General features: G+C 44.6%; 19 protein-coding genes across 19 annotated transcripts; 10 read left to right on the top strand and 9 right to left on the bottom strand.

The window, feature by feature from the left end:
* The first annotated feature begins 1,925 nt into the window (after positions 1-1,925).
* On the top strand, positions 1,926-3,206 carry E1B28_005951 (uncharacterized protein). The gene is made up of 3 exons (XM_043150554.1): positions 1,926-2,019; positions 2,074-2,520; positions 2,576-3,206. Exons 1-3 carry the CDS (start codon positions 1,972-1,974, stop codon positions 3,050-3,052), a joined length of 972 nt encoding a protein of 323 aa, XP_043011642.1. The 5' UTR covers positions 1,926-1,971; the 3' UTR covers positions 3,053-3,206.
* Positions 3,207-12,927: 9,721 nt separating this feature from the next.
* E1B28_005950 (uncharacterized protein) lies at positions 12,928-13,352 on the top strand (the record flags this gene model as incomplete). Its single annotated transcript, XM_043150553.1, has 2 exons — positions 12,928-13,026; positions 13,080-13,352. The coding sequence occupies 2 exons, from the start codon at positions 12,928-12,930 to the stop codon at positions 13,350-13,352; spliced, it is 372 nt and encodes a 123-aa protein (XP_043011641.1).
* Positions 13,353-14,685: 1,333 nt separating this feature from the next.
* E1B28_005949 (uncharacterized protein) lies at positions 14,686-15,226 on the bottom strand (the record flags this gene model as incomplete). The annotated part of the gene is made up of 3 exons (XM_043150552.1): positions 14,686-14,849; positions 14,904-15,092; positions 15,139-15,226. 3 exons carry the CDS (start codon positions 15,224-15,226, stop codon positions 14,686-14,688), a joined length of 441 nt encoding a protein of 146 aa, XP_043011640.1.
* Positions 15,227-18,020: 2,794 nt separating this feature from the next.
* E1B28_005948 (uncharacterized protein) lies at positions 18,021-18,423 on the bottom strand (the record flags this gene model as incomplete). The annotated part of the gene is made up of 2 exons (XM_043150551.1): positions 18,021-18,307; positions 18,357-18,423. The coding sequence occupies 2 exons, from the start codon at positions 18,421-18,423 to the stop codon at positions 18,021-18,023; spliced, it is 354 nt and encodes a 117-aa protein (XP_043011639.1).
* Positions 18,424-20,208: 1,785 nt separating this feature from the next.
* On the top strand, positions 20,209-21,405 carry E1B28_005947 (uncharacterized protein; the record flags this gene model as incomplete). Its single annotated transcript, XM_043150550.1, has 1 exon — positions 20,209-21,405. The coding sequence occupies one exon, from the start codon at positions 20,209-20,211 to the stop codon at positions 21,403-21,405; it is 1,197 nt and encodes a 398-aa protein (XP_043011638.1).
* Positions 21,406-21,426: 21 nt separating this feature from the next.
* Positions 21,427-23,118, top strand: E1B28_005946 (uncharacterized protein; the record flags this gene model as incomplete). The annotated part of the gene is made up of 2 exons (XM_043150549.1): positions 21,427-21,795; positions 22,534-23,118. The coding sequence occupies 2 exons, from the start codon at positions 21,427-21,429 to the stop codon at positions 23,116-23,118; spliced, it is 954 nt and encodes a 317-aa protein (XP_043011637.1).
* Positions 23,119-23,139: 21 nt separating this feature from the next.
* On the top strand, positions 23,140-23,520 carry E1B28_005945 (uncharacterized protein; the record flags this gene model as incomplete). Its single annotated transcript, XM_043150548.1, has 1 exon — positions 23,140-23,520. The coding sequence occupies one exon, from the start codon at positions 23,140-23,142 to the stop codon at positions 23,518-23,520; it is 381 nt and encodes a 126-aa protein (XP_043011636.1).
* Positions 23,521-29,872: 6,352 nt separating this feature from the next.
* On the bottom strand, positions 29,873-30,852 carry E1B28_005944 (uncharacterized protein; the record flags this gene model as incomplete). The annotated part of the gene is made up of 4 exons (XM_043150547.1): positions 29,873-30,250; positions 30,324-30,485; positions 30,545-30,759; positions 30,816-30,852. The coding sequence occupies 4 exons, from the start codon at positions 30,850-30,852 to the stop codon at positions 29,873-29,875; spliced, it is 792 nt and encodes a 263-aa protein (XP_043011635.1).
* Positions 30,853-31,108: 256 nt separating this feature from the next.
* Positions 31,109-34,213, bottom strand: E1B28_005943 (uncharacterized protein; the record flags this gene model as incomplete). Its single annotated transcript, XM_043150546.1, has 10 exons — positions 31,109-31,216; positions 31,283-31,638; positions 31,707-31,983; positions 32,039-32,529; positions 32,585-32,693; positions 32,757-33,029; positions 33,091-33,324; positions 33,387-33,472; positions 33,600-34,139; positions 34,195-34,213. 10 exons carry the CDS (start codon positions 34,211-34,213, stop codon positions 31,109-31,111), a joined length of 2,493 nt encoding a protein of 830 aa, XP_043011634.1.
* Positions 34,214-34,422: 209 nt separating this feature from the next.
* E1B28_005942 (uncharacterized protein) lies at positions 34,423-35,794 on the top strand (the record flags this gene model as incomplete). Its single annotated transcript, XM_043150545.1, has 6 exons — positions 34,423-34,674; positions 34,732-34,845; positions 34,915-35,124; positions 35,180-35,338; positions 35,392-35,498; positions 35,545-35,794. 6 exons carry the CDS (start codon positions 34,423-34,425, stop codon positions 35,792-35,794), a joined length of 1,092 nt encoding a protein of 363 aa, XP_043011633.1.
* A 7,174-nt stretch (positions 35,795-42,968) lies between these two features.
* Positions 42,969-43,533, bottom strand: E1B28_005941 (uncharacterized protein; the record flags this gene model as incomplete). Its single annotated transcript, XM_043150544.1, has 3 exons — positions 42,969-43,040; positions 43,092-43,433; positions 43,507-43,533. 3 exons carry the CDS (start codon positions 43,531-43,533, stop codon positions 42,969-42,971), a joined length of 441 nt encoding a protein of 146 aa, XP_043011632.1.
* Positions 43,534-44,990: 1,457 nt separating this feature from the next.
* E1B28_005940 (uncharacterized protein) lies at positions 44,991-46,151 on the bottom strand (the record flags this gene model as incomplete). Its single annotated transcript, XM_043150543.1, has 7 exons — positions 44,991-45,098; positions 45,148-45,227; positions 45,284-45,515; positions 45,566-45,676; positions 45,729-45,881; positions 45,932-46,000; positions 46,050-46,151. The coding sequence occupies 7 exons, from the start codon at positions 46,149-46,151 to the stop codon at positions 44,991-44,993; spliced, it is 855 nt and encodes a 284-aa protein (XP_043011631.1).
* A 17,446-nt stretch (positions 46,152-63,597) lies between these two features.
* On the bottom strand, positions 63,598-63,825 carry E1B28_005939 (uncharacterized protein; the record flags this gene model as incomplete). Its single annotated transcript, XM_043150542.1, has 1 exon — positions 63,598-63,825. The coding sequence occupies one exon, from the start codon at positions 63,823-63,825 to the stop codon at positions 63,598-63,600; it is 228 nt and encodes a 75-aa protein (XP_043011630.1).
* Positions 63,826-71,991: 8,166 nt separating this feature from the next.
* E1B28_005938 (uncharacterized protein) lies at positions 71,992-74,539 on the top strand (the record flags this gene model as incomplete). The annotated part of the gene is made up of 17 exons (XM_043150541.1): positions 71,992-72,007; positions 72,058-72,176; positions 72,227-72,466; positions 72,521-72,682; positions 72,734-72,761; positions 72,818-72,966; positions 73,018-73,039; positions 73,091-73,152; positions 73,213-73,250; positions 73,303-73,327; positions 73,377-73,544; positions 73,595-73,675; positions 73,732-73,816; positions 73,871-74,165; positions 74,217-74,268; positions 74,334-74,455; positions 74,521-74,539. 17 exons carry the CDS (start codon positions 71,992-71,994, stop codon positions 74,537-74,539), a joined length of 1,683 nt encoding a protein of 560 aa, XP_043011629.1.
* A 170-nt stretch (positions 74,540-74,709) lies between these two features.
* E1B28_005937 (uncharacterized protein) lies at positions 74,710-76,716 on the top strand. The gene is made up of 7 exons (XM_043150540.1): positions 74,710-74,756; positions 74,809-74,976; positions 75,024-75,334; positions 75,390-75,743; positions 75,799-76,025; positions 76,081-76,260; positions 76,329-76,716. The coding sequence occupies exons 2-7, from the start codon at positions 74,935-74,937 to the stop codon at positions 76,490-76,492; spliced, it is 1,278 nt and encodes a 425-aa protein (XP_043011628.1). The 5' UTR covers positions 74,710-74,756; positions 74,809-74,934; the 3' UTR covers positions 76,493-76,716.
* E1B28_005936 (uncharacterized protein) lies at positions 76,702-78,717 on the bottom strand (the record flags this gene model as incomplete). The annotated part of the gene is made up of 8 exons (XM_043150539.1): positions 76,702-76,751; positions 76,806-76,974; positions 77,029-77,324; positions 77,390-77,531; positions 77,584-78,154; positions 78,211-78,239; positions 78,291-78,539; positions 78,595-78,717. 8 exons carry the CDS (start codon positions 78,715-78,717, stop codon positions 76,702-76,704), a joined length of 1,629 nt encoding a protein of 542 aa, XP_043011627.1.
* Positions 78,718-79,694: 977 nt separating this feature from the next.
* Positions 79,695-80,431, bottom strand: E1B28_005935 (uncharacterized protein). Its single transcript, XM_043150538.1, has 3 exons — positions 80,164-80,431; positions 79,912-80,107; positions 79,695-79,858 (listed from the first exon to the last, which is right to left on the bottom strand). Exons 1-2 carry the CDS (start codon positions 80,327-80,329, stop codon positions 79,923-79,925), a joined length of 351 nt encoding a protein of 116 aa, XP_043011626.1. The 5' UTR covers positions 80,330-80,431; the 3' UTR covers positions 79,695-79,858; positions 79,912-79,922.
* Positions 80,432-84,689: 4,258 nt separating this feature from the next.
* On the top strand, positions 84,690-85,594 carry SPG1 (septum-promoting GTP-binding protein 1; the record flags this gene model as incomplete). The annotated part of the gene is made up of 5 exons (XM_043150537.1): positions 84,690-84,790; positions 84,844-84,950; positions 85,013-85,221; positions 85,278-85,361; positions 85,421-85,594. 5 exons carry the CDS (start codon positions 84,690-84,692, stop codon positions 85,592-85,594), a joined length of 675 nt encoding a protein of 224 aa, XP_043011625.1.
* Positions 85,595-86,960: 1,366 nt separating this feature from the next.
* Positions 86,961-89,299, top strand: E1B28_005933 (uncharacterized protein; the record flags this gene model as incomplete). Its single annotated transcript, XM_043150536.1, has 15 exons — positions 86,961-87,183; positions 87,239-87,271; positions 87,348-87,424; positions 87,485-87,549; positions 87,601-87,674; positions 87,726-87,816; positions 87,877-88,090; positions 88,139-88,280; positions 88,343-88,404; positions 88,455-88,506; positions 88,575-88,821; positions 88,891-89,005; positions 89,063-89,096; positions 89,149-89,202; positions 89,268-89,299. The coding sequence occupies 15 exons, from the start codon at positions 86,961-86,963 to the stop codon at positions 89,297-89,299; spliced, it is 1,515 nt and encodes a 504-aa protein (XP_043011624.1).
* Between the last annotated feature and the right edge of the window lie 32,597 nt (positions 89,300-121,896).

Genomic DNA, 121,896 nt, shown 5'->3' with positions numbered 1-121,896 from the left:
GTGTTCAAGGGAATTTGCCAAACAATTTTGATGGATGATGTGATTCATGAAATTTATGAACCTTAGTTTTTTGTTAAGCCCCAAAGACTGCTGGCACAACTTGTGGGCTTTGTTTGGGTCTTATTTGGCTATACGGCTTGTGCATGTGCTCCACTCATGCTGTATTCAAGCAGCCTGCCTCCGAATCTAAACCTTAGAAAAAGTAGACAATTAGATGACTGTATTGGTATATGTAAGAGCTTTTCCAAGCCATAATTCAAGCCTCACAAATAATTAAATTCCCCTTCATCCCAATCTGGTGGGGGCAATGGTAACAAGATCTCTCTCTCCCTTCAGGATCTCTCTGATTACATGTAGCTGCCAGAGACAAGGGCATACCCAAATCTATTCACAATAATCTCTTGGGCATCTGCGTCATGTTCAGGAATGGAATGAGTAGGAGGTAGTGTTATCGTCGGCGCATTTGGTTCGGTTCGGCGTGGTTTGTACCAGTTTGGGCTTTGATGGGTCGGCAGGAACCATTTAGGGACACAGTTCAGGCCGAAAACCTGACCCAAACCGGTTAAACTGCGGTTCCTGAGTAAATTGTCCCCAGAAAAATATATTAAACTTTTTGACGACTTTTTGTGATAGTGATAGCAAATGGCATCACTTTGATGTGACAGTGATGATGCTCTGATGTGACATTTATTGTGACTAATAGGTACAAGTGACCCACTGGGTCGCGTGGTTCGAAAACAGGGTTTCTCGGGCCAAAACCGTTCTATATTTGGTTTTTTTGGCAAACTGTTTATGGAACCATTTTGGCAATTCAGTTTGCAGTTTGGTTTCAAACCGGTGCTAGCCCAGACTGATGAGAACACTAGTCTGAGGGTGAGTACCTACTTTCACTCTATCTACATACACTTATACTCACAATACCTTGTAGCTTTGTCTGTACTTACAATGTACTCTACAGGTATATTATACAGTCGTTCATTCACGTCTGAGGCTTCGTCTATACTTACGACGTACTCTACAGGTATCTTACGACGTACTCTACAGAGCTCAGTGGGTCAAGGGAAGTTGAAGGGAGGCATGTTGAAATAGAGCCACCTGGAAGGTCCAGGGGTCCAGATTCAATAAGGAGAGAACAAAGTGAAATGTTCATTTATACAATGTGTGGTATATCACACATGCACCTCGGAAAATTGGAATATAGACTGACAGCTGTTTCCATAATCATAGGCTGCTTCAGAATATTTTTTTTCGACAAAGAGTGACCAAGCAGGTCCCACCCCATATTGATATCATAAATAACACACTTGCGCCCACTGTGACTCACCACAAAGCAAGTCAAGTCAGCCACGCCACTACCACGTTTCTGGGACCAGGCCGTGTAATCTATCTATCTATCTATCTGCCATGCACTCGTGCATTGGGGTGGTGGGAGCTGCTTGGTCATCGTCAAATTATTTTTTTTCGGACTCAGCGGCCTACAATTATAGAAACAGCTGGAATTATCTACTGAGATATAACAAGTTCAACTGTCTCTCCAGGGGTCATCCACCCCGGGAAACCATATTTCTCTTCTTGAATGCACAGAAACTACCAATACCCATATAGTTTACATCCCAGTTGATTCACAACTAGTCAATCAAATTATTTCTTGTCTTGAATTTCCACAGCCAACAACATATTAACAAGTGAAGAAACAACTACTATTGTGAGAGAGTAAATAATCGTCGGAAAATCCCGCCCACCCAGCAGCGTGATCTTCCTGCGTTCCTGGCCAAGCTAATGCTTGCCCTCAGCCCAACCTACAGCTCCCTCATATATAGCTCGGACCACGAAAGACGACGTTGAACTAGTATGGGGTCTCTGTGTCCATCCCGGATCGGGCCGCGTATATGCCCCCTCTGTCTAGCCACGTGATCACATTTCCCGTTCACTGTACTTCCACACAGTGCACGCTCAGGAGGGCGAGCCAAGATGAGAGATGTTAACGTTTATAACGTCGCTCGCGCCTTTCCTCGAATGGTAGCCTTCTCATTGTCTGCTACCGCTGCCGCTCATGAGCTTTTTCCATCCTAGAGTTGGTCACCCAAAAACCTGTACAATCTCTGGCAGCGTTCCCTGGGTCCAAAAAAACATCAACTCGTTTTCAAAGACACTCAACAAACTCTTTTCCAGCAAAGATGGAAGTCAAAAGCAGCCATACGTGCTTACCACGGCGATTATATCGCAGAAAAGTTGTTCAAGCGTTGGTACCTTCCCGACAACATCCCCGACGTACGACCTCGGAAAGCAATAATGGGAGACGACAAATCCATGCTTGACGAATACGCCGGCAGGAAAAAGAAGGAGAAGGACTACGAGGAAGATGAGACGCGCCGTGGAATGGCCCCAGTCGGAAGTTTGGTTCTAGCAGAAGTGGAAAGACGAATAGATGTTGTCGTTTTCAGATCTTGCTTCGCCCATAGTATTTACGAAGCTCGCCGACTTGTCGTTCATGGTAACGTCTCACTCAACGGTAAACGAGTGAGTGAATACCATTCTTCGCTCCAGGTGTCGTTGACAGCGCTCGTTTTCGAAGCACACCAATGCCAACACACGTCTGGCCCCTGGAGATATGATCTCAGTTGATCCCAGTGCTATACGGTTCTTCCGGTCTTCAACCACAGGATCTGTTGACGACGTCAACGCCAATGAAATGGATAAAACTGACCTTACACCTTTCCACCTTCCACTATATGCTTCCCCGTGGCTTTTCGTGCCGGCATATATTGAAACCAGTTTTGCGACATGTTCAGCAATCTACGTTCGCCATCCTACCGCACGTCCAGGCTATTCCGAAATTCCAACACCCTATGACGCTGATGGAGAAGTTGTTCGATTTGCTTGGGAGTGGTATGTCAAGCGGCAGCCAAGGATTCGATCGCAGAAACGTCTGTCAATGAGGCCAGAGGACCGGGCTTTCGATGCTAGTGAGATTGATATTGAGAAGGAGCGGAAGTATTTGAGGAAAGCCGCTCGAAAACGCGCCGCTACGACATCAGGAATGATTTTTTAGACGTAGCATGTACAGTGTTCCCCCACTCCTTTGCACAGCCCCAGTCCTTTACACACTGCCTCATATCTCCCAATACCTGTACATCTACCCTTAGTGCTTGTAGTTGAGTATAAATGCAGTTGATATTATTGTCGTGCCTCATTCCTGAGCAGCCTGGACAGCTGGAGATTAATTTATAACAAAAAATACATCAGAAATAGCCAGTTGATGAACAGATCTCACTTTTGTTTGATTTTTAGTACTTTAATGCAGGCATGTATTGGTTCAGTTCTTTCTCAAGTGAATAAACAGCTACCATATGAGTATTCTGAGACACATTATTAAGGTCCTTTGTCAAAATTGACAGAGGGCAAGCTAAATCATTGCAGACCAGGCAACGGCATGACAAAATCCACGAAAGGACAACACAGCACAAGACCGCACATTGTCGGTCACGGATAATGTGCAGAAAATCTTCAGTTTTCCTTGCATTATCTCAATATTACCGCCATGTTATTGGCCACATATATTTTATTGTAATTATTCGCTATTCCACAAATTAACTGAAGACTATCCTTAAATTACTTGTACATTTTCTGACCTCAGAAACACATGTCACCACCAACCTGCTGCCGGCTTCTTTCACATTTGCCAATAACCCATTGATAACACATTTTATAGCAGTAAACAGAGTGAATAGAAGTGGTATTGATCCATGTAGCTACTGACAGTGAAGCCCACCAAACACTGTGGAGAAATAGAAGCACAAATAGACGCGGCGCCTGAATCAATATAGCCCAGAATCCCTTGCCTTCTTCTGTGAGAAGAATAAAGAGATATTCTTGAGAGTGACTACAGCAGGTGCTGCGGATTGCTGCGCACGACTGTGGTCAACTGCGGAATGATAGTAGTAAGAGGTGTGCATATGGGATGGTGGTAACAATCATAAAAGTAGAGATAGAAGAGAAGATGTAATAAATATTCCAACACTTCCCCTCAAACCTTTGATAGTCCTAAACAGGTAGCAAAGTGTTTGACCTTTAATGATGGCAGAGCTTTCGTGAATATGTCTGCTGTCATGTTTTCTGTGGGGCAATAGATAAGGTGAATCTTCTTTTCATCGATAACATAGCGAATGAAATGGTATCTGATGTCGATGTGCTTGGTACGTGCATGGAATCGATCATCCTTGGAGAGTGCTATCGCGCTCTGGTTGTCCGAAAGTAGCGTTAGTGGGGGAAGGTGAGTAAGGAATGTATCGAGGTGATTGAGGTGAGTCAATGGTGATTGGCTCTTCCTGTGTGTCTCCTTTGCCTGATTTCCTGATGTTTGTCCATTCGTCACTGGATGTTCCCCATCCATTGTTGTTGTCCTGAGTTTCCTTCCAATGTTGTGCATTTGTGAACCAACTATTTCCTTCGTCATTGTTCCAATTTGGAGAGGTTGCTCCTGCATTCCTTTCCCAATTTCTGATCCTTTCATTCTTCCTTTCCATTCTTCTTCTGGCATGCCTTTGGTTTCGTTTCCTGTTCCTATTAGATTGATTCTGAATAACTCCCCTATGAGGTTCCGAATCCATATGGCCTCTTTGGCTGCATGTGTCAAAGCGATGTACTCTGCTTCTGTTGTGCTGAGAGATACAATTTCTTGTCTCTTGCTGCTCCATGATACAGCTCCCCCGTTCAATATGAATACATAACCGGAGATCACATGGCGGTCGCTGTTGGACATTCCATCCGCATTGGCATACCTGATGGGCAGAGTTGTAGTGTCGTTGTTGGTAGGACCGAAAGTGAGCCATAGGTGTCTGGTTCTGATGAGATATTGATAAACTCGTTGAAGGGCTTTCCAATGTGTAACTCCTGGGTTTTTGGAGTAGCGAGCAAGTTGTGAGACAGAGAAAGTGATGTCTGGGCGAGTAGCAATAGAGAGGTATTGAAGAGCTCCTAATGCTTCAGTGTATGGTTTGTTCTTCATATATAGGATATCTTCTCTGCTGGTGGGAATTGTTGCTATAGCAAGATTGACTGATGGATCAAAAGGAATTGATAATGGTTTGAGGTTTTCAAAACCATATCGTATGATGATTGCATTGATGTATGATCTTTGAGAAAGACTGATGTTTCTGAATGATTGTTGGAGTTCCATTCCTAATAACCAATTTAGTGGTCCTCCATCTTTTACTTCCATTAATGCTGAGATCTTCTTCTTTAATTCTTCCATGATCCTTATGGTTTCAGTGATGAGTGCCATGTCATCAACATGAACAAAAATGATAATAAGTGGTGAAGTCCGATAGAAAACCGCATGATCGAAGTTTGATCGTGTGAGTCCGATGTCTTTCATCCATTTGACAAAGGTAAGGTACCATCGTCTTCCTGCTTGCTTTAATCCATATAATGCTCTGAATAATCTCAGAACTTGTCCTGGTTTAGCTCCGATGTCAATGCCAGGTGGAGGTTTCATATAGATGATTTCATTGTCCTCCAATGTTCCATATAGGTATGCTGATTTGACGTCCATTTGATGAATGATCATGTTGTGTTGTGCAGCTATGCTCAAGATGATCTGAATGGATGTGAGCTTTGCAACTGATGCAAATGTATCATCTGGGAAATAATCAACATATGGGATCTGATAGTTTCCACAGATAACAAGTCTGGATCGCCAATCAACAACATTTCCATGTTTGTCTCTCTTGGTACGATATACCCATTTGCACATAAGAGCATGAGCATCTTTGGGTAGGTTGGTGATAGTGTATGTTTTTCTTTGGTTGAGACGATTGATTTCATCTTGCATGGATTCTTTCCATTGTGGCCAATCAGGTCTGGACATTGCTTCTTTCAAGGTGACAGGGTCATATGCTTCTATTTCTGCTGTGACCTTGGCTAGACTGGCAGTTAAGCGCATTTTTTCTTTGTTTCCTTCTCCAATGCCGCCAATGATATCCATAATCTTCCTTGTGGGCTTTTTGGCACGTTTGCCTGTGACAATGTTTGGATCAATGGGTTCTGTGATTTCCTCGGATGTAGGTTGAATGATTGGTTGATCCGGTATTGGGCGAAGTATACCACTCAAGAGTCAACCTAATATCAGAGCTACAGGAGTAGCACCAACACCAAATCAACCCAAAAACTAGTAAACCTCCGTGTAAAGTCTATCAATAACTCTACACACCAGGAAAGATTGCAAGGGTGGACTGCTTGGCAAAGGTTACGCACAAGATCACAGTCTTAGTATCGTATGAAGTTCTTATGAAATCAATGTGTAACTGCAAGTGTAAAACACCACAGCTACGGGGATTCTAGGGTTTGTAGGGGCTCTGTTTATTGTCCAGTGGACTAAGTGGGACCGTGAATTTCGTCTATGGTAAGACTAATTCGAATGATTGGAGACTATTGCCCTCGACGGACACGAAAACTAAGTCCTCAGCGGACACGAACGCTAAGACCCTCGACGGATCACGAAACAGTAATCAAGACCTCGGCGGCCTACGGACAGATAGTTCTCTAGTTTTGACCTCGACGGTCTTGTATGGTTCAAATCAAATCTTATCGTTTCACTGCACAAAGACAGGGCAAATCTCTCTATTGGCGTCAAGAGCAGTTACTCACGGGCAACCCACTCAGGACTTTCCTACACACAGGTAGTACTTGCTTTTACCTACGGATACATGAGCTGCTTTTATACTACTTCTACGCTAGCTTTGTAATCCTATCTCTACTTGTTTCATCTCTAAGAATAATGCACCGTAGCTACGAATCCATGCGGAGTCTTATCGCTAGGGACTGCTACATGTGCAGAATCTTGTCTACGGAGCTTTTCCGTATTTGAATCATATGTTTTGGACCAATCTGGACCGTTCTTCATTCTTGTTTCAGCATGTAGAATGGACCTACATAGGCGTACCATATGGTATTTCTTGCCTACAGACCTTATCCTGCATTTCGACGTTATCAAATCATATGGACTTTGTGTGTCCAAGTAGTTCCAGCATATGGATCCAGAGTTCCGAATTGCCATAGCACATGAACAGTGCGGACTTCGAGATCCGTTGTTCATTCCTGCCTGGTTCCTAGGTACTCTATCTGTGATCTGGGATCTGTATCATGTCTTTTTGTCTTTTCCTCAGATCGGGACTCGATCTACGGTCATATCAAATTTCTCCTAGTCTGCGTGGTCCTATGTCCAATTTCTTGTCAACTAAATCCCCCGTAGAAGTAGGTACTCCTAGTATGAAGGTCTTTTGACTTTGTTAAGTTCTGCTACGAACGGTTCTGAGAAGACTACAAGCTTTCTAATAGTACAATCCCTTGATATGCCAGTGCATAGTAGAATGTAGAGAGTAGAACTCGGTGAATTACTGCTTACGTTCTCTGCTCATAGTGTTCTACAGGTTTCGAACGGTCATACAGTTTTCTGACACGATCTACGGCTCTCTCTAACTGGTCTAGCTGCACCTACGGCACATTCTACTAGCGGCACTAGCTTTAACTAGCAATTCAGGCTCACTCTAGTTCTTAATACGATAAATATCGCTCCGTAGCACTGTTTAAAGTGCAAAAAGAACCTTGTAGCATAGTCAACTAAGTCGCATTACCGGCTCGTTGTGTTGTTGATCATCTTCAATTTGATTTTCCAAATCAATAGAGATGTCCTGCTCCCCTGCAACAGGTTGGATCTGCCGATCTGAAAAGCGTATGTTCCTTTCAACAGTGATGGCATTTCTTTGTGGCCAGTAAATTCTGTAGCCATTTGAATCTGGATCTAATCCAATCCATCTGCCTTCTATGGATTGTGATCCTAGTTTGTCTGGTTTCTGATCTCTTTTGACATATACTATTGCTCCAAATTTGTGGATGTCATTTGCATTTGGGTGTACCCCATATCGGCAGAAGTAAGGAGTTTCCATATTTATGGCTTTGTGTGGAGTTCTGTTCCACAAATATACTGCATATTCCATTGCAAGTCCCCATAGCCATTTGGGTAAACCTGCTTCCAAAAGCATGGTTTGTACTGCATTGAGAAGTGGGCGATGTGCTCTTTCTGCATTGCCATTGTGTTCTGGTGTGTGATGAACTGTCAATTTTCTGATAGTTCCTTGTCCTTCCAGATAATTTGTAAAGTCCTTGCTTAAAAATTCTCCTCCTCGATGAGAATGGAGCGTTTTGATGGTGATATTGTGTTGAGTTTTAAGACGAGTTTGGTAGGTGATATATTTGGCAAAAGCTTCATCTTTTGATTTGCATAGAGGTTCTTCCAACCAATATGTTGCATCATCCAATAGGGTGAGTGTGTACAACGTGTTTTGGATTGATTGTACAGATGCTGGTCCCCACATATCCATGTGAATTAAATCTCCGAATTTTTTCGGATTTGCCTGTCCGTTTCTAGGACGATTTGATGTGGAATTTTCGGATTCTTCATGGATGTGAATTCGAGTTTTGGCTATAGGTGCACGAGTTGCTTTCCCTTGAAGGCAAATGTCACATGTTGGCCTGTTCATTTGGTGTGGGTCTAAGTTATATCCCTGTAGTTTTCCTTTTTCTACAAGGTGAACTACATAGTCATAGTTCATATGACCTAGAATGCAGTGTAACTCATAGAGTGACACTGTCCTCTCCTTTGTTGCATATGCATAGTCTGATGTAGGAGTTTGATAAAGACCATTTATCTTTGGGATTCTTCCCCTGATGATCCCAGATGTTCCATCATAGATGGATAAAATTCCATTTGAGATTTTGAATTTGTAGCCATTGTCATCAAGTTTTCCAATGGATACCAATGTATTGGGCATGTTGGGACAATATAAGGTGTCTCTTAATGTAAGAGTTCCTCTGTGTCCTTGTTCATTGATTGGAATATGAATAGTGAGGGTGCCCTTGGTATCTGTGTGGAAGATTTCTCCATTTGCAGCTTCAATGGTTCTGGTAGGAATTTGTTCTATGTCTTTGATGTTTGCACCATCTGGAGACATGTGGGATGAACAACCTGAATCAAATAAAATGGAAGATGGGAATTTTGATTCAGAAGAGTAGTTTGCTTCTTGTTTGATGATGGAAGCTTTGTTGTTTATCTTATCAACCAGTTCCACTGTCTGGGATATTTCTTTTGCTACCCATGAGGATTCAGCAAAATCTCCTTCTTCTGCTGTGGCTGCTTTTTCCTTTGATTTGGAATTTTGGCCATTATTGGGGGATCTTGGTTGCCTAGGTTTGGACTTTTCCTGAGCAGAATGTGCTTGTGTAGATTTAGTTGCACATTTATTTGCTCTGTGGCCCATTCCTCCACATCTGAAACATTTCAAGTTTGTTTCTGTGGTTTGCTGATTCGATGAATTTGATGGATTTCCTCCTCTGTTATTATTGAATCCACCTCTGCCATTGCCTCTTCCCCTGAATTGTCCACGGCCTCTGCCACGGTTATGACTTCTTCCTCTGAAGTTGTTTCTGTTATCATTTGCAAAAATTTGCTGTTTCCCTATTCTTGTATTTCATGGATATACCCAGAGCTTTAGCCCTGACAGCTGCTATCAGGTTTTCTGGTGTAAGTGTTGTTCATTAATCTTGGCTGGGTTGTGGCAGATAAGACTGTGTAAACGTCTTTCGAGTTGTGCTTCTGTATGGGCATTTTTAGTTTCATAGTCTTTTACTAGACCTAACCAAAGACCGATTGTGGTTTCCATGGCATGATATCGTCGAAAAATGGCGTCAGGAAGTCTTCCTATCATGGCCTTTAAGAGAGTTGCATCTTTGTCTTTATCATCATCATCTGGTGCATGAAGTAGGAGGTGATCCACTTTGACAGATTTAGCAGCGCGTTCCACATGCTTGCTCCATGATGTCCAATTACTGCCATCAGATTTCAATTCTGTGACTTTGTCAAATGCTTTGTTGACAGACATTTTGTCTTCGTCTTCTGTATCAGAATTTTCTTTGTATATCTCCTGTTCTGATTCTTCAGAATCGTGTTCTGGTTCTTCTGGAGGTGTTTGTGTAGGAGGTGTTTATACGGGAGGTGAAGATTGCTGTACTGGGGATGAAGATTGATGTCTTCTTCGTGGGTTTCGAGAGGTAGAGGCTTGTACACCGTGTGTTTCCTCTATTATAGCATGTTGCACTGTATTTGGAAAGACTCCCCAAGAGGGTATTGCTACTGTTCGAGCAACTGGATGGTAACAGTTTGGACAATAATTTTGTCTGCAGTCTTCCCAGATATTATCTGAAAAATAACAGTCTCGTTTTTCTGTATCGTCGTATATGTGCTCTTTGTTTGCACAAGGTTTGTTCCGGGCAGGTGGTTGTACTGTGGATACTGGTGGTGTAACTGTTTGAACTTTTGGTGCCATACAATGGTGAAGAGGATGTTTAAAGGATAAGGTTAAAGGGCGGGGCCCATAACCTGTGAGAAGAATAAAGAGATATTCTTGAGAGTGACTACAGCAGGTAGTCTTAGCAGCTAAGAGGTTTCCACTACAGGTGGAAAGATGACCAGAGGCTTCACTACAGGTGAAGGGAGTAGAACTGATAGTTATTGAGGTAGACTAGCTACATCTTATATACTTAGTCCAATAGGTAAATATAGATAAGACCGTATGGTCTGTACTGCTGCAGATTGCTGCGCACGACTGTGGTCAACTGCGGAATGATAGTAGTAAGAGGTGTGCATATGGGATGGTGGTAACAATCATAAAAGTAGAGAAGATGTAATAAATATTCCAACATCTTCCTAAATTCATTCACCCACCAAAAAAGTCGCCCGTTATGTCTGCACAAACACCAGTATCCCCCTCAGACACTTGTCTGGAGCCCGTTAACGGCACTAAAAACTACTACTAGGTGCAGCAAAACACACTCCAAGCACGAAGTGCGCAAAACCAAACCCAACACTAGCAATTAGCGTAGTTGATTTGTGGAGGTCGGTATCAATGGACGCTCTCAGCAAGGTTCACTGAGAACTCTAAGATAAGACTTCAAGGGTGGGGCTTTATATGGTTCAAAACAAATTCAAATTCTGTGTTCACAAGTCAAAATGACAAAGGCTTTCTACGAAGTTCACTACTTCGAGGAGGTGTTCAATTCCTTCTAAGTTCAAATAGAACTATCAAATTCAATTCAAATTCGAGTCAAAGCGACTCTACAAGTTCAAAGTTTCCAAGTACCAAAGTGGCAACAAATTCAAATCAAATTCAAAGTTCAAATCCAATCTTTTCCAAATACAAACACCAACTTCGAAGAAGTGGGGCAAAGTATGAGCCAGAGTCCCCTAGTGAAAGCACTTAGGCTTCTGTCGTAGGTTACTGGGGAAAATACTGCTGCTACCATCCTCCCTTATATACGCCTTTTCGAATAAATAATAATCAAACGTCGAAGATATGGTAAAAAGTCGAAAATATAGAGAAATCCCTTTCAGAGATACCAAAGTACCCTTAATCAGGTATAGTACATGTCAATTAGATATAAAACTGTCCAGAATATAGTATTCCTTATTTCTTTTCCTCATATTTTCTTTATTCCTGTTCTGAGTCGGATATCTTTGACATTTGCATGTGGATACATCCTGACCCCTTTTTGTTGCCAAGGCGAGTCCCCATGTGCTCCCTTGTTCTCTCTTGTTCTATCTGATCTGGAATAGTCCAAAACTGTTCGATCTACATTCCAGGAACCGTTCCTATGGTTCTTTCCTGGTAGAATATCCTTTCTGACCAGACATCGTCGACATCCGCCCCTTTTCTTGTTTCCAGCTGTAAGTTACAGCCACCGGCATTGTTTCCGTTCCTTAAGTCCAAAGTGGACTTTAGATAGTTACATCCATCCGATTGTTACTTCCAGATGTACTTCTAAGAGTAGTTTCTGTCTTTTCAACCAATATCGAAGAAATCAATAAATTAATAGTAAAATCAAGTGTCCCCATGTTTGCTACAGGTAATTGCGAGTAAGACGAGGCCTATCCAAATGAACGAAGGTTTTTAAAGGCTGCTTCATCAGTTCCTACAGGTTTCGGAACGTCGAAGACTCTCATCTATAGGGTGTTTCGTACTTTCTGTACTTCGGATAACCCGCAAATAGACCCGTGCTTTGACTAGCAGCTTGGGCTTGCTCTAATCCTCATATTATGTTCCCATTTTGATTATATTATATATAAAAATGTTAAAAATGCGTTTATTTAGGTACTAGTAGAGTTTATCCGCGATACTGTCATTGATCCTGTGCTATTACATGCAAGCGCATGACCCACAATAACTGCCGAAAACAAAGGGAGAAAAGCCCAGTTCGTTGCTGACCTCAATAGTGCAATTGAAAGGATTGCCGATCTAGAGGAGAAGAATGCGCAGCTGGAGGACGAGATTGCCTTGCTGAAGAGTGCACAAGCATGCAACACATGAAAGACAGAAGAGTGGGTTTCAGCTAGTGTTATCATCGGCACGTTTGGTTTGGTTTGGTTTGGCGCAGTTTGTACCAATTTGGGCTTTGATGGGTTGGCCAGAACTATTCAGTGACACAGTTTGGGCCGAAAACCTGACCCAAACTGGTTAAACTGTGGTTCCTGAGTAGAATTTTCCCAGAAAATATATTAAGCTTTTTTGACTACCTTTCACGACTTTTTGTGACAATGATGGCAAATGGCATCACTGTGATGTGACAGTGAGGTTCTCTGATGTGATGTTTCTTGTGACTAATAGGTACAAGTGACCCACTGGGTTGCATGGTTCGAAAAACAGGGTTTCTCAGGCCAAAACTGTTCTATATTTAGTTTTTTCAGCAAACCATTTATGGAACTGTTTCAGCAACTCGGTTCACAGTTCGGTTTCAAACCGGTGCTAGCCCCAGCCAGTGAGAACACTAGTTTCAGCAGTTCTAGTACGCATCAAAGCCTTGGAGAAAGCGAACGTGATGTCAGAGACAGAGGAGATGGCTGTAGACAAGGAGCTCCAGGAAGAAGCTGCTGCCAATATGAAGAACGAGGAAGCTGCAAAGACGAATGTATTCAAGGTGAGTAATCGGAACATAATCAGTGTTGGGGGCAAGCCTAATTTTCCGGATAGGAAGTGGTCTGGAAATGCATCAACGCATTGATGGGCTTGCCGCCTCACACCAAAGAGATGCCTGTATATCCTAGTGATGAAGATGAATGGCCAATTGATAATGCAACAAAGGAACACCTCATACGCTTTCAATGGAATTTAAGCTGGAAGAAGCAGCCAAACTACACAGCTATCAAAGAGATCACCACATACATCATGGAGAAGGGTGCAGTTCAAGTACCAGTTGCAAAAGAAGTCCTAGACCTGGTTAATGAGAGCCATTGCATGGATTGAGTCAAGCTTTGGTTTCGGGAGATGGTAACACTGGTTGAAAAGGCTCAGAAAAAAGTTGATTGGTGGTGTCAGCAGAGAACGTACCAGAAGGAGAGAGAGGCGAGGACGATAAGAAGAAAAAGCAACCCCGAAGTTTGATTAAAATAAGATGGTCAATTCGAACAGGTATCCGCCTGCCTGTGAGGGAGGTGAGTGCAAAACTATCAGCTTGAGTATGGACTGTATGATGAGATCCATATCGCAGGCCATTCTTGCAGATGTAGGGTAAAATAGGCAGAGTTCTTAGAGACAAAAGGGTGCCCAGGCTGCCTCGCAAGCTCTGGTACAAGCAACAGATCTGGCCACAGGTTTTGTACAGTTCACCAGTGAGATCTTGAGCGTTGATGTCTTGAGGCTTTTTCGAAAAGCATTTCAGGAGTTTCACAGAGTCTAAAATCAATCAGCATAGCAATGCCTATCACAGAAATTGAATAACAAACCTGTTTCTGCTTTGCTACAAAACATTGCGAGCTGAGTTATCATCCCGCCTCGTTCTCGGCCTTTACTCTTGATGATCTGTTCAATGAGTTGTCGCTCTAGAGGATGTGTATCAGGTGGAAGCAAAACAAGGAGCTCATAAATCAGGTGTGTTTGAACCCAGTTCTGCATCAATAACCTCCATTTTTCCACCTGACTTCCCATTGTTATTCACCTTCTCAAGCATTCCATTGAAGCGTTCAAAAGTGAAAAGCCACCAGCCATAAAGAGGACCGAGGTACTTGATCATTTCGGCGAAGTGTTGCAACAGGTGATGGTTGATAACAAGCGGGATGTTGAGGCGTATGCAAGCTTGGCAGTACTGCGACATAAACTCTTGTGCTGTATGGGCTTGTCACATCGAAATAGTACGAGTTGCAAAAAGGCAGACACTGGCACAGAGTAGAAGGCATGCAGAGTACAGAGAAAGTCACTTTCAGGAGCATTTTGTCTTGATTTTCTCATTTGGGGCAACTGGTGGTTCAGTATCTGGTATCAGGTCTCCAGTTTTATGCCATGTAACCCAAAGGAGGACCAGAGCGATACCAATAAGACGGTGCCACTCGTCTGCCTTCGCAAGTGACTGGTTCTCACCCAACTATAAAACATGTCATTAGTCAGTACACAGTAATGTTATTCTGGACTTACATTTCGTGGCAAATGAGTAATATGGGACGGCCATTTAATAGAGTTGACGCAATCCTAAAGGCGCCGCTTCCCCAAATCTGCACCGCTGGCCCCAGAAAACATGTGTGCAGCAAATAACACCTGATTGAAAAAGTGAGCGATAATGCCAAGAAAGATTGCGTGCATGAAATCAAGGGCAGTTTTCCTTCAAGGAAGCCAGTTGGGTATCAGATTTAATTCTGACCACCAGATACCTTGGTGCTTGAGGATATGGTTTCTGGTGAGCAGTTGGTGCATTGTGATACTGGAAAGCATAGTAAAGCAAGTCTTCATCATCTTTGAGTGTACGGTCTCCTACACCATATGATGTATCAGTTATTTGAGACCAAAACTGTTTTTGTCACTTACCGTCACCATATGATGACACCTTGTTGATATCCAGCATCACAGTTGAACAATATGGACAAGGATGAAGGTCTGCAGAGTGCCCTGCTTGACCAGAGAGACACTGTGCAGCAGGTGTATCACAGTTTGTGCACATGATATCACCAAACACATTCTCGGGCTCTTCCTCGCCATGTATGTCCATGCTAACGCCTGACAGACGAGAGTTAGAAGGTTTGGAGTGATTAAACGTGCTCACCATTCTTGAGAAGCCAGAGCTCCTTCACCAGTGGTTCAAGTATATGGTTTAGTTGGACAGGTGTTGGTTCCGAGGGACCAGGCATCATGCACAGACAGATATGTCAGGAATTGATAACTCTACTGATGCACTCAACAGGTGAGGTTTCAAGGCTTACTCAGAGAATCATCAAGTTGACACAAGTCAGGGGGATTAGGGATGCACAATGAATACTACTAGAGGTTCACTACAGATTTACAGACTAGAGTGTGATTTAAGAATGGAAATACTTATCCAAGGGTTTGTTGAATGGTTTCAGAAGGCTTAGAGATGCTATTTGAGCAGTAGAATTCAGACAGAGATTGGTTTGAGAGAGAAAACAGAATATATTTGAGTAGATACTAAAGAAATAAGAGAAAGAGAAAGACAGAGAGGGAAACAAAGGAACAAAAGGGACAAAAGGGTACAAGGGTTACGAATATCAAGGCTGGGGTTTGCTTGTAAACCTCAGGCCTTATATACTATTCTGTTATCTATCTATCTAATGAGTCAGTAATGAGTCAATTAATACATGAGTACAGCTGTGCTATGACTAGAGATAAGAGATGAGTCAAAATGACTGTGCAGACCTGTGCAAACCTGTGCAGAGATGACTTTCCAGTTGGATTTACTGAGAATTGAATGGGGATAGTTGATAGTAAGGATCTATTGATAAGATTAAGACTTAGAAAAATTAATGGGGGACCAGTACTATGTTAGTTGGCAGAGTTCAGCTGGCACAAGTGTTCGGTTCATGACAAGATCACATTAATCTGCTGGAAATGTTCACTAATGCTGAGGTCATTGATGGAAATATATATGGGGCCGGTTGAATGAGGCCAATTTTTGAAAAGGCCGAACCTGAAAATAAGGCTTAGATATGATAGAATGAAGACGAAGTAACAGAAACTATACCAGTCAGTATTAACAGTGAGGTGGAGACCATAACGGTGGGCTGTAATCTTCACTGATTCACTGTTGACTGTTTCGCCTCTATCATGAACAGTACCTTTGTCCCCAACCTCACATATGCTGTTTGTGTAAAGTTTATCCCAGCCTTCTGCATCTGACATGTCCCACATTATAAAGTCGGGGTCATCGTTCCGACTGGGTTGATGATTTTGGCTATCCCAAATCTTGGCAGTGAACCTGGGACGCATAAAAAACCGTGGAAGTGTTTCAATGATGGAGGTGTGGGGAATTACGAGGCGAGGTTCACGTTTTCTCTGCCCTTTCCTGTTTCGGCTTTCATCAAAAATAACACCTTTGCACTGAGGGACAGTACAGGAGGAGAACTCGAGTGCCTTGACTTCGGTTGGAGAGTAGTGTTTCCATCATACAGGGCACACATAGTACTGAGTGATAACCACATCTGGATCAACACTGAGTCGATGTTTGGCACTTTCTAGGGTTTGCACTGGCCAAGGGTGATCTGGGAGGGCTCCAGCAATTGACAGAGAGTTGAGGGTAGCGTTGAGGCCATTCTCGGTATCGCGATATAAATCAGAAAAGACCTTAAAGATGCATATTTATACAATTTTAACACTTATGAGTTATAAATTATGGGATTAATAGGACTAGAGTGAGCCCGCACTTCTAGTTAAAGCATGAGCCTCTACAAGAGACTTTATCTGTATGAAATGTACAAAATTAGGAAAGATGAGAGACTTCGCTGAAGTTCAGAAAACTGTACGAACTTCAGGAAGCAGCCGTTTAAAAACCTTCGTTCTTGTATTGGAAGGCCTCCTCTTACTCCTGGAATGCTCATAGCAAACATAGGGATTTTATTTTACACTTTATTGAAACTTCAACGAAGTCTGGTTGGACTGCTCGGATATTGGAATTCTTGGATATAGAAATCCAAACAAGGATAAAGGAAGGAACATCCGATTCTCACGAACGGAAAAGGGAAAGAATAGGAATTTCTCGGAAAACCAAGGAAACACGGACTTCAGCGAAGTGCACGTGTTATTTGATTGCAAGAGGGAAACCTTGGGGACAGGGCCTAGGATCGAGGCTAGATCTTCTCCAAAAAGGAATAGAACAGGAACAGGAAGAATGGATACGCCTGAAACAGGGACTCGTTCCCTAGGAAAAACAGGAGAATGCGGATATGTCGGGTACTTCGGCGAAGTCAAGTCCCTACATCGCAACCAGGAAACAAGGAACAGATATTCAGTTTAATATTCGATTGGGCACTTCAGCACATAAAACTCTTGTATTATACCCGATTAAGCGAGTTTCTGTTTGACTGAAAGGGATTTCATTATTATTTACTAGTTTCACACACATTTTGGACTTTTACTATTATTTATTAGAAAAACCGTATATAAGGAGGGCAGGAAAGAGGGATTTTCCCCAGCAACCTACGAGAGGAGACGCAGTTCATCTACTAGGATTCGCTCGAGATTTGACCTTTGCCCCAGTCTTCACTGAAGTTGGTGTTCTGTGTTTTGAAGGATAGATTAGATTATTGCAATTGAATTTGGTATTGGCATATTGTCTTGGAATTGAACTCTGGATATTGAAGTCAATTTGGACTTATATTGAATTTGGATTGCTATTGTCTAGTTTGGATATTGAACTTGAAACCGAACTTCGGCGAAGACTTGTAAAAGCTTTGTTGAAAAGTCAGATATCGAATTTTGGGATTTGTGAATCATATTGTCACCCTTGTAGTGAAAGAACCTTGATTGAAACAACTATAAAACCGAAGACCCCACATATTCTATCTTTCTTGGTGCCTCTTAGTGAAAACTAAAGCCTTAAGAATACCGACCTCCACCCCTTACACTTGTGTTTACTCTTCTTGGTGTGGTTTTGGTTTGCGCACTTCGTGTTTGAGGTGTGTTTACTAGCCATATTTAGTGGTGTTGCACAGCGTTATTATCGGATTGCTTGATGGTAAGGCCTTCATACACATTTCCAATTGTGGCATGCAGATAGGCCAACCAAACTTCGGGACTTTCGTCAAATGCTGGTCTTCTGAAGATCTCATCCCCTTCAAATGCAGTCAGCAAAGCGACATCTGGGTCAGAAACCGGCGTGAAGAAGTTATCTTGATGTCCTAATCGGTTGCATGCGTGCGGAGACTTTGGATCTTCCTCTTCTCGCTTGTCTGATGGTACTAGATCCTGCTGATCTGGTTGATCTATACAGCTGTCAGTAAGTATCGGAAATAGAGGGTGTTTTACACGTACCAATTTCATTCTGAGCTTGCTGTGAGCCGTCACTATCCCAGTTCCAATCATCCTCGCGTAGATCCATTGTTGGCTGGTAATGGTCAACTGTACCTCCAGGTTGAGGAGGATTTATATCAACGTCTCTCAGCACATCTATCGGGTAGTCATAGTCTTTTTCTGGCTGGCCTGCTTCCACCACTGAAGGTCCAGATTGACGAGTTAAGTTTGGAGGCCTGTTTTCTTGCTCAGTTCTGCTGGTACCGTGTCTCTTGATATGCAAGTTGATGACTTGACGTGTTCAATAGGTGAGCTCTCTTGGACGACATGCACATTTGATGCAAGGGCATGGATAACGAGATGACATTGGACAAATTGAAGAGTATATGTAGATATGGTGACAGATGCGGATTGTCGTTGTTGATGAGCTGGCATGTACACGTACGTGTGCATGTGTTGTATGTGTATATGTTTAAATTCTGCTAAGTCAGGATTCCCAGGACAGAAAGTTTTGACCAAAAAATTATCGTAAATGGATAATTTATAATGGGGATATTTTACAGAAAACATTCAATAATTCTAGATTGTGAAAAATTATTCCCAACCAATAATTTATGATCTTGTGCTGTGCAAGTGACATCATGTGTACATGCAGGGCGAAAATAAAGAGGTGTGAACCATTTGTCACACATGGGTCACACTGTGTAAGATACTATTTCCACCACCACCACCAACCTATATTCTATTTCTTCTAATCTACCTTAACAAAACTTTAACCGACCTTACTCATTGCATTTAAAACCCTTCATACTCTCGTTTGAGACGCTGCTCCATAAACCACACTTGTCACATAGGTGTCTCAGATTTCATGCCTACAGTTTGCTCAGAAACCTTTGAAGCCCCTGACGTCTGAGCCCCTCAAGTCTCCTCTTCTCGCGAGGGTTCCCCTGAGCTTCACGAACAGTCTCCAACCACCGCCTCTCCAGTCGTGGGATTCGAGCTCATAATATCCGGTCTCAACAACTCTATGGTGAAATCGGCAGAAGAAGAATTGACTACCAAAGTTATGCCCCTGGCTAACGAAGGGATCCTACCATCTCTTGCCATTCGCTGTGCAGATATACACTCACCTATGGACTACTGCTATGTCACTTTACTCACCCCCCTCAACAATCCTCCCTGAATCAATATTCTTAGCAACGTGAAAACAGTTATCAATGAAACTTTCCCGGAGCTATCTGCACAATGGAGAACTAGCCCTGGCCTAGATAAAACCTGACAGATCTTCTTTCCAGTTAAGGACTCTGGTTTATCAGTTGATGAAGCTTCTGACGGTCTCAATCACATCTTCCACTCCAAGGGATATCGTCTTAATTCATCTTGGAAATCGGAAAAAACAATGAGGTGCACCTTCAATTTCACCCATCCTGATGACATCAAAGTCATACTTCACGATCCCCCTGTCATTCGTGGCGTTACCCTCATTCCTCACCGCCCCTGCTTTATCGAGCCCATAATGGCGTCAGAAGTTGCAATTCCAAATTGCGCTAACTGCCTCAGTGCTCACCTCACTTTCAACTCTTACATTTGCACCCAATATGGTGATGATTCCATTGTTCATAGCTGTATGGAGATGGATGGTGACATCTATTGTGTGGTTATGAAGACATGGGAACTTGCTGACCACTTGGTTCATGACCCATTCACCGCCTTTGATGGTCCCTTCGCTGCTTCGCAGACCTCTCCATCTTGTGCCATTCCCTTGTTCCTCCTCAACGAATGGGGCATACCAGGAAATCTCAAACAAATACTCAATTGTTCCTCTTCAGGTTCATTCCCCGAAAGCTGAGTCCTCCTCGCCAGGGTTGAACAAATGGAGAAGCAGATGGAAGCCACCTCTGCCCACTTCATCACCATCCTGGAACGCGTAGAGCAGAACTTTGAGCATGTCAACAATTGTGTCGACGACATTCAACAGTTCCAGACTGCCTTGAATATCTACAATGCTGCATTCAACAATTATACCCTAGCCTCTGCTGATCTCAAAACACTGGAGAGCAGATGTAATAGCTATGTGGCGCTTATAGCGTGCCTGCCTTCCAATAATTCCTCCATCCTCCACCAACAGCTGCAGCAGATCACTGCTAACATAGCCTCTGTGGAACAGGAAGTGTCCAATGCTCACCATCACTTACAACAAGTGCTTCCTTCCAACATCTCCTCACAGCCCGTGCTCCCAATCTCCACCTCATCCCACAGCCTCAGTTCGACGATGAATACGGATACCACAGCTCTCACCCCAGGTGTTCCCAGCCTTTCACACCAGCCCACATTGCCTACTGACATTCCATCAACACCTATGCACCACCACGCCCTTCTGCAACAGCCTGACTTAGTGGACTTCGACTCACAGATGGCCAACGCTGAAAATGAAAGCGAGCCATCTGGCAATGCTGCACCTTCCCCTCGTCTGCACAAGTCGGCTCGCCATAGTAAACATTTGGATGCCACTCGCAGCAAGGTACTTCATATCCCAGTACCCTCCTCCCCTCTGCTAAAGCCCTCCCCAATAGTGAATTTTCAAATGCAAACACCCAAAAATCATGCCAGGGCTAAAGGAAGGAAAGTGACAGGTACTCGATATGATTCATCTTGTATGCGTGGAATCAACCTTTGTATATTAACAATTTTTGTTATATTACACCTCATTTCTGCTGTACAGTGCTCCCCCCATCTCTTATCCTCGCTCTCCCTCAACACAAATGGGCTTGGGGATTTTGCTCAACACTGTCACATTCAAGATGCCATTCAAACATTGCACCCATGCTTGATTTCTATATCAGAGACCAAATCACAGCATCCGGTAGGACATCGGCTTCGACTCTCAAACTATAACATCTACGAAAACCCTGGCATTCCTACCAGGAACAAGAAGACCTCCAAATGGGGTGTAGTCCTAGCTACCAGGAAAGACCTTCATGCTGAGCCTCTTGATCTGATCTCTCGCCTGCATGGCCACACATGTACTGTTGACCTACACTTACCAGGATCTAACAGCAGCTCCGTTTGACACCAAATCCTATCAATTTACATGCCTTGGGATCCAGGACAAGATGACATCCACCTCTTCTGGCAAGACATCAGTGACCTTTGCTTTACTGCACTGGGAGGCAACTGGTCCATGTATGGTGATTACAACGCAACCCTCGCCTCTTGCGAGCGCGCTTCAACAAATGCTCATCAAACGGTACCTACACAAGCCTACTCTGCCTTCCTCCTCCGTTGCGGAGGAATGGACCTCTGGGCACAAATCCTGGATGGTGAAGCTTCTACCCATTATACATACAAAGGGCCGTTTGGACAGATAATTATTGATTGCATGGCATGTTCAGTTCAAAGCATGTTAGAATCACAAATATCCGTGTACAGGAAGTTCATGGGATCTACCAATCACCGTGCAGTCATTGCCCAACTGTTTTTGTCATCACCGACTGACCTATCAAACATTTTCTCGCACTCTCCTCATTTCTCCCCACGTTTTATATATCCTCAGAAACTTGAAAATCATTGATTTCGAGCCTTCTCATCCAATGTATCTGCACTAGTGAGGGAAAAACCGATGATTTTGGCTACAATACATAGTGAGGTGGACTTTGATGACGTTTACCAACTGTACTCAGAGGCACTCTTATCTTCAGCACAATTTGCCTTCCGGAAACCATCGTCTCCCATACCCTCTCTCCATTCAAATTGTGCCGTATCTTCATTCCCTATCAAGCAACTGCTGTGAGAAACGAAACGAGTTAACCGTCTCATCTATGCTCTCAAACGACCTGATGCTTCTACCCTGCTACCACTCTTTATGCAAAACAACCCTTGGTCCTATCCTTACATCTTCTCCTTTGACCCTTCTCTATGCTACGCTTTGTGACACAATCACTACATCTCTGACATTTTACACCGAACCAACTGCTTGCTTGACTATCTTAAGTCAGTTCGTTCATCATTAGGAAAACTCCGCTACCGTGAAGAGAAAATGGTTCTTCGCTGAAATGCTGTGTCATCTTCTCAAAATCTCATCAACTCAGTCCTCCTTGGTGGATCCGCAAAGCGCTTGTTCCCTTCTATCTACGCCCGGCCTCCTCTTGTCCTTTCTCCATCTGACCACCCCAATACCTTTCTTACTGATCCTGAACAGGTTAAGGGCGAAATGGTTGCATATTTCAAACATTTATTTCATCATGAAGAACAATCGCCAAATACAAAACCGTGGTTATCCTCACCATCCTTGGTTGCTGTTCGCAACCGTACAGCACTCCACCCATTCAAATGGCCAAAACCCTTGTCAACATCAGACCTTTGCCTGATTCTTCATCATGGGAAAGCATGTCCCTCTCCTGGCCCTGACCAATGGGAGAAATGGTGGTTCAAAAGCTTGGATGATTCAGGTCTCCAACCGCTACTTAACATAGTCAACTACATTATCACACACTCACACTTCCCTGCATCCATCAAACTGACCTACCTGTCCATCATTCACAAACGTGGCTCTACTACCTCTATGAAGAATTACCGCGGCATATGCTGTCACAACCTTATCGTGCAAACTGCCTGTGCATGGCTTAACTTCTACCTTACCAAGGACCTGGCTAAGCACAAGGTCATTCCCCACACACAGGTTGCCACCCAACCCAGTGTCCAGGGAAGAGAGTTGCTCTCCTTCCTCGCTCAACTGCATGCATGGTCCTCCCAAAATCAACAACCTCTCTATATCCTCCAATGAGACCAAACAAAGGGGTTCGACATGCTGGAACCTGACGGATTCTATGACGCTGTTCATGCGTATGGTCTTCCTCAGTCGATCATTGACTTTGATGCCTCCTCGCAAGCAGATGTTCCTTATCAGGTGAAGTCTGCATACAGATATACAGATCCTTTTACTATTTCTGGTATTACAAAACAAGGAGGCCCCCTTTCACCTCTCAAATTCACTCTGACTTCCAGCATGGGTCACTACTGGCTATCCGATCACTGTCACTCCTCTCCTGGGTCACTTATAGTGTCCACCCAAACGGCATTACGGCATGATTTTCACGTCCCAGCGGACAACATCCGACTCCACATACCAATGGTTGAGGCAATGGATGACTCTTACATCACTGCCACCACACTCGATGCTTGTTGAGACTCTTGCCTACATATGGAGCAGTTCCAGTCCTGTTATGGATTCAAAACAAACTGGAAGAAATCACACATCTATATTCTCAACAGTTTGGTACCGCCACCACAACATGTCTTGATGCTGACAGTGAATTTGTCCCATCCCTTTGACACCCTCATCCAATACATTGCACAGGTTGACGTTGTATCCGACTACCTTACTTTCCTCCGTACACCTATTGATAAACCCAAACGACAATTCCTTGCACTCCATGATTTGGTCAATGACTTTCAATTCCCCTCACTTACATGCCGTTTACCATTCACTGCCCTCTGCCATATTCTTTCACAGACATTGATGTCCAAAATTTGCCCTAGACTATCTTTCCAACCAATAGCGCAACTTGACACGGAAAAACTGGACAGGGCAATATCCACAAAAATTCACTCATACCTCAGATTCCCCTTTCCACCTTCCTCATCCCTCCTAAATCTACCTCTGGCACAATTTGGCTTTAACTTCCCATCTGTGGCACTCCTCAACATTGAAGCAACAATTTCAGGTCTTCTAAGGGACATAAACCACCACATTCTCCCCTTCCGTGAAATGGCGTGCATCACTCTAACTGACCTGTCATGCTCGTTCAATTTTTGCGCACCTCCATTTTATGGATCCTCCCTTTCTGCTTCCTTTTCCCATCTGGCTAAGGCAGATTCACACCGGATTCCTTTCTCCTGGATCCTGGCCCACCGCTTCATGCATAAATATCACCTTAGCCTTCCTTGCACAGATCAATCCCACATTCTCGATGCAAATATCTCTATCTCTCACATTGTCTCCTCACTATCTCTATATCCCTCACTCCTTCCACCTGCCACACGTTCTCTCATACCCTCCCCAAACCAAATCCACCTGCTAGCGAACGCTGGGATACAAAGGTTATCAGATTGTATCTGATGGTCTGAAAATCCACAACAACCTCCATTAGTACCTTATCATTCCATTTCATTCCCTGCCTGTCAGGAGTCGATCCTTGGGTGAGGCAAGCTGACAATTGAAGGGGAAAAAGGAATGACTCTGTGATGTGCAGTGTTGAATAGCGTGTAAGAACGGGAAAACGTCGGAGTCTGTCGGAGCTCCAGAGTGCGAGAGAGTGGCTAAAAGGAATGTATAACCTCAGTGGTGGTTTGACACTATGATAATAGGGAATACCTAAAAGGAATGTATACTATAGAAGGTAATATGAGTACTTCTGAATAAGGGAAAATAACAGAAGACTTACACCTCAGTGGTGGTTTGACACTGAGGTGTGAGTGTACGTATTTAGTAACTATATACTCTAACGGAGATTAAAGGCACGTGTTTATTTTGATATACAACACTCCCCCTCAAGATGAACACTAATCAAAAGTAAGTCCGAGCATGGATGCGAAGCATATGAATTTAGCCCGAGACAGGGACTTCGTAAATGTATCTGCAATCATTAAGTCGGTCGGAACATAAGATAAAGAAATTTGTCCTTGTGACACCATTTGTCGGATCCAGTGGAAATGGACGTCTATGTGCTTCATGTGTGCATGAAATGTAGAGTCCCTTGATAAACAAATAGCACCTTGATTATCGCAGTATAAGTCCATTGCGTTGGATCCGCTGTCAGTGTTCGGTAAAATCGGTCTTAGCTCAGATAACAACTTGTTGAGCCAAATTGCTTCTTTGCTGGCATGAGTTAATGCGACATATTCGGATTCTGTGCTGGAAAGCATAACGATAGGTTGCTTTTTTGTACTCCAGGAGACCGCTCCGGATCCGATAAAAAATGCGAATCCTGAGATAGAATGGTGGTGTGTGTGTGACGCCCAATCAGCATCCGAGTATCCGGACAGGTATAATTTGTCTCCTCCGAGTTCGAGCTTAACGTCCCACGTTCCTTTCAAATAACGGAATACACGTTTAACAGCGTTTAGGTGAGTTGTTCGGGGAGATTCAAGAAATTGAGAAAGGGTATTAACAGTGAATGTGATATCCGGGCGAGTCATGATACTTGCATACATCAGTGAGCCAATTGCTTCATGATAAAAGGATTTTTCATCGCAGTTTAACAGATGCGGTGATACGGCAGGGGATTTGAGACTAAGATCAATTCCGGGTTCCATCGGAGGATCTGTGGTCCGAGCGTCCTGTAGATCCATACGCGTTACAATTTGGTCAATGTACGCATGTTGGTCCAGGTAGATTTTTCGGGTTCCTCGGTTCCGGGATGAGCTCATTCCTAGAAACCAATTAAACGCACCAAGATCAACGAGTTCAAAGTGCTCACCGACTTGTTTCTTTGCAAGTGCATTAGTTTCTTTGGAGTCCGCTATGAAAACGAAGTCATCTGTAGCGCTGGCTATAATGCTCCAAACTGTACCATCAAATTTGTAGTAAACGGCTTCATCCGCATTACATTTGGTGTACTGCATGGTTCTGCAAATTTTCTCCTCCTTCGCTCGGGTCCACTCGTGTGCTCCCTGCTTTGTACCATATAAGGATTTCTTAAGTCGGCATACTATTCGCTTTCCGTGAAGATGGGTTGGAATGGATTTAAATTCGGAGTAGTATGGAGGAAGTTCCATGTAGATTTTCTGGTCCGGTGGCAGTGTACCATAGAGATAGGCATTTTTGACATCTCCATGGTCAATTTCGGCTCCGAGACTTGCGGCAACTGCGAGGAGTGTATGGATCGTCGCTGGACGCACCGTCGGAGCGAACATATCCGTGTAGTCTATGCCAAATTTCTGCATAAAACCCTTTGCTACTGCTCTTACCTTGTACTTGGCAACTTTTTCTTCGGAATCCCGTTTTCTCTGGAGGACGCATCTAGATCCGATGAGATTGACACCTTTGGGTAACTCTACTAGATCCCAGGTTTCCATCTTTTCAATCTGATCATATTCGGCTTGGAAGGCCGGTCTCCAGAGTTCTGCTTCGGGTCCAGTCAATGCTTCCTCTACACTTGGTTCGTCTTCTACGGCAACCATCACTACTGCGATTAATTCCTCTAGATTGAACAGGACTCCCCCTGGTTCTAATCTTTCCTCCTCATCTACAAATCCGGTGAACGCGGTGTCCTTTTGGGGTTTGATATGATGAGCCTTCACGTTCATGTTGTTCATCATTCTCCAACCACCGGGTCCGGGTTTCGCAGCTGTTGTTCTTACAGGACGGCGATTTATTTCGGGTTCCGGAGCTTCCAGAGGCTGTTCCAGTTCGGGTTCCGGAGTTCTCGGCGGTGTTGGTGGTGGCGGATCGTCTGGGATTTGTGGCAATGGTGGTGGAATAGCTGTGGGGACTTGCAGTGTACCGGAAATGCTTGGATTGGACTCGGAAATTTTCCTAGAGGTTGGAAAATCAGGTAAGTCTGTCTCCCCCTCAATGTGAGCAGTTCCAGGTTCGAATTGTTCGTCTTTGTTGAAGACTACATCCCGTTCGACCGAAACTTTCCGCTTTTTGGGCCAGTAAATTCTGTACCCTTTGGTTGCTTGGTCGTAACCAACAAACCTGCCTTCCTTTGCCCTTGCATCTAGCTTTCCTGCTTCTAAGTCCTTCACCCACACTTTCCGTCCCCATTCCGGTACCTTTGTGATGTCCGGTTTTAATCCGGTTCTGGCTTCCAGTGGAGTTTGATCATTCTTCAGTCCTCTATGACGAAGTCGATCTTTAACCCAAAAAGCATGGTTAATTGCTTTGGCCCACAAGTTCCGGGATAACTTGGCACGTATCAACATTGTGCGAGCCATGTCCAGTGTTGTCCGGTTAATCCGTTCGGATCCACTGTTGGATTGCGGCGAATCGTGGGCTGTCAAATGATGAATGGTTCCTTTAGACACAAGATAGTTGTCAAATTCTGTAGACAAAAATTCTCCGCCTTGGTCCGCTCCGAAAATTTGGATAGGTTGGTTCCTTTGAGTCATCATCCATGCCTCATACTCCTTGTACTTCTGCAGAGCTTCTGATTTATGCTTCATGAAGTGTACCCGCGATTGCCGAGTGTGTTTGTTGTGGAAAGCAATGAAGCAATTGTGACCACCTAAGGATTTAACAGGTGTGGATCCCCAAACGTCGGCCGTAACTTTTCCACCGACAACTGGTTGGAACGATTCTTCTTCACTTTCCTTCGGAAATGGCCTCCGAGTAATTTTCGCTTTGACACAGTCTTCGCAAAATTCTCGAGGTGACTTCGGATCAATTCGGATTCCAGTGATCATTTCATGTTTGATCATGTAGTCAATGTCGTCATAGTTGACATGGGCAAGAATCCAATGTGCTTCCATACGACTTAGAGTAATGTCTGGAGTAGATGATTCGGCAGCGTGAACATGATGATCTGTGATACGATAGAGATTTCGGATCCGGGGAATTTGGCCGACGATTTTTCCATCGAACGTTTGAATAATGCATGTACCGTCATGGATTGTAAGTTTGCATCCAACTCGGTCCATGCTGCTGACAGAAATAAGAGTGTAGACCATTTGTGGACAATAATAGATGTTCTTCAGTGTAACTTTCGTCGGACTTTTCCCAGGTCCCATTGGAAAGTAAACCTACATATTCCCTTTGCCAATGGTATTAAAAGATTGTCCGTCGGCGGCCGTAATAGGCTCCAGAGGAATTTCGACGTAATCACTTATACTATCGCGATCTGGGGTAAAATGACTGATTGCTCCACAATCTATAATTTTATCGGAGTCCGTGCGGGTAGCCGCGTTGGCTGTATGTTCGCTTCGTTCGCTTCGGAAATCCGACATAATCCGGTGTTCGGACACTGCATAGTCCACAGAACTAGTAGCTAAGAGCGCAACTCCGTCGGACTTTTCCTCCTTTTCAGCTACGTTAGCACCCTTCGCAACTTTCTGCTTCTCTTTCGGCAATGCCTTAAACCAGGCAGGTGCACTATCCGCCTTACCTCCTCCTTCGGCATAACAATCAGTCTTGATGTGACCCTTCTTGTTACAATTGTGGCAAGTGGTATCATTGTGGGGATTTCCACTACCTCCACCTTTTTCGCTTTTTCCACTACGGTTCCCTTTTCAGTTTCTGTCAGATCCACAAGCTTTATTAAAGGAAGCTACAAAGGCCTCCTGCAACTTCTTCTCCGCCTGCATTAGCGATTGGTCATACTCACTTTCAAGACTTGACAAAAGTACTTCAATATCGACTGGTTGACTGCTGTTTCGGGCTATGATGGAGATCGAGGTGAGTACAGGTTTGTACATGGCAGACGATGATAGGGAACGAGTGATGTTAGATGTAAACATAAGGTCGTCAACAGGGTGTCCCATTTCGGCCAACTTTTCTCGGAGTTCCTTCATCTCCGCAATGTGATTCCAGAGGTTTCCGCCTTCTGATAATCGCATGTTTTGAAGTTTCGTCAATAAATTGGCCGCTATAAGTGATCTGCGATTTTCGTTGACATCTATAAGCTTCTTCCAAATGTCGCATGCCATCGGTAAATCTCGGACCTGTATGAAGAGTGATTTCGGAATGGTTTGATATATGAATTCCCGGGTCTGAGCTTCCTTCTGGTCGTACTCATCCCATGCATCCTCATTCTTCTCTACGGCTGCTTCTTCTACCTGTAGTAGCAACGATCCTTCTTTGTACACTGCCAATCGTCTCTCATTGTCCGGCCATATGACGTGTTCCGCCAGGAATCACCGAGTGAACAATATGGACTCCAGATAGCCTCTATTGCCGTACCAGTGGGCTCTGGGGTCATAATGGCTCCAGGTCCTGGCCGCCACATTTTTGTACACATACTACCTAGCCAGATACTCCATCCCAACTACCTGGCCGAATGTATATAGACCGCATGTCGAGATGCATGGAGCTTGGCTGCTCACCATCAGGTTTACACCTGCTGGTCCTTATAATGATGATATGATGAACCTGGTTGACTGAAGCTGACGATCTATATGTTAAGTTTGTGGAACAGTACAATATTAAAATAATGGGAACGGCATAGCTAGTTAGATAAGCTGCATAGCCGTGGCAGCCTGAGCGTCACCTCCTGCTTTTCTTCCTCGACGTCCTGCAGGGGCAGCTGTCACTTCTAATGTCTGCAAATTGGTAAGTGTATCCGTCTGTATATCTACCTCATAGTCTCAAAATCTCTATGATTCAATATTTCATTGGGCCTTTCAAGTCGAGATTTATTCAAGATGTCCCAGATTTGCTAGGAACAGCTATGGGACAATTACAGCGACTAAGGCCTGTACTTAGTGGCCCGGGACTGTTGGTGGACGGTATGCACCAAAACCACAGTTCATTATTAATTTACGTGAGTTCATACACAATTTGCTCGTTATTGCATTCCAGGCTAAGTCACTATTTAGTACTAGTTTGCTCGGGACCGTTTAGCTCCTCCGATGCCATCGTTGGCCTGCTGTTTTCGCTTTTCTGTGCATCTTCGTTGAATCTCATCTTTCCTCCTGGTTAGCTTGACTCGAAGTCCCTCAGCAACCTTGTCGTGTTGATTGATGCGATCCGGGAAGAAAAGTGACGGTGCTGTCAACCCTCGAGGAAGAATTCGCCGGACAAGATGGGCATTGTGGAATGCATAGAGGTTGATGAGGAAATGATCGTCAGACTTGTGCTCAATGAACTGTATGATCCGATTGCTCTCCTGTCGCTCCTGTTGCCGTGCCCGCACTCCCGTACCTTCACATTTACTTTTCCGGCAGTCGTGCTGGACATTCTGTCTAAACAAAATATTCTAGACAGTGAATCAAATTGAACGTGAATTTTTGGGGCTCATCATCCGCAATTCAGAAGACTGCGATACATACCTGACTCAGAACAATGATGCAGCTCTCTTCACCCTGCCTTCGGTAGACATATGGCAGCTCAAAGAAGGCATCTCTATTTGGAGCGATTTGGAACTCTTCGATAACAATGATGTGCATGGTCTCATCTGTAAGAATTTCAGCTACCCGACCGATTGTGATGCTCTGAGTAGATCATATTAGTCAATGCAAATCCGGATTTCAGAGTATCGCTCAGAGCTCACCTCGTCCAACGGTGATTGATAGAAAACCCAACTTCTCTTGCAACATTCATCTCCCGACTGAGCAACAGAACTTTTACATTTCTTCCAAAGGATGGATCCATTGAAGGAATTAAAATTGATGGCGTTTTTTGCAGCTGTATGTTCGAGACTGAATCCAAGTCTAGAGGGCTCTTGCGTATTCGTGTTTTTTGGCTTAGATTCCCTCACAACAGAACCTAATGAGGAAGGGTTGAATAACCGATAACAAGTCACAGACATGGAGGAACGTTACCGGGTTTACGAGTGGTGTCCTCACTCCATCCAAGCATTGTGTAAAGGAATGGTCTACTCGCTAGAAGAGTGCACACACCCTGCCCACCCGAGGACCATTCTTCAGTTTTAGGGTTAAATGTCAGGCCGCCAGTAAGCAAATGCTTCACTCGTTCTTGTGAGCCTGTTTGTCGAGTTATATCGCGGCTCGGTGCAAGATGATTTGAAAATACAGAGCAGGAGCGAAAAACCGCGTTGAATGACTCAAATACCTCGGTAGCTTGGCCCACCAACGGACCGAATGCACGAATATCCTCAGTAAGATGTACAAGCAGATGCAACTTGATCTTCCCGTAGAATCTTGGTAGGATCCAGTACTGCGAACATATCAAGGACATTTGCAGTCGCAGTTTCAACATCATGCTACACATTGCAAGTTCAGTCAATTTTGAATCATAGGAAGAGTCAACTCGTCAGAACACTACATACACAATATTGATCCATGTTGTCAATTTCAACATGCCAAAGCAGCGCCGACAGTGTGGCCACTGCCTTCCAGGTACGGAAGTGATCTGTGTCGACAAGATCATAGATGTGGAAGACTGCTGTTTGCACGATTGCTTTGAATTGTCGTCCAATGAGGGAATTTGCAAAATGAACAATATACTCCGCCCTAATAGACTGAATGGAAAGACCATCAGTGTCTGTCGCTTGTAGACATTGACCGTATATAATTTTCTGTTTCTCAGTCCACTTTGTTTGTGTGTAGTGCCAAATATATTTGACGAGACCGAGTAGAACTGTGTGTAGAATTTCGATAGGAGTATCTTGCGCAGGATCGAACCCTGTAGTATGCCGGTGGAATCAAATCAATTCAAAATTCAAAGTCCATTCTATTGCAACCACAACGGACCTTCAGTTGTAAGAAATCCATTGTATATTGTTTTATCGTTCTCTGCCACCCAAGACAACAGTTTGTTTTGGATCTCGTTCGTCGTTGAATTTGGATTTGTCAATTTTTCATCTCGAAAACGATTGATCAATTGATCAATCCAATACTGAGTGTAAGCGTCCTTGGTGCCTGTTGCTGTTTGTCGTTCTTGAATAGGCTTGGAAATTCCACAACATGCTAATTTGACTTGAGCATTCAACTCATTTTTGATTCTTTCACTTGTCCGAGGAGTACCAGGCTGTAAGAAATCAGTATAAGCAAGCTCTGCGAAACTTAGACAAACTCTAGAATACCTTGAATATTGAATGGAACCCCTCATTGGTTGATCTATGGTCTTCCGTTCCGCCCATTTCACATTTCTGACAGGGATAGTTGCCCTTTGCTCCAATATGACTTGCAACGTCACTTTGTGCTGGATTGTCTGATGGATCGGAGTATAAGCGAATCATAAATCGTGATGGATTACCAGTTGCTGGATCCTGTATACAAATAGGATTGGTGTGTGTAGAGTCAATCAGATGCTTCACATTCTGATACTGCTCCACAATGGTTGCAACTTGAGATGTCGAAATCAAGTGAACATGAAATTCCTGCTGAAGGAGCTTTCGGGGAAGATTCTGATGAGTGATGTATGAGTTGTTGTGTTTGTTCCATGACTTGGAACGATTCCCAGATACGTCGTCGCCAAAGTAAGATATAAAGCTTGTATAAATGGGGTCACCATCTGCTAGTTTCTGATACTTGTTAGGCATTCTCTCTATATGCCCAGCTACAACAGAGAGTGCTATATATCCATTAGTTGAATATACAATCTGAGAATGGTACCACCAACTACTCACCTGTCCATGCAGATGGAAGACTTTTTTCGTACTCAAGGTCAAGATAATTTGCCTCAAGTTCATCCGCTAAGATTAACTTAGTCTCAGTGTCGTTAATATGTGCTTCACACTGTAGATTATTAATCATCAGTTATGAAATATGAATATGATGAAGATGCTAAGAGATGCCTACATGTTCATTAATAGAAACAGAAAAAGCATCAGCAACCACTTTGCCTTTGTAAGTGAGCCAATGAATAGGGATAACCAGTTCTCCATTCCTAAGCCTAGACAGCTCAAAAACGTAGAAATGCTTTGAGTTTCCTCCATCAAACATTGGACTCAGGATATCCAGATTCATGGTTCGCCTCCATTTCTCAGCATGCCATACTTCCGTGACAGTTCCAGTCTCAGGGATCTCAGGATAAATATGGATATGCCGGCGAGTTTGAGGGTTGGTCCAATCCTGATGAATAATAATATTTCACAGGCTCGTTCACTAAAGTCAAGGAGCGCCAGAGACGTACATGTGCAATAATGGCCCGAATATCATTGATATAGAAAATATTCCCTTGAACGGACTTGCATTCAATGTTCGGTACTCCTTGAGAATTGCATAGTTCGGCTTGTTTTTTCCGTAGAGCATAGAAAGAAGGGGTGTCTTGAACTCCACATTCTTTTAGAGCCCAGATAATGAGCTTCATTAGAGAGTCTGATATACGGTGTCGTTGAAGGTTGTCAAGTACGTCCAAAATACACATCTAAACGCAGCCCAGTATTAGTTGAGGAAGGCAGAGTTTACGTCAAGTTTACGTCCACTTACCGTCTTGGAGTCGTACGGATCCCAATGTGAACTTGTTGGATGTGTGGCCCCATACAGAACTTGATGGAATTGATGGTCACACATAGCTTCAAAGGAAATGTCAATAAACAACGAAAGAACTTCAGATCGGAAGGAAAAATTGTGTGGAGAACTGCAGCCCGACTGCTGGCTGACACATCGCCGAGGGGGAAAAAAATGCGTAACCCAACTCACCTGCACCTGCCATCACATCGGCAAGAAGCTCTTCCTCTTCTTGCTGTCGCAACAAAGCTTCTTGATCATCTTCCTTGCAATCTCCTAGAACATCTGCAAATCCAATTGAATTCCAAACACCAAGTGCTTTATCAAGATCCACTTCAAGTTCGCGATGATGATTTTCCTGTGTTTGACCAACACTTGGCCCTAGATCATGGTTGACTGAGTCCCAGAACTCGTCATTGGAACCCAACATATTGCTTGCAAGGTCCTCTGGAAATGATTTAGAGAAATCAGACTTTGGTATGAGGTGGATTGGTCTGAGCATGATAGGGGGAGCATTGGTGAGCCTTTCCCTTTCCTTTAATTCTGCTGTTTGCTTCTCTCTGATGACTGCTTCTTCAGCCTTAGCTGCATTAAAAAGCTGCTCTGCCTTAACATGCACACTAGACTTGATATGGTCTTTTGCAGATTTCAGTGAAATGTACTTCCGGCCAGTACCTCTCGCACAAATTGTACAATATGCTTTAGTTTTGTCTTGTTCACTAACTTGAAAGCCTATAGATTTCATGCAACTCAGTACAATCATTTGAGGGAAAAAAACAACACTCACAATCAGGAATATTCGGCATCGCAGACACAGCAGATCAAGTTCAGGGATATTCGCGTTGGTTCGAGGTTGTGAGTTGAAGATAGGCATGGTGGTGTATGGAGTGCGTCCACCTATTGTTTTACACTTTGGGATAACAGTTCTTGCCATGGATGTGTCCATTGTTCATTTACGGCTGCTAATAAAAGTGGGTGTTCTTAACATCTCAGCTTACATCCCTTCCTCTGTCAAATGCCTACCCCAACCAGCAACGATCCATTTGGAATTGCTCACCTTCAAGTTCGGCCATCTGGACTTCGGACCACCGGTTCACATAAACGACCTCGCCCAGCCACCGATGACGAAGAAACAGAGCGACAATATTCTCCGCCAAGTTTGTCATCTACTTCAGCAAATCGAAATGTTATTCAGGCTGCAAAACAATTTGCTGCAAATAAGAAGCTCCGCCGAGAACAGATAGTTGAAGTCGAGGCGTTCCTCAATGTGAGTTTGTATTTCTCTTTGGTGCAGTACACGTTGATTCACAGTCTGTGCTAATAGGATACTGCCCTCGGACGTGAAGCTCGCTCTTATATCATCCAGCTGGACCTCAAGAATCAGATTGAAAAGATTGTCACACAGCAGGCTGCTTGGGTCCCTTCAGAGTCGCTTCAGGTGCGCCTTACGATTATGCCAACCATATAATATACTGATACACGCCGGTCTCGTTATTCACTAACTCAGAAAAATATCAACCATGACGTCGGGACAGCCTGTCTATCGCCAAACCTTTCCGCGTACATGGGATCCGCAACATCATTAATAATCGAGCGGCTCATATCTATCGGCCTCGACATTCCCAACACTATACATCAGAATGCAGCAGCTTACTCCGCCCTAAAAGATGTCATCAGCAACGCATTCACTCAGCGACGTTCAACCATGAAAAAAGCGGTACGTTATCTGGGTTCAACACTTCACTGTCCATCGTAAATTCACGGTTCAGCAGATTCGCTCTAGTATAATGAGGTGCAACGGTGATGACAGTAAGGTCTGGGCTGAGATGGTGCCATCTGAATGCCAGACAGTTATCGAATTGGCACATGCCCTCATCAAGGGGACTTCCTGCATGGTTATGCCAGAGCTTTGTGGCCGTGTAGCGATTTTGGTACGTCTCCGAGTGGACTTTGCAACTCAGCATGACTCATCAGTTGAATTTAGCGACACTGCTATGCAATAAAGAAAGGCAAGAGCTATTGGGAGAACGTCGACGGCACTCTCGAAAAACTCCGAAACATCGCAAAACATGACAAGGAAGCCATCAACGAGTACGTTACCATCCCTTGTTTATTCACATTTCTGACCCTACCGCAGCTTAGTGAAACAGATGCTTCAACAGGATCGCGAGAAATATGGGATCAACAATTACGAGATCGACAACATGGTTCAACCTTCGGATATGCAACATGAGATTGACGAGCTGATTGGAGCTCGAAACATCTCTGCAGCTACTGAAAACGACGACGAAACCAGAGAGGGAGAGGATCACGGACTCGGAGATGACGATGAAGAAGTGCAGTCAGGCCCTTCAAGTCATTCAACTCCATTAGGTTTGGCGGGCTAGGTGGGATGATTTGAGTTGGTATTGTCGTACTGAGTCGTATATCAATTATATTTCATATATGTTATCTGGCCATAACTTGTGGACTATCAGACAAAATATCATGATACATATGCATGGTGTGTACACTAGATATCAGGCCAGATTTACCTGCTCGACAATTTGGTGCATTTGTGGATATTCTTCTGTGGACAACATGCCAGCCCATCTGGAAACGACGAATATAACTTGTTATCTCTCATGTGCACCGATGCATGGCATGTACGTGGGAGGGCAAACATCGGATATCTGGCAGCGCGGGTGAGATATCGCATGGAAGAGCACGATGGACATGTAGGGGTGATTGTATGGTGACCACAGAGGTACGTAGCTGACGCCAAGCTGTCCCTCCAGATGGACACCAGCTCTGCTGTGTCCATTGTGGGGCCAGTTGCCGATTTACATGGCTCGCGAGAGGTTGGCATGCCGTGAGTCCATGGTCTCCCGCAGTCGCCAGCAGACTGAGTCCAGCTGGCCTCAACCTGGACGTCAATTGGCAGTGTACCACTTCCCATCTTGTTGTAACACTAATTTTTCCAGCTTCCGTGTGGTCCCGAACAGGTGCCGTTTGAGTCCTTTGGACACAGCGTGGTTAATGACTCTGGAAGTCTGACCAGTTCGCACTTCCCTCCTGTAGGGTAGGTAATTTCTGTACCAGTTTCAAAGCTGTCAAGGACGACACGGTTTTGTTGCCAGGGCCCATAACCTGTGATGTGCAGTGTTGAATAGCTTGTAAGAACGGGAAAACGTCGGAGCTCCAGAGTGCGAGAGAGTGGCTAAAAGGAATGTATAACCTCAGTGGTGGTTTGACACTATGATAATAGGGAATACCTAAAAGGAATGTATACTATAGAAGGTAATATGAGTACTTCTGAATAAGGGAAAATAACAGAAGACTTACACCTCAGTGGTGGTTTGACACTGAGGTGTGAGTGTACGTATTTAGTAACTATATACTCTAACGGAGATTAAAGGCACGTGTTTATTTTGATATACAACAGACTCCTAGGTAGGATTGACCAGACAAGAGTGAAGTTCTACTGTACACTTGGAGTACTTATATACTACACTACTTAAGGGGTAAGGAGTCGAGGGGGCAGGGGCCTCCCTATCTACGATGGTCTACAGCGATTGTGAGTTGGACAGAGTGCTCAACAGTGAGGAGCCAAAGGGATCGAAGGGAGGACAATCGCAAAGATCGAAATGATCAAGTGTGAGGATGGGTCGTGATAGCACATGAAGTACTATGGAGGAGTACTTGGAGTATGGCGAGTTCGTGACATTACCCCCCCTTAAGGGCCTTCACCCTCAAAGGTTTCGTGGTTATACCATATACCCAAGGCTGACTTTTCCAAGTACTTTTGGTGTAATTTTCTCGCGGTCAAAATGGCAAGATTGCGTTAATTCGTCGTAGAGCACCAGGGTTGGAACAATGGAACTTTTCGATCATTTTCTTACAACCATCGCCAAAGTTGTCAACCGGTTCCCATGTGGATTCCGATAATGGATAAGTGAGCCATTTAACAAGGTAGTAAGATGGAGGTTTTTGTCCGGCGATTGTACACCATCTTGGAGTCCAATATCTTTTCCACGTCCCATACAGCTTTTCCGTCCTCAACACTCGCTGGTTCTCGGGACACATCTTCTTGTTGGTGCTCAGCGATAGAAGGTCAATGACCGGTGAGGAGTACCATATGGAAAACACTGTGCACTCGCTTCCATGTCGCGGGGAGGTCCAACTTGTAGGACAAACTGCCGACCTTCTCAATAATCTTGAAGGGACCGTAGTGTTTATCCCCAAGCTTCACGGATGGCTGTTCTGTTCTAATGTTCTTCCCTTCGAGGTAAACTAAGTCTCCAGGCTTGTAGTCCTCTGCTGGTCTTCGCTTGGCGTTGTAGTACTCCTTCATAAGTTCTGCACTGCGACAGAGGCATGCTTGTGTGTCGTCGCAGGCTCAGTTAAGCCAGGTAAAGAACTCTTCCGCTGTTTCATTGTTCGTCTTCATGAACAGTTTGGTTGCCTTTCGAGGGTGGAAGCCGCACGTTAGATAGAACGGGGAGTACCTGGTCGAGCTATGGGCGTGATTGTTGTAGCAGAATTCCGCCATAGGAATCCATTCGTCCCAATCGTCTTGTCTCCAATTACAAAAGACTTGCAGGTACTGCTCGATTTCCATGTTGACACACTCTGTTTGGCCATCTGTTTGCGGGTGGTAGGCTGTCGATATGTTCATCTTGATACCCAGGATATTGTACAGCGCCTTCAAGAACTTGGAGATAAATACCATACCCCAATCACTGATCACCCATTCTGGGAGACCGAAATCTCTCCAAACCCGATCGAGGAAGAGCTTCACAATTCCTTTGCTATCAACTTCGTCGTAAGTGGGTACAGTGCATACTCTCTTACTAAGTCGATCAACCACTACCAGTATAGTGGTGTACCCATGAGCCTCCGGGAGCTTGGTGATCAAGTCGCAGGATATATACTGCCACAGTTGACTAGGTACAACATTAGGACTTAAAAGTCCTCGTGGTTTACCAGGGAAAGTTTTCGTTCTCTGGCAGGTAGGGCATCCCCTAGCGTATGCTTTGACATCCTGATAGATTGTGGGCCACCAATAATATCGTAGTATAAGTTTGGTGGTTTTTGCCTGTCCTGGGTGTCCTGCAAAGTAGGTGTTGTGATGAAACCAAACAATCTCGTGCCACAAGCTCTTTTCAGGGGGTACATAAAGCAGGTTGTCCTTGGTCAAGTAGTCTCTGTGGTTCTCGACGTTGCCCTTGTTTTTTCCCATTTCCAAGACCTTGACTTCCCATTTTGCCTTGTGTCTTTTGATTTCTTCCAGAAAGTGGTCCCCAGGAGTACCTTCAGTACTCGTGGCATGAATGGTGCAAAGGAATTCAGGTTTTAAGAGGACAATGTCTCTGTTATCATTCTCCCCCCTCTCATAGCCCTTTCATCTCGAAAGTAAGTCTGGTTTAGTCTGCGATTTTCCTGGTTTATGAACCAGTACAAAGTCGTAATCTGCTAGAGTGTAACGTACCATACACTTTTGGGACCCCCATATATTTTTTCTAGACACTCTGGACACCTTGGGCATGCTGCATGGGCATCCTGGGCATCCTGGAGATCTTACTCCACAGATTCAGCCTCAAGGCTAATCATCTGACTAGGTTACTTACCCATTTGGAAGGCCCCACTCTGACTCACATCTAGTAGAATATTCCAGACTACCTAGCTAAATAGTATATAAATCCCATGTACTATCCTGCTTGGTTTCCCAACCTCACTATTCTCCCTGACTATCAGTATTTCTTGTATTCTTCAATCTATTTCTTTTCTCTGAATCTAACTGCCCATCTGTGAATCAACCTATCAACTGAGTCTATACCAGACTTACCTGCCAGAATCCCCTCTGAGTCCCTTGTGTTCACCACAACTAACCACCTCCTTAAGTACTAAGTTGACTAGTGCCAAGCAGTTCCCTGCTGGTAGACAATGTTTCGGGTGTTCGTAGTATTTCCTTATTACAAGACATATGATACGTTACATAGAGTCACCAACCACATTGGCTGTCATCAGTTGAGTGTTTTTGACGTCATGAAGTACTGTAAATTTTGGTGATCAGACCAGATTTCGAATTGTACTCCATTCATGAGATAATGCCTCCATTCCAAGAGTGCATGCATGATAGCCAACATTTCCTTGTCATGGATATTGTAGTTTCTCTCGGTTTCGTTCAATCCTTTCAATAAGAATGCGATTGGCACCCACCCGTCCTCTTGCTTCTGGGATAAGATTGCTCCCGTTGCAAAGTTTGAGCTATCTGCTAATGGGCAAAGTATACCACTCAAGAGTCAACCTAATATCAGAGCTACGGGAGTAGCACCAACACCAAATCAACCCAAAAACTAGTAAACCTCCATGTAAAGTCTATCAAGAACTCTACACACCAGGAAAGATTGCAAGGGTGGACTGCTTGGCAAAGGTTACACACAAGATCACAGTCTCCATCCCTGTCAGCCAAATATGACTGCTAGTTAGCTAGGTTCCTTCCACCAGAGATAACCTAGCTAATAGCTTGAATTATCTGGATATTATCCAGCAGAACAGATATATCTGAGTGTGACAGGGGTGTTAGAGGTCTTTTAGCTGGATATATCCAGCAGGATGGTTTCTGGATATATCCACTGTGAGGGCTTCTGGATATATCCAGCTTGAGGATTGGTGGATATATCCACATTGGTTATTTCTAGATATCCATCTGATTCTTTTGCAATTTATACAACTCAATTGTGAAGTAAATCTTTATTGATTTAATATGTTGCAGTATATAGGTGCTATCATATTGTACTGTGTTACATTACTGCTTAAATTATATTATATTAAATGATATATTTTTACGAAGGTGTAGCTGTGCACAGGCCATCAAGTCCCTTTATGGTAATTCCAAAATATTCTGTTCCCACAATTCTAAAAATAACATCAGTATAGATGGAAGGCAAATGAGCCACTTTGGAGGCTATTTGAATCATTACAAATTAAGAGAAACCTGGAAGGACTACAGCAGCATGGTAGTTATAGAATTTACATTTGACTTGGCTGAAAATATGTTGAAAATGGGTGAAAACTAGATAAAACTGTGAGACATGATAGTTGTATCTTGGTCAGTTGTGGGAGTATCAGCACCAAACTTTGCAGATGTGTAGAGGGCATCAAATGAAGGGTGGGAACACGACTTGCCACATGTTTTAGATGTGTTGTCATATACATTTTATTAGAATACTCATAATCAATGACAGGCCTGTTAAAGACCAGAATGTGAGCCAATTGCTTAGATATTTTGGGAATCCAATCCTCTGATATACCTCTATCTATTAATAGGAGCTTGTGGGCATGGGGATACTACCTGTTTGATAATATATTAATTTCCACTTTTTGGCATTTTTTGATTAGAGTGGCATCAGAGCAGCTGAAACCCTGGCAGAGTGGTAGAATAGATACATATCAATGTTAGAAGCATATTGGAACATGCTAATATTGGTTAGCCAGTCACTACATAGAGATATTCATTTCAGGAACATTTGAATATTTTGGTGTGAATACTTTTTCATTGTTGTGAGAGGGAGACATCCTATCATCAATCCGATTGGAGATTCAAATTTAGCACACAAAAATACATATTCCCACCCACCTCTGGTATTTTTATCTTCTACCATACTCAGGTAGCAATGTATTCACCAATTTTCATGTTACACCGCCATATCAATTCAGGGAGCGGTTATAAAAATCAGAGAAGCTCAGAATCGAATTCAGAGAGTTGGAAAACCGCTAAAAGCACCCTGGGATCACTTAAATCGTTCAGAAAGTGATGATACTACAAGTTTTGCAAGTTACTGCTGATATGCATATAGTGGCAGTAAGGCAAATACTCCGAAATACTGCACATTATGTATTTCAATGAAAAATGATCCAAAATGGATCATCCTGGGGTGCTTTCTAAGGTAGTTTGACTCCATGAACTCGAATTTGAACTTACCTAACCGTTCCCAGACATCCCTGAGTAGATATAGAGCACGACTAAAAATTTGATAAATATTCTTGTATCTCCTTAGGGAGTGATTAGAAGCTTTGGATAAATTTAAATTCGAGTTCATGGAGTCAAACTACCTTAGAAAGCACCCCAGGATGATCCATTTTGGATCATTTTTCATTGAAATACATAATGTGCAGTATTTCGGAGTATTTGCCTTACTGCCACTATATGCATATCAGCAGTAACTTGCAAAACTTGTAGTATCATCACTTTCTGAACGATTTAAGTGATCCCAGGGTGCTTTTAGCGGTTTTCCAACTCTCTGAATTCGATTCTGAGCTTCTCTGATTTTTATAACCGCTCCCTGAATTGATATGGCGGTGTAACATGAAAATTGGTGAATACATTGCTACCTGAGTATGGTAGAAGATAAAAATACCAGAGGTGGGTGGGAATATGTATTTTTGTGTGCTAAATTTGAATCTCCAATCGGATTGATGATAGGATGTCTCCCTCTCACAACAATGAAAAAGTATTCACACCAAAATATTCAAATGTTCCTGAAATGAATATCTCTATGTAGTGACTGGCTAACCAATATTAGCATGTTCCAATATGCTTCTAACATTGATATGTATCTATTCTACCACTCTGCCAGGGTTTCAGCTGCTCTGATGCCACTCTAATCAAAAAATGCCAAAAAGTGGAAATTAATATATTATCAAACAGGTAGTATCCCCATGCCCACAAGCTCCTATTAATAGATAGAGGTATATCAGAGGATTGGATTCCCAAAATATCTAAGCAATTGGCTCACATTCTGGTCTTTAACAGGCCTGTCATTGATTATGAGTATTCTAATAAAATGTATATGACAACACATCTAAAACATGTGGCAAGTCGTGTTCCCACCCTTCATTTGATGCCCTCTACACATCTGCAAAGTTTGGTGCTGATACTCCCACAACTGACCAAGATACAACTATCATGTCTCACAGTTTTATCTAGTTTTCACCCATTTTCAACATATTTTCAGCCAAGTCAAATGTAAATTCTATAACTACCATGCTGCTGTAGTCCTTCCAGGTTTCTCTTAATTTGTAATGATTCAAATAGCCTCCAAAGTGGCTCATTTGCCTTCCATCTATACTGATGTTATTTTTAGAATTGTGGGAACAGAATATTTTGGAATTACCATAAAGGGACTTGATGGCCTGTGCACAGCTACACCTTCGTAAAAATATATCATTTAATATAATATAATTTAAGCAGTAATGTAACACAGTACAATATGATAGCACCTATATACTGCAACATATTAAATCAATAAAGATTTACTTCACAATTGAGTTGTATAAATTGCAAAAGAATCAGATGGATATCTAGAAATAACCAATGTGGATATATCCACCAATCCTCAAGCTGGATATATCCAGAAGCCCTCACAGTGGATATATCCAGAAACCATCCTGCTGGATATATCCAGCTAAAAGACCTCTAACACCCCTGTCACACTCAGATATATCTGTTCTGCTGGATAATATCCAGATAATTCAAGCTATTAGCTAGGTTATCTCTGGTGGAAGGAACCTAGCTAACTAGCAGTCATATTTGGCTGACAGGGATGGGTGAAAAGATTCCAAGAGCACAGAAGAAGGGATAACAGGAAGCTAGCATAAACATGTAAGAACCGAGACCAATTAGAGAAAAGAGGAACATACAGGAGGGAGCTGAGAAGGCCCAGGTACTTGAGCCTCAGCAAGGACAATGTTATCGGGAGACGTCAAAATAAAGCGATCGTTGTCCCATCGGTGAACACTGGAGTCTGCAACGAGAGGTAAGGGCCAGCCAAGAGCGCCAGCCAGCATCTTCAAGTGATCAGGAGAGAGCTCAAAATTGGCATCCTCCAAAAGTCCTTGAAGGACAGAGACCGGATCGTGGCCAACCAAGTGCAAAAGACGCTGAGATTCCAGGATATCCTGAGAAAGCGCTTGAGCCGAAGAAAAAGCTGTGATCTGAGCAGCGCAAGCGAGTTCGTAGGCTTCAAGTTGCCGTTGAAGGTTCTCGGCAAGTCACCACAACACTAGCCAATGAGTAAGAAAGAGAGTAAAGAAATAAAAGAAAGAGAGTGCTTACCAAGGGAATTTCTGCTAGATACCTCATACTGTTTGGCGCCTTGCTCAGGATCTTCCTGCTTGTTGAACGAGCACTTCTGACAATGGGCAATGCACCTCTGACAGGTGGGACAGTAACGGCACTAAAAACTACTACTAGGTGCAGCAAAACACACTCCAAGCACGAAGTGCGCAAAACCAAACCCAACACTAGCAATTAGCGTAGTTGATTTGTGGAGGTCGGTATCAATGGACACTCTCAGCAAGGTTCACTGAGAACTCTAAGATAGGACTTCAAAGGTGGGGCTTTATATGGTTCAAAACAAATTCAAATTCTGTGTTCACAAGTCAAAATGACAAAGGCTTTCTACGAAGTTCACTACTTCGAGGAGGTGTTCAATTCCTTCTAAGTTCAAATAGAACTATCAAATTCAATTCAAATTCGAGTCAAAGCGACTCTACAAGTTCAAGGATTCCAAGTACCAAAGTGGCAACAAATTCAAATCAAATTCAAAGTTCAAATCTAATCTTTTCCAAATACAAACACCAACTTTGAAGAAGTGGGGCAAAGTATGAGCCAGAGTCCCCTAGTGAAAGCACTTAGGCTTCTGTCGTAGGTTCCTGGGGAAAATACTGCTGCTACCACCCTTCATTATATACGCTTTTTCGAATAAACAATAATCAAAAGTCGAAGATATGGTAAAAAGTCGAAAATATAGAGAAATCCCTTTCAGAGATACCAAAGTACCCTTAATCAGGTATAGTACATGTCAATTAGATATAAAACTGTCCAGAATATAGTATTCCTTATTTCTTTTCCTCATATTTTCTTTATTCCTGTTCTGAGTCAGATATCTTTGACATTTGCATGTGGATACATCCTGACCCCTTTTTGTTGCCAAGGCGAGTCCCCATGTGCTCCCTTGTTCTCTCTTGTTCTATCTGATCTGGAATAGTCCAAAATGGTTCGATCTACATTCCAGGGGTCGTTTCTATGGTTCTTTCCTGGTAGAATATCCTTTCTGACCGGACATCGACAACATCTGCCCCTTTCCTTGTTTCCAGCTGTAAGTTACAGCCACCAGCATTATTTCCGTTCCTTAAGTCCGAAGTGGACTTTAGATAGTTACATCTGTCCGATTGTTACTTCCAGATGTACTTCTAAGAGTAGTTTCTGTCTTTTCAACCAATATCAAAGAAATCAATAAATTGATAGTAAAATCAAGTGTCCCCATGTTTGCTACAAGTATTTGCGAGTGAGACAAGGCCTATGCAAATGAACAAAGGTTTTTAAAAGGCTGCTTCATCGGTTCCTACAGGTTTTGGAACATCGAAGACTCTTGTCTATAAGGTAATTCGTACTTTTCATACTTCGGATAACCCGCAAATAGACCTGTGCTTTGACTAGCAGCTTGGGCTTGCTCTAATCCTCATATTATGTTCTCCATTTTGATTATATTATATATAAAAATGTTAAAAATGCGTTTATTTAGGTACTAGTAGAGTTTATCCGCGATAACGGTAAGTGCTGGCTGCTTTGCCTGGAGTCCAGACCTGATAACATTTGTCAGAGCCTCTTAAAAGGCAACCCTGACAAGGAGTGAATTTGTCAAACTAAAAGCAAGAGTTAAATCGAGACACACAAAGAGAAGGATGGACTTACAAAAGCAGTGGAGCGTGCGGCCTCTAATATCTGGAAGAAGTCCAGTTTAGTGTCACCGTACTCAAGTTGCAAATCCATCTCTATTAATGATATCAGTTCAATTGGAGGGAATTGAAGTAAATAAAGAAAGGCTTACTCCGAGCCCGGTTAACCCACTCCCGGGGAAACTTATCGCCAGATGTGCCCTGTTTGGCCCAGAGAGAACCCACGTCAAGTTGAGAGGAAGAGACAGTCTTGTCAACAACCTTCTCGACCACCTTCTTAACCGAAGTCTTGGAAGGGCGAGCTCGAGGGGAAGCCAGGGCGAGATCAATGTCTGGAACCTCAACCGAAGAAGGGGGAGCCCTGCGGGAACAAGTCTTGTAAGGCTGAGATTAGAAGTCAAAGAGCAGAGGATAAAAGAACTGAGAGAACATACACTAGTAACAAGGCGCTTGCTTTCATTGTCAGAAGATACCACAACTGGCTGAGATTTGGGGCCAGTTTTGAGCTTTTTTGGTTGAGGAATGACTCCCGAAGTTGGTGGACCCTACATAGCGGCTAAAAGAGTGTTAAAGAAGAGAGCAGAGAGGGAGACTTACCCTGCACTTTAAAAGGGCTAGGTAAACTAGGAGCTCCATGCTGGACAAACCAGGCGCAGGTGCGGCGTGGGATGAACCCAACACAGAGCAAGGTGTAGAGCCAGATGGACGAGAGGTTAAGACCGGAACAACAGCGAACGAAGAACGAGAAGGCTAAGAAAGAAATTAGTGGAGAAGGGAAAGGGAAAAAGTCACAAATTTACCTGAGGACAGCGCATGTAAGGAGCATTGGAGAGATAGCTCAGTAATAGATTGGGGGGGAATTCAAAGGCCTAAGACTGGATGAGTACTTGTGAAGACCCGAAAAGGAGTGATACGTACCCCATGTTCCCGAAAGAACTCTGCAATGGCTTCAGGAGAGTATCTCCAGTGCTCATCTTCCAAGCTGTAGTTCTGCGATAAGAACGAGACCCGCGACATCATGGCAATGCCGGGCAAGATCCAGACTTCATCGGAGAAATGGATGATAGCACAGTGAATGTCTTCCTGAAGAAAAGAATCAGATAAGGAATTGAAAAGAGCAGAATAGAGAACGTACTAGCTGTGATCAGTACTCCCTAAAAGCTTGTTGAAGTGCAGAGAACCCGAAGTTTGGCTGGGGGATGCTCATCTGCAAACGAATAATCCAGGCATGTAGCTCTCACAAGATGGACTCCAAGCCTTTGAGATAAATATCACTAGGAGGAGGAAGTTCGAGAGCGTGACCTTTGCCTTTTGCGGTGGAAGAAGACATGTTGTATACTAGAGAAGTCCTCAGCAACAACAAGAAAAAGAGACCAGAAAGCTGAGGCCCCAGAGCAAATTCTGGAGTGTCCCCGCCACAGTGAACTTACCGGAAAAAGATCGGTAATGCAAGAAAAACACACCAAGCAAATAGATCAACAAATCTATTGCTCTTAGTATTCTCTAAAGGTGGGGGTTCGAAAGTTCGGCTTGTCGAAGGTTACGCCTTCTTTGATCTCTCGAGATGGAGACAAAACTAACTCTGATATTGAAGTCTGGTCTGAGATAGTAGATTTCTCTACTACTGATCTGTTTTGTTTATATATTTACGAATCTAACAGTCTGAAGCCTACTTTGGCTTATGAAACTCGAACAATCTGTTGTGGCCCAAGTGCCTAGAGTTCCCAAGTGAACTATTCCAAATTCCAAATTCCAAATCTGACAAAAGCCCCCAAGTGGACTTAACCAAATACCAAATCTGTGTTCTGATAAAACCAATACACACTGACGGAGTCAGGGCAAAATCCAATCACTTCGAGAGTTCCTGCTTAATCGTATAATTTGGGCAGTACTAAACTGCTTAATCGTACAATGTGGGCAGTACTAACTAAAGACTCCTAGCTTTTACAGGGCTCCTTATATACTGCTCGAGAACTAGAAAATATGAAAAGTAAATAATAAACATATTTTCTACTGAATCTCTGATTTAGATGAGCAAAGAATTGGAATAGACATTGAATTTCCTTCTTCAGCCATTTCTTTGTCGCTTTTTAGTATAATCTTCTTCTTCCCTCGCTCTTCTCGGTCTTCTCAGTTTCTACCATATGCAATCCTTGTAGGTCCAAGCCCCTCTTTCTTCCGGTCTGAAGTCGGACGCATGGTCTGCATATTTGATCGCTCCTTTCCATTCCACATCTTTCCACTGCTATGATCGAATGAATCTCATATCTCTTGTTCTCCTAATCTGCTCAATGTCCAAAAACACTTTCCCTCGGATTATTTCTAATCCCCTCTTATCTGACTTCTCTTATCCTATCTCTGAGTAATCTAATCTTATTCAGAAGTTTTCAATCCCAGATCTCTAACTTCGCTCTAATATCTGTTAATGTCTTAACAATCTGTCTGTAATCTGTTTTCCTCAATATATAATAGAAGGAAAATAAAATAGTATACTATCCCTTGATTACCCAAAACATGTTACTGAAGGCAGAGAGGCCAATGAACATAGAAGGTTTGGAAATAGCTGTCTTCTCAAAGTCCTACAGGTTTCGGATTACTCTTCTCGAAGATCTCTCTCTATTCAATTTCCTTCAAACAGAGGTCTAGGGTTTTGACTAGCAGATCGGGCTATCTCTAGTCCTCTTATTCCACTAAATATTATCTGTTCTTCTTTCTTAAGGGCAAAAATTGAAGTCTTTTATAGTATTGCGCAAAACAGGCACGACATCGGGAAAGGTGTTGAAGAGCGGAGGATGAGCGAACGAGACAGCAAGAGCGTAGCAGAGATGGGGGGACTTAGGAAAGAAAGGAAGAAAGGCGGTTGAACTTATAAGTTCACCATATGCGCCACAAAACAAATATGTGTAAAGCCTGAGTAAGAAATCGAACCAGCACCTGACTAGAAAGGTCTAGAAGTTCAGAAATTAAAGCTTCGAGGCTCAGGATGGAATAGAGAGAGAAAAATGAAACAAAATTGAAAGTTGATGTCAGAACTTTGGATCATAGGAGTAGTGGTGTGATTAAGTCATGTGCAATCAAAAATCTAACCATTTTGGGAAGATTAGCACTCGATTGACAGAGCTTCAAACGCGAAAAGTTCTAAGGTCAAATTCGACAATGATAGCATTACCAGCGTGAGCGTTGAGGATTATCAAAGAGAGAGTGTGTGATAAGAGGTTAGCTTGACAATAGTGCGAGCATAACTATCTGAGGCATGATGAGAGTGCTGAAGAGCAAGCACGAGCTATCTGCAACTACACAACACTAGCCCAGTCTATTCTAATGGATTGAGGGCAGTCCTCTTTTGTTTGGGGGAGATAATGCGACTTTTGACATCTATGCTACATTATGTCCATTTCAGCACATATACTAAGTGCTTTGGAACAATATAGACATTGTATGAGAACTAGAGTGAGCCTGAGCTGCTAGTTAAAGCTTATGGCCACTAGTAGAGTACACTAGTACAGCTGAGAAACAGCTAGAGAGCATCCCGTAGAGCTAGCCTGAAAACTGTAAGACACTACGCGAGCGGTCACTATTCAGAAAGACCACTCTCTGTACTCTATTATGCACAAAGCAATTAAGGGATATTAGGTTGAGGCTTATGCTTCAGTACTGGACTTGTAGCTAAGAGGGATGAAGTCTTAAACAGACTCCTAAAGAGAGAGAGTGAACACTCTCGAACAAAGACAGACTTAGAGAAAGGCGCGCTGAAGTGTTGAGTGCTAGCAGTTCATATGGACTGAGCAGATGCTATGGAGAGGAGTAAAACACACACCCAAGACCAAGGATGAGATGAAGTCAAGTGCAAGCAATCAGAGAGGTGTCCAAACATGTGCAAGCATCAGAGAGAGACTGTCTTCAGACAGGTGGGGAGAGCTAGTGCTCTCAGATAGGATTGAGAATCAGATTCCATGCGCCAAACCATACAAGTTCTCGCTAAGAGACTAACCGATGAATAGAGACCAGTGATGTTAAGAGCCAGACTCTTCCAGACTGTGTGCAGATGCCTGGCGGAAAGAGCTAGCAAAGTCAGAGGCATATGCTAGTGGTACTAGCGAGCGAGAATGCAGCTAGATAGCATCGCCTGCAAGAACCCAGCATGGGCAGCCAAGCCCAAAGACGATTTGTAAGCTAGTGTAGAAATTGTATATATATCAGGCCTGTATCTGTAGTTCAGGCAAGCAAGTACTGCCAGTGTGTAGGAAAGTTTCGGAGCAACTGCCCACACGTAGCCTCCAAATAGAGATTAGATTTGCCCTGTTAAATCAGTGATTGGATAAGATATTGGATAAGAGCAAGCAATTCAGAGAACAGTTCAGAGACCTTCGGAGTTATTCAGAGAACAGTCTTCATATTGAGTTTCATAGTCCACAGAGGACCCCTAGCTTTCCACTCTCCCTTCTAAGTCCACTGGACACAAAGCAACCCTACTACAAAACCCCTAGCTGTTCAAGTGCATAGCACAGATAGCTGTAACTAAGAGCTAGCTTTCCCTAGTCTTTAGTATTACCCCTTTTTGGAGACAAGAAGCATACCCTTTGACAAGCATTTCCACCCTTGCAATTCTTCTGGGGTGTTGAGTGGTGATAGACTCTTCACAACTGGGATAGCTATATTGTTGATGATTGATTGATTTGTTAGTGCTACACATAGCACTGATAGGTTGGTTTGTTCTTGAGGATAGAGGTTGATATATCATTCCCAGCGCCCATTATCACTAGGTATTTTATCATACTCTTTCACTATCTCGTGTCTGATTGAGGAGCTTACTTGTTGTACTCACTTGCTAGGTCTTTGTGTTGTCTTCACCTACAAATGTCAAGATATTCCCCAGTCAAACGAGATCAAAAAAGAACCCAGGAGGATCTGGAGGCTAGTGTGTTATCAAGTCAAAGATCATAAGTGAAGAAAAACAAAAACAAAAAACATGAAGTTTGATGTTTACATAATCTTATGTAAGAAATGGCGACAAAACCCAGGCTAAAGAAACAAACCCTTAACACAGTTTGTTGATCTGTTCAACAATTGGCAGTGTACATCATTTACAGCACTTTGAGTATATGTTGACAGTAGTCATCCAAAAAAAAGATGAACATATATATGTATATGACCTACATCATCGATCTTTGCCTGGCTCGGCGCGACCAAAGCACGACCTCAGCACAGAGCCGCTTGTACTCCTCTAGCCTGTAATAGACAACTCTACCACCACCAACATGCATTATCATAAGGTCAGAAACACATGGAAGACAAAGTAGCCTCAGGCCGGATCACACCAGTGGCCTGATATGTAGGGTAAGCCGGTTGTTCACTCATTTTTTTTACCGGAGTACTGCCAACATATACCAAAAGCACTGTAATATAAATATTTTTCTTATTTGTTCTAGACACTCCAATGTCATCTTCTGTGATTCTGAGCTGTATACAAGAGAGCTGTAGGTTGGGCTGGGGGCAAGCATTAGCTTGACCAGGAATGCGGGAAGATCACGCTGCTCACCCATGCTGAGGAAAGACCCGCAGCGTGATCGCTGCACACCCAACCTACAGTGACGAAGCTAAGACCCTGAGGTGTCCATGTGCCTCGTTACTACCTTCTCAAATGCTCTCAGATACGCTTCATAGGCTAGCGATTTCCATCTGCCTGCTAGTCTGATGATCTCCAGGTTCTTCCCAAGTGATAGGTAGTGAGAGGCCCCACCTATTCTGAAGGAGTGGCCAAAAGATGTCCCCCAACCCCATGCTGATATAATTGCATTGATGCGGTCCATTGCAGCTCTCTTGACCATTGGTTCGATGCATCCCTTTGTGCCACGCCATGAGAAAAGTGGGTCTATTGTGCTTGCTGGTACTACTGTTGCTAAGTTCTTGAGGGCTGCTAGCAGGCACAGGTTTCCATGCTCTGTTATATGGACCTTCTGTATTTCCCCAAGTTTAGTGGTTTTCGCCGATGGTAGAAGGAGGGTAGCGTATGGTTTACCCAGATCATCATTACCGAAGGTAACATCTTCCCTTTTGAGGTGCAAGGATGGGTTAAAATCCGCTCTAGATTTTACTGATACTTCCCCAAACCTCATCATGCCCCAAAAGGCACATGTAGCCATTGTCCAAACACATGCGTCGAAGGGTTCGCATAAATTTAAAGTTGCTTTGAGTGCCGTCAGCATAGGCAGTGTGAAAGGGGGCCTTGGCGGTCGTTTACGCGAACTTTGTAGATGTTCGATCCCTCATAGACGCCAATTGATCCTGTCATGATCTTCCTTTGTTAGTGGGGCACTCCATCCTTGCGCAATATGCCATGCCTGAACTGCTGACAGGTATTTCTGCACTACGTCGACTGAGACAGGTTCAAACTGCACCCCTTCAGCTAGATTTTCATTGACAGATTCTCGTAGAGTTTCTGCCCATAGTGCGAAGGACAACAAGACTGGGAACTTAGCTGGGAGTCATTGAAACTCAGCAACCGAGAATATATCACAAAAAAGATGGTATTTCCAAAGACCGGAGCCATAACCTGCTTTGTCTTTCAAGGATGCCTCTGATGACCGTTCTGCAATGAAATGCAGCAATGGATGATCAAGGACCCTGGCTGGAGGGGTGTTGACACCTATCCACTTGAAGATATGCTCATCTGCACGACATTTTGGCTGTAGGGGTGATTCCTTCATTTTGAGAAATCCCCTTCCATCAACTTGCAGTGGGATGTTGCGTGGAGACTGATATGGGCTGAAGGCCATCAGGACCAGGGTATGAGCATGTGCGATAGATGGTGTGGTAGTGTTAATAATGTGGTTCTTGATGCCGAATGGAAGCCTTGCAGGAACAAAGATATGTCGCCTCGAGATAATGAATCGCTGATATTGGTGTGGCCTGGTATATTGAAACGAACGATACACTCTAGAACCACTGCACTCAACAAGGTGAGGTTTTAAGGCTTACGCGGCGAGCGGGGACGAACTAACACAATACTAAAGGGAGATTGATAAGCAAAATGTATACTACAGAACTTACAACTAAGTAGAACTTATTAGAACTACTCTGGGCAGTGCTAGGTTGCAAAGACTAAGGACTAGAATATAGAGTATATTCAGGGACTTAGGAAAAATGCTAGAAGCTTGCAAAGGGCTGGCAATTGCTAATGAAGCAAGAAAATATGCTTGAGGCACACAGGAAAAAGCAGAGATAGCTGAGTAGAGCAGACCACAATTGCTGGGAGAGAGAGAGAAGTACAACAAGGTACAAAAGGATACAAAATAATAAGGCTATCGAGTTGAGACAACTTGAGCTGCCTTTTATACAAACTAAAGGGTTCTATAGAATATTCTATGTATTGTATTAATATAGTAGGTAAAACAGCTGACTAGGCACATGACACAAGGTTATATGCTAATGAATATTCCTGTGGAAGCTTTGGGACCCATTATAGTATGCTATATTAACTAGTTAGTGGGTTTTTCTAAATGGAAGTGCCAAAATGATGAAAACAGGTCATGTGTCATGGTCATGGGGTATTATCCATGGAGTAGATAGTCGTACTAGGACAATTTGAGTGTAATTTAGAATATTCAAAAGAAAATTTATGGCAGGTGACCTTTTTGGGATGAGGCGGGACTGTGTAGCAACATGGACACGTGAGCATGACAGAGGAGATAATTGACACGCGTCAAACCGCGACTGATTCGATTCGTGACATATATGAACTGCCTTGACAAAAATTTGGTTCTTTGCTTGAAGTAGGTAGATGTGTTTGAGGGTCTGGTTCACCTCTTTGTTTTTCGCCTGACCTTTGTGCACTACCCAAACTATGCCTTCATTGTCTGAACGAGCCACGATTCTGTCTCTTGCCATGAAACCTATGTGTCCTTCGGCACACAGTTGAATGAGGAGACGTAGGCCAAGCTCTACTGCAGTTGCTTCAGCCCAGCCAATGTCATATTGGTGTCCAGGACCTATTTTGACATTTTGTGCCCATTTCCAGACAGCGAAGAAAGGGCCAATTACCACCCCAATGCCGAATGAAGTGCTGGCATCCCCCCACCACTGTATGTCTATTGGCTCCCTTGATTTTAGTGGCATGACCAGGTTCGACACTTGTAAGAGGTACTGTATCCAGGACAGGTCCTTCCTGACAGAGGGGGGTGGTCGCAGGCATGACCTTGAACACAGGAACATCTGGGAAAAGTAGGAGATCGATGGAAGGAAAGGCCATATCAATCGATAAATGCAGGCAATATGAACCAACTTTCCATGAAGGCTTGCTGCCTCTTTCGCTGTGAATTTGGCATCCTCCTTCTGCCAGGTCTTCACTAGACTCTTCACTGCATTGAGCTTCTTGTCTGGAAGTGACACTGATCTTGTGTCCAGGTCCCAGTCGAAGCCTATGTATCTCTGAAGAATTGCTAGCCTCCTTAGCTTGGTTAGGCTCCAAGGAACTCCAAGGCATGCTGTTAATGAGATGAAGCTCTCCTCTGTCCACGTATCTCCAGGAAACCATATAACAAGAAAGTTGTCTACCCATTTCAACAACGCCCGAAATCTGTATGCTTTGTAGATGGCAACCAGCATGTCCGTTACTGAGCCAAATACCCCAGCACTGGATGTTAAGCCAAACATCACCGCACAGTCTACCCAAACTCTCCCTTCCCATAGAATACACAATGCCCATTGCTGGTCTGGACGTATTGGGGTGAGACAGTAGGTTGAATATCGCAGCTCAACACCCAGGCGGGAGGGAAAGAATCAAGTCTGCTGTTTTGTCAAATATTCCCCATTTGGTTGGATAATCCTCTGAGCATATGCTGGTGTTGATGGAAAGGATAGTTGGATTGTTTCTGGGGTATGACATATCTTGCACCAGTCGAAATTTGTTTGTGTGTGGTTTTGGCACCAGTCCTAGTGGAGACATTCTGAATGGCCCAATGATTGACTCTAGCTCTGCAGGGGTATATGATCGCGAGTACCTTCCGGCTGCCTCCTCTTCCGCAATGTATGATGATATGAATTTTGGGTCTAGTTTTGAAGATGCATGGTTCTCGAAAGGTGTATGTGCAGTTTGGTTTGTTGCAGATACCCATGTCAAAACCATGCCAAATACCATGTACAATGTGGGACCAGTCGTCAAGAAGATTAAGTTGTTGTAGTGTATGTTCAATGAGATTTGCGTTAAGCGGTGTGACTATCTTGCAAGGATGATCATCCGGAGTGTTTGCATGAGGCTGCGACATGTCCTGATTTGCCGCAGATGCTGCAGTCATGCAGCCCATAGCAACTGGATTCAAAATGGCATGTTGATGTTCTGGTGTTCCGAAAGCAAAAGAGCTTACCAGATGGTGCTGCTAAGGCTGAATGTTTGCCACGTTTCACTACAACTGCACAGGCAATGCTGGCTTTGGTCGTTGATTCACTGCAGGCATCAATGAGGTGATCTAACCCGCCACACCTGTAGCAAGAAACAGATCCAGGTCTTCTCTTCGCTGGTGTGGGAGAAGGATCTCGGCCATATGATTTATGTTTCTGGGGAGAGGATGCACTGCTTGAGAAGGAACATGAAGCTCCCGACTGAAGCACATTCACAGATGCTTGAAGATTCTCCAGCCTGCTCGCTGACGATGATGCTGCCACTGAAGCAATCAAGGTCAATGATGCTAAATCAAGGGGGGCTACATCATGCCTTGGATTTGAGCATGCTAGTTCTCTCTGTCTTATGTCATATTGGTATGCCACAGCCATGCCATGACTGTTGTATATGCTCTCCACGCTTTCAAAATGTTTCTCCATTTTGACCACTCTTAGATCTCCATGGTGCTCTCGAATCAACTTGACATAGGTCTTGCTAGCACCTACCCACTTGTTGAATGGCAGGAACTTCTCGCCTTTCCTGTCAAGGGGTTTCACCTTCCATGTGCCATCTTTGAAAGTCATCTCCTCTTCATCAGGGGCAAAATAATCCGCTTGCGCAGCAATTACAGACAAGGCAACATATTTGTTTGATTTGACTGCCTCGGCAACGCGATCAGAGACAGCTGGTATACGTGTAATGACATTAGCAATAGTGAACGAGGGTTATGTGGAAAACTGATGATGTCCCGCAAAGAACTCATGTATATGTAGCTGGAAATTGTGTTCATTGAATATGTCCTCCAGCAGTTGCACTCTGTTAAGGACGTGCAGAATGACTCGGAACCGAAGGGAGAAACGATAAGATAAGATATAAGATATGTACGGAAGGATATACTAAAAGAGGAATGATCTAAGATGAAGAGAGGAAAGAATCAGAGTTGATCGGAGTGTGTCGGAGAGCGACGAGGAGAGTGAAGGAGGTTGAAGAGAATGACGGAGTCTTGACAGTAGCCGAAGTTATTGGACAATGGCTCCCTGAGTTGAACTGCCTTAGACCAGGTCACTGGGAAACCAGGGTCGAGTTTAATTCTAAAGAATGTAACTACTAAGTCGTACATCTTATATAGGATAGAATCGTACAAGGTCTGAGACGGATCCAATAGTTGGATCCGCATTCGGACCACCGACTCCCAAGCCGATAGCCTAGGCTTTAATGGATAGTACAGAGATTAAGGTAAGTGGAGTAAGTAAGAATAGAATGAAAGTGATTGTGACCAGTCGGTCCAGATCAGATCAGATCAGATCGGACCGGCATGGATGTAACAGTATCCCCCTCTTAAGGTTCTTGCCCTCAAGAACCTTTCCGAGACAGAAACCGAGAAATGAAAAAAAATCGTAAGTAGTTTGGAAATAAATGGAGTCCAAAGAGGCGTAAAATCGTAAGGTAAAATGATCGAGTGATAGCCGATAGGCCAAAGCAAGACAAACATGAAAAAGTGATATAAGGCGTACCATGAAAATTTCAAAGTCCAATCTTCCTTGTCCTCCCTCCGCATCTTCTCTCAAATCACATCTTAGTTCATCATGTCCAACATCGTCCAGCCCCCTCCCCACCTCGCTGTACCCATCCCCAAACCGACTTTCAAGCACAAACCTTTCAACGAGTCGAAACCCAATTGGATGCCGAAGATTTTTGATAAGGACAAGTTCAATTGTGCTTGGCCGGATGGGATTCTGAGGAAGGAATGGGCTCAAAAAGTGGAAGAAGAACAAGAGAAGGTCAGGTCGTTCAACTTGGAGCTGGAGGAGGAGATGAAGCAGTGGAGGAAAGTGCGGAATGCGCATGAGGATGCTGAGGATGAGAGAGCGGAGGCTGTGGAGGCCAAATTGAAGGCGTGGGAGGAGTTGGAGGCCGAAAGGCACCGACAACTTGAAGCGTGGTGGGAGGAGGAACAGCTGAAGAGAGAAGAGGAGGAGGTGAAGGGGAAAGGGAAGGAAGTGAGCGCTGGTCCGAGTGGATCCGGTGAGAATGATGGAGAGGAAGATTCCGATGGAGGCAAAAAGGTAAGTTCAACAATTTTCTAACTATTCTTTCTTTCATTTGTTTTCAAACAGCTAATTTTCACAAATGCTGACGATGCCTTCAAACAGGGTGAAATACTTGGATACCAGTGAGGACAAAGGGATGCCGAGGCATCGCTGAAGAGCCCTATCGTGGGTTATCTCAAACACGGCCACCCGGATCCAAAAGGGAAGGGAAAAGCCAAAGAAAGGGCCTATGTAGAGGCCGAAAATAGTAAGTGCCTTTTCTCTGAGTAAATTTTTGATACTAATCAGTTTATACAGAGTGCAAGCAATGTTCCGAGCAGGACATCGTTTGTCGGATCCCCAACGGGCCGAGTAAAGTGAAAGCTTGCGAGGCATGCAACGCCAAGAAATTGGGTTGCTCGTTCGCTGGAGGAAGTCGATCGGCCGTAGCGGTCCCCAGTTATACACGGTTAGAGGAGCTTATGGAGGAGATGATAGTGGAGCAGAGGCGGACAAACCAGCTCTTAACTGAGCTAGTCGTTCAAAAAGTAAGTTCCTTTTTGTTACTTGTACCTCGTTAACTAATTGTCTGTTTTTTGCAGAATCCTCAAAGATCGCAATTCCCAAAGCAGAGGCCGGACCTAGCACCAAGCCGAAAAAAAGAAGAAGGATTGTGAAATCGGTTGAAGTTGAAATACCAAAAAGAAAGGATACCGAGGAAGAGCTGAAAGAAACCGGCAATGAAGGGGAGGATGAAGATATGGAAATGGGAGAGTGAGGGAACGTAAGCAACCGAAGTCGGACCTGAATAGGTATAAAATGTAAATAGAACGGACCGAATTGGCCATTTGGGCCTTGGATTGTAAAAACTCTTCTTGAAATTGAACAGAGTGAAATGAGTGAATGAGGATCATAAGGATCTGGCAGGACCCGGTCTACGTGAAATTCCATAATGATCTCCTCAGCCTGGAAGTTATCGGCCGGGATCCAAGAGTATTCTTCGTCAGTACCTTCATATCCTAACCACCGTACATAGTACTGCAGCTTGCATCGGAACCATCGGTCGATTTTGGAATTGAGTATCTCCGAGACCTCATAATGATCTTCAGAGTCTTCGACGATAACGGGTCTGGGCAGGTCCTGGACACGATTAGGGATAGGATTAGGAAGGATAGGTTCTAGTTGAGAGACCTGAAAGACGGGATGAATAGAGCGGAGTTCTGTCGGAAGCCGAAGAGTGTAAGCAACTGTGGACGGTTGAGCTATGATTTCAAAAGGACCGAGATACTTCTCCGAGAACTTCTTGGTCAGCTGAGTCGATTTGATGTTTTTCGCTGTCACCATGACTCAGTCTCTGACCTTCCATTCAGGATGCGGTATAAGCTTTTTGTCCTTCTGTTCCTTGTAGCGTTTCTGAGCTGCTGTTAACTCATCACGGAGCATAGAATGTAATTCGTCTAGATTGACAACAATCTCATGGGCCCGTTCGGATGCGATATCGCATTCTGGATGGACAGTGATGTTCAGATGATAACCCTTGTTGGCAAAGAAAGGAGAGATGCCAGTGGAAGCGTTCGGAGCGTTGTTATATGCGAACTCTGCTAAGGGAAGAAGTTCGTCCCAATTGTCCTGCTGGTAATTGCAGTAGATTTGGATGTACTGTTCTAAAGTTTGATTAGCTCGTTCGGTCTGTCTGTTGGCCGAAGGGTGATATCCGGAAGTGAAGTGAAGCTTCATATCCAGAGTGGTACCTAAGGAGCGCATGAATCGAGAGACGAATTCGGAACCACGATCAGAAGTGACATGATTCGGAATCCCATGTTTAGAGAAGACATGAATAATGAAGATGCGTGCAAGTTGTTCTGAAGTGATAGTAGTGTCGGTTGGAATGAAAATGGATTGTTTAGAGGCACAATCTATAATGACTAGGATGGAATTATAGCCATTAGAATTTGGGAGTTCTTCGATGAAGTCCATGGATATAGAATCCCACAGATGGGCTGGAACTGGTAGAGGCTGAAGCATACCGTACAGTCGATGTCTCGGAGACTTGTTCCTATTACAGATAACACAGGACTTAACGTAATCACGGACCAATTCACGGATCTGTGGCCAAGTGTACTGTCGGCGGATAGTCTCTCGGGTACGATTCTGACCGAAGTGTCCAGCTAGAATATGGTCATGAAAGATGTGGAGGACCTGGAGTTGGAGATCCTTAGCATCTGGAACGTAGATTCGTTCATCAAGACGAAGAAAACCAGACTCATCTAAAGACCAACGGGATTTCTCGGGATCTGTAGCGGACCGGAAATGTTCCAGAAGGGATTCGTCTTCTGACTGAGCTGTTCGGATGTCTTCGTGAAGTTGTTCAATGTCCATAATGACACTAGCACGAAGGACGGGGCCTTCAAGGAAGGTAGCATAGAGGGAGGAGGAGAGTTGTTCTTGTGTAAAGACTGGACGGAAGTTATGAGGATTAAGACTGGCATAAGCGGTGTCCCCCTCTTTAGGGTAGACGTCCCATCGTCTATTAAGAGCGTCCGGTTTAGTTCTGAGACGTCTGGGACAGAAACGAATAACCATGTTAAAATGAGAGAGATATTCGGACCACCTAACTTGCCGACAGGTAAGAATCTTGGTAGAAGTGAAGTATTCCAAGTTCTTATGATCTGTAACCACGTCGACCGGATCTCCAGAACCCTCCAAGTAATGTCGCCACCATTTGAACGCTTCAAATATAGCAAGAAGCTCCTTGTCGTGGACGTCGTAGTTGAGTTCGGGAGGCGTGAAAGTGCATGAGTGGAAAGCAATAGGGTGAATCTCACCGTCCTTGGTCTGAAGGGAAAGGATTGCAGCTAATGCATAATCGGAAGCGTCAGTCTCCAGAATGATTTCCTGATCAGGAAGCCAGTGCATAAGTATAGGAGCATGAGTAAAAGCTTCCTTTAACATTTCAAACGCTTTCTGATATTCGGGACCAAAATTCCATTTGATCTGCTTCCGGGTGAGGCGGGTAAGAGGGACAGTGATGGCACTATAATTGTAAATAAAGCGCCGATAGAAATTGCAAAAACCAAGGAAGGATTGGATATCCTTGATCTTATGCGGCAGAGGCCATTCGGTAATGACTTTGACCTTTGCCATGTCCATTTGCAAGCCTTCAGGGGAGAGAATGTAACCGAGGTATTCAATGGTATCTGTGTGGAAGTCGCATTTCGAAGCTTTACAGTAGAGTCCGTTCTTTCGGAGTCTACAGAGAACTTCCTTAACATGCTCCCGATGGGATTCGAGGTCATCCAAGTAAATAAGGATGTCATCCAAATAAACAAGGACATTGACGTCAAGCATGTCAGAGAAAATATCGTTAACAAAGTGTTGAAAAACAGATGGAGCATTGGTTAAACCTTCCGGCATAACACGCCATTCAAAGGAGCCATAACAGGTCCTGAAAGCGGTTTTTGGTTCGTCTCCGGCAGTGATCCAGACGAGATGATAAGCATGACATAAGTCTAGCTTGGTGTAGATCCGAGCCCTCTGAGGTGAGTCTAGAAGGTCAGATATAAGAGGAAGCGGATACCGGTCTTTCTTCGTGATCTTGTTAAGGCCACGGAAGTCGATGCATAGGCGGAGATCGCCGGACTTCTTCTTGACAAAAAGAACCAGAGCACCATAGGGGGATTTCGAAGGAGTGATGAGTCCAGCACTGATATGTTCGTCTATGAAGTCTCGAAGTGCTTTGAGTTTGGCTGTGGAAAGAGAGTAGATCGGTCCGTAAGGCGGATCCGAACCATCCTCTAGATTGATTTTAATATTGTAATGTCTATGCAGGGGGAGTTCCCCAGCTTTCGACTCGGAGAAAACATCAGCAAACTCGTGATACTCCGTAGGAATACGTGCGAGATCCTCATCAGATAAATCTGAGGCTCTTCCAGTCACCGACTTTTCCGTTGTGTCTACCATCTGCATGGTATAAGATCGCGCACCTGATTGCTTCGTAGCGTTCAAGTAAGCACGAGTGGAGATGATGGAAACCAGCAGAGTCAAGTTGGAAGGAGCGTTAAGAAGATCTGCATAGGAGTAAATAGGCTCAAAAGGAAAGTGAGAAGTTGATTATTTACTTACGCAATCTTAGGTTTCGCCTTAGAAGCGTAGCGGAGTTTAGCCTGTTGGTGTTTGCTCGGGCCCGCCGGAATGGATTTGTCTGAGTCCTCAACAGAGGGAGTCAGACGGTCGGCTGGATTCGGAAGCGTGTTGGTTCGGAAAGTGATACTGTTTTCAGACCAGTCAATCAACGGATTGTAGTGGTTGAACCAGTTGTATCCCAGAACTAAGTTGCAAGTAGAATCTAGAGAAGTGACATAAAAGTCAATTAGGATGGTTTTGCCTGTAGAGAACTTCATCGGAAGCGAGGCGGATGACGTAATAACGGAGCCGATGGAACTGTCGAGTAATCGTAAAGATATAGGTGAAATAGGTATTGTATGTACTAGATTCTTTGTAACAAAGCCTTTATCAATAAAGCAATGGGAAGAAACAGAGTCCACTAGGGCCAAGAAATTATATGTATTGGAGGTAAGAGGAACCGTAAGCGAATTAGAAGAAGAGAGCGCAGCTGCGTTGAGTGTAACCTCAGGATAGACACAATCCGGTGCAGTGCAACTCCGAGCTTGTGTTGAGGCATCGGAGTTGCAGCCTAGTTTCCCGACTTCTCATCGGACTTGGCCTTCTCCGGAGTAGAAGAAACTGTCGCTGCACAGGCTTTAGCATCCTTTGCAGTCTGATTAGTCTTCTTCTTTTGACAATCCTCAACTTTATGTTTACCCAACCCACAGTAACTACACAACCCTTCCTTCAACCGTCGGGCCTTCTTGTCGGCATTGAGTTTTCCATATGTTCCTAACTTCTCCAAGAATGGGAGACGGGGAGCGGCAGAGGCCGAAGCAGAAGCGTTGGAGGTGGAAGAGTTCGAGGTCTGTCCTTTGCCTTTCGGCTTGGACTTGGATTGCGAAGAGGAAGAGGAGTTATTGTTGGAAGTAGAGGTAGAGGAAGAGGATTGTTTCGGAGTAGAGCTGGAATTGGAATTGGAGTTGGACTGGCGATTAGCTCGGGACTTTTCGGCCTCGCGCTGCCAATAGCAAAGATCTACGGCTTTAGTGGCCACTTTGAGAGGATGATACAACGCTGGCTTCCCACCGGTGATGTTACTAACTCCGTCCTTTAGACGTTCAGGAAGACCTTTGTAAAAGGCATGCTGAAGAGCGGAGTCACTATAACCAATTTTAGCTGCAATGTCATTGAATTTAGTAATATACGGCGCAATTTTCTCGTTCGACCGCATAACCAAGTAATCCAACTTATCCACCGCTTCTCCAGCAGCATCCACTTGACCAAAGTTAGTTTGGAGTTCTACTACCCAAGCTCTGTAGCTAACCATCCAAGCTGGCGGATCCAGCTCGGAAAACTCGCTACCTAACAAATCAGGTTCAAAGTAGTCGAGAGCTATACCACGGAGGAAGGGGTAGACCAGTGAGGAAGTTTTTGAGTTTGGTGGGGTCGGAGCCGTTGAAGGTTTCGGGGTCCTTCGGTTTGGCACCTTTCTTCAGTTTTGCTTTTTCGCGTAGCATTTGCTGAAGCAGAAGATTGTGAGTGGTGAGGTAGGTAGCATAAGCCGAAAAGAAACCCTCGGCTCCACCGCCTTGTGGCAGACCATGACCACCACCTCCACCACCACCAGGAGGACCACCGCCTCCTGAACCACCTCCTGAGCCACAGATTGGAGCATCAGGGTCAGTACCATCATCAAAAGAGTCATCCTCGTCATCATCCACTCTACCCTTGCCTTTATTCCTCCTCGGTGTCTCCGGAACCTCCTCGATGTGCATTTTGGAGATGATCGGAGATTGTTGGGGGGTGTGTTGGTTGGAGCTGTGATTGCTGGAAGAGCGTCAGGGACGATTGACGGTACCTTGGAGTTTGCTCAGAGATAGTAAAGTATTGTATGGGTCGTTGGAATCAGAAGCATAAATGCTGCTGACCCTTCGTGAAGAACTGGGAACTTGAAGATGAGATATGCGAAGATGAGACCTGACATGGGTCGTAATTGGAGTAGGACGGGAAGGAAACATAGAATCGAAGATCTTGAACTGATCAGAGACGTTGTCCAGAGTGAATGACATTTCGACTCAAGAAAAAGAATTAAACTACTGTTAAGGATGTGTGGAATGACTCGGAACCGAATGGAACCGAAGGAAGAAACGATAAGATAAGATATAAGATATGTACGGAAGGATATACTAAAAGAGGAATGATCTAAGATGAAGAGAGGAAAGAATCAGAGTTGATCGGAGTGTGTCAGAGAGCGACGAGGAGAGTGAAGGAGGTTGAAGAGAATGACGGAGTCTTGACAGTAGCCGAAGTTATTGGACAATGGCTCCCTGAGTTGAACTGCCTTAGACCAGGTCACTGGGAAACCAGGGTCGAGTTTAATTCTAAAGAATGTAACTACTAAGTCGTACATCTTATATAGGATAGAATCATACAAGGTCTGAGATGGATCCAATAGTCGGATCCACATTCGGACCGCCGACTCCCAAGCCGATAGCCTAGGCTTTAATGGGTAGTACAGAGATTAAGGTAAGTGGAGTAAGTAAGAATAGAATGAAAGTGATTGTGACCAGTCAGTCCAGATTGGATTGGATCATATTGGACTGGCATGGATGTAACACACTCTTGGAGAAGTTGAACTGCCTCTAAAACATAAAAAACACCCACATTCCATGCACTACTGTGACATGGTGTTCAAAGATTGCCATGGCCTTTGGCCCATTCCGTGGCTCTCAGGCCTTGAACATGGCTCTGTAAATGCTGGTACCGTGGCGCTTGGTCTGTTCCGTGACCTTCAGGCCTCTGGTTGTCATGCCAGAATGTACGTGGCTTTCACCTGGGGAAGTTGGCAGTTTAGGAAAAGGGGGGGGGGGTACTCATGAAAGTTTAGCAGGTCTTCTTTGAATCCTTCTTCTGGATCGGGTAGTGTCTTGCTTTTTGAGAGTTCTGCCACAGCTCAAGCCAATTCCCATGCACGCTCTATGTCCTCTGTGCTGGCCACCATTGGTTGCATGTTCACGGCTTCGAGGATTGCCAACCGTTGCAGAACCATATCCATTTCTGCTTGCATGTACATTCGGGGCTGGCCAGGATGTGTATTTGGACCTTGACTGTGATGCGGTGTTGTTACGTCTGGACCATGCTGAACCATAGGGTGTTGGTCCGAGTTTGTCTGTGTGTTCATAGTGGTGGACATAGGAGGATGTGCTGATGCTGTTTGGCTTGGCCCTTGGGTCGACTGTTGTGTATGAGCCGGAGTTGGTGGTACCAAAGGGCCACTATGCCTTCGTGCACCTCCTCCTGCACTCCCTGTCACAATACCTTGAATCAAGGCTAGTGCATCTTCTCTTGAGGGTTGAGAATTGTTTGTCCCATGTCAGTGTGAAGACTCATCGAGTCATTGGGTCATTCTGCTTCTTGTAGGCCTTGGTGTCGACAGCTTGGAAAGTCAGAATTGATTGAATAAATGATGGCCCAATTGGGTTAAACAAGTAACGAGTGTGAAGGACAAGTGGCAGTTACAGTAAAATGAGTGAATATGCTCAATCTGAGCAAGTGTTGAAAGCTCGCGAGCTGCGATGAGATGAGGGACGAGAGGTTTCCTGAGGCTTGCAACATTCTGATTCTTCACTAGGAATCATGTACATCAAGACTAACTATCTCTACATAATAACTAATGTCCTTAGGTGGGAGCAACGAGGCTGTGACCCGCAAAACAGGCCATGGGATCGGGGGAGTTAGAAGCAAACTGAAGACCACCCAAACTTAGCCTCGGCGCGTCGAAGTGAGTCCGATAACTCACCAGAGACCACCCAAAGAAAAGCCAGAGGCAGGAAGCTACCTCCTTGGAACCTTGCAGGAAGACTGTGCATTGATATCCACCAAGTGAATTCCAGCAACCTTGTCAATGTGCCGCCAGTACTTGTGGAATGCGTCAGAGCTCCATCTGCCTGACGCCTTTATAATGTTAGGGTCAATCCCCCTCTTGAGGTAGTGTGTTGTACTGCCTATCTGGAAAGAATGACAAGTGAAACAGTCCAGGCCATTCAATGACCAGACATTGTTGTAACACCTCATGAAATCTTTCCTTGTCAACACAACACGCTTTGTTCCATTCCCAGAGCGAGCTGCTGTTAGATAGGAAAATAGAGGCAAACTTTCAGCCAAGTTGTTGATGACAATATGATTGTATATAGCAGAGGTAGGATCAGAGTCATCAGACTGGTGGGGTATAAACAAGGTGTTGCCACGGTGGACCATCATCTTCGTGCTGGGCAGAAACAAGGAGTAGGAAGCACCATCCACCAGTGAAATGTCTTTGGTAACAGGGTGAATCAGGTAGTTATACTCTGCAGGGTCTGAGTTCAAAGAGAGTAGTTCTCCCATCCTGGCTTGACCGTAGAATGCAGCAGAAGCAGCTGCTGCGACAGCTGCATCGAAACCGTCTGTGGCATCCAGTGAATTGATCAACAGGGAAAGCATCTCCAAAGTGACAGGGGCACACTTTGGTTGCACAGACGATGGTGGCACTAGGCGACCTACAGCCTTCAACACATGGTCCAAATCAGAACTTCCTGGCCAGACATAACCCTTCAACTCGTAATGATTCCGTAGGTAGCGCATGTGAGATCTTGCCGTACTCAGAGCCACAGAACCTGCCATTGTCAACGAGACATACTCCACTAAACACTTCTCAGATGGTGGCAAAAGAGGTTCCTTGTAGTACCCATTGAAGTCGGCCCACTGGTGAAATCTGCTGAGCGCGCCTTTTGTGCGAGCCTTCGTGTCCTCAGAGTATGCGAAAGACAGAACACTTTTGGTACGATCAGAGTACGAAGAACGGGAACTACGATGATATGGGGAAGCCAAGGGTGCATTTGAATAGCGAGAAGGAGGAATACAGATGACTGGCATAGTAGTGATGAGGTGAAAGACAAGAATGCATGGCCTTGACCAAACGAGTGACCCAGGCTATATATCAGCCAAACACAGATAACATGGAGGCGCACATCATGATTTACACATGGCAGTTACACACATGAAGGATTAGAGGTAAACATTACTACAGAAAACAACAGGAAAACGTATGTCACAAAAATAAGGCATATGTTACGAAAGGTAGAGTAAAGGTAAGAAAAGGTAGTGCAGTGGTAAACGGAAGGTACAGAATGGCGGCGGATAAACAAGAATATTTCTGCCAACCAAATACCAGTAAGAACAAATCAGTGGAGCAGTCTGACATCATGGGATGCGACAGAGTTGCAGACAAAGGGGGACAAGTAAGATGATAAACCAGGAGGATTTGGGTGTAACAGAGTGCGGGAGGAAACAAAACATGTGATGGCAGGTCTGCCGGATTATCCTTCGTGTTGATGTACTCCATTGAAACCCAGATTGAGTGAGTGTGGAACAGGCCAACAATTTTCCTCAGGACCAGATTTTGCTGAGAACCCCGAGATCTACCAGATTTCAGGGCGCCAATAACGCCCTGATTATCAGAGTGTAGCACCACGTGAATGCCAGAGAGCCCTGAGGAAACCAAGGTGTGCACGGCAAGATCCACGGCAACCATCTCACCCCAGCCAATGTCACGCCCATCCTCCCGCCACCCAGGTTTGAGCTCCCAGGCAAGCCATCGACCATTCAAAATCAGCCCAATACCCCAGGACAAGGAAGCATCCACATACAACGAGTGAGCATTGCAAACAGCTGGAGGATGCGCAATGTGCAGACCAACAAAGTCGCGTGACAGTGCTTCTCTCCACCACCCCAGGTCCAAGCACACAGTGTGAGGGATCCTATGATGAACAAAATGGGAGCTGGACATGCAGAAACCTGCCCGAAACTTGACAAGGTAGGCTTTACCTTCTGGCACTACCAAGGTGACATGGTTGAGCGTACCTGAGGGACCCGTCAGCAGCATATTGCCAGTAAAAGGTGCCGGTACCTATGAGTGACTCAGCATCCTCATAGGAGCAGCTCTCTGAACCCAGCCACACAGCCAGCTTGGCCAGGTACTTCTGTTTCTTCAAATCAGGCAGCTGCACAGTCCGATCTACAAGGCCCCAGAGGAATCCAATGTAAAGAAAGGAAAAAGTGAATGGAACAAACTTAGCCCGAGCCCAAGGCCACCCCAGACACTCAGCAACGCCCCAAATTACGGATGCATCATAACTGTAAGTGAACCCCCCAGAAGAGTCCAGACCAGAAGGATAACAAAATGCGATGAGATCATCAACCCATTTGATGATTTCCTCCACCCCGAAATACTTGAGAAGTTCAACCATCACATCTGTGATGTGTCCCCAAATGCCTGGTACAGACAACTCCCCGAAATTAAGAGTCTGGTCCAAATGGACCTTACCATCAAGAGACAGAGCCACAAATGGCCAAATGGACGGGTGGAGAGATACATTTTGAAAAGCCGCATCCACATCAAAAACCACTGCCTGGGTGCCAGCAGGTGCATCGGCAACCAGGAGAAAACAGTCTGAAAATGTGCCCCACTGGCATGGATAGTTATCGGAATCAATTAGGCTGTTCACGGAAACCATAGCCAGATCAATCAAGGTGTCACAAGAGAGGAGGGGACGATCCAGAGAGGGAGGGGGGTTGCGTAGGAAGGAATGATTGATGACAATATGAAACTTGCCGGGTCGTTGTTCGACCACAGCCATCAGTGCAGTCCAGAAAGGACCTATAAGAGATTCAAGGTAACACGGGTCGTAGCCAGGAGAAATTCTGCCTAACACAACTTCCTCCACAAACTTGGAATGAATGACAGCGGCCTCAGCCTAGGTTTTGAAATGATTAGGAGGAGAAAAAGTGTGGGCTACCCTGTAGCCCTCAATACCTATAAAGAAACCACGCTCAATGCCCACGGGAATGGCACCATACTTCCCAAGGAGGCCAGCCTCCAACTTGAAAAGGACGTGAGCGTCGTCTCTAGACAGGACGTGGAGGTACGAGAGAGAGAAGCAACTGTGACATCAGTCACATTGCTTGTGTTCGGATCCGCTGGTCCATACACTCCGCGAGGTGACTCTTAGTCATGCACTCTCGCTCCATTGGAACCTCGATGCCGACTCATGCTTCGTCGGCATCTGCAGTTCATATATTGTACTAACGTTCTGGCTGTGAAAATTTGCCAGGACTGGGCTTGTAAGCTTGGTCACTCGCACCCCCAACATCAGGCATCACATGCAAGTTTTGACGCCCAAAGCAGACACGCGCCGCTCCTTCCTCTCTTCCTCGAAAGCCACCTAGGTGCGGCAGCTATCACTCGTAAGCTCTGAAACCAGGTGAGCGTGTTCTTCTATATGTGTAAAACATACTGTAAAGTTTTTTCTGATTCAATATTCTTCTAGGCTGCCATTTCAATTCAAGACTCAGTAATTTCCCACTGCTGCACCTGAGTCTGAACACTCCCATACTCACGCTACCGTGCTATGCTACTGTTTTCTTCCAAAAAATACCTATCTGATTAATTCTAGTTCATGTACATGGTATTAGGAGTGCTATCTTTATAAGTAAGTTTTGCCTTTTTAGCTCTATACTCCCGTTTTATGTCGCTTCCAAGTTGGTCCACAACATCCCAAACTCGCTTGATTTTCCAGTAAAGTTCTCGATGCATTCCTTGAGGATTTTGTGCTAAGGCCATTACAGTACTCCATTGATCGTTGATATGCTCTGCCTGTGCTTCACTAGGAAAAACGAAGTCCTGTCATGTATGTAATAATTATAACATATGAATAATGCAATTTCCATCAGAAAGCTGTAAGTTAACGCACATGGTTCGTGGAATCGTCAAAGGCATCCGGCAACTCAATCGGCTCCATGAGTTCCATGAGTTCCGTTGTGCTGGCACCAACCAGTTTGTCATTGCCTTGTTCTTCACATGCAACAAGCTGCTCTTGAATTTCTTCCCAGTCGACGGTCACCGAGCTGGAGCAGCTTGAACTTCTATTGTGAGTTCTTTGCACTTTCATTCTTCGGTCCGCGCCAAGTACCACCAGTTCAACCTCCTCTTGTTCTTGGGCTTCCTCCACACCTTCGTCGCAGTCAGGTACATTGATTCCTGGGAGTTTGTAGTAGGGCAGAAAGTGGTTGCGACATAGGGCCAAGAAATATGACATAGGCGTCGGGGTACCACTGTCAGCTGCTAACCTCACGAGGTGCTTGCATAACAGAAAGTGGCTAATCCGGTATGAAGGACAACTACAAACCCATTCGTCAATACTGGTGTAGTATCTCCCACCCAACCGCTCGCTATCAAGTTCTGCCTCGAGCTCCAACCTTTCCAACACAGCCTTTTGCTGAGCCTGGTTACGTAGTTGTGTGAGCTCCTGTTCATGCGCACGCTGAACGTCAGATTTCAAGTAATTTTTCCAGGTGGCACGATAATCAACCTGCCATGGGGAGAGATTGATTGGGCGGCCTTGGCGCCGGAGGCCGTGAATGTTGACGATTTTGTGCTGGATTCATGGAAGAAGATGTCGAAGGACCACATGTACAAGGAGGTCTAGTCGAGGCCGATTGAAGTGCGCTAAGTCATTTCGTTTGAGTTGTTTCCAGGTGCTTTCAACTATCATCGTAGTCTTGATTCTAGGAATAGCCTTGCAGGCTGCTCTGGCCCATAATGGCCATTGCTTTGCGTTATACCACCGATTCCAGAGGTATGCCCATACCTGTGCAAGTTGATTGTCCCAACAGTACGTATATATTTCCCGCGTGGCGTCTCTCCAGATTTCGTCTGATGACTGTCTTGTTCCAGCCTTGTCTATTGGTATCAACTCATGTCGGTGGAGATGAACTCGGAAAAGTTCAATTATCAGTGAGCGATGTTCCGGTGGACAGAATGGAGGTAGGTCTTTCAATCCTTTCATTGCCGGCGGAGATGGCCAGAATTTAATCTCAGTATTGCTGTGTTTGAGAACGAATAGCGGTGGTCAGCATGTTTTCTCCTGTCAAAGGTAAGTTTTGTTGGAATTCATTATACATCCGAGTCGAAGCTCACCCGTGGTTGGTCAATAGTTGTACTTGGCGGCAGATTCTGTGCCAGCGCACCCCTCAGCTCAAGGAGCTCTGCCTGCAAAACCTTTAGGTTTGCTTTGAGTGCTTCAAGTTTTGCATCCGGTTCCTCCTCTCTGATGGTTTTTGTGTTCACCAGGTGAGCTTTCAGAGCCTTGCGGTCGATCTTGATTTTGAGTGGTTCTCGAGGCTCGAACTCATCATCTATATCTGCATCTTCTTCATTTACTCCTTCCTCCAGCCAACCTAGTGTAACCCCAGGTGCCCATGTCGGATCAATGAACTTGAATGTTTTGTAAGCGATACAGGGATCATAGGCAGCAGGAGGTCGATTTTCAGCAAGTCGCTTCTCAATGTAGCGGATGGCATGCCAATAACATAATTGGTGTTTTGCATGTGGCAGTACGACCCGACAGGCATTGATTTCTGATGTGTCTTTGTCGGATAATGTGAACATGATATTTGGGCAACGCATTTTGATGAATCGAAGAAGGTCTTGTATCAGTAAGTCTTTTGACCCAGCGGCAGCTGTTTTATCTTGCATCATGAACAGGAGAGCTAACGGAATTGCTTCTCCATTTAGTTCTCCGATGACCCCATACAACTCGTATCCTAACTGGTTTGTTTTCCCTTAATTCATATGTCATGGTTATACATTCCACTCGATAGTACGAAATGCCTTACAAGTCGAGTCTATCGCAATCTCCTCCAAGCTCTTGCCAACGTCATCAATTATTTCCTTGAAGGCAAATGCTACAGTTGACGTTCCTTCCAACTCTTGGATCTTGATTACCTCGGTGATGAGGTCGCCGGCATGTCGTTTGATAAGTTTGACTGCTGAGACAATTTGGTCTTCGTCGAGTTTCCATCTGTGTTGATTTAATTTTTGCCACTCTTTCCAGACCTGTTTCCTAGATATCTCTGCTTCTGGCTCATGCTGAACAATAGTACTCCATATCTAGTATCGTCATCGATCTCAGGCAACACTATACAGGCATTGCGGAGGCTTACCTTTGATGCCGTCAAATCCTTCTCCACACCCTCTGCGATAATCTTTTTATGATGATTTTGTAAACTGATATATCGATGTATTCAGGGTGGGATGATGCCGCATTTTGATGCGCGCTTCGGTGCTCAAGGTCATTTGCAAGTACCCCTCGCAATTGTATCTCTCCATCATCATCCTCTCCCGTCTTTTGTCTTCATCAGCATGAAGACGCTGTTTCGTAATCTCCTTTGTGTTCTGTGCACAGAAAAAGCGAAATGATTTTGCACTTGGATCAGAATTACTCGAGTTGTATCTTGTTTGGCTGCAGGTGGTAACGGTGGCAGTACGTTGTTTTTCCTTTCTTCGTTCCTTTGCACTGTTCTGGTATTTCATATCCTTCTGATCGCAGTCGATGCACCTGGACTTGTAACCTTGGCCATAAACACGACGAGGAAATGTCTTTGCCAGACCTTCATATGTACACCGCAAACATTTTCGGACGGTATCTGGATCCTCTACGACCACAGTCTTCTTTCCTACAATAGGTTGTGCAGCAACAGCAAGTTAGCATTGTGGTATAACAGGGAGGAATATTTTTTTTACCTTTTTTTGGCGCGGTCATCGTGGCAAGCAAATTTGCAGCCTTACGGAAATTATTCGGCTCAACTGGCCAGGTCCTTCTCTCGAAGAAGGTTAAACACCAAGTACTATAAGCCACAAATATACACTTCTACTTTCACATTTGAATAATATTCTATTTACAAGTATCTACTACAGCAGCATGAGTGTGAAAAGAGCATGAATATAAGGCTGCTTAGAATCATTTTCACCGAGTCTTGACAGGTATATCTTGAATTAACAAGGCTAAAAGAATATTGAATCAGAACAAATTTGACAGTATATTTTAGACTTATAGAAGAACACGCTCACCTGTTTTTCATAGCTTACGAGCGATAGCTGCCGCGCCTAGGTGGCTTTCGAGGAAGAGAGGAAGGAGCGGCGCGTGTCTGCTTTGGGCGTCAAAACTTGCACGTGATGCCTGATGTTGGGGGTGCGAGTGCCCAAGATCACGCGGCGCCCAACGCTTTTCACACGCATCACTCCATTGAAGCCCACTCGACGCCAACTCGACGCCCAATATGAGTTGAAGTTACTCGTCAAAGTATAGGTACAGGTCATTGCAAACGTATATATCGTTGTGCGTGATCCATCAGCTATATGAAGATGTGCCCCGGACAAACGCGCCGGACCTGTGTTGGTTTGCCGCGTTTGCACACAAATTTTCCCACTGTTCCTTCTCGACTCCCTGGTCAAGTTTAGGTCCTTGCAATCATGCAGGCTCGTCAAGGTCTTGATTCCGCCTTTCTGGTCTTTCTCTCATTAACTCGACGTGGGCAGTCCTCATAAGGCCTATCGGACGATCCAGACCTCACCTGCCAGCTGCACGGGCACGATTTTTCGACCGTGCTCTATCAAGTTCCAGGCCGAGACTGAAGGAGAACAATGGTCCCAATACAGTACGTAGTATCTATTCTCTCCCCTCATACCATCATTAAAATAAACACAGGATACAAATCCGTTTCCCCCCAAGCCTAGTAAATGGCGGCAATTCACTCATATTTTGGGCCGCACGACGTTTATTGCAATCATTTCGGGCACCGCCGCATTCCTCTATGTCACACAAAGAGAGCGTCACCCTGGCACACAACTTCCTTCAGACCCTTCAAAGAAAACCATCGTAGTTCTCGGCAGCGGGTGGGGGGCCACCAGTCTGCTCAAGACTATAGATACCACCGAATACAACTTGGTGCGCAAGCTGTGGTAGTCATTGACCTCTTTCCTTTTTCCCGACTATTCTTAGGTTATCATCAGTCCCAAGAATTACTTCCTTTTTACGCCATTACTTCCTAGTGTCGCAGTCGGGACACTGAGTCCAAGATCAATCCTCCAGCCTACTCGCTACCTCGCCCGTCACAAGTCGCGTCAAGTTAGTGTTATTGAGGCGGAAGCCAAATCAGTCGATGTACTCCTTTCCTGGTTTACATCTTATCCGTTTCGTTAACGTTCTAGATAGCCTTTTACCAAGACCGTCACCTTCGAAGGTAACGCTCGAAATTTTCGACGATAACATCACTTATCCCAAACACCCGTTTCTCAGATGACTCAGAAATTAAAGGAAACACTTCTCAAACTACCATTCCCTACGACTACCTTGTTTATGCTGTCGGTGCAGAGGTTCAGACATTTGGTATTCCAGGCGTTCAAGACAAGGCTTGTTTCATGAAGGAGCTGGCTGACGCGGAAGAGGTGAGTTTACTTTCTATCGACCAAGTCGATTGACATCCGAACCATCTTCAGCTGCAGAGAAGATTTAAAGACTGTAAGTTTTCTGAGCGGTAGTGGTTATTACGATGTTCAAGGAGCCCTTTAGGCATCGAGACGGCCGCGTTCCCGGGGCAGCAAGAGTCCGAAATTGACCGTCTTCTCCATGTAGTCAGTGCATTCCAGACCAGTGTCCATGTTATTTGAAGTGACAGAGCACTCGTCTCCTAGGTTGTTGTTGGTGGAGGGCCAACAGGTATCGAAGTCAGGTGAGAATTCCGGGGCCTAAAGATATGGTTTCCTCATTGAGACCTTGAATAGTGGTGAAATACACGACTTTCTCGAGGTATGGTTATGTTTAATGTTATATCGACCTCCCTGATGGCCCCACCTAGGATGATTTGAAATCATGGTACCCTGAACTCGCCGGTCGTGTCCGTATATCGCTTGTCGAGGCTTTGCCTTCTGTTCTTCCAATGTTCAGCAAGCAACTTATCGAATATACGGAGTCCACATTCAAAGAGAGCAAGATTGATGTTCTCACGAAGACCATGGTCAAAGAGGTACGTCCTGTAGTTGCTTCACGCAGCCACGTCTGACAAGGGCGGCGAAGGTCAAAGATAACTCCGTCGTGCTTCAAATGCCAGACAAGACCATAAAAGAGTTTCCCTGTGGGATGGTGGTTTGGGCTGGCGTAAGTTTCTCTAGACTCATGTTCACCCCCCGGATTCAATGGTTATCTGCGTACAGGGCAATAAAGGTCGAAAGATTACCCAAGATCTCATGGCTCAATTTCCTTCAGTCCAAACCAACCGTCGCGGCATCACTGTCGATCGTAAGTCTAATTATTCATAAACTTGAGTATCCATGTTGACCTTCTCGATATTAGATCATCTGCGAATGGTCGGGGCTGAGAGTATCTTTGCTATCGGCGACTGCACATCAACTTCGTACGCCCCCACTGCTCAGGTGGCCTCTCAACAGGGGGCCTACCTTGGCCGTGTTTTTGCCCAACTTGCCAAGAAAGATAACTTTGAAAAGAAGCTTATTGAATTGCAGCAAGCTGTCCCCGTTGCCAGTGAATCTGAGCAAGCAAATATTGCATCGGAAGTTGAATCTGTGCAGAATCAACTCGCGAAGGTGAAGTTGCGACCGTTCCACTACTCTCATCAAGGCAGCCTCGCGTGAGTGATCACCGTCATTGTTAATGGTCTTGAGTTTACGGCAAGCTTCAGATACATTGGCTCGGACAAAGCCATCGCAGACTTACCGTTCGCCAATGGCAATGTTAGCGTTTCTTTTGACCTTACATCCGCATCTTGATCTCACTGTTCACTGTTTATCACCAATAGATTGCGACAGGGGGTGTCATGACATTCCTTTTCTGGCGTAGTGCATACATCAGCACACTCTTTTCCCTACGTAACCGCGTGCTTGTCGCGAACGACTGGCTGATCACCAAAATCTTCGGACGGTCGGTGTTCGATCTCGCCTTCTGTTCGCTCATGCATTGACTCTCTGGCGCCTTGTTTTTTCTAGTGACCTCAGCCGGGACTGATCGAAGATTTTGTGGTATGCATATGTTATTCTGATACAGTAGTTCTATTATTTAAATAATCCGAGTGCATAGAACAGTAGATTATATTTTTTGGAAAGTACAATATAGTAATCTTCGAATCCAATTCCGCACGTAGCTATATGGTCGTTCGTCACCTGGTATAAATGTTACAGCTTTCGGTTTTTATCATACCGTCATGTTGAACCAGGCTAGTCAGGTTCGGGATCCAGAAAAAACGGACGACGCCTCCTCTGACAACCAGAACTCAGTTTCACCTCAATGCATTGATCCAGAGCTCGAAAAAAGGTTTTCTTCGAATTTTCGCATTCAGCTGCTGGTAATGAACTCTTATAAGACTTGTTCGCCGCCTGGACCTGCGTATTATACCTTCCTCTATGATAATTTACCTTCTATGCTTCTTAGATCGGTCTAATATCGTCAGTCAGCCTTCCTCACACCGAAACTAATCACTCACTCCACTCAGGGTAATGCTAAAGTCCTCAATGGTGATGACAATTCTTCCCTTCAACAAACCACACACACTTCGAACGATGAATTCAACACTGCGTTAATGGTCTTCCTTGTTGCCTATATTCTATTCGAAACCCCCTCCACTTACATGCTGAAGAAGTTTCGGCCGAGTCGGTGGATCGCTTTCTTGATGTTCGGTTGGGGTTGTATGACAATGTGTTTGAGTGCTGTGCATAATTTTGCGCAGCTCGCAGCCCTCAGGTTTCTGCTGGGGATGTTCGAGGCGGGTTTGTTCCCAGGACTGGTGTATTTTTTGACATTTTGGTGAGGCGCCTCGCTTTGATTTTCTCCCGGGCTCAATCCGGTCCCAACAATCCAGGTATAAACCCGAGGAACGCGCTCTACGTGTAGCTCTCATTTTGGCATCTGCCACCCTCGCGGGTGCGTTTGGTGGTGCCATTGCCTTCGGAATAGGTAGTATGAATGGTGTTCAAGGTCTACAGGCGTGGAGATGGTTGTTCCTCATCGAAGGCGTACCGGCTTGCATCTCTGCTTTGCTTGTCTTTTTCTTATTCCCTGATTACCCGGAAATTGCTCACTGGCTCACCGACGCGGAGAGGTACATAATAATAAAGAGACTCAGTGGCGCTGCATCAGTCGGACACGATAAATTGACATGGAAGGAATCCAAGGAGACTTTGATGGACTGGCGGCTATATGTTCATTACCTGGTGTACGTCCTTGTCGAAGTCCATCTCAATATATTCACCGAAACTGACTTCTACCAGTTACATCTGTATCTCTGTGCCATTCTCCAGTATTTCACTCTTTGCGCCTACCATCGTATCTGGTCTCGGGTACCGTGGTCTCGATGCCCAATTATTCACAGTTCCACCGTATGCTATTGCCTTCGTCGTCACTGTTATCGTATCGTGGTTAAGCGACAGGCATGAAGCACGCTCTTGGGGTTGTATGATATCCTTACTTATTGCTGGGATAGGTTTCATAGTTGAAGGTGGGGCTTCCCTTCTTGTCTATGGCCCGTTGCCAATACACTTATCTATCAACAGGCGCACTACACCCAACAGCATTTAAAGCCAGATACTCTGTACTTTGCGTCGCCGTGTCATTTTCTTTCTCAAGCATACCACCACTACTTTCGTGGCTTACCGGAAATCTGAGAACTACAACATCCGCTACCTTGAGTGTGCCGTTAAATGTTTCATTTGGTGGGATTGGCCAGATTATCGGTACGTTTTGTATAATGGCGTTGAATTAGGTAACAAGTTCATAACGCATGTTTGAATCTCATGCATAGGTGTCTACATCTACAAAGCAAGCGAGTCGCCAGGTTACCCTACTGGGCATTTTATAAATGCTGGGTTCGCGCTGTTTGGCTCAACGTTGGCCTTGTGGTTACGAAAATTGTACTTGAGACGGAACAACCAACTCGGGGAGGGGGATCGGAGATGGCGTCTATAAAGACCGTAACGTCTTGAGATTATATGAAGTCTCCTTTGGCTACTAGTCTACAGCTCGTAGCGACGACTACTCGAAAAAGAAAGAAAGGAAAAAGATTAGGTGGAACTCTTAACGTGGACGGACTGGTTCAGAAGACACGCATAGAGAAAAGCAGACCGGAAAAACATGAAGACAAGTAATAGGTACAGCAATACGAAAGACCTCAGCCATCATTTGGCACGCGCATAATTTTGTCGTACTTGAACAAGATGAGCATCTGCTTGAGGTATTTATGGTCCGTCAGTAAGTCTTCAAGATATAGCGAACCACGTACCCATCATCTCAGAATAAGGTGAGAACCTTGCCATAACCGATATGACAAGCTCGACGGCAGACATCAGCTCGTGCGGCGATCTTTGTCTGTGTAAACCAGATTGTAGACTTGAATCACGGCTAGCGACAATCTCCTCGATGAAAACCTTTGCAGTTGCACCCCAGAGCGTCTTGTGGAAGAAAGTAGTGAGCTGGCAGTTCATGTTCATAGAGTCGTGACATACTGCCATTATGGGATCGATAGAGGGGAAATCATCTAACACAGTGTTACGAAGTGCCAAAACAATACTCTCGGCAGTAGTCAGAATCAGGGAGCGGGACGACATATCGTGAGCAGAAAAAGTGTAATGCATCTGAATCAAGGACACCCGAGCGAGGGTATTGATCAACATCAGTCTCCGGAGGACTATCGGTCTCGATGAACTGATGATGGGCGGCAGCTTCGAAATGAACCGTCGTATAAGAGAATCGAGATTATTGAATGAAGATTGAAAGCGTGTTGCGTCTTTCAGAGACATGTCTATACCATGCAACCCCTAATTTTTCAGTGACTGGACAAAGAAGATATCAGTCGGGCTAACTTACTGGGTCGGTATTGTCTATGTAGGAAAGAGGCCTGCTCAAACAATATAGCGGCTTTCGCGTGCAATGCCAACAATGAAATTCCATCGTCAGGGTTGCCCCTCAAAAATTTCTCAATGGTGTCGCTGCCACGAAGACTAAGGACCTGGTGGACAAATGAATCAGTCACATCAGTTTGAGGATCGTGATCTTCGCACCTGTGAAGGCTGGTATTCGATATCCACCGGCCAGGGCGCGTCAATTCTAGACTCAGGGTGGTCATAGGCAATATAAGAAGCGGCCCCATCGGCTGAAGTCCAACAGTGGTTCATGATCAAGACCATCCAAAGGGCTCTGATGTTTTCAATCTCCTTTGCCACGCTTTCGAGAGAGAGTGGTGCATCGAGTCCTAATCTGGGAAGGGCTTGCTGCTGCGATGATCCGATCTTATGAAAACCAGCTCCCAATACAAGGGATACAGCAGCGGTAACATGATATTTTCCTTCCAGCGCTCTCCCATAGAGAAAGAAATAGTTAGCTACTAACACTTCTGCTTGGATGGTTTGTAATAAACGGTCAGGATGTGCTCCAGCGAGTCCTTGGGCAGTTTCATGAAGGGTGGTGGCAAGAAGGTCTTGTTCATACGAAGCAGTGTCTTGAACGCGAGTAAGGAGGGCACCCAGCAAGTAGGCGGCGCTCAAGAGGGGCGGACTTGGCTGTTGGGTTTCCAATTTCGAGTTCGCGAGGAAGAATCCAAACACTGGAGCATGACTAATGAATGTATGTAGCCTGATGGGCGGAAGCACGCTCAGTGCCAGGTCATAAGGACATCGAGCGACACTCACCACTTTCGACGAATAGCCGGCGGGGCATCCTAATAATGTGCTTAGTTTGATCCTCGAGATATACTTGACTTGTTTCATACCCGGAATTTCAAGCCTCGGCGCAATGACGAGGTACTGGAAGTTGTGCTATAAGGGCTGTGCAAAGACATACTATCTCTGAACGTCATTGGTAGCTCTCCAGGGTTTTGGAGTCGACGCAAACGGTTCTCCATAGACTCGATCTCTGATTCGAGCGATTGATCTTCCGAAAGGGCCCCGTCCGCGTATTGGCATTCTTCTGGAGAAAAAGTCAAACAAGCTTTACATATGGGTCGTCGTCCATCGCATTTCTGTATGTGAAACACAGTCAGGTTGTAGAATCAACATGCAGTCGTTGTGACGTACGACTTTTCGTTTCCTGAAGGAGTTACACCCATCGGAGCATCGAGTTGGTATTAATGTGGGTTTTGAGGGAGAAGACGACAAATACCTGCAGTTCAAACAAGCGCACCCTCTGTACAGGTGCATCCTAGAAGAGCTGGACATAACAATTGGACTTGAAAGTCCAGCATAGTATCGAGGCTAAATAGTCCAAACTCTAGGGGGGGAACACCGTTGCACGGCACAATAGGGCGGCCATATATCCCGAATGCGATGGAATGAGGATAGCTAAACAAAGGAATTTCAATTAAACGAGTGAAAAGGTCTTCGGCTGGGTTTCCCCTATGATAGGTGTTGACGAACCTGTCACAAGGTGAAGTTTGTCTGGACAGCCCACATTCCCAACGTTCGAGTTACGTCTAGGTGGTCAGACATTCAGACCACCGAATTATAGATTATGGTCTAACCTACGTTTGGTTTTCCATGAGGCTCAGGCTCACCTCATTCGTTCGACTCAATGCTTGAACTCTTGAACTTGTTGACTGTTTCAAAAGGTCTTGAATCACCGTTTTCAGAAGATGACATCCGTCTCGAAGATTGCTGATAGGGTTACTTGACCGCAATGGCATCAACAACGCGGTAATCTTCGGTAAGCAATTAACAGTCAGTATTGATATTATACAAGGGCGAGGTTGATGAAACGACGAAGGCCGTTTCTCCATACAAACGTGCCTATCTGTGCACTTGAAGGGCACAACAAGCCGTTCATGGGACTGGAATGGGAATGGAACGTTCAACGGTGATCAATTGAGGTTTGAGGCGGTGAGGTGGGATGAACTTTGATGCGGCGACGTGCTTCGTGGCCTGAAAAGATCTAGTGGCAGGGGACCTGAATTCTGTCTAAAATTCATCATAGCAAATGTGCTTTCTTATGACTGTCGAATGAGTGCTTCGTAGCGAAGGTTTGTCCGCACCTCGACGTATGTATGCTGGTATCAAGAACAGGGAAAACAGGGGAGGTCATATCGAGAAACGCACTAGAACCATCGTTGACACGCCCTTCGCTGGGAAGCAGCACCGCACTTTCTTGGAGACCAAGCATCGCCAACGTATCACCAACGAAAGTTAAATCCGAGTATTCCAGCATATATTGATAGTCGGTCATGTATCATATATGAGGATTGATGTAAAATGGAAATAACGGATAGGAATGCCCTTGAACGGCCAACGAGTATGCAGACACATGTCAAGTACATGAACGTAATAAAGTCATGGTACCTGGTTTCCCCTTCGGAGAGCACGTCAAAAGGGGCCGTGAATGAGAGGGATCGCAAGACTCACAACATTTATTATCATAATTCTGCCGTTACTGCGGATGATCCTATTGCCTTTCCAATCCAGTGTAAAACCCATCCCTCGTCATTCTCATTCCCCCATAGGTAGTACGCACTGCGCCGCTGCATGACAGATAAATGGTGAGGAAGGTATCGAACCACTCCAGTCATGAGCAAGACAAGAGAAACAAGGAAGATGAGCACTGTGCGTCAACTGATTATACCAGAATAATGAGGCCAAGTTGAACCGAAAGCATACAGATTAATAATTTCTCCCAAGGCTCCAGCATATGAAGAACAAATGTGCCTTCAATCCACATTCGAATGCGCCAGGAGTAGTACACTGGACCCATTCGAGATTTGGGGGGGCGAGTGCATCGTGCATCTGGTTTGGGACTGAGATGAGAAGGTGGGTCGGGTATCATATCGAGTGAAGGTCGTGGCTTTGAAAACGAGATATGACCTGGTGAAGCGGGAGAAGTGAGGCCTTACTGAGAAGTGTAAGTCTTTTGAATTTTCCCAGTCCCACGGTTTCGTGGTACAAGCGCATCTTGGGCACTCGCACCCCCAACATCAGGCATCACGTGCAAGTTTTGACGCCCAAAGCAGACACGCGCCGCTCCTTCCTCTCTTCCTCGAAAGCCACCTAGGCGCGGCAGCTATCGCTCGTAAGCTATGAAAAACAGGTGAGCGTGTTCTTCTATAAGTCTAAAATATACTGTCAAATTTGTTCTGATTCAATATTCTTTTAGCCTTGTTAATTCAAGATATACCTGTCAAGACTCGGTGAAAATGATTCTAAGCAGCCTTATATTCATGCTCTTTTCACACTCATGCTGCTGTAGTAGATACTTGTAAATAGAATATTATTCAAATGTGAAAGTAGAAGTGTATATTTGTGGCTTATAGTACTTGGTGTTTAACCTTCTTCGAGAGAAGGACCTGGCCAGTTGAGCCGAATAATTTCCGTAAGGCTGCAAATTTGCTTGCCACGATGACCGCGCCAAAAAAAGGTAAAAAAAATATTCCTCCCTGTTATACCACAATGCTAACTTGCTGTTGCTGCACAACCTATTGTAGGAAAGAAGACTGTGGTCGTAGAGGATCCAGATACCGTCCGAAAATGTTTGCGGTGTACATATGAAGGTCTGGCAAAGACATTTCCTCGTCGTGTTTATGGCCAAGGTTACAAGTCCAGGTGCATCGACTGCGATCAGAAGGATATGAAATACCAGAACAGTGCAAAGGAACGAAGAAAGGAAAAACAACGTACTGCCACCGTTACCACCTGCAGCCAAACAAGATACAACTCGAGTAATTCTGATCCAAGTGCAAAATCATTTCGCTTTTTCTGTGCACAGAACACAAAGGAGATTACGAAACAGCGTCTTCATGCTGATGAAGACAAAAGACGGGAGAGGATGATGATGGAGAGATACAATTGCGAGGGGTACTTGCGAATGACCTTGAGCGAAGCCTTGATAACCGAAGCGCGCATCAAAATGCGGCATCATCCCACCCTGAATACATCGATATATCAGTTTACAAAATCATCATAAAAAGATTATCGCAGAGGGTGTGGAGAAGGATTTGACGGCATCAAAGGTAAGCCTCCGCAATGCCTGTATAGTGTTGCCTGAGATCGATGACGATACTAGATATGGAGTACTATTGTTCAGCATGAGCCAGAAGCAGAGATATCTAGGAAACAGGTCTGGAAAGAGTGGCAAAAATTAAATCAACACAGATGGAAACTCGACGAAGACCAAATTGTCTCAGCAGTCAAACTTATCAAACGACATGCCGGCGACCTCATCACCGAGGTAATCAAGATCCAAGAGTTGGAAGGAACGTCAACTGTAGCATTTGCCTTCAAGGAAATAATTGATGACGTTGGCAAGAGCTTGGAGGAGATTGCGATAGACTCGACTTGTAAGGCATTTCGTACTATCGAGTGGAATGTATAACCATGACATATGAATTAAGGGAAAACAAACCAGTTAGGATACGAGTTGTATGGGGTCATCGGAGAACTAAATGGAGAAGCAATTCCGTTAGCTCTCCTGTTCATGATGCAAGATAAAACAGCTGCCGCTGGGTCAAAAGACTTACTGATACAAGACCTTCTTCGATTCATCAAAATGCGTTGCCCAAATATCATGTTCACATTATCCGACAAAGACACATCAGAAATCAATGCCTGTCGGGTCGTACTGCCACATGCAAAACACCAATTATGTTATTGGCATGCCATCCGCTACATTGAGAAGCGACTTGCTGAAAATCGACCTCCTGCTGCCTATGATCCCTGTATCGCTTACAAAACATTCAAGTTCATTGATCCGACATGGGCACCTGGGGTTACACTAGGTTGGCTGGAGGAAGGAGTAAATGAAGAAGATGCAGATATAGATGATGAGTTCGAGCCTCGAGAACCACTCAAAATCAAGATCGACCGCAAGGCTCTGAAAGCTCACCTGGTGAACACAAAAACCATCAGAGAGGAGGAACCGGATGCAAAACTTGAAGCACTCAAAGCAAACCTAAAGGTTTTGCAGGCAGAGCTCCTTGAGCTGAGGGGTGCGCTGGCACAGAATCTGCCGCCAAGTACAACTATTGACCAACCACGGGTGAGCTTCGACTCGGATGTATAATGAATTCCAACAAAACTTACCTTTGACAGGAGAAAACATGCTGACCACCGCTATTCGTTCTCAAACACAGCAATACTGAGATTAAATTCTGGCCATCTCCGCCGGCAATGAAAGGATTGAAAGACCTACCTCCATTCTGTCCACCGGAACATCGCTCACTGATAATTGAACTTTTCCGAGTTCATCTCCACCGACATGAGTTGATACCAATAGACAAGGCTGGAACAAGACAGTCATCAGACGAAATCTGGAGAGACGCCACGCGGGAAATATATACGTACTGTTGGGACAATCAACTTGCACAGGTATGGGCATACCTCTGGAATCGGTGGTATAACGCAAAGCAATGGCCATTATGGGCCAGAGCAGCCTGCAAGGCTATTCCTAGAATCAAGACTACGATGATAGTTGAAAGCACCTGGAAACAACTCAAACGAAATGACTTAGCGCACTTCAATCGGCCTCGACTAGACCTCCTTGTACATGTGGTCCTTCGACATCTTCTTCCATGAATCCAGCACAAAATCGTCAACATTCACGGCCTCCGGCGCCAAGGCCGCCCAATCAATCTCTCCCCATGGCAGGTTGATTATCGTGCCACCTGGAAAAATTACTTGAAATCTGACGTTCAGCGTGCGCATGAACAGGAGCTCACACAACTACGTAACCAGGCTCAGCAAAAGGCTGTGTTGGAAAGGTTGGAGCTCGAGGCAGAACTTGATAGCGAGCGGTTGGGTGGGAGATACTACACCAGTATTGACGAATGGGTTTGTAGTTGTCCTTCATACCGGATTAGCCACTTTCTGTTATGCAAGCACCTCGTGAGGTTAGCAGCTGACAGTGGTACCCCGACGCCTATGTCATATTTCTTGGCCCTATGTCGCAACCACTTTCTGCCCTACTACAAACTCCCAGGAATCAATGTACCTGACTGCGACGAAGGTGTGGAGGAAGCCCAAGAACAAGAGGAGGTTGAACTGGTGGTACTTGGCGCGGACCGAAGAATGAAAGTGCAAAGAACTCACAATAGAAGTTCAAGCTGCTCCAGCTCGGTGACCGTCGACTGGGAAGAAATTCAAGAGCAGCTTGTTGCATGCGAAGAACAAGGCAATGACAAACTGGTTGGTGCCAGCACAACGGAACTCATGGAACTCATGGAGCCGATTGAGTTGCCGGATGCCTTTGACGATTCCACGAACCATGTGCGTTAACTTACAGCTTTCTGATGGAAATTGCATTATTCATATGTTATAATTATTACATACATGACAGGACTTCGTTTTTCCTAGTGAAGCACAGGCAGAGCATATCAACGATCAATGGAGTACTGTAATGGCCTTAGCACAAAATCCTCAAGGAATGCATCGAGAACTTTACTGGAAAATCAAGCGAGTTTGGGATGTTGTGGACCAACTTGGAAGCGACATAAAACGGGAGTATAGAGCTAAAAAGGCAAAACTTACTTATAAAGATAGCACTCCTAATACCATGTACATGAACTAGAATTAATCAGATAGGTATTTTTTGGAAGAAAACAGTAGCATAGCACGGTAGCGTGAGTATGGGAGTGTTCAGACTCAGGTGCAGCAGTGGGAAATTACTGAGTCTTGAATTGAAATGGCAGCCTAGAAGAATATTGAATCAGAAAAAACTTTACAGTATGTTTTACACATATAGAAGAACACGCTCACCTGGTTTCAGAGCTTACGAGTGATAGCTGCCGCGCCTAGGTGGCTTTCGAGGAAGAGAGGAAGGAGCGGCACGTGTCTGCTTTGGGCGTCAAAACTTGCACGTGATGCCTGATGTTGGGGGTGCGAGTGACCAAGCTCGCCGCGTGCCCAGTCAGTAGCGCCGCGCTCTATCTGCAAATCTTGCCTTCTGTCGCGTTACGACGACGGCGCAGTGAAAAGCGTCCATCTTCCTGGAGCCGTTCCCTAAGTTTCCGCAACGTTCTGCAGAACGCGTCTTTCCTTCCTTATTTTCTTTGTTTTCATTCTTCACCCCTTTCCTCTCTTCCACCTCCGGATTCGACGTCGTCCAACTCGAGATCACCACTATATCGATTCGATTGTTTTCTTCCCTCTTCTGGATAGATAGGTCTTTCCCTTTGTCGTGAATTCCTTGCACCATCATGTCCCATTCAGCGTCCTCCTCAATATCGGCAACCCTGACGGCCAGCGGTAGCTCCCTTTCCAATCCGAACCTTGAAATTAGTAACGAAGAGAAGAATAGGTGAATACCAACCTCCTTTCACCAACCCTCGACGCAATCTTAACACCATATAGTGTTGTCATCAAGGTGGGAATGGTTGGGGACTCTCAGATCGGGAAGACAAGTCTCATGGTGAAATACGTGGAGGGAAGTTTTGACGAAGACTACATCCAGACGCTGGGTACGTTACAAGTGGTTCACTCATATTATCAGCCTAATCATGAGCTTCATCTTACGATGCAGGCGTTAATTTCATGGAGAAAACTATCTCCGTTAGAAGAACGACTATCACATTTTCTATATGGGATCTTGGAGGACAACGAGAATTCGTAAATATGCTGCCACTTGTATGCAACGATGCCGTTGCGATTCTATTCATGTTCGATCTCTCACGCAAATCGACGTTGAATTCGGTGAAGGAATGGTATCGGCAAGCAAGAGGGTTCAACAAGGTTTCGTAGCATCCGTCATCGCGCTCCTTGGAATATTTTGCTGATCTGCTCTTCAGACTGCAATACCGTTCTTGATAGGTACCAAATTTGATCAGTTCGCCACATTTCCTCGAGATGAACAAGAGGAAATCACGAAACAGGTTCGTTACTTGGATCGACCAGTTAGCTCGACTCTCACCCATTCTCTGTTTGGTGACAGGCAAAACGGTTTGCTCGCGCGATGCATGCATCATTAATATTTTGCTCGACCTCGGCATCAATAAACGTACAAAAGATTTTCAAGATCGTGCTAGCTAAAGCCTTCGACCTCAAATGCGTCATTCCGGAGATCGAAGGGGTAGGAGAACCTATCTTGATCTACGTGGATGTATAGGGATTGGACTTCTCTGTCATTTGTGGATATTAGCACCGGCTGAGGAGAAAGAACGAAGTGCGTCACTGGCCTCAAAAAGTTTGTTTTTCTGTTCATCTGTATATTGATTGGACAGCGTACTCGCTCCTGTGGGATACGAAGGAGCTTGCAAGTCGGTTATATCCGACTTCCAATGACCTAGGAATACCAGCACTCCACATTCCTTTACCTCTCGTCCATCTCTAAAGGTGGTTCATATATTTTATTCCCGTTGTTGTTGCTTTCCCTTGCTGCATTCTCTTTCGGTCTCCGCTCAATTTAATAATTATCGCTTTGTCGTGCACAAGATTCAGATCGTCGAACTCCAACTATCGAATGTCAATTCTTCTCTCACTCTTCGCCCCCACACTCTTTAAGTTACATCTCAGTTTTCTCACGGCTCCTTAGCCTCCTACACGTGTACTTGGTACTGCACTCACCTATGCCCATTTACTTTTTCACCGGGCCCTGCATGCATTCTCGTTTTGCCAATTCGTGGATGAAATGGCGGTTGGTGATGAATAGAACCGCACGTTCTTGTCGAAATCTTTTGACACGGTGAGTGTACTGTACTGTGGATAAACGAAGCATCTTCCTCGGTCCTTTTGTCCTGTCTGGACACGACCTGACACGACCATAATGCTCGATTAATCTTTAAAGTTGCCAGCTCATGAATATAATCATTTGCTGTCATCGTCGGTGCTTTCGACCTAGATTCCGACTGGGAGCTCTCTGATTTCCACGTATCGTCCGGTGGTATCAAGTGGCTATTGGAACAGTTTTTAATCTTACACAGGTACTGCTCGCCGGACAAGATCCGCCGAATCAGTTTGGTAATCGTTGAAGTTCTCGTCGACACAAATTACTTCGCAACTGTGACTGCATTCAGTCCCTCGGTGCACAATCAGTGCATATGATACTTGCATTATATTTACTGTGGTTGCACGCTTGTCTTCGCGGTTTCAAGCCTTAGGGTAACAGAAACTACCGCTAGGTTCATGTGCACATCTTTACATCTTGCTTTTCCTCTGATTTTCCGCTGCGTAATACTTACCCACTACTCTATTACAGGATTGCATCGCGTGGACAGGAGCACACTCTCAAATCAACTCGATACGGTACTCCCATGTGTCTGCTATTATTTCCAGGCTTGGAAAGCCTTGGAACCACATGAATTTTTCTTCCTCGTTGTAAGCTGCTCGCATTTAGGCAGATACGATCAACAACCTCGCAACAACCTCACAGATGTAACTGGTCACGATAAAAGTTGCTGCGAATACAAATAGCAACTGTCGAGACTGTTTTTGTCTTCATCTCAAGCTGCTGGCACCTTAGCTAGTCAACCAATATGACACCAAATCTCATGCGAATCCTCTCTTTTCTTTCCACCGTCGCTTTCGTTCTCGTTCATGCCACTCAGGTTATGCACAGACCAGACAAGTACAAGGAATCACCGAATGTTTACAAAACTGAAGCTAATCCCAAGACCAATACTGTTCAAAAGCGAGCCACCGGGAAAGTCCAGTTTGCTTACTTTGTGAACTGGGGTATCTATCCCGCTTATAACTTCCGTGAGTGTCATCTTGTTTCACTTCTCGCGGTTTCTTGCTGATGACGCCGTTCCAGAACCAACCGACATCGATCCGTCAATGGTCACGCGTGAGTCGCTCTTCTCATCTAGCAACAGAACCTATCTCATCTGTTCTTCTACTGCTTTCCATTCATGATCATATAGATATTCTCTACTCTTTTGCCGATGTGAGTCCTGCAACCGGAGCAGTTTCGCTCACGGATCTGTATGCAGACCAAGATGTAAGTTCTTTGACTTGCGACGCCGGTGTTTGTTCTGAAATGGAGTCGTGGGCCATACAGAAACGTTTTCCAACCGACTCTTGGAATGATTCAGGTAACAACCTCTATGGTTGTCTCAAGCAACTGTACGAAGATCCCTCCTGTGCTTCTGTTTGAGTGAAGCATATACCTAACAGGTACCTATTGAAACTGGCGAATCGTCAGTTGAAAGTCCTGCTGTCTATTGGTGGATGGACGTACTCTCAGAATGGTGAGACATCTTGCCGACGGTAGTTAGTCTGCTCACTATAGCTGTTTATAGGCCATTTTAGTTTTGTTACCAACCCAGCTAGTCGGGCAAATTTTGTCCAGAGTGCGGTTCAACTTATCGAAGATTACGGTCTAGACGGAATGTAAGGGGGAATCTTACCTTGTACCAAGCGCTGCACCACCAACGTAAAGTTGATTTCTAGTGATATCGACTTTGAATATCCGTCCAGCTCTGCCGAGGGACAGGGTTTCGCGGATTTGGTATCTGAAATACGAAAAGCCTTCGATGATCTGGCAAATCGCAAGGGCGATTTAACACCTTACCTTCTTTCTGCAGCTGTGGCGGCTGGTGCAGCAAACAATGCCAACCTAAACATTCAGCAAATGGACTCTGGCCTGAACTATTGGAATCTCATGGTACGCACTACCTTCTTTGAGGGTTTCCTGGTCTGATTATATGTCAAGGCTTATGATTATGCTGGATCTTGGCTTAACTACTCCGATAACCAAGCCAACCTTTACGGGGGGCAACGAACAGGCGTAAACACTGATCAGGCAATCAGCTACTATCTTTCGTCTGGGGCCACTGCGAGCAAAATCACTATGGGTAAGTTGGCCTAATCGATTAATCATCATTTGTTAGTAGCCACATGAACTAACACTAACCAGGCATTCCACTCTATGGAAGGGCCTTCGAGAATACCAACGGCCTCGGTCAGCCCTACTCTGGGGTATGTCTCTATAGTCCACTTATCCTTTGTTCAAAGGGCTCATTCCATAGATTGGCCCCGGGTCTGTTGAATCTGGCGTTTACAACTACAATGCACTGCCTCGTGAGTCTCCGTCTGAAGTCTATTTTATTTATCAATAAGACTCAGCTATTTTATTTTATTTTTGACAGTTGCTGGTTCTCAAGTCTCCGAAAACACCACAGACGTATCAAGTTATTCTTACGACTCTGCGAAGAAGGAACTTGTATCTTACGACACACCAAACATAGTAAAGATCAAGGCGCAATATGTTAAGAATAAAGGACTTGCAGGTACAATGTATTGGCAACTTGCCACGGACAAGAAAGGGCAAGACTCATTAGTTCTCACATCGGTGAATGTCTTGGGTGCCTTAGACCAGACTGAGAACCACATTAAGTGCATAAAACCTGTTGTTTTTTTATGCGATTTTTGAGTGCTTATATGTACTCATTGATGGGTGTGTAGGTTCCCGAGTAGCAAATGGGACAACATAAAGAATAACATGGGCGCCTCTACTGGTGGTGGTGGTGGTGGTAGTGGTGGCAGTGGTTGCACTGGGGTAGCTGCTTGGATTTCAACTGTGAGTGGCCCCAAGTTTCAATGTGCTCCACTGACAGATTCTGTCCTGCTGTCATAGACTGCTTACACTGGTGGGCAATCTGTTACATATAGTAAGCCACTAAATCCTTCTGTTAGTTTTTTTTACTGATGAGGCAAATCTAGATGGTCACCTCTATGTTGCAAAATGGTGGACTCAGAATGAGGTTCCTGGCAAAGGTATGCAACATCACATCCAATGATACCCTTATCAGACACTAACTACCTGCATCTCCTGTCAACAGCTGAAGTATGGACTGATGGAGGGGTTTGCTAGATTCTATTTGATATGACATTGTCATGCCTGCACAGTGATTTTAATGAAATATAGGATATTTCCTATGTTTTATGACAATAATATGGGTAAATCTGAAGAGATATACAAGTACTAGGGTTGAGTCCTACACTGCTAGGTAGAAAGCTTCAGACAATCTTATAGGGCTCTATGAGATGCAGTTAGTGTTCTCATCAGTTCGGGCTAGCACCAGTTTGAAACCAAACTGCAAACCGAATCGCTGAAATGGTTCCATAAACGGTTTGACCTTCATATGATACTGAGACTGTGATCTTGTGCGTAACCTTTGCCAAGCAGTCCACCCTTGCAATCTTTCCTGGTGTGTGGAGTTATTGATAGACTTTACACGGAGGTTTACTAGTTTTTGGGTTGATTTGGTGTTGGTGCTACTCCCGTAGCTCTGATATTAGGTTGACTCTTGAGTAGTATTCTTCACCCATTATCTGGTGACCACCGCAGGGGGTGGAAATAAGATTACATTCAGTATAGAACGAAATATTGTGAAATTCTGGTAGTTTTAGCCCTATGGCGAGAACTACAAAAACAACAAAAACCAAAAGAACTTCTCTCAGAAAGATTAGTTCACAGCAACGTAATACTCGCACTTCACTAGCGGCTGGCAAACAAGTCTTACAGACACATAGTCTTACGGCTTTAGCATCTAGTACCCCAGCTCAAGTACCAAGAGCTGGTCAGTCTTCTCGATCCACGCGCAATTCTACGCAAGGAAGAGAAGCTACCCAAGTTATCCCAAACGATTTAAGAAACCCCGGTTTCTCTTTTGACAGAAGTCCGAGAGAAGCTTTCCGAGATACAACATCTACGCAAGGTCCTAGAAACCAAGCGTTAGAAACCCCATACGAAACCCCAGAGATTTTAACTGAAGACATTGAACTGTTTTCTTCACCGTTATCATCTCTACCCTCCGAATACAATTCAGACTTCGACCTATGGGAAGAAGAGTTTTATTCTTTTGAACTAAACCCGAGTTTATTTCTTGAGAGACCATTAACAAGTATGTCCCATATATCGAATGACCCAGTAGCGGCAGGTGTGCCAGATGAAGAAAGACCGATAAAGAAGTCCTGGACGGAGTTCTCTAAAGGTGGTTTGAAAGAATTGGATAAAGATACGTCGAAACGAAGGCTCCCCACATTCAACTGGCTAGATCCTGGAAATCTAGGGGAATGGATGGCGGCTATCCTACAATATGGGAAAGTCAAGGGCTGGAAGTTAGATGAATCTTTTATCATTCTAGCTATGATTCAGATGGAGTTCGAGACCTCTCGACTCCTGGCACATCATTTGCCATCTACGAGAGGCTATAGTTGGGCCGCTTTTGAAAAAGAGATGTTTGATTCGTTCCCGTCGATTAGGGATTTAGAAATAGGAGCACTGGAGAATTTAGATCTGTTGAAGGCTAGGTTCTCTGGTATAGAAGAAGAACAGCTACAAAAGCTTACTTCATTTAATATGGAGTTTGAGTTTGAAGCAGACAAACTTGCAGGAAGTTTGTCAAATCGAGAGAAAGTACAGAAGTTTGCGGAATGTCTAGACCCGACATTCTGGCGAGAGATCAGAAAGAGGCTACGGGACCCTCACTATGTTCGAAACCTGCAGGCAGAAAAGCCCGTAGAAGTAGATAGTGGGTGGGTGGCTTCCCAGCTAGACCCTTTTGCTTTCTCCCAAGTTAGGGATATGACTTTGACCATCAGTAATGAGTTAGTAGGAGATTGCTACGCACCTCAGGGCTTAGATCCTGTTAGCTTTACTCTAGGAGTGAAAGCGGCGGCTCCCATAGGAACCCCCTTGATCACTCATGCAAAAATTGAGCCTACAATAGCTCCATTGTCTTCGTACAAGAAGGAAATAGCTTCTGACGAGTTGACAATGAAACTTTTGGCCTCCGTAGACGCACAGAATACTCGAATGAACGACTTCACACGTGCAGTTTCTGAGCTTTCGAAGAAGATGCCTGACTTCAGTCAGCCTAACTTCTACAAAAACATGCAAGCTATGGCGTATCATAATGGAAGCCAAGGGCAGAGTAGCGGTGGATCTAGGCCTTTGAACCAGATCACATCCAACTCTACGGCCGTGGGGCAGCCATATAGGGTGTCTACGGACAAAAATTGCATTATTTGTGATGAACCTGGGCATTTCTGGAGAGAATGCAGGCAAGCACAAGAGCTATCCCAGAAGAAGTGGATAGTTAAGAATGAACATACAAATAGACTGGAGATGTACGATGGGAATAACCTCCCACCACCTGATCCAGTAAAGAAAGAATCGCGAGCAGACAGAATTAGAGCTATCGCTAGAGAGAAGGGATGGCCAGGTGCTGAAAAGACCAGTTTCTTCTTACAAGGAGACTTGGATCTTGATGATGATCTATCAGACTGTCAATCAGTGCCTACGATAGAAATTTTGTTACAGAGAATTGCTGCTTTGGAGGTAGAGACTCGTCGCCAGTCGGGCGACAGCTCAAAAAACTAAAAGGTCCAATAATGGACTCCTCAGATAAGAGAGATAGATCTCGAGATACCCAGAGGAGGCCGGAGGACCCCAAAAAAATTAAAATACCACCAAAACCCCAAGTAGTAATATCTATGCCGTCATTCTTAAGAAAACAACCGTATATGATACCCCAGAGAAAGCCTTTCGAAGAAGAGGTCTCTGAAGAAGAAGAAGAAGCAGAATTGGATGAAGAAGAACCTCCGTCGCAGGACGATAGATGTTCTTCTACTCTGCCACCAAGGGTATTTGATAAAATTCAGCCCGTAGAACGTGTCCCACAACCAAGGGATTCAGTATTGCCCCGAAGCGTAATTCCTGAAGACAAGGGTGCTTCAAAATCTAAGAAGGTTCAGTCCGAAAACGTGAAGAAAGCGTCTACGGAAAATCTTCAAAATGTTGAAACAAAAAGATATAAGCAACGGGTGATTCAAGACCTGATTGACCAAATGATGGCCAATCCGGCTAGTGTTTGCTTGAACAAGCTCACGGCTTCAGAAGAGTTCCGAAAAGCATTGCTACGGTGAGTTAGGAATAAGCACGTTTGAACGAAGAAATATAAAGCGTTCCTTCAAACGTTAGACTATCCGATAAAAGACTCTACGGCGGCTGAGGAATCTTTTGATGAAGAAGCAGAGTTCATGAAAGTAGATAATATTCAGACCGTAGATTCATTCGAAACCTTAGAAGAGGAAGAAGACGGATTGGAAGCAGGTTCAGTAGTTCACCGAGATGTTGTGGAAGTTTATTGCACCAAGTTAGATTCTGAAGAAAAACAGAAGGTCGTGATAGTAGCTGGATTGTCTGAGGGACTCAGATGTGTTTTTCCTGAGGTTAACGGTTCTACGGAAAGAGTAGAAGCGGTGATCAATGGTGGATCGCAAATAATCGCGATTGACGCATGGGTTGCTCAAGGATTGGGCTTGCAATGGGATCCGAATTCAGTAATTCACATGCAGTCTGCCAATGGACAACTGAAACCAACACTGGGAGTATGCAGAAATGTACCTTTCAAGTTTGGTGAAGTAACAGTATACTTGCAGCTTCATGTAGTGGAGAAAGCTCCCTTTCAGATTCTCTTGGGTAGACCTTTCGATGTCCTAACGGAATCGAAGGTGCAAAACTTCAAGGATGGAGACCAGTGGGTTATGGTTTCATGCCCAAACAAAGGAATTCAAAGTGTCATCCCTACATACATGAGAGGGGAAGGCATTAAGATAAAACCTAAGCAGGAACCAACCCTATGGACGCAGAGTTCAGAGGAAGCGCAGAAAGAAAGAGAACAACGAGGGACTGAATCTTCAAATTTTCAGTCCACCTTGATGAATTGATAGAGGATCAAGGAGAGGTGGCTCTACAAATATCTGTAGATGCTCACGGTGTTCCACAAATTGAAAAATATAAAAATTTGATAAATACAAAATTCTCTCCTACGGAGCTGGCTGGAGCCTTCATAGAAGCTTCAAATAGTGAAAGGACTACTAGTCAGTCTGATTTGAGAGTGATGAAAAACATTGATATAAACGAAAAAGACCAAAAACACACAGAAGATACAAAACACAAAAACAGTGCTTCTATTTCTCCTTGTGCTATGGACAGTTTTCTTTCTTATTATTCATCAGCACCAGCTTCGAACTCCCTAGATTCCATACATGGTGAATCTATGGAACGAGAACGGTTGCTTTGTACTACTAGAAGAGGTTCAACCCTCGAAGGCTTCAACAGCCAAAAATTGGCACATCGATCGGACTCTTCTCAACAAGATAAGATAGATGAGCTTAGTGAGATTGCCGTAGACGGCAGAGCTTTACTATTGAAGGCTCAAGATACCCATAGTCTATGTGAACTTGTTGATTCGCTTAGTACGAATTTCAAGGATCTCGCTGATGCATCGAAAATCGAAGAAAATCCAAATAGATTGATACGCCCGTTGCTCCGACTACAAAGTTTTGTAGGGGGTGTGGTTGAAAATGAAAATGCATTTGATACAATGCTAAATGAAGCATCTACGCTAGTAGACTATCATCAGAGGATGTACGAAAATCACTACCAAACCGATGAATGTATAGCTTTGGATTTGGATAGGTTAGCTAAGGACCCTGACAAACATGGAAAGACTTTGTTCAATGAACTAGCTTTTCATAAGGAAAGATGGTTGCAAGTCTATGGGACTAGGGACAACTTTCCTAAGGACCTTTATATGGGCGAAACCCCGATAGATGAGATTCTATCGTCTACGGACTCTCTGAATGCCTACGTTATCGAACTTGATGCGTGTGTACAAGAGATGGAGCTTGCTCTACGCAACTTAGAAGGAAAGCTTTCGAGAGAAAGTCTTCCTACGAATTCATATAGCACATTCTTGAGTAGCTCGCAGTCTATAGAGCGTGAGAACTATGTTTTCCAGGGTGCTATGACACTTGGAAAACATACAGTTCGGTCGGTCTATGGAAAATACAAGCCAGTAGCACTTAAAGTCCGACCACAATTGGCTAAGATGCCAGAAGAATTCCAAGTTCTTAGGAATATTACTGGGGATCCGCTTGAGGGGATGCCAGTACTATTGCCGCACCCTCCTGAGTTCAGTCCAGGAGAACGGTATACAGAAGAACGTAAGGAAATCATAGAAAAGAATCATAATGAAGGCTTTCTATGGCCTGAAGAAATGAAGTTAGTACACCATCTAATGAAAATTCAAGAGAAAGGATTCGCTTGGAGTGCAGATGAAGGTGGAACCTTTCGTACAGATTTCTTCCTGCCGATTAAGTTTCCAGTGTTGCCTCACAAGCCCTGGGTTGAGCATAATATCCCTATTCCACCTGGGATTTATGAAGAAGTCTGCCAGATTTTGAAGGACAAAATCACAGCAGGAGTGTACGAACCTACTACGTCGTCGTATCGATCGAAGTGGTTCATGGTACTAAAGAAAGATGGAAAGAGTCTACGGTTGGTTCATTCATTAGAACCACTGAATGCAGTCACAATTCAGCATTCTGGGATTCCACCTGGAACAGCAGAGATTGCTAGTAGCTTTTCTGGAAGAGCATGTATAGGAATGTTAGATATTTGGGTTGGATACGATGAAAGGCTTATCGACGAGGAATCGAGAGACTTTACTACATTCCAAACGCCCTTTGGTCCCTATAGATTAGTGAAACTACCTATGGGATGGACTAATTCAGTCCCTTTGTTTCATGAGGATGTAACGTACATTCTATGGGAAGAAATTCCTCATGTTACTAGACCATACATTGACAACGTACCTATACGAGGACCTAGTACTAGATATGAGTTGCCCGACAGAGGCTACGAGGTGATTCCTGAAAATCCAGGCATCTGTAGATTCATTTGGGAGCATTTACAGAACGTGAATCGAATAGTTCAGCGAATGAAGTACGCGGGAGGTACCTTCTCAGGTCCAAAGGCTTTCATTTGTTGTGCTGAAGGAATGGTAGTAGGCCATAGAGTGTCCTACGACGGTGAAAAACCCATAGAGAAGTTTGCAGAGATCATTCTCTCTTGGGATCTGAAAAACTTCAGAAGCAAAACTGATATTCGATCGTTTCTGGAAATCGCAGGACAAATGCGCATGTTCATTAAGGACTATGCTAAGAAGACAAGACCATTGAATAAGCTCACTGGAGGTTTTGTACCATTTGAAATGAACAAGGATGCTTGTGAAGCTGTCCGAGAGGTTCAAGATGGAATCCGTGATGCACCTGCGCTACGGCCCATCGATTATAAGAATCTGACGGGTATCACTTTGGCCGTAGATTCGTCTTGGCACGGTGTAGGCTATTTGTACCAAGTAGACCCCGAAAACCCGAAAATGAAGTTCTACAATTACTTTGGGTCTATAACGTTCAACGAGAGAGAAGCACGCTTCTCACAACTAAAACGAGAACTCTACGGATTACTTATGGCGCTACGAGCATCAAAGTATCAAACTTATGGATGTAGACCATTGACCGTAGAAACGGATGCCAGCTATATCAAAGGAATGTTGAACAATCCGGATAGTGCTCCGAATGCTAGCATTAACCGGCGGATTGAAGAGATCAGACTCTATCATTTTGAACTAGTGCATATTAAAGGACTTGTACATGGTCCAGATGGACTTTCAAGACCTCCTCCTGGTGGGATATCTACGCCTAGACCAGAAGGATGGGAAGAATTCCTGGTCGACGATGACGGTCAGCCAGTAAAGTTTCGGATGGGAGACGGAATCGAGGATGAACCTTTTGACATTGATACGTTCAAGGATGATATAGATCCGCGGTCAGGTTATTTGGTTTCATTAGCTGAGAGAGAACCAAAGTTGGCTACATCTGTCTTTTGCTATTTAGAAGACTTACGGTCCGCTGTAGAAGAAGCAAACTTTGTAGATAAGATAAGAAATTGGGTGCTACGGAAACCTCCAGACTATGTTTCAACATTTTTGAAGCAAGTACCAGTGGTTCCGCCCGCCGTAGATGACAATTGGAACGATTCTCATCCATATAGACCTATACATGAATATACGAATGAGATTAAAAAGTTCGATGAGAAAGTTCCGCAAATTGAAGAGTGGCTTCTAGATCCCGAAGCAGATTTTGTACGCGAGTTGCCTAAAAACGAAATGAACAGTTTCATTACATTGGGATCAAAATTCTTTCTAGACCCCGATGGGAGACTGTACAAACGATCTATGGATGGTTCTACGCAACATAGGTTGTATGTAGTTCCTGATAAGAGGATGTGGATGCTCGTAGCAAGTCACGATCATCTGGGACATAAAGGAATGTTTGCGACTAAGTCAATCATGGAGAAACGATTTTGGTGGCCGCATATGGACAAGGACATAGATTGGTTCGTCCGTAGCTGTCAAGAATGCCAGGATCGAAGGCTCGATCTGTTGAGGATACCTCCAGTGGTTACTCACACACCGTCGCTGTTTCAAGTGATCCATGTAGATGTTTTAAGTATGACTCCCACTATCGCGATATAAATCGGAAAAGACCTTAAAGATGCATATTTATACAATTTTAACACTTATGAGTTATAAATTATGGGATTAATAGGACTAGAGTGAGCCCGCTAATGGGCGAAGAATACCACTCAAGAGTCAACCTAATATCAGAGCTACGGGAGTAGCACCAACACCAAATCAACCCAAAAACTAGTAAACCTCCGTGTAAAGTCTATCAATAACTCTACACACCAGGAAAGATTGCAAGGGTGGACTGCTTGGCAAAGGTTACGCACAAGATCACAGTCCCAGTATCGTATGAAGTTCTTATGAAATCAATGTGTAACTGCAAGTGTAAAAACACCACAGCTACGGGATTCTAAGGTTTGTAGGGGCTCTGTTTATTGTCCAGTGGACTAAGTGGGACTATGAATTTCGTCTACGGTAAGACTAATTCGAACGATTGGAGACTATTGCCCTCGACGGACACGAAAACTAAGTCCTCGGCGGACACGAACGCTAAGACCCTCGACGGATCACGAAACAGTAATCAAGACCTCGGCGGCCTACGGACGGATAGTTCTCTAGTTTTTGACCTCGACAGTCTCGTATAGTTCAAATCAAATCTTATCGTTTCACTGCACAAAGACAGGGCAAATCTCTCTATTGGTGTCAAGAGCAGTTACTCACGGGCAACCCACTCAGGACTTTCCTACGCACGGGTAGTACTGTTTTATCTACGGATACATGAGCTGCTTTTATACTACTTCTACGCTAGCTTTGTAATCCTATCTCTACTTGTTTCATCTCTAAAAATAATGCACCGTAGCTACGAATCCATGCGGAGTCTTATCGCTAGGGACTGCTACATGTGCAGAATCTTGTCTACGGAGCTTTTCCGTATTTGAATCATATGTTTTGGACCAATCTGGACCGTTCTTCATTCTTGTTTCAGCATGTGGAATGGACCTACATAGGCGTACCATATGGTATTTCCTGCCTACGGACCTTATCCTACATTTCGACGTTATCAAATCATATGGACTTTGTGTGTCCAAGTAGTTCCAGCATATGGATCCAGAGTTCCGAATCGCCATAGCACATGAACAGTGTGGACTCCAAGATCCGTTGTTCATTCCTGCCTGGTTCCTGGGTACTCTATCTGTGATCTGGGATCTGTATCATGTCTTTTTGTCTTTTCCTCAGATCGGGACTCGATCTACGGTCATATCAAATTTCTCCTAGTCTGTGTGGTCCAATGTCCGATTTCTTGTCAACTAAATCCCCCGTAGAAGTAGGTACTCCTAGTATGAAGGTCTTTTGACTTTGTTAAGTTCTGCTACGAACGGTTCTGTGAAGACTACAAGTCTTCTAATAGTACAATCCCTTGATATGCCAGTGCATAGTAGAATGTAGAGAGTAGAACTCGGTGAATTACCGCTTAAGTCCTCTGCTCATAGTGTTCTACAGGTTTCGAACGGTCATACAGTTTTCTGACACGATCTACGGCTCTCTCTAACTGGTCTAGCTGCGCCGACGGCACATCCTACTAGCGGCACTAGCTTTAACTAGCAATTCGGGCTCACTCTAGTTCTTAATACGATAAATATCGCTCCGTAGCACTGTTTTAAAGTGCAAAAAGAACCTTGTAGCATAGTCAACTAAGTCGCATTATCTCCCCCAAACAAAAGAGGACTGTCCCCAGTCCATCTACGGACTGAGCACAACATCATCTTCTATCGTTCGAATTGATCTACGGCTTTTTCATTTAGTAGTTCTACTAAAAGCCTTCAAAATGGCCCGTAAATCTACTTAATCTTATCTACGGTATACACTCTAGTGTACAACCGTCAAGTCTCTGACTTAGAGAAATTTTGAGCTCGAGCTCTATGCTGACCAGCGCTAATGTTCCCAAAAAGGAAATGTTCCGACATCAAAATGATTTTCCCACGCCAGAACTCCTACGATGCAATGTTCCGTCGTTAATTACTTCCATCATTTCTTAATTATAGCCTCATCATTCCGTAGATGATTTCAACAGCCTCGAGGCTTTAATTTCCGTAGATCTGGAATATTCTACAACATTCTGCGATGTTCTACGGTCATGTGCTGGTTCATATGTTGGATTTGTCTATAAAAACCGCAGCAGTTGGACTTAGCAGAAATTTTCATTCCTCCCTTCTCCCACCTGCTCTACGGTCGCTCTTCCCCGCCGTTCCTCATATTCTTTTTGTCACCACTCTCCTCGTTCTCGAGGTGTGTGTAGACAATCTACGGAGGCTTCAGAGTCTGCTCCGAGGCCCGTAGATTGTTTCTTTTCTTATGTGTTTCTACAGTGTCACGTACTAACACGACGCCGTAGATCCTATTGAATGCCTTCCAAGCAAGACAAAGGCAAAGGAAAGGCCCCAGTATCGCAACCTTATGTCCCATCACCCATAATTCTCGATGCTTTGGAGGCCAACCTCCAATATCTTCATACTTGGATCAGCAGCCTCAACAATCGCCTGATCGCAAGAGTGACTGAGGAACCGCAATTGTTTGCGGAATTTCGTAAGAATAGCTCCTTTCTGGTATGTCTTTCTTGATCTTTAATTCTTTTGGGGCCAACTAATCTCGCCGTAGAACGATCTCTACCGACAAATCGTGCGTTTTCGTGACGAGTCGTGGATCTCCCCTGCCTTGCAAATTATGGCTACACTGTCTTTTCTTGCCGACGACTGGAAAGTACCGGGAGATGAGTGGATGTATGGGGAATCCGAATTCACCAATCTACTCGCCACTCTCGGTGTACGCGCCTCTTTCCAACTGCCTTTTTCTTACTTATCGTTTTCATAGCGGTTTGATTTTGATTCCGAGCCCCCGGAACTCTATCTTCCGAACGCTCCCCGATCAACTCTTCCGTCTACGGTAAGTTCTTCTATTCATCTCTCTTTCTTGGACGCTCAGCTTTCACTGTAGCTTCCCTTACTCTCACTTCCGGACCCCCCTGTGGTAGCTACGCGCTCCCGGGATGTTGTCATGGGTTCGCCCCAGACAGCAAATGTTCAACCTTCATTCGGTTCATCCCAAGCCGGTCCTTCTACTCTTCCAGTTGCTGGTCCTTCAGAACCAGTTCAAAAACGAAAGGTACGTTTTTGCAGAATTGTCTCATTTATTTTTTTTCATCGCGTTCTAGGCTCTAAGTTCGCCTACGGCTGGCCCTTCGCGATCAAAGAAGGTCAAAGCTGCTCGAACCTTTGTCAAGAAAGTCGCTTTTGCCGAGACTTCCGATGATGCGGGGTCTCCCCCTCCTATCGTACGTTCCTTTCTACTTCATCTATTTCCGTAGGTCTGATCTCTCACTAGCGCTATCAGACCCGGTCTCGAGCTCACAAGCGTTCCACCACCCTCACTTCCAATCCCGAGGTCATGGCGGTCGATACTCTTACGGAATCAACACCCAGACCAGTTTTCAGGGGTGAAGGCAAGAAGAAGACGGCTGAAAAGCAAATTCCCCCGTCCGTAGATGAACTGTGGACATCTTCGGCGCCCACCCATGTCTTTCCTGAGTCTTGGATCGGGGAAGCTCGAAGTAAGTGCCTCTTTTCTACTCATATCATTTATTCTTACACCGTAGATCAGACATGGACCTTAAATTCGACCTTGGGGAGGCTAAATTGAGCCTCGAATCGATTCTGAAAGCTGGCCGGTCTGTAACATTTGTAAGTTACTGTTTCTTTCTCTTATAAGTTCATTTCTGACTGATTCTGATCAGTTTGATCGCCTAACTCCCTGTGGTCAATGCACCTACTTCGGCTACGCAGATTGTAAACCAATCTGGGCCGCTAGTGGCAAAGCTGGGCGTAGACCTACATGTGCACGTTGCTTCGCAGGGAAGCAGAAGTGCTCTTTCTTCGACCCCGATAGTTCTCGAGCTGGACTCAAGAAACTCGAAGCCGCTTCGAGTAATAACCTTCGTAGGTCTTCTCTACTGTTCGTTTTTACTTCATTTCCCTCAATCTCTTTTGCCAGTTTTGGCCAAGATCGCCCTACGGCTCGATCGCGAACTACGTTCGTATGAGCAGATTCAACTGGCTCAGAAGACCACGTACAACGCAGCTAAGTTGGTCTGGTCAAACATTCAGGAGAGTCAGCGGGCGCTACGGGCAGCTGGGAGGGATCCAGTCGAAGTATTCAAAGGTCTCGGTGACGATGAAGACTTCAAGATGACCCCCTCCCAAGTTAAAGCTCTTGGTGAGGCCCTTGGTTGGTCTCTCTCTGGATCTGCAGTAGAAGAGGTCGTAGAACCTGCTTCTTCTTCTGTTCCTTTGGTAAGCCTTATTCATTTCTCATCTACGGGAATCCCTAGGCTTCATCCTCGATTCCTTTATTCTAGCCGTCCAGCTCTACTATCAATCCACCAGCTCCCATTGCTACTTCTGGAGCTTCCAAGAAGGTTAGCGCAGATGAAGAGGAAGAAGAAGAGGGTGAATCTGATGGTGGTTCATCGGACTCTTCTTCTGCGAAGGCTTCTTCATCTGAAACCAAGTCCAGTACGGTTCAGGACGCTGAGGGCGCTGAAGATCCTCAAGTACAAGAACCCGTAAGTCAATCTTTTAATCATGTTCTATTTTTTTATTCATAATATTTCTAGGAAGTAGCGATTACAGCTCACGACTTGATCGACGATGAGGCCGAGGAAGCGGTAAGTCTCTTACTATCTTTCCGTAGACTGGTTCTAATCATTTCTTTCTAGAGTTCCGAAGATTCAAGCGATGGGGAAGAGACTAACAAGGAAGAAACAGCGGATTGGCAACTTTCCCCTTCTGACCTCGAAGATCTTTCTCCCGTAGCTCGGGCCGTTATGGAAAAGTTGGCACGGGAACGACTAGCCTACGAAAAGGCATTTGGTCGTCCATTGTTTCGTAAATGGTAAGTTGAATCCCTTGTCTTAAAAGTTGACACTAACTCTTCATTAGAGCGTAGTCTTTCTTCTCTTGGACTTGGTGTTTCTCAGCGAACTTGAACTTCATCCATTTTTGTAGTCATTTCTTGTTGTCTCATCTTGTATCAATAGTCTACAGTTAATGTAGCTTGTCTTGAATCTTGTACTGGGCTTATAGCCCTCTTATCTTGTATTTTTGGTACGCGCTACGGCGCCTAAATTCTCCATTTGTACTATTGTCATATCTTGTATTTCAAATTAAAACTTGTTTGATTTGACAACAGTGTGAGCTAAGTTCAAACTAGTTTGACTTGAAACTCTACTTGCTAAGTTAAAGTCTCATCAGCCGTAGCTCACGCATCTCTATGCTCGGAGTTAGATGAATCTATCCGTAGCATATTGTTCAATCATTCTTATCGCTATGCATCTCTCATGTAGGTTCTCGCTTATAAGTTTTTCTTAAGCGATGATTATCTTTTCAGGATCCGTAGGTACACCCGTATGTTCATGTAGGTGTTCAAATCGCAAAACTTGAATCTACGGTCAAATTTTCAGGAACCTAAGGTACCTCTCCCCCAAACAAATGAGCAGTCAACTCCTGTTGACTAGATGTTGGATCCGGGAGTGCTTTAGGACCATAAGGTAGAGAAAGTCATCTACGACTGGATAGTAGAGCGTAAAAGGTATAAAAGGTTGACCGTAGATAGTCAATTCTTTACTACCCAGCTCTACCAGCCTTCGTAGTAACCAATCCTCAACTCTTACATTCTCATATCATCTTTAAAATGTCCACTCGTAGTGAATTCGTTCCCACTAAAATCTGGGTCGAACGCGCTGCTCCGATCATTGAACAAGTCAGCCAGTTGCGTCCCTACGCTAACAAGCTGTCCGCCGAGCTGTTCACCAAACAGCTTCTCGACGTTGTGGTACGTTCAGCACCGCTCTTTCATCTCTGTTTCATTGTAATGCTTCTGCCATAGGTTCAGACCAAGCTCCAAAGCTACCAGTCTGCCAAAGACGATGTTGCGTTCGATCTTTATCGCAACGTCGTCGAGATGGTCACCGCCGACATCGAGCAGTTCTCTCTCGATAAGAGCGTTGACTTCGCAAAGGCCAAATCCTTCTACGTCGAGATGTGCGCTGTGCGCAACAAGGCATCTGCTATCAAGCGCAAGAATGTAAGCTCTTAGTTTATCAATCTTTCTAATTTTCAATATTGACTTCGCCGTAGGGAGCTAGCTCTTCTCGCAACGAAGCTACTATCGAAATCTCTGATACTGAAGAAGCAAACAATAAAGTAAGCTCTCCAGTTTGTTCTAAGCTATCTACGGCTCAATCCTTTTATCAGAATGACGACTTCAAGATGAAGGACGCTACTAAAGGGAAGGATCCTATGAAAATTCGCATTTCCAAGAAGAAAGAGGTCCGTAGATCGCATTATTCGTTTCATATAAATCATTTCTAATCTTTCCGTAGATCGAAGCAAAGCCTGCTAAGAAGGCTCGTATCGATAAGGCAGGCGTAGACCTTACGCCCGAATCCGAGGGTGAGTGTCCTCCTTGGGACCGTCCTCTCTTTATTCGTGGCCGTAGCATCACTTATGACAACTGGTTGGACAGAGGAGAAGAAATGCAGAGAGTCTACGCATCTCTCTGTACTCAAGGTCATAGCCAGCATGCCGGCCCATTTTGGTATGGACTCCCTTTCTGCGTCCGACCTCGCCGCCATTCAGACCCTCCTCCGTACGGAGGTCAATGCATCGGCCTTTTCGATCCTTCACCAAGGAGCAGCGTACCGGGCAGCCTACGAAAAACTCGTCGAGGCAAATCAGCTAGTCCTTTCCCGCCTCGCCCTTTCCGTCGAACAGTCAGCTACGTCGACTTCAACACAGGAGAGGTCTACAAACCAGCCTACTGAGGCGGATGCAGGTGCTCCTATGGAGTCTATTCAGTAGTGTATCTTTCCGTAGATCACTCTTTTAACAATGGCTGGCTGTAGCGATAAACGGTGTCCGCTCCTTTCATATTACTGTCATTTCGTATACTTGTGCACTAGTTAGATTTTATTAGAATCTAACTGGATTTTTCAGTTTCATATGTTCAGTCAGATCTGAGAAAATCTAACTTTCTTCTTAGCAGACCTAGTAACTCTTACTGGATCATCCATTGGATCCTCAGATTCGCTAGGTAGCTCAATTTCATTATCACTTTCTGCCGTAGCTGAGGCATTACCATTCAGCCTCAAGTTTTGAGCCCGGTCAAAGATGTAATCCACTCCAAGTTCATACTCAGTTGGTTCATCTTCGTTAGCCATCGCTTCTAACTCATCTTTAGATAGCTGAATTAAATCTTTTATTTCCGTAGGAAGGTCAATGTGGTATCGCGCCGCGTGAGGTAGGATGCGAAAGGCTCTATATTTTCCCCGTAGCAATGTTCCATCCATTTCCGCTAAGATATAAGAGCCACCTTTAGTACGTCGAATGACTACGCAAGGCCCAAAGTATCTAGGGAACATTTTCCTATCCAAGTTCTTTTCAATAGCGGTATTCCGTACTTGAACCAAGTCTCCGGGTTCAAAGTTTAAGGGTTTTATAGTATGTATATATTCCCGTTCGTACTTGATCAAGCGTCTACGCTTTTCTTCTGTAATTCTATCTCGCATAGCTGTTACATGCGTTCTGTGTTTAGCCAGAGCTTGCGCTCGAAAGCCAATTAACTCTTCTCGTGATAGAAACCTATTGGGTAGTTTCACTAGCCACGTAGATTCCACAATATCAAGCGGTAGTATAGGTTCTGCACCGGTAACAAAGAAGTAGGGGGAGCAACCTAGGTCTTTCCTAGTTGTTACTCTATCCGCCCACAAAATATGCTTCAAAAACCAGTACCATTTCGCAAGGTCTCCAGCTACGGCTTTCGAAAGCGCGCTCCGTAGATCGAAATGCGCTCTCTCAATCTTTCCGTTTGCTTGAGAATTGTACGGTGAAATCTTAATGCTACGGACACCATATTTGTCCGTAAGCCACCTTGCCATAGCAATCATTTGTGGTGCATTATCCGTAACAACCTCCTCGGGACAACCCCATCTACTAATGATATCGTCAAAGAACCACTCTGCGAGTATTCTGGCTGTATCACTTTGAATAGCCCTTGCTTCGGACCATCTCGATAGTGCGCATCGTCCGTGAACAATCAGTTTACAACTGTTGCTAGCGGGAGTCATACTTAAAACATCTACATGGATCACTTGGAACAGCGACGGTGTGTGAGTAACCACTGGTGGTATTCTCAAAAGATCAAGCCTTCGATCCTGGCATTCTTGACAGCTACGGACAAACCAATCTATGTCCTTGTCCATATGCGGCCACCAAAATCGTTTCTCCATGATCGACTTAGTCGCAAACATTCCTTTATGTCCTAGATGATCGTGACTTGCTACGAGCATCCACATCCTCTTATCAGGAACTACATACAACCTATGTTGTGTAGAACCATCCGTAGATCGTTTGTAAAGTCTCCCATCGGGGTCTAGAAAGAATTTTGATCCCAATGTAATGAAACTGTTCATTTCGTTTTTAGATAACTCGCTTACAAAATCTGCTTCGGGATCTAGAAGCCACTCTTCAATTTGTGGAACTTTCTCATCGAACCTTTTAATCTCATTCGTATATTCATGTATAGGCTTATATGGATGAGAATCATTCCAACTGTCATCTACGGCGGGCGGAACCACTGGTACTTGCTTCAAAAATGTTGAAACATAGTCTGGAGGTTTCCGTAGCGCCCAATTTCTTATCTTATCTACAAAGTTTGCTTCATCTACGGCAGACCGTAAGTCTTCTAAATAGCAAAAGACAGATGTAGCCAACTTTGGTTCTTTCTCAGCTAATGAAACCAAATAACCTGACCGCGGATCTATATCATCCTTGAACGTATCAATGTCAAAAGGTTCATCCTCGATTCCATCTCCCATTCGAAACTTTACTGGCTGACCATCGTCGTCGACCAGGAATTCTTCCCATCCTTCTGGTCTAGGCGTAGATATCCCACCAGGAGGAGGTCTCGAAAGTCCATCTGGACCATGTACAAGTCCTTTAATATGAACTAGTTCAAAATGATAGAGTCTGATCTCTTCAATCCACCGGTTAATGCTAGCATTCGGAGCACTATCCGGATTGTTCAACATTCCTTTGATATAGCTGGCGTCCGTTTCTACGGTCAACGGTCTACATCCAAAAGTTTGATACTTCGACGCTCGTAGCGCCATAAGTAACCCGTAGAGCTCCCTTTTCGGTTGTGAGAAGCGAGCTTCTCTCTCATTGAACGTTATAGACCCAAAGTAATTGTAGAACTTCATTTTTGGATTTTCGGGGTCTACTTGGTACAAGTAATAGCCTACACCGTGCCAAGACGAATCTACGGCCAAAGTGATACCCGTCGGATTCTTATAGTCAATGGGCCGTAGCGCGGGTGCATCACGGATTCCATCTTGAACCTCTCGGACAGCTTCACAAGCTTCCTCGTTCATTTCAAATGGTACAAAAGCTCCAGTGAGCTTATTCAACGGTCTTGTCTTCTTAGCGTAGTCCTTAATGAACATGCGCATCTGTCCTGCAATCCCCAGAAATGATCGAATATCAGTTTTGCTTCTGAAGTTTTTCAGATCCCAAGAGAGAATGATCTCTGCAAACTTCTCTACAGGTTTTTCACCGTCGTAGGATACTCTATGACCTACTACCATTCCTTCAGCGCAACAAATGAAAGCCTTTGGACCTGAAAAGGTACCTCCTGCATACTTCGTCCGCTGAACTATTCGATTCACGTTCTGTAAATGCTCCCAGATGAATCTACGGATGCCTGGGTTTTCAGGAATCACCTCGTAGCCTCCATCGGGCAACTCATATCTAGTACTAGGTCCTCGTATAGGTACGTCGTCAATGTATGGTCTAGTAACATGAGGAATTTCTTCCCGTAGGATGTATGTTACATCCTCATGAAACAAAGGGACTGAATTAGTCCATCCCATAGGTAGTTTCACTAATCTATAGGGACCAAAGGGCGTTTGGAACGTAGTAAAGTCTCTCGATTCCTCGTCGATAAGCCTTTCATCGTAGCCAACCCAAATGTCTAACATTCCTATACATGCTCTTCCGGAAAAGCTACTAGCAATCTCAGCTGTTCCAGGTGGAATCCCAGAATGCTGAATCGTGACTGCATTCAATGGTTCTAATGAATGAACCAGCCGTAGACTCTTTCCATCTTTCTTTAGTACCATGAACCACTTCGATCGATACGACGACGTAGTAGGTTCGTATACTCCTGCTGCGATTTTGTCCTTCAAAATCTGGCAGACTTCTTCGTAAATCCCAGGTGGAATAGGGATATTACGCTCAACCCAGGGCTTGTGAGGCAACACTGGAAACTTAATCGGCGGGAAGAAATCTGTACGAAATGTTCCACCTTCATCTGCACTCCAAGCGAATCCTTTCTCTTGGATTTTCATCAGATGGTGTACCAATTTCATTTCTTCGGGCCATAGAAAGCCTTCATTATGATTCTTTTCTATGATTTCCTTACGTTCTTCTGTATACCGTTCTCCTGGACTGAACTCAGGAGGGTGCGGCGATAGTACTGGCATCCCTTCAAGCGGATCCCCAGTAATATTCCTAAGAACTCGGAATTCTTCTGGCATCTTAGCCAATTGTGGTCGGACTTTAAGTGCTACTGGCTTATATTTTCCGGCGACCGACTGAACTGTATGTTTTCCAAGCGCCGTAGCACCCTGGGAAACATAGTTCTCACGCTTTATAGACTGCGAGCTACTCAAGAATGTGCTATATGAATTCGTAGGAAGACTTTCTCTCGAAAGCTTTCCTTCTAAGTTGCGTAGAGCAAGCCCCATCTCTTGTACACACGCATCAAGTTCGATAACGTAGGCATTCAGAGAGTCCGTAGACGATAGAATCTCATCTATCGGGGTTTCGCCCGTATAAAGGTCCTTAGGAAAGTTGTCTATAGTCCCGTAGACTTGCAACCATCTTTCCTTATGAAAAGCTAGTTCATTGAACAAAGTCTTTCCACGTTTCTCAGGATCCTTAGCTAACCTATCCAAATCCAAGGCTATACATTCGTCGGTTTGGTAGTGATTTTCGTACATCCTTTGGTGATAATCTACTAGCGCAGATGCTTCATTTAGCATTGTATCAAATGCATTTTCATTTTCAACCGCACCCCCTACAAAACTTCGTAGTCGGAGCAACGGGGGTATCAATCTATTTGGATTTTCTTCGATTTTCGACGCATCAGCGAGATCCTTGAAATTCGTACTAAGCGAATCAACAAGTTCACATAGACTATGGGTATCTTGAGCCTTCAAAAGTAAAGCTCTGCCGTCTACGGCGACCTCACTAAGCTCATCTATCTTATCTTGTTGAGAAGAGTCCGATCGATGTGCCAATTTTTGGCTGTTGAAGCCTTCGAGGGTTGAACCTCTTCTAGTAGTACAAAGCAACCGTTCTCGTTCCGTAGATTCACCGTGTATAGAATCTAGGGAATTCGAAACTGGTGCTGATGAATAATAAGAAAGAAAACTGTCCGTAACACAAGGAGAAATAGAAGCACTGTTTTTGTGTTTTGTATCTTCTGTGTGTTTTTGGTCTTTTTCGTTTATATCAATGTTTTTCATCACTCTCGAATCAGACTGACTAGTAGTCCTTTCACTATTTGAAGCTTCTATGAAGGCTCCAGCCAGCTCCGTAGGAGAGAATTTTGTATTTATCAAATTTTTATATTTTTCAATTCGTGGAACACCGTGAGCATCTACGGATATTTGTAGAGCCACCTCTCCTTGATCCTCTATCAATTCATCAAGGTGGACTGAAAATTTGAAGATTCAGTCCCTCGTTGTTCTCTTTCTTTCTGCGCTTCCTCTGAACTCTGCGTCCGTAGGGTTGGTTCCCGCTTAGGTTTTATCTTAATGCCTTCCCCTCTCATGTATGTAGGGATGACACTTTGAATTCCTTTGTTTGGGCATGAAACCGTAACCCACTGATCTCCATCCTTGAAGTTTTGCACTTTCGATTCCGTTAGGACATCGAAAGGTCTACCCAAGAGAATCTGAAAGGGAGCTTTCTCCACCACATGAAGTTGCAAGTATACTGTTACTTCACCAAACTTGAAAGGTACATTTCTGCACACTCCCAGTGTTGGTTTCAGCTGTCCATTGGCCGACTGCATGTGAATCACTGAATTCGGATCCCATTGCAAGCCTAATCCTTGAGCAACCCATGCGTCAATCGCGATTATTTGCGATCCACCATCGATCACCGCTTCTACTCTTTCCGTAGAACCGTTAACCTCAGGAAAAACACATCTGAGTCCCTCGGACAATCCAGCTACTATCACGACCTTCTGTTTTTCTTCAGAATCTAACTCGGTGCAATAAACTTCCACAACATCTCGGTGAACTACTGATCCCGCTTCCAATCCGTCTTCTTCCTCTTCTAAGGTTTCGAACGAATCTACGGTCTCAATATTATCTACTTTCACAAACTCCGCTTCTTCATCAAAAGGTTCCTCAGCCGCCGTAGAGTCTTTTATCGGATAGTCTAACGTTTGAAGGAACGCTTTATAGTTCTTCGTTCGAACGTGCTTATTCCTAACTCGCCGTAGCAATGCCTTTCGGAACTCTTCTGAAGCCGTGAGCTTGTTCAAGCAGACACTAGCCGGATTGGCCATCATTTGGTCAATTAGGTCTTGTATCACCCGTTGCTTATATCTTTTCGTTTCAACATTTTGAAGATTTTCCGTAGACGCTTTCTTCACGTTTTCGGAATGAACCTTCTTAGATTTTGAAGCACCCTTGTCTTCAGGAATTACGCTTCGGGGCAATACAGAATCCCTTGGTTGTGGGACACGTTCTACGGGCTGAATTTTATCGAATACCCTAGGCGGCGGAGTAGAAGGACGTCTATCGACCTGCGACGGAGGTTCTTCTTCATCCGATTCTGCTTCTTCTTCTTCAGAGACCTCTTCTTCGAAAGGCTTTCTCTGGGGTATCACATACGGTTGTTTCCTTAAGAACGACGGCGTAGATATTACTACTTGGGGTTTTGGTGGTAATTTTATTTTTTTGGGGTCCTCCGGTCTCCTCTGGGTATCTCGAGATCTATCTCTCTTATCTGAGGAGTCCATCATTGGACCTTTTAGTTTTTTGAGCTGTCGCCCGACTGGCGACGAGTCTCTACCTCCAAAGCAGCAATTCTCTGTAGCAAAACTTCTATCGTAGGCACAGATTGACGGTCTGGGAGATCATCATCAAGATCCAAGTCTCCTTGTAAGAAGAAACTGGTCTTTTCAGCACCTGGCCATCCCTTCTCTCTAGCGATAGCTCTAATTCTGTCTGCTCGCGATTCTTTCTTTACTGGATCAGGCGGTGGGAGGTTATTCCCATCGTACATCTCCAATCTATTCGTATGTTCATTCTTAACTATCCACTTCTTCTGGGATAGCTCTTGTGCTTGCCTGCATTCTCTCCAGAAATGCCCGGGTTCATCACAAATAATGCAATTTTTGTCCGTAGGCGCCCTATATGGCTGCCCCGCGGCCGTAGAGTTGGATGCGATCTGGTTCGAAGGCCTAGATCCACCGCTACTCTGCCCTTGGCTTCCATTATGATACGCCATAGCTTGCATGTTTTTGTAGAAGTTAGGCTGACTGAAGTCAGGCATCTTCTTCGAAAGCTCAGAAACTGCACGCGCGAAGTCGTTCATTCGAGTATTCTGTGCGTCTACGGAGGCCAAAAGTTTCATTGTCAACTCATCAGAAGCTATTTCCTTCTTGTACGAAGACAATGGAGCTATCGTAGGCTCGATTTTTGCACGAGTGATCAAAGGGGTTCCTACGGGAGCCGCCGCTTTCACTCCTAGAGTATAGCTAACAGGATCTAAGCCCTGAGGTGCGTAGCAATCGCCTACTAACTCATTACTTATGGTCAAAGCCATATCCCTAACTTGGGAGAAAGCAAAAGGGTCTAGCTGGGAAGCCACCCACCCACTATCTACTTCTACGGGCTTTTCTGCCTGCAGGTTTCGAACGTAGTGAGGGTCCCGTAGCCTCTTTCTGATCTCTCGCCAGAATGTCGGGTCTAGACATTCCGCAAACTTCTGTACTTTCTCTCGATTTGACAAACTTCCTGCAAGTTTGTCTGCTTCAAACTCAAACTCCATATTAAACGAAGTAAGCTTTTGTAGCTGTTCTTCTCCTATACCAGAGAACCTAGCCTTCAACAGATCTAAATTCTCCAGTGCTCCTATTTCTAAATCCCTAATCGACGGGAACGAATCAAACATCTCTTTCTCAAAGCGGCCCAACTATAGCCTCTCGTAGATGGCAAATGATGTGCCAGGAGTCGAGAGGTCTCGAACTCCATTTGAATCATTGCTAGAATGATAAAAGATTCATCTAACTTCCAGCCCTTGACTTTCCCATATTGTAGGATAGCCGCCATCCATTCCCGTAGATTTCCAGGATCTAGACGGTTGAATGTGGGGAGCCTTCGTTTCGACGTATCCTTGTCTAATTCTTTCAAAGCACCTTTAGAGAACTCCGTCCAGGACTTCTTTATCGGTCTTTCTTCATCTGGCACACCTGCCGCTACTGGGTCATTCGATATATGGGACATACTTGTTAACGGTCTTTCAAGAAATAAACTCGGGTTTAGTTCAAAAGAATAAAACTCTTCTTCCCGTAGGTCGAAGTCTGAATTGTATTCGGAGGGTAGAGATGATAACGGTGAAGAAAACGGTTCAATGTCTTCAGTTAAAATCTCTGGGGTTTCGTATGGGGTTTCTAACGCTTGGTTTCTAGGACCTTGCGTAGATCTCGTATCTCGGAAAGCTTCTCTCGGACTTCTGTCAAAAGAGAAACCGGGGTTTCTTAAATCGTTTGGGATAACTTGGGTAGCTTCTCTTCCTTGCGTAGAATTGCGCGTAGATCGAGAAGACTGACCAGCTCTCGGTACTTGAGCTGGGGTACTAGATGCTAAAGCCGTAAGACTATGTGTCTGTAAGACTTGTTTGCCAGCCGCTAGTGAAGTGCGAGTATTACGTCGCTGTGAACTAATCTTTCTGAGAGAAGTTCTTTTGGTTTTTGTTGTTTTTGTAGTTCTCGCCGTAGGGCTAAAACTACCGGAATTTCACAATATTTCGTTTGATACTGAATGTAATCTTATTTCCACCCCCTGCGGTGGTCACCAGATAATGGGCGAAGAATACCACTCAAGAGTCAACCTAATATCAGAGCTACGGGAGTAGCACCAACACCAAATCAACCCAAAAACTAGTAAACCTCCGTGTAAAGTCTATCAATAACTCTACACACCAGGAAAGATTGCAAGGGTGGACTGCTTGGCAAAGGTTACGCACAAGATCACAGTCTCAGTATCGTATGAAGTTCTTATGAAATCAATGTGTAACTGCAAGTGTAAAACACCACAGCTACGGGATTCTAAGGTTTGTAGGGGCTCTGTTTATTGTCCAGTGGACTAAGTGGGACTATGAATTTCGTCTACGGTAAGACTAATTCGAACGATTGGAGACTATTGCCCTCGACGGACACGAAAACTAAGTCCTCGGCGGACACGAACGCTAAGACCCTCGACGGATCACGAAACAGTAATCAAGACCTCGGCGGCCTACGGACGGATAGTTCTCTAGTTTTGACCTCGACGGTCTCGTATAGTTCAAATCAAATCTTATCTTATCACTGCACAAAGACAGGGCAAATCTCTCTATTGGTGTCAAGAGCAGTTACTCACGGGCAACCCACTCAGTTGACTATGCTACAAGGTTCTTTTTGCACTTTAAAACAGTGCTACGGAGCGATATTTATCGTATTAAGAACTAGAGTGAGCCCGAATTGCTAGTTAAAGCTAGTGCCGCTAGTAGGATGTGCCGTCGGCGCAGCTAGACCAGTTAGAGAGAGCCGTAGATCGTGTCAGAAAACTGTACGACCGTTCGAAACCTGTAGAACACTATGAGCAGAGGACTTAAGCGGTAATTCACCGAGTTCTACTCTCTACATTCTACTATGCACTGGCATATCAAGGGATTGTACTATTAGAAGACTTGTAGTCTTCACAGAACCGTTCGTAGCAGAACTTAACAAAGTCAAAAGACCTTCATACTAGGAGTACCTACTTCTACGGGGGATTTAGTTGACAAGAAATCGGACATTGGACCACACAGACTAGGAGAAATTTGATATGACCGTAGATCGAGTCCCGATCTGAGGAAAAGACAAAAAGACATGATACAGATCCCAGATCACAGATAGAGTACCCAGGAACCAGGCAGGAATGAACAACGGATCTTGGAGTCCACACTGTTCATGTGCTATGGCGATTCGGAACTCTGGATCCATATGCTGGAACTACTTGGACACACAAAGTCCATATGATTTGATAACGTCGAAATGCAGGATAAGGTCCGTAGGCAGGAAATACCATATGGTACGCCTATGTAGGTCCATTCTACATGCTGAAACAAGAATGAAGAACGGTCCAGATTGGTCCAAAACATATGATTCGAATACGGAAAAGCTCCGTAGACAAGATTCTGCACATGTAGCAGTCCCTAGCGATAAGACTCCGCATGGATTCGTAGCTACGGTGCATTATTTTTAGAGATGAAACAAGTAGAGATAGGATTACAAAGCTAGCGTAGAAGTAGTATAAAAGCAGCTCATGTATCCGTAGATAAAAAAGTACTACCCGTGCGTAGGAAAGTCCTGAGTGGGTTGCCCGTGAGTAACTGCTCTTGACACCAATAGAGAGATTTGCCCTGTCTTTGTGCAGTGATAAGATAAGATTTGATTTGAACTATACGAGACCGTCGAGGTCAAAACTAGAGAACTATCCGTCCGTAGGCCGCCGAGGTCTTGATTACTGTTTCGTGATCCGTCGAGGGTCTTAGCGTTCGTGTCCGCCGAGGACTTAGTTTTCGTGTCCGTCGAGGGCAATAGTCTCCAATCGTTCGAATTAGTCTTACCGTAGACGAAATTCATAGTCCCACTTAGTCCACTGGACAATAAACAGAGCCCCTACAAACCTTAGAATCCCGTAGCTGTGGTGTTTTTACACTTGCAGTTACACATTGATTTCATAAGAACTTCATACGATACTGGGACTGTGATCTTGTGCGTAACCTTTGCCAAGCAGTCCACCCTTGCAATCTTTCCTGGTGTGTAGAGTTATTGATAGACTTTACACGGAGGTTTACTAGTTTTTGGGTTGATTTGGTGTTGGTGCTACTCCCGTAGCTCTGATATTAGGTTGACTCTTGAGTGGTATTCTTCGCCCATTATCTGGTGACCACCGCAGGGGGTGGAAATAAGATTACATTCAGTATCAAACGAAATATTGTGAAATTCCGGTAGTTTTAGCCCTACGGCGAGAACTACAAAAAACAACAAAAACCAAAAGAACTTCTCTCAGAAAGATTAGTTCACAGCGACGTAATACTCGCACTTCACTAGCGGCTGGCAAACAAGTCTTACAGACACATAGTCTTACGGCTTTAGCATCTAGTACCCCAGCTCAAGTACCGAGAGCTGGTCAGTCTTCTCGATCTACGCGCAATTCTACGCAAGGAAGAGAAGCTACCCAAGTTATCCCAAACGATTTAAGAAAACCCCGGTTTCATTTCTTCTCCTCTGTCCAACAAGTTGTCATAAGTGATGCTACAGCCACAAATAAAGAGAGGACGATCCCAAGGTGGACACTCACCCTCGGATTTGGGCGTAAGGTCTACACCTGCCTTATCGATACGAGCCTTCTTAGCAGGCTTTGCTTCGATCTATGGAAACATTAGAAATCATTATACAAAACGAATAACGCGATCTACGGACCTCTTTCTTCTTGGAAATGCGAATTTTCATAGGATCCTTCCCTTTAGTGGCGTCCTTCATCTTGAAGTCGTCATTCTGGTAAAAGGATTGAGCCGTAGATAGGTTTAGAACAAACTGGAGGGCTTACTTTATTGTTTGCTTCTTCAGTATCAGAGATTTTGATAGTAGCTTTGTTGCGAGAAGAGCTAGCTCCCTACGGCGAAGTCAATATTGAAAATTAGAAAGATTAATAAAATAAGAGCTTACATTCTTGCGCTTGATAGCAGTTGCCTTGTTACGCACAGCGCACATCTCGACGTAGAAGGATTTGGCCTTTGCGAAGTCAACGCTCTTATCGAGAGAGAACTGCTCGATGTCGGCGGTGACCATCTCGACGACGTTGCAATAAAGATCGAACGCGACATCATCTTTGGCAGACTGGTAGCTTTGGAGCTTGGTCTGAACCTACGGCAGAAGCATTGCAATGAAACAGAGATGAAAGAGCGGTGCTGAACGTACCACAACATCGAGAAGCTGTTTGGTGAACAGCTCGGCGGACAGCTTGTTAGCGTAGGGACGCAACTGGCTGACTTGTTCAACGATCGGAGCAGCACGTTCAACCCAGATTTTAGTGGGAACGAATTCACTACGAATGGACATTTTAAAGATGATATGAGAATGTAAGAGTTGAGAATTGGTTACTACGAATGCTGGTAGAGCTGGGTAGTGAAGAATTGACTATCTACAGTCAACCTTTTATACCTTTTACGCTCTACTATCCAGCCGTAGATGACTTTCTCTACCTTATGGTCCTAATGGACTCCTGGATCCAACATCTAGTGAACAGGAGTTGACTGCTCATTTGTTTGGGGGAGAGGTACCTTAGGTTCCTGAAAATTTGACCATAGATTCAAGTTTTGCGATTTGAACACCTACATGAACATATGGGTGTACCTACGGATCCTGAAAAGATAACCATCGCTTAAGGAAAACTTATAAGCGAGAACCTACACGAGAGATGCATAGCGATTAGAATGATTGAACAATGTGCTACGGATAGATTCATCTAACTCCGAGCATAGAGATACGTGAGCTACGGTACTGAGACTTTAACTTAGCAATTAGAGTTTTAAGTTGGACACATTTGAACTTAGTTCACGCAGTATACAAATCAAACAAGTTTTGATTACAAGATATGAAATATGATAATACAAAAAGAGTTTAAGCACCGTAGCGCATGCCAAAAATACAAGATATGAGGGCTAGATGCCCAATACAAGAAAGTTCAAGAAGAGCTACAATAAAAGTAGACTATTGATACAAGACAAGAAAACAAGAAATGACTACCAAAACTGACGAAGTTCGAGAGATACACCAAGTCCAAATAGAAGAAAGATTACTTTCTAATAAATGAGTTAGTAACAAGTCTAGAAATACCTAAGAAATATTTCGACTTACCATTTACGATACATCGGGCAACCAAATGCCTTCTCATAGGCTAGTCGATCCTGCGCCAGTTTGGCCATAACGGCCTGAGCTACAGGAGAGAGATCTGCGAGGTCAGAAGCAGAAAATTGCCAGTCTTCTGCTTCTTCCTCGCTAGTCTCTTCCCCATCGCTTGAATCGTCGGTACTCTAAAGAAAAGAAATTAGAAGAAATCTACGGAGATGGTAGAGAACTTACAGCTTCTTCGGCTTCATCGTCGATCAGCTCCTTTGCAGTAATTGCTACTTCCTAGAAGTAATATGAATAAGAGATACGATTGTAAGATGAAAAGATCAACTTACAGGTTCTTGTACTTGAGGGACCTCAGCCTCCTCAGTGTCCTGAACCATAGACTTGGCTATGGCAGACAAAGCCTCAGAAGAAGAGTCCGACGAAGAGTCGTCAGAGTCACCCTCTTCTCCTTCCTCCTCTTCATCAGGGCTAGCTGTCTCGGATACTCCAGAAGAAGCTACTATGGGGACTGGCAGATTGATAGAAGTAGAAAGCTAGAACAATGATATCAGATATGAATTGGAAAGGCCCGTAGATAAGAGAAGAAGGTGCTTACCACTGGAAGGGATGGGACAGCAGCTTCAGTCTCCTCAATCTCTCCCTCTGTAGGCTCGGAAATGGACCATCCAAGGGCTTTCCCAAGTGACTTGACCTGCGCGGGGGACATTTTGAAGTCTTCGTCATCTTGAAGACCCTTGAAGACCTCAATTGGATCTCTCCCTGTGGCCTGTAGCAAACGTTGGCTAGCTTGAATGTTCTCCCAGACGGAGCAAGCAGACTTGTACGCCGCCATTTGTGCGATCCTGAGGTCTTCGAATGACCTGAGCTCACGATGGAGCCGTAGGACAATCTGAGCCAGAACTTGGGACAAAAATTTAGAACAGAATGATTTAAAAAGAAGAGAACACTCACGGAGATGGTTGCTTGACGCAGCCTCTAGTTTTTTGAGGCCAGCTTGCGAGTTGTTGGGATCGAAATAGGAGCACTTCTGTTTTCCAGCGAAACAGCGTGCACAAGTTGGTTGATGGCCAGCCTTACCACTAGCAGCCCAGATTGGTTTGCAGTCGGCGTAGCCAAAGTACGAGCATCGGCCACAGGGAGAGAAACGATTGAACTAAAGAGGTTCAGTCATTAGGAAATAATAAGAGAAGGGGAAGGTGACTTACGAAAGCTACAGATCGACTAGCTTTCAAGATTGAGTCTAAGCTGAGCTTGGCTTCACCCAGATCAAATTGAAGTTCCATATCTGCGCTATGGCGTTAGTTTAGAAACAGATGATACGAATAAGAGAACTTACTATGGGCGGCGCCAATCCATTCCTCAGGGAATACATGAGAACGGGGTCTGGAAGTCCACAACTCCGCTACGGAAGCTCCTGTGTTCTCGGAAGGTTCTTGGGCCTTACCTTTGCCTTTGCCAGTTCTGCTCGACTGTCGCCTTGAAGGTCGGTCAGTAGTAGCAGCCTCTGACTCAGAGGTGGCTACGGTCGTCTTTCTAGCACGAGAACGAGTGCGATAGGGCTAAAAAGGGGATAGTTTAAAAGAATAAGAACAGAGAGAGAAGAGATAACTTACTTGGGGGGGCTCAGAAGCCTCTTCATCCGACGATTTTGCAAAAGTCACCCTATTGACAGGGGACTTGTTGACTTTTTGTCGCTTGGACCTGGAAGATCCGACCGTAGAAGGTTCGGGGGCCTAGAGGGACTTGATCAGAACAAACTTAGAACCAAAAAGAGATAGAAGATTCACTTACCTTGCGCTTGGACACTGGTCTAGAAAGACCAGCAACCGCATTAGAAGAATCTACGGCGCTGGAAGGACCAGCAACCGGAGTGGAAGCAAGAGCCCCGGATGAACCAGGGGCTGATCGGGTTCTGGCAGCTGCCGTAGGTGAAAAGACAGGGGACGGTGACTAGTGTCCTAAGTCAGCTCTCCAGAAAAAGAGATGAAAGGAATAGAGACTTACCATAGGAAGAGTCTCCAGTCGCGGTGCATCCGGCATGTACCGCACTGGAGAATCTGCGTCAAAGTTAAAAGTCTGAAGGAAGAGATAAGTGGGAAAAGACCAGGAAAAAGTGGTTACTTACGCCAAGAAGTTCCAATAAACTAAGGGACTCGGTTGACCCTAATCGCCAGCTAGCCATTGGAACTTCCCATTCATCGGCCAGAGAAGAAACCGAGGCTAGAAGTTGAAGAGCAGGAATAACCCACGCTTCACCCTGAAAACGGTTCAACTGTTCGCGTAGATCATTCTATGGCCAGTTAGAAATTAAACAAATGATATTGAAAAGAAAGATACATACCAGAAGCGCAGTATGGTCTGAAAATTCTTGCCACATTTGGGCATCATCAGTGAAACGAGCGATCAGTCTGTTGTATAGACCTTCTACCCAATGATGAACGTAGCGGAGGTTGCCCTCCAGAGCATCGAGAATCGCCGGTGATGGCATTTCGGGTTCAGAGTCAACGGCCTTGCCCTTGCCTTTGTCTTGTTTTGCTGGCATTTGATATGATCTACGGAGTCATATTAGTATGCGACACCGTAAAAATGTAGAAGAAAAGAAAGACAATCTACAGGCCTCGGAGCAGACTCCGAAGCCTCCGTAGGTTGTCTACACACACCTCGAAGACGTTGAGGACAGTGGCAGAGAAATCAGAGCAACAGCGGCGAGGAGCGACCGTAGAATGGGGGGAGAAAGGAAGAAAGAATTTTTCTTCTAAGTTCAACTGCTGCGGTTTGTATAGCCAGATCCAACATATGAACCAGCACATGACCGTAGAACATCGCAGAATGTTGTAGAATATTCCAGATCTACAGAAATTAAAGCCTCGAGGCTGTTGAAATCATCTACGGAATGATGAGGCCATAATTAAGAAATGATGGAAGTAATTAACGATGGAACATTGCATCGTAGGAGTTCTGGTGTGGGAAAATCATTTTGATGTCGGAACATTTCCTTTTTTGGGAACATTAGCGCTGGTCAGCATAGAGCTCGAGCTCAAAATTTCTCTAAGTCAGAGACTTGATGGTTGTACACTAGAGTGTATACCGTAGATAAGATTAAGTAGATCCATGGGCCATTTTGAAGGCTTTTAGTAGAACTACCAAATGAAAGAGCTGTAGATCAATTCAAACGATAGAAGATGAAGTTGTACTCAGTCCGTAGATGGACTGGGGACAGTCCTCTTTTGTTTGGGGGAGATAATGCGACTTAGTTGACTATGCTACACGGTTCTTTTTGCACTTTAAACAGTGCTACGGAGCGATATTTATTGTATTAAGAACTAGAGTGAGCCCGAATTGCTAGTTAAAGCTAGTGCCGCTAGTAGAATGTGCCATAGGCGCAGCTAGACCAGTTAGAGAGAGCTGTAGATCGTGTCAGAAAACTGTATGACCGTTCAAAACCTGTAGAACACTATGAGCAGAGGACTTAAGCGGTAATTCACCGATAATGGGCGAAGTATACCACTCAAGAGTCAACCTAATATCAGAGCTACGGGAGTAGCACCAACACCAAATCAACCCAAAAACTAGTAAACCTCCGTGTAAAGTCTATCAATAACTCTACACACCAGGAAAGATTGCAAGGGTGGACTGCTTGGCAAAGGTTACGCACAAGATCACAGTCTCAATATCATATGAAGTTCTTATGAAATCAATGTGTAACTGCAAGTGTAAAACACCACAGCTACGGGGACTCTAGGGTTTGTAGGGGCTCTGTTTATTGTCCAGTGGACTAAGTGGGACTATGAATTTCGTCTACGGTAAGACTAATTTGAACGATTGGAGACTATTGCCCTCAACGGACACGAAAACTAAGTCCTCGGCGGACACGAACGCTAAGACCCTCGACGGATCACGAAACAGTAATCAAGACCTCGGCGGCCTACGGACGGATAGTTCTCTAGTTTTGACCTCGACGGTCTCGTATAGTTCAAATCAAATCTTATCTTATCACTGCACAATGACAGGGCAAATCTCTCTCTATTGGTGTCAAGAGCAGTTACTCACGGGCAACCCACTCAGGACTTTCCTACGCACGGGTAGTACTTTTTTATCTACGGATACATGAGCTGCTTTTATACTACTTCTACGCTAGCTTTGTAATCCTATCTCTACTTGTTTTATCTCTAAAAATAATGTAGCTACGAATCCATCGAGTCTTATCGCTTCTTCTGCTACATGTGCAGAATCTTGTCTACGGTGCAGAATCTTGTCTACGGAGGTTTTATCTTCGAATCATTCATTCTTGGACCAATGTGGACCATTCTTCATTCCTTGTTTCAGCATTAATGTACCTACATAGGCGTACCATATGGTATTTTGCCTACGGATTCCTGTATTTCATCGAAAGGTCAACCCAAGGACTCTGAAAGAGTTTTCCAGCATATGGTTCCAGATTCCGTTAATCACCAAACTTGAAAGGTCACTCCAAGATCCCGTTGTTGGTTTCAGCTGTCCTGGGTACTCTGCATGTGAATCACTGAATCTGATCATGTCTGCAAGCCTAATCCTTGAGCAACCCATACGTCCAATCGCGATTGATCTGCGATCCCCATCGATCACCGCTTCTACTCTTATCCGTAGTAACCGTTAACCTCAGGAAAAAACATCTGAGTCCCTCGGACAATCCAGCTACTATCACGACCTTCTGTTTTTCTTCAGAATCTAAACTCCGGTGCAATAAACTTCCACAACATCTCGGTGAACTACTTGATCCCGCTTCCAATCCGTCTTCTTCCTCTTCTAAGGTTTCGAACGAATCTACGGTCTCAATATTATCTACTTTCACAAACTCCGCTTCTTCATCAAAAGATTCCTCAGCCGCGCGTAGAGTCTTTTATTCGGATAGTCTAACGTTTAAGGAACGCTTTATTAATTCTTCGTTCGAACGTGCTTATTCCTAACTCGCCGTAGCAATGCCTTTCGGAACTCTTCTGAAGCCGTGAGCTTGTTTTCAAGCAGACACTAGCCGGATTGGCCATCATTTGGTCAATTAGGTCTTGTATCACCCGTTGCTTATATCTTTTCGTTTCAACATTTTGAAGATTTTCCGTAGACGCTCTCTTCACGTTTTCGGACTGAACCTTCTTAGATTTTGAAGCACCCTTGTCTTCAGGAATTACGCTTCGGGGCAATACAGAATCCCTTGGTTGTGGGACACGTTCTACGGGTTGAATTTTATCGAATACCCTAGGCGGCGGAGTAGAAGGACGTCTATCGACCTGCGACGGAGGTTCTTCTTCATCCGATTCTGCTTCTTCTTCTTCAGAGACCTCTTCTTCGAAAGGCTTTCTCTGGGGTATCACATACGGTTGTTTCCTTAAGAACGACGGCGTAGATATTACTACTTGGGGTTTTGGTGGTAATTTTATTTTTTTGGGGTCCTCCGGTCTCCTCTGTGTATCTCGAGATCTATCTCTCTTATCTGAGGAGTCCATCATTGGACCTTTTAGTTTTTTGAGCTGTCGCCCGACTGGCGACGAGTTTCTACCTCCAAAGCAGCAATTCTCTGTAGCAAAACTTCTATCGTAGGCACAGATTGACGGTCTGGGAGATCATCATCAAGATCCAAGTCTCCTTGTAAGAAGAAACTGGTCTTTTCAGCACCTGGCCATCCCTTCTCTCTAGCGATAGCTCTAATTCTGTCTGCTCGCGACTCTTTCTTTACTGGATCAGGCGGTGGGAGGTTATTCCCATCGTACATCTCCAATCTATTCGTATGTTCATTCTTAACTATCCACTTCTTCTGGGATAGCTCTTGTGCTTGCCTGCATTCTCTCCAGAAATGCCCGGGTTCATCACAAATAAT

Source organism: Marasmius oreades, chromosome 3 (genome assembly GCF_018924745.1).
Source record: "Marasmius oreades isolate 03SP1 chromosome 3, whole genome shotgun sequence".
Lineage (NCBI taxonomy): Eukaryota > Fungi > Basidiomycota > Agaricomycetes > Agaricales > Marasmiaceae > Marasmius > Marasmius oreades.
This window is presented reverse-complemented; position numbering and strand designations above follow the sequence as displayed.

Excerpts from the sequence above, each read along its gene's own strand:
- E1B28_005951 (XM_043150554.1), top strand. The coding sequence starts at position 1,972 with ATGAGAGATGTTAACGTTTATAACGTCGCTCGCGCCTTTCCTCGAATG. Across the intron at positions 2,020-2,073 it reads CTCGCGCCTTTCCTCGAATG|AGTTGGTCACCCAAAAACCT; the intron begins GTAGCCTTCTCA and ends TTTCCATCCTAG. Across the intron at positions 2,521-2,575 it reads TCTCACTCAACGGTAAACGA|CACACCAATGCCAACACACG; the intron begins GTGAGTGAATAC and ends TCGTTTTCGAAG.
- E1B28_005937 (XM_043150540.1), top strand. The coding sequence starts at position 74,935 with ATGATAATTTACCTTCTATGCTTCTTAGATCGGTCTAATATC. Across the intron at positions 75,744-75,798 it reads CTATATGTTCATTACCTGGT|TTACATCTGTATCTCTGTGC; the intron begins GTACGTCCTTGT and ends GACTTCTACCAG. Across the intron at positions 76,026-76,080 it reads GATAGGTTTCATAGTTGAAG|GCGCACTACACCCAACAGCA; the intron begins GTGGGGCTTCCC and ends ATCTATCAACAG.
- E1B28_005935 (XM_043150538.1), bottom strand. The coding sequence starts at position 80,329 with ATGATACCCGACCCACCTTCTCATCTCAGTCCCAAACCAGATGCACGA. Across the intron at positions 80,108-80,163 it reads TTGGGAGAAATTATTAATCT|TGCTCATCTTCCTTGTTTCT; the intron begins GTATGCTTTCGG and ends GTTGACGCACAG.